At 42.9% G+C, this 132,157-nt stretch overlaps 5 protein-coding genes across 9 annotated transcripts in view; 1 reads left to right on the forward strand and 4 right to left on the reverse strand.

Annotated features, from left to right (window-relative positions):
- The window catches only part of syvn1 (synovial apoptosis inhibitor 1, synoviolin), a 20,461-nt gene extending 10,906 nt beyond the window's left edge, over positions 1 to 9,555 (reverse strand). The window contains exons 1-6 of the mRNA XM_079556223.1: positions 9,351 to 9,555; positions 7,300 to 7,493; positions 4,537 to 4,629; positions 3,614 to 3,766; positions 1,157 to 1,205; positions 972 to 1,075 (exon numbers count right to left, since the gene is read on the reverse strand). Of these exons, the coding sequence (XP_079412349.1) occupies positions 972 to 1,075; positions 1,157 to 1,205; positions 3,614 to 3,766; positions 4,537 to 4,629; positions 7,300 to 7,434 (534 nt within the window). The 5' untranslated portion in view covers positions 7,435 to 7,493; positions 9,351 to 9,555. The remainder of the gene's footprint in view (positions 1 to 971; positions 1,076 to 1,156; positions 1,206 to 3,613; positions 3,767 to 4,536; positions 4,630 to 7,299; positions 7,494 to 9,350) is intronic.
- Positions 9,556 to 17,170: 7,615 nt separating this feature from the next.
- smad5 (SMAD family member 5) lies at positions 17,171 to 49,092 on the reverse strand. Of its 2 annotated transcripts, none has more exons than XM_079556249.1 (8): positions 48,857 to 49,092; positions 38,962 to 39,716; positions 33,993 to 34,164; positions 24,056 to 24,313; positions 23,582 to 23,689; positions 22,559 to 22,780; positions 18,940 to 19,196; positions 17,171 to 17,888 (listed from the first exon to the last, which is right to left on the reverse strand). In XM_079556249.1, the coding sequence occupies exons 2-8, from the start codon at positions 39,190 to 39,192 to the stop codon at positions 17,745 to 17,747; spliced, it is 1,392 nt and encodes a 463-aa protein (XP_079412375.1). In that variant the 5' UTR covers positions 39,193 to 39,716; positions 48,857 to 49,092; the 3' UTR covers positions 17,171 to 17,744. The 2 variants fall into 2 exon arrangements, with proteins under 2 accessions (XP_079412375.1, XP_079412374.1); XM_079556248.1 differs by lacking the exon at positions 48,857 to 49,092 and adding an exon at positions 48,327 to 48,455.
- Positions 49,093 to 55,811: 6,719 nt separating this feature from the next.
- ap1ar (adaptor related protein complex 1 associated regulatory protein) lies at positions 55,812 to 68,800 on the reverse strand. 4 transcript variants are annotated; one of them, XM_079556595.1, is made up of 10 exons: positions 68,609 to 68,800; positions 64,182 to 64,230; positions 64,077 to 64,103; positions 62,243 to 62,271; positions 61,698 to 61,794; positions 61,458 to 61,556; positions 59,980 to 60,047; positions 58,869 to 58,942; positions 58,661 to 58,780; positions 55,812 to 56,173 (listed from the first exon to the last, which is right to left on the reverse strand). In XM_079556595.1, exons 1-10 carry the CDS (start codon positions 68,677 to 68,679, stop codon positions 55,941 to 55,943), a joined length of 867 nt encoding a protein of 288 aa, XP_079412721.1. In that variant the 5' UTR covers positions 68,680 to 68,800; the 3' UTR covers positions 55,812 to 55,940. The 4 variants fall into 4 exon arrangements, with proteins under 4 accessions (XP_079412721.1, XP_079412720.1, XP_079412723.1 ...); XM_079556594.1 differs by having other exon boundaries at positions 59,980 to 60,050; positions 68,609 to 68,799; XM_079556597.1 differs by lacking the exon at positions 61,458 to 61,556.
- A 3,548-nt stretch (positions 68,801 to 72,348) lies between these two features.
- cfap100 (cilia and flagella associated protein 100) lies at positions 72,349 to 84,189 on the reverse strand. The gene is made up of 14 exons (XM_079556236.1): positions 84,152 to 84,189; positions 83,673 to 83,776; positions 81,073 to 81,262; positions 79,822 to 79,886; positions 79,176 to 79,339; positions 78,359 to 78,439; positions 77,732 to 77,850; positions 76,585 to 76,648; positions 76,267 to 76,309; positions 74,987 to 75,141; positions 74,606 to 74,735; positions 73,472 to 73,674; positions 73,320 to 73,413; positions 72,349 to 72,532 (listed from the first exon to the last, which is right to left on the reverse strand). The coding sequence occupies exons 1-14, from the start codon at positions 84,168 to 84,170 to the stop codon at positions 72,407 to 72,409; spliced, it is 1,557 nt and encodes a 518-aa protein (XP_079412362.1). The 5' UTR covers positions 84,171 to 84,189; the 3' UTR covers positions 72,349 to 72,406.
- A 2,748-nt stretch (positions 84,190 to 86,937) lies between these two features.
- On the forward strand, positions 86,938 to 90,464 carry LOC306963523 (uncharacterized protein; the record flags this gene model as incomplete). Its single annotated transcript, XM_079557096.1, has 3 exons — positions 86,938 to 86,944; positions 87,746 to 87,798; positions 88,640 to 90,464. The coding sequence occupies 3 exons, from the start codon at positions 86,938 to 86,940 to the stop codon at positions 90,116 to 90,118; spliced, it is 1,539 nt and encodes a 512-aa protein (XP_079413222.1). The 3' UTR covers positions 90,119 to 90,464.
- Between the last annotated feature and the right edge of the window lie 41,693 nt (positions 90,465 to 132,157).

The raw sequence follows: 132,157 nt of genomic DNA on the forward strand, positions 1-132,157 counted from the left end.
CTCAGCCTCAGCCGTGCTCCCGGCCTCAACAGAGTTTTATGCACTTGGGTCCTAAGAAGCTCTTGAGGTTCGGTTCTGGAGTGGACACATTTAGGTCCAGAACAATAACAGATTGTGAGAAACTTTTTTTTTCCCTCCAAAATGTCTTTGCATACCCCTAGGGGTACCCCTGGACAAATGTAACCCCGAGACGCCCATATACACCGCGTTCCAAATTATGATGCAAATTGTATTTCAGTGTCAAAAAGGTAATAAGAAAAAAAATTCTATTTAATTCATGGACGGTATTGTGCCTCAGGGCTCTTTGAATCACTGACATGAATCTCAGAGACCTGTGACGATTAGATGTCAGGTTAAGCCCAGTTAAGGGAAAAACTACTGAAAAAGGCATGAAATAGTGCCTTGGTCTAGGTCTGAAAACCTTCGATATTTCATGAAAGATGAAGCGCAATCATCATACTGATAAGAGATTTGTGGCTGATTCGGAGCACACACGGGTTTGTGCAGATAAAGGCACAATAAGGACGGTTTCAGCCAAAATACATCAGATGAATAGAACAGCTGCTACAAAGCAGCAAACAGGTATTTGAAGCTGCTTTTGGAGTCTCCCTAACATCAAGGTGTAGGACCCTCCAGAGGCTGCAGTTGTGCATAAACCTTCTGTCCGGCCTCCCCTAAACTGTTCATTGAAGCCGATGAACAGAAACGGCTGCAGTGCCTCAGAAATACATGAAGACTCATTTTCAAACTGATGAGGCCATGTAACCCTGGATGGTCAGATGGAAGGAGTAGTGGATAGTTGGTGAATGGCCACCATGTCCCATCATTTGCATAATAATTTGGAACGCGGTGTATACCCACCCCTGATTATTCCCACCCCTGATTATTCCCATAAATTACCGATTATTCCCGATTATTGTCCGACCTTAGGCCTAAGTAGGAGCAGTAATAGCTGTAGCAGTGAGTCAGACCTCAAAGCCGAAGACGAGCTGCACAGATGCTCCTCGGGTGATGATGCTGTGGCAGGCGTGATTCACAAACAGGAAGTCGAGGACGGCCAGCAGAGCCATCAGCGCTGAGGAGCAAACACACAACATTTACACACAACTGGCACCACAATAATACATTACACTGAGCCAATGAAAGGGAAACCTACACAGCACTCTCATGTGGAACAGCCACGAGATGTTCGGACTGCGCTCCATCTGGAAAACAGCAGCACAACTTCATTATTACGTTTCATTTATGTTTGAGTAATTAGCATATTCAATCTTTTTCTTTACACATTATCATTAGTTTTGCAACAAATATAGATTTAATGCCTGTTGGAATCCTTTACTTTCATGCCCCACGGAAAAACTGAAAACAACCACATTTTAATCGAGACGCTGCAGATAAACACATACATTTTTTAGCGGTCAATATTTGATTTTTAGCTAGTTTTCCCCCTAAACTTTGAACATCTCTCACAGTACAATTAACTACACCATCCAGAAATGGAAAGAGTATGGCATCTAGGGCAGTCCCCAACCAAAGATGTTCTTAGTCGACCAAAAACATGCCGAATACTACTGCAGAGATTTGTTTTTCAGCGTGAAACCAGTCAACTTTTCCAGACTAATGCTGCGTCCACACCAAACTCGTTTTGGGCGTCAAAAACGCGCCTCAAGCGCGTCGTTGGACGCTTGTGCTTACTAAAGTCAGACGCTCGTCACAAATGTCACCGAGCGTCAAAACGCGTCAGCTCAGAGTCTGTTCGTAGCATCTTGGAAGTAGGCCTAGCTGTTGCCTGAAATACACCTGCGCAGATTCAGCCACTGAAATAACCTTTCTTGTCGCCGCTTTTAGTCCTGGGTGTTTAGATAAAGAAGCACTGATGTGTCTTTCTAAAAGTCCCAGAGCTGCTGTAGCTCCGGTTCACAAAGAAGCTAAACGTCCGTGACTTGTGACTTGTTTACATCTGTGGGGCTGGCGTAGAATCTGCCCGGTGGCTCAGCTACAACGTACGTCACTATGGGGAGAAAGCTCCTAATTGGTCGACGCTCGGGAATTTCGCCAAAAAGTTCAACATTTCCCAACTCGAGCGTCGGCCGCGCTCGACGCCCTGGAGGCGCGTCAAACGCTCACCAAGCGCGAAAAACCTCAAAACGCGCCGCAGAGGAGGCGCGTGACGCGCTGCGGGACATCTTGACGCCCCCCGGAGGCGCGTCCTCCATGTATTTTAAATGTAAACCTGACGCTTTGGAGGCCCCAAAACGCCTTTTGGTGTGGACGCAGCATAACTTTTCCAGTGCGACTGCTGATGCCCTGGCTGTAAGCATGCACAGCGCCCCCTGCTGACCATTACATTTTCCAAGCCAGCTCCTTGCCTTCAGCGCGTGTTTTAAGACAGAACGATGTAGCGCGGATTTTCTCTACGAGTGTCACCTGTATATTTCACATATTTCCAATTCAATTATCGTCCTATACAATTTTCACATGTAATGAACCAATGCAAGTATCCGGTCTAAATTTTTGTTTGTGCACTTTTCCCCATTAGCTATGACATAGTTCATAGTGTGCTGCCAGTAGTGCAGCCAATTTATGGTTTTGATTTTATAAAAAGCCGGTGTGTTTGTGTCGAGTGAAATTGTGTCTCTGCTGTGTCTCACAGGAGTAAAAATGACTAACTCCACGCTGTGGTCCTGTCCTTTGTTACGACCTGCTAACTGCCTTGCAGCCGTTACATATGCAAGCATGAAACGTGCACAACATGTATATTGGAGGGGGAACCTGTACTTCTGAAGTAAATTGTTACGCGGCTGCCTGGAGGCGTAGAAGGACCAGACAGGGGTAGTTTGAAAGCTTGAAATTTCTAGTTTCCAACACAAAATACCATAACTGATATCCATCATCTTCTGTTCCAAGTTATGTCTGAAAATCGTCAATGTTGTAGATGGCGGGAGCATGCACCTCATTGGGTTCATAATTAAAGCGCAATTCTGCGAGCCCTCCAGCAGATGGCACCTGTGCCCAGGGCGCAGTTAACAGTGTCCAAACATTACTAAACTTTTGGGAAGTTTTCTCTCCAAATCTCCACTTTCTCTCCGACAGACTCCACACTTTACAGGCTCCCACTCAACTACATTTGGAAGCTTATTCCACAGAAGGATTTTTACAGATCTAATTCCTGACAGATTTATTGAGCTTTGAATCAAAAAAGAAACTACCTTATTCAAAAACAACACTAATCATTCAACATCAATCCATTATTAAGATTTTGTCGTTGAAAATATCAGCCTTTTTTTATGCATAAAAGGCCTTATTTTCTGAGAACAGAACAACTTGTGAGACATTACTTTCTCATATGGAAGTCAGTAATGCACAGCAAAAGTTCCCAATTGCCATCTTTAAATATTTTTATTTACGTATTCACCTGCAGTGCCTTAACAGTGATAGTGACTTTCAGAATTTGAGTCTGTCTTCAAATTGTAAATCCAAACAGTAAGGACATGATGGTGACTGCTGTAAACTCCAGGGTCAACAGCTTATTTATTCCATGTGTAACATGTAAGTAAAGCTCCGCTTCCTCCCGGTGCAGTCGGACGTGTGTGAAAGCAAAGGTGAGACTCACGAAGTCCACGCGGTCCTCTGCCAGCCAGTGGAAGCACTTGAGGAACAGCAGCAGCGTGAAGAGCGCCACGAAGCGCGGGGAGAAGTCGTCTCTGAAAACAGTGAAGGCCAGACACGTCTCGGTCACGGCGTACCACGAGCGCTCGATCAGGTGCTGCAACAAACACAAGATCACGGCGTCTGCAGTAGAGTTTCACAACCTGTAGAGCAGTTTTTCAGGACCACGGTCACAGAGAGGCAAGAAAACTAGGGGGCTGCTCGATTACTGAAAAAATAACAATCACGATTATTCTGGTCATAAATGAAATCATGATTATTCAAACGATTATTTGTTGCCTTTCAGGTATGCCTATGGACAATTGTAAACCTCTCCTGCAAGAAAATGAATTGGTGGTCGACAGACTAAATATGACTTGTGATATTTTGTCTTCCGATAGCCAGGCTAGCCCCTTTGCAGTCTGTAGGCACATTGAGTTGCCTCATGTACGAAATGCGTGGTATAAATAAACATGCCTTGCCAGTAATAATCTTTTAAAGTTAGAAATTATTATGTTTTAAGATGTGTGCAGTACATTTTTACATATTATTGCAATAATATTGATTTAGAATCATTGTAGAAAGTCCACAAAATTATTGAGATATTCATTTTTGTCAGTATTGCCCAGGACCTTCTAGCTGTATATGTATATTCAATGATACTAAGGAGGACAAAAAATGTTAGTCAAAAAAATAGTGTCTTTAATCCTTATTCCTGTCTCAAATGCCCCTTGGTCTCGGTTTAACAGACATCCCGTCTGTTAAAGAAGCTCATATGCAGCAGCAGCAGCCACTCGTTGTCACTTGCAGACATTTTTAGAGTTGATTTTACGCGGCTCTCGACAAACTGCAGTGACTGAGTGAGAAAACAGAAGACCGACATATTACCTCCATCTCGGCCGCTCGGAGCTGCCCGAAGAACACCTTCCTCATGAACTTCCCCAGAAGAAACACCAGCACGAACGCCTGGATGTACAGCACCTGGACAACAGTGACAATCAAATAAATATCACGAAGGGGAAGGCAGCTGCTAAAATCCTACAGCCGTAGGAATCATTAGGAATTGAAAGTCAAATTCAGACCGTTTATTTTACTGAGTCAACAAACATCAGTGACTCAACACGGACAGGCTTTTACATTGGGATTTTATTGTTGTTACGTCCTGAAAATTACAGTCACTCCTAAATTACTTTGACATTTAATACTTGGGGTGTAACGACAAAGAACACCAGCAGCCCAACATATTTTAATGTAGTTTTAGTCTAGTTTTGATTAAATCTGATATTAATGTATTAAAGTATATGACTGTATTCAAACATAAAAGAGGGCTGTTATGCAAATGTCTCTTTAGAGCTTTTCACCATGTACCAACGTCAAAAACAGACCTGGAGCTGTGTTTGGAGCTACTAATCGTTGACTCTTCTCCAGAGGCTGTTCTTGCAGTGGCTCAGAGAAAGCTCTTCCTGAGCTCCTACATACCCAGGAAATGTTACTCTTTATTGAAACAACTGCTCAGCGCAGGGGAGCAAGAGGAGAGGAGTCGATGAGATGGGCTTTGGCAGGAAGTGAAACTACTGGATATCACAGTACCGGGCTGCTCAATTATAGAAAAAAACAATAATCACGAGTATTTTACTAATAATTGAAATCACAATTAATAAAAAAAAACATTATTTTATTGATTTATTAATCTAAATATTTTATAATTTTTTCATTGACCTTTATTTAACCAGGATAGTCCCATTGAGATTAAGAATCTCTTTTCCAGGGGAGTCCTGGCCCCAGAGGGGAATCTATTGTACATGTTTTTAGTGGTAGACACGGGGAGAACATGCAAACTCCACACAGAAAGGCCCCATCCAGGTGGGAATCGAACCTGGGACCTTCTAGCTGTGAGGCGTGAACGCTAATAAATGAAAAAAAAAATATATATATATATATATGTACAAAATATGCCCTTGTTACTAAACTAATCCTCTATACGTTTGTTGAGTCTGACATCACACACAATAATTAACTACTTCCAGGTCTAAACTGTTGAAAGCTCCATTTAAAAACACAGCAAAAAACACAACTATATCTGAATTTCTTGTTGAAATAGCAACAGATAAAAGGCCAAAAACTCTTTTAAACCTCATTCAAACAATACAACTCGCCATTTCTCGAGGTCAAATCAATATATTTTTATATTTAAAATAAGCCTATTATTGTGTGTGGAAAAAATATTTGATAATTAATGTAAGAAAAGACTTACTCAAGAAAATCCGGAGTAAAAGTGATTTTTTTGTGTGATCAGGTGTTTTAGAAAGAGCCTTGTAGACGGCTCTACAGCAGGTTCAAATCAGCTAAATCCAATAATTAAGCAAACGCACAGTGCTGTTTTTTATTTCAGACCAAAGCGTTTGCCAGCAGCACATGAAATGCCAAGGGAACAAAAACAATCAGCCCAGTGGCATGAAATAATGCGAGTTTACTCCTGAAATAATAATAATGCATTTCATTTATGACGCACAGTGTTTGAAAATGAGTCTTCAGGTATTTCTGAGCCACTGCAGCCGTTTCTGTTCATCAGCTTCAATGAACTAGAGGAGGCCGGACAGAAGGTTTATGCACAACTGCAGCCCCTGGAGGGTCCTACACTTGTTGTTTGCGAGACTCCAGAGGCACCAGCAGCTTCAAATACCTGTATGCTGCTTTGTAGCATCTGTTCTCTTAATCTAATGTATTTGTCTGGCAGAAACCGTCCATATTGTGCCTTTACTTGCACAAACCCTGTGCTCTGAATCATCCACAAATCTCTTATCAGTACAATAATTATGCTAAATCTTTCATGAAATATCGAAGGTTTTCATACCGAGACCAAGGCATTCAACTATTTCACGCTTTTCATCAGCAGAGAGATCCTTTTTCTTTACCATATTGCTTGAAAATGATGATCTGCTTAATAGATCATCAAAAAGGGTGTTCCAGCCCTACTGAAAAAGGGCTGGAACACCCTTTTTCAGTAGTTTATCCCTTAACTGGACTTAACCTGAAAACTAATCATCACAGGTCTCTGAGATTAATGTCAGTGATTCAAAGAGCCCCGAGACACAACACCATCCATGAGTTTCATAAAAAATAAAAAGTTTTACCTTTTTGACACAAAAATACAATTTGCATAATCATTTGGAATCATCAATCATCAATCATTCATTTACATGCAATAATAAGTATAAAGAGTCACAGTCACTGTTTTACACGGTGAGTTTACGGTTGACATGGGGACAGCGCTCCACGCACTTAGGTTCAGTCCACTTCGCGAACTGTGTTGCGATTACAATAGGCCCTTGCAACGGCAGGCCGCTCGGGCCTAAATATTCCCACACGAAAACAGGGTTCCCGCTTACGAGGGTACCATAAACTATATATTTTCAGAAAGAAAATTAATGAATTTAAACAATACGAGGCTCTTTCACCTGAAGTTCACATTTCCAGTCTATTCTTTTACTTTTGATTTAGTTCTACAAGACGACCAACATATCTGCAGATTTTAGTCACAGTTTTAGTCTCATTAACTACTTTTTATTTACTTTTAGTCACAGAAATATCTCAGTCAATGACATGAGCACTGAACACCAGGACTAAACCTCGACCAGACACACGACTTACCGCCATGCTGGGGCTGCTCTTGGTGAGGTAAACCACAGTGGGGTAGAACTGCTGTTTGAGGAGATAGGCGTGAGCCACCACGGCCCCCGTCAGAGCCAGGCTGGTGGCCGTGACCAGCGCCGCCCGCACCATCATGAGACCAGCGAGGTCAAGGCAGAGTCACCGAATGTTGAGCCAAATCGGTGACGCTTCACCTAAACACAAGAGCGGAACAGAGAGTCAGGTGCGAGCGATCGGGCAGAACATGCAAAACCAACAGTGGTAATGTTCGATATCCTTGTATCTAAACCAACTAAAGACTAAACCAGACGTCTAAACCAGGACTAATTAACCCCTCACAGCCCCCACCTTAACAGAGTGCATTTTCTTGGGCCTTCCCCAAATCTAAAAGCTTACAACCTAAAGGTCAGAGTTAACGCCTCATTGAAAGCTACAAAATAGCTCTTAGATTGTTGTCGTGTTGCCGTTTTTATATCAGCACTTCTGGTGATAGCACTTCTATCACCACTTTCTTCTTTGTCATGTTAACGTCGCTATTTTGTCACATTTTTATTATTTTATTATTGTGTTTTTGTCAGTATTTTGTTGGTCTTTTGTTGCTTTTTTCACACTTTTTTTTCACCTTTTCATCGTCTTTTCTGTCATGTTTTGTGGCTTTTTTGTCACTTTTTTGATGTATTTTCATCACATTTTTGACAAACTGGAGAAAATGTGGTTGGTTCAAGTGGTGGTTAAGAGGTTAAGGAACCCATCAGGACCTTTCATAAGTAAAAAAAAAACGGTGATTCTCTACTCTATACATTTATCTACTGAAATAGTAAGGAAACGAGTCTTAACCTGTCAAAGGACAAAAGAGAAGAAGATGGTGAAAGATTGTTGTAGAGTGGAGGGAGCTTCGCAGGAGGAAGAGGGAGGAGGAGGTGGAGCTGACCAGTGCAGGACACCACGCTCTGAAACAGGGACAAACCCAGAAGGCGCTGCAGATAGTTTCCTCCACCTCCAAAAAAATGCTGGGCAGGTCGGCCCAGCTCAGGACCAACACCTGAACACTATTTCAGTGTACGGTTTGTACAATGACAAATAAAGCACTTCCTTACTAACAGAGTGCCTTTTCTTCAGTTCGGCATTACCCAAGTCTAAAAGCTTCTTGGCTGGAGAGATGACAGCCTATAGACCAGTGTAACACCTCGTTTGAAAGCTAAGACCTACAAAACTGGTCAAAACTTTTTTGTGTCACTTTTTGTAATCTCTTTTTTGTCATGTTTTTGTTGCTGTTTTATGGTATTAATGTTGCTTTTTTTCCCTGTAGTTTCATTGCTTTTTCCCCCCACATTTTTGTTGCGCTTTTGTTTACAGCCTACAAGCCAGTGCATTGCCTCATTTGAAAGCTAAGACCTTGTAGTTTCTGAAAAGATGTGTAAGATGTGTGCGAGTAAAACACAACTTGCACGTGTTGGGAAGGCTGGTAACTAATGGCAATCATCATTTCAGCTTTTCTAGGCTTTTTAATGTTTATTCAACAATAATTTAATAATAAAATAAAAAACAGCTGTAACATTTCCGAACCACATTTTTTGTATATCCCAAATAAATGTCGAAACAAGTCAAGACTACAGTGGTATATATTTACTCTGAAAACGAAAGTTAAAGTGGCAAAATTCCTATCGACATAGTTCAACAAAGGCAGGGCTCAAAGATTCTAATAGAAAAAAAAAAAAATGTTCCAACATAAAGACTAAGCGAAAACGCATTTAAACTCACAGCTGTCAAACATTTTCAACAAAATACAGACAAGCTTTGGTACTATTCTACTAGAGATTGCTCGCTTTTAAACACTAGTTTGACTCAGAATTTCTCAGTAATCTATAAATCAGGTTCAACCCCAATCTTTCCCACATTCATTCTTCACATTTAATTACATTTTCTCGAGTAATTCTTCCTTTTAATCTCTGTGAACACGGAAAGTCCCCAAACATACCAACTGTCAGAGAGGCTAGCCATAATTAGCCGATGCTAGCAAAGGTAAGCTAACAGCTGCTTTTCAGACTTACCGGGACAGTGTTCTGCAAAATCCCTCTGCTTCCGTGGACTTAAACCGTGGACAGGGAAGCGAAACACCGCTTTTATCCTTCACGTTAGCTTCATTCTGCAGTTTACTCCCGTTTCTCAGTAAAATTAAAGCTTTTTGGCCCCGGTTTGGAGTGGCTACGTGTTTATCTTTGGCTCGCTGCGGCTGGGCCACCTCACTTCCGGCCAGTGCGGTAAAAACGCGCACTCAAAATGTATATTATATTATATATATTACATATATTTATCCTAAGTAAACACTGTGGTATTATGTTTATACATACATACAGAGTATGTTCGGCTCAGAGGCACTGAATGGTATGACAGAGAAAGGCTGAAAAATGAATATTAAAGCGAACATTTGTCGTTAGTATTACGGTAAAACCCAACGTGGACCAATCAGGAGTGCGCAGGTTGTTCTCAAGAAACAGACGTTACAATTTAGTGTAATTATTTTTTATATTTATTATTTTAAAAAAGAAATAAACTTCAATTGTAGATTATCTAATTCATCATCATTCATCTGATTTATTAAAGACTTTAAAAACAAAAACAAAGAGTACACTTTTTTTTTATTACGCTTTTCATGACGCGCATGTTTTAGAGAGTTTTCTTCATTCTGTGGTCATGATTTGTGTAGCTAAGGAGGATAAGCACATGTCAGATGATGACATTCAGAGGCAGTACCGTGTTGTATGCCAATACCCGGATCGGAAGTGTGGTTGTTTACAAAGACACTGTAAAGCTGACTTTATTTAAAGAACAACTAACCCCAAAATCAACTTTTTTGTCTAGCTAAGTTGTATAAATGGGTATCTTATAGTGTTGTCTACATGTATCTGTCACTATTTTAACAATTTAGTGCATATTTGTTGAAATCCTGTCTTTGTGTCCAAAACCGTCTGTGTGGCGCCATCTGCACCTTATCGAGTGCATTACATGCTTTACTGTTGGTTTCCTTCGTGATTAGCTCTGAGCGGGGCGCTTACGTCAGCAGGAGGGCGCCGACGTCAGCGGCCTCTCTTCTGTGGAGTATAAAAGCAGCCCACTCCGCACACGCCCCCGTAGCGAGTTGGAGTTTGGAATAGCGAGTGTCTTTATATCGATTTTCAGGTTTGCGATTTATTAGCGTAGCTTTTAGTTAGATTTATTACATAGCTTTTAGTTAGATTTATCAGCATAGCTTCTAGTTAGATTTATTAGCTTGTCGTAGTTTAGATAGTTATTAGATTTAGTTGTAGTTTAGTCTTAGTGAGAGATTAGTAGCATTTAGCATAAGAATTAGCTAGGTTAGCTGTATTTAGTGTTTTGTATTGTGTAATATTAGGTGTAGTGTTGTAGTCTTGTTTGTCAGGATGGGGAGAAAGTGTAGTGTTGTAGGTTGTCATAGTTCTGTAGGTTTACATTACTTTCCTCAGGACTTAGAAATTAGGCGCCAGTGGCTGCGCGCAATTGGCCTGGGGGAAAACTGCGAACTCCCGCCTCGTGCTGGAGTTTGCAACCAACATTTTACTTGCGATTCCTTCGCCAACTCCTTGGAGTTTGAGCTGGGCTACAGTAAGGTTCTTCGTTTGAAGAATGAGGCAGTCCCCACCCTTGCTCTTCCACGACTGAGCCCACCGACACTGCTGCCCCGCCAGCAGGACGCTTTCAGGCGCCAATCTGAGGTGAGTGAGAATAACAACAACCTAAAACTGCTACTAATGTCATGTAAGTAGAATTTCGATAGTGCACGTTGAAATAGATTGTAGTAGTGTCTCAAACAATGCGGGATCTGGCGTGTAAATAAACTATGCACTGGGTGAGGCTTGTGGCTGCGTGTGCTCCAAGCGGTGCGCCCCGCACTCGTTCACTTGACTTGGGCAGAGAAACAGCAGTCTGCATCCATCAGCTGCCTGGCAACTCTCTAACCCCGCTCAAACAGAGAGCTATGAACCGCATGAGACGGTGAGCTGACAGTTACACCGCTGTATATTATGACATGTGAACTTTTATAGCCTTTTGTAGCTAGCGGGAGTGGCTAATGCATCAGTCTGCACAACAAAGTTACGCTGAGACCACGCGTAATTGTGCTTGAGACTGAGCACCAAACTAGTCTACATTTTCGCGATGACAGTAGCTTTCATATTTGACAACAGCTGCGCAAAACGTGAGTGCATCTACAAGCTAACCTATAAAGCTAACGGATAGCTATCATTTAATGTGTGGCTAAACTGACCGGGCAGGTGCCCGTGGCTCCGCGCGCGCTCGTGTGATATGTGATCGTGGTCAGTGAGGGGCGAGAGGGCTGACCACTCCAGGTGGACCGTATGGTTATTGGGTGCTCAGGTGCTGGGCTTATGTTGGCTTACGTTCACTAATCTGCATTAGACAACAATTAAATGCACTAAGGAAATGTAACACATTACCCTTCTTCTGTAGTGTACATTTTAAAAATAATATGTATTTTTACGTTTTCAGCCAGTGACCAGAGAATTTGGCTGCCAGACTGATCCAGTCATTGTAAGGCATGCAAGTGTCCAGGCCAATGTGAAGCCGAGCAGGCGAAGCAAAGGTGATATCTCTTTTTATTGTTTATACAGTCATTTTATTTCTAAAAACACTCTGTTTTGTGTAAATGATAATTACGGCCATTTTTAACATGTTTGTTTATTTTGTTTGTGTTTTGTACAGCTACTCAAGCCCGGACCGCTTACACAAGCGTCGGTTGTGGTACTGAGGACCTGATGGAAATCCCTCTTCCTGACAGTCCCAGAGCAGCCTCTACACCTTTAAAAAGGAGAAGGTGTGAGGTGTCAGCGTCTGACCCCAGCTTCCACATCGATGACAGTGCCAGCACTGTGAACTGTTCAAGGTAAAAAGGAAATCTAGCTTTTTAATAGAAAAAATATATACAGCGTCCTGGTTTTTTGAGGGATGAAATATCCTTTATTTTATATAGCATTCCCACTGAAGTCCCTCCACACAAGGACAAAAAATATATTGTTCACGAGGACCAACTGCTGGAGCTGTTCAGGCGATGTCCTGTCTGCACTGGTCGCTGTGCTGTGGACACCATCACAGTCGGCACACTGCTTCGGGTCACTCAACAGTGTCCTCGCTGTGAGTTCTCCAGTCAGTGGTCCAGTCAGCCCATGGTGAACAACGTCCCAGCTGGAAACCTACAGCTCTGTGCTGCTGTGCTGTTCACCGGCTCATCCTTTAGCCAGATTTCAAAGGTACAGCACAAATTATTTTGTTTGGATTTTGTTTCCATCTATTATCAGTTGATAACCTATTTTTTCCTTTTATAGTTCTTGAGGGCCTTCAATATTCAGGGACTGTCAGAGCAGTGCTTCTACAGGCATCAGGCAAAGCTCCTCATCCCTACGGTCAACTGGCAGTGGAAGCTGGAGCAGGATAACCTCATCAGGGAGGCTCTTGAAAGCGGCTCTGTGTCACTGGGTGGGGACATGCGGGCAGATTCACCTGGTAAATACATTTCATTAACATTTATCAGAAGTAAAAGTCAGCTAACGTACAACTTGCATTCGTGTAGGACATTCGGCCAAATATGGCAGTTACACGATGATGAATCTCAGTAATAACAAAGTCATTGACATCCAGCTAGTCCAGGTAATGGAATTCAAGGAATGTTTCAATATGTAATTTGGGATCACTCTGTGCATTTCAGCACCTAATTTATTTTTTGTCTTATTAGAGCAATGAGGTTTACAATTATGTCATGGTAATTTACTCTGTAGGCACAGCAGCATGTGAGAGGCTCAGTGACATTGTGTTGGCTCCACGCTTTGTGAAGGATGTGGAGAAAATCAGCCCGGTGTACCACACGTCAACCCTTGAGGCCTTCCACAGCCTGATAATTAGGTTCTCCCCCAAAAGTGCAGGCTTCTCCTTCAGAGGAATGTTAGCAAGGTAATACATACATACATTTAAAAAAAAAATGTTGTGTGAATCTGTACCTAAAAATGTTGTAGGTTGCAAATTGCTGCCCTGCACTACAATGAAAATGCTACAAGGTCACATGCTACAACACTTGAAGGTGTACTGCGGTATGCGATAGTGTACCCAAAGTACAAACGTGGCGACTACACCGTGCGAGCCTTGAAGACCAGAGCTACCTCAGGTATGTCACATTAAAAACAACACAACCAATGCTTTTACAAAGACAAATGTTTTGTGCTTTGTTTACAGTCTACATTGACCAACTAATGGCCCTGCTGTTTGAAAGTGTGGTTGAGGATCCTCTCCCATACCAGGAGCACACAGACAAAGTACCTGTGCCTGAACCACTCTGTGCCCAGTATGAGAGGCCAGACAAGCAGGAGGCTGTGAGCAGGCACAGGTCCAGATTTTTCAAGAGGACATAAGGTGAGCATGTTAAGTTTTGGCTTGATAATTTTGTGTGGCAAATATATTACGTAGATTACATAGCAAGTTTATAATGGTAGACTATAGTGCTAGTTTAGCAAATGTAGAATAAGTAAGGATTAAACAACAAGAAGCTGTGTATTACACAGGTTTAATGATATTATTACACAGATGATTTATCTAAAGCGACTTCCACAACAATAGTAGCTTAATTTTTAATCATTACTGTGGAAATTGCTGCAGTGGAGTGATATAGAAGATGATTTTCAGACGAACTGTGCGATTACAGGGAAATAATGCACCAGTTACCATTAGAATTCTCAGATGATTATGGATTGACTGTGGAATATGCATTATTATATTTTCAGACTGGCCTGGCAGTATGGAACAAAATCTTTTCAGAATGCAGACTGTGTTGCCTGACAGCAGTGGCTAACCATGAACCAAAGTCCAGTGGATGAAAAAAGCCCGTGTATGAGTGGTTTTCTGGATTTTCCAGCTTGAGGTGTGTGCAAGACAGGACTGGCCACTCATTTGAACTGTCATAAGTACCTGTAGGTGAGCACATCACAATATTGCTCAACTCGCATTAAAATTCTAACAAATGTAGCATAGGAGTATTGTATTTTACACCACTAAGTGGGAGAATCGTTTTTAGTGTTGACCAATAAATGCATTTGTTGACACCTATCATTTTGTTTATATTACTATTTCCCCAAGTGGTTTATATTTCTTCTCATTGAAAACAGTTTTTTGCCTTATTGAGGACTATATTTTAAATGTAAATTAGAATGATGCTAACACATCTTGCACGCAAAAATGTATGCTGAGTTGTAACAGACTTTTCTTGTCCATGCAGAGTCAGAGGTGGAGAAAGAGGTGGAGAAAATGCATGCAAACCATTCTTCATGTCCACTGTATGTATCGGATCATACGGTGATGCATTTGATCAGTATATTGATGACAGACTTCCCTTTTAAAGTAATTCATGTCTTAGTGTGTGTTTTTTTTTTTTTATAACATTTCAATTCACATTTTCAGACGACCTCTCTATCGGGCAAAGAAAGAATGTTTCTGGAAATGGAGGCACATTGGACAAGGACAGTAGCCAACCACATATAGAACGATGGGAGTAAACATTGCAATATGAAGAATTCTATAAGCTGACATGCCACTGGACAACATAGTAGATGAAATCAATGTTCCATGCAAGATTTAATTGTAGACACTGATCAGCAATCCAAGAACAAAATGAAGCCTTTAGCTGTTTCTGTCAGATATTTCACAGGATGGTTTGGTGAGGTAGAACCAGCACTACTTTGTCTCTAGAAGCTGAAAATTTAATGGTGCATGTGTAATTATTTTAGTTGGTATTGCTGGGTTGCAGGTTCTATAATGTGATGTCACACTCCCCAGTGGGGAGGCAGGAGCCAGTTTTTCATATTAACTGCATTACACTTTCACAAGTTGCAGCCAAAAAAATAAATGTATGAATTACAAAAATGATCACTAATTTCAGTCACTGGGTCCATTATCTTTCTTATACAAGACCAAACATTTCCTCAAAAATGAAATAATTGTACCTCTATATAACATTATAGGCCTTTAGAACACTAACCTGCAACCCAACAACTGTATAGCCATAAGAAGTCCACTTTGTCTCCCGTGCATTGAGAAGACCTGCATGTATGCATGCATGCAGCATACTGTACATGAGCTACTGCTACTTGGTTAATTTAGGCCATCCTGTAGCTCAACTGTGGATGCAAGAATTCAGCTTTACTGCTATGTTTTTAATTCCTTTTCCCCTCAAAACTGTAATTATATCAATCTAAAAGGCGTATCAAAGTTTGATGGATGATCGAGCCACATTTAAAAATTCAGTTCAGTGTGTTCTAGTTCTGATTCCATAAATTAAGTATTAAACAGTCAAGTTCGATATTGTATGGCAAGTATTAATTTAAATTTTATTTGTTCAATTTGTTTATTGCACACATCTAGGTAGACTAAGTGAATAGAGTACCACATGCAGCTTGATCCTCAAATGAAATATAAACTGTCATTATTGATTGATTGATATTGTCGTGGTAGTTCAGTGCGTGTGTTACATTGGTTAAACCTGTAATTCACTAAATGTAGTAATAATAGAAATGACTCTGTGGACCCAAGAGCCTAATGTTACAGACCCTTAGTTAAGCCTTTAGATAAACATGGATGATTTATCTGCTTTATCTTCAATGACCAACCGAAAACTATTTCTAGGACAGTGTTCTTGCACAATATTTTTTTTTTTATGTGACATGTTTTGTGCACTTTGCTGTGAGAGAAATAAAATAAAGCTTTGTAATACATATAATCAAGTCTCTATACCTCACACATTCTCTGCTTGGGACACTGAGATACATCTGCAATGCTTATGTAGACCACAGTGAAAAGTCTACATCTAAAATAGATTGGTATATTCTGAAAGCAGCCAGGACAGTTACGTTTGGTCCCTTAGCTGCGATGCTAACATCGATCTAGCTCAATGCTAAGCCGTTAGCTTTGCAAATGACAGCGGAATCACTAATAAAATAACCCCGCGCCTCAGAGCAGTCTCGGGTACAAGGCCGCTGTCTGCCACGATGCCTGTCCTGTGTAAAGAGAGCTGTAGAGCTGTCTCACCATGTTGCTAAATAAGTTAGCTCGCTGTGCTCGAACTTTGTTTACGAGGAGCGTTGCGAGTGTATCGTTAGTCAAATGACTCAGGCCTGTCAATCAGACCCCGAAACCCCTCCCACCCCTCACCCCTCCCGCGTGCCCCTTAGTCCTCCAGGCAACGCCCCTTTTCTGTTGAGATTTTCAAATCTGACACTCTCAGACTGAGCCTCTGGAAGGGGGGGTTAGATACCCTTTAAGCGTACTGTACTCCCTTGAGCACGGATCAACTCTGGCTGCAGGTGCCTATAATAATGATGCTCTTCGTGTTCTTTTGAAGAAGCCAAGATGGTCAAGAACCACAGAAATCTTTTTCAATGCCAGAGTGAACACTTTACAGGCCCTACTACGAGCTTTGTGTGTCGTCTGAAAAAGAAATAGTGTCCTTCACGGTGAGTTGTGGAGACTGGCATGATTGTCTTTTTAAAATTAACAATTAATTGTCAAGTGCTTTTATTTCATTTTTAATGCACTACGAGTCCGGTATAAAGCTGATTTTAATTGAACTTCATAAAAGCAATATGTTCCCAAGAAATGGTGTTGCTAAATAGAGATAAAGTGTGCTTTGAAGGAAAAAACGTGCAAATCTTAAGTCGGCCGCTAGAGGACAGTAAAGGTACAGCTTTGATCAAGGAAAGGGCTCGTCAATACAAGATCTTTGTGGAAAATCAATGCAACACAAGATCTTTGGTGCATATTTATGTGAAAACATATACGCACGTCAAATTCTTACCAAATATCCTGTTTATTTCAATGTCATCATGACGTCAATTCTCTCTGGACAGAATGCCTCCACAAACGTCACAGAAGCGGCAAATCTCCAAACCGAGTCCGTAAGAGGAGATTTTACACAATTATTATGCAAAAGATTACTCCTTCCACTGCGACAGGATCTCCCACAAACAGCATCGGAAAGACGGGAAGACACTTTATACCTCGACAGTAAAACATCCATGTACAGTTTGACATCGTGAGACAAAAAGGAACTATTTCTCTTTGACATAACAAAGTGGAAAGTTTTTTTTTGAGGCTAGAGGGAGATAAAGTCAAAGCAGAGGAGATGGTCAGACAGAGCAGTGGATTTACTGTGGATACAAAACATTGAGTCGATAAAAACTACACATAAAATCATTCGAGGACAGAAAAAAATGTAAAAAGTAATTTCTAAACGTGACTGTAGTGCTCGTAGCGTCTTCGTCGAGCCGTAGTGTCCATTAAAGTCTGTTTCTCCGCAGAGTTCCGCAAAGTTTTCCCTCTCCTCGTCCCCAAAAGTCTCTGTAAACAGTTCGTCTTTAAATTAACGGCGTGCATTAGGAGACCGAGGAGATGGGGTTCAGGGGAGAGCCCATCTGCGTCAGCACTTTGTCCAGCCACTGCAGTGGGCCGTGCAGGTGCACCTCAATCCAGCATGGGGTGCTGGTCACGTCCTGTCGGTGATACTCCGCGCCCCAGCCCTGAGCAGAAGAGACGACGGGCACGTTTCAAACAAAAGAGTTTTCTTCTAATTATATGGACATTTACAACAATCTCAGTGTAACGGCCTTCAAGATAAGATAAGATAAGATAAGATAAAACTTTATTGATCTCACAAAGGAGAAATTCACTTGTTACAGTCGGCGTTACTTCACAGTCTTATCAATGATGATCAAGCTTTTGTCCTTTCTCTTCTAAGACGCGAGGAGATCGAGCGTTTAGTGTGGCTGCTCCCAAACTGTGGAACAGTCCCCCTGAATGTCAGAGCTGCTCCAACCATAGAAACCTTTAAGACTGCCCTTAAAACACATCTGTTTGCGTTGGCGTTCAATTCAAGCTGAGCTGTATTATAACTCTATTGTGTGTGCTTCTCTTGTCGTTTTGTATTGTAATTTTATATTGTGTACCTGTATGTGAAGCACTTTTGGGCACCTAGTGTTGTTATAAACGTGCTACACAAATAAAGCTGACATTGACATTTCTCTCTTTTTATTGCTGCCAATGTCTCCTGTTTACACGGCATGTGCCTCTGTGTGCGAGTTTACATTACCTCTACTCAGAGAGCGAGCGCGAGGGGATCAAACACACCACTCCCGACTCCTGTTCATTTCTGAATGAATGAAACTACTCTTTATTACCCCTCATGACTGCCTTTGCAGATTTGCAAAAGACTTGTTTCAGGCAAAAACCGTCGGTCAATTCACACCTGTCATACTTATAATGCATCATTTTTAATAGTTGCAGGGCAGTGTGGGCTCTAAAAATAGAAACAACGTTGCAGGGCAGGCTGGGATGGGTTAAAACCGCTCCTAATGCGGGCCCCACGGGCTGACAAACAACCCCTACTACACGTGGATACCAAACATGTCAGTATTTCTGAATGAATAAGCATGGGAAAGATGAGGGAGAGGCGCACTGTTGTATATATTCCATGAAAAACTTGATGGTGACATGAGGTTTAACTGAATGTCTATGAATGACACTGCTCCCACATTAAACCGGGACCTAAGTGAAACCTTAATGAGCCCTCACCTTGACAAAGCTCATGCGGATGGTGCACATCTTGGTGAGCTCGTACACCGCCTCGAAGCCGTGGTTCACCGACTGAGCAAGCAGCTGCGCAAACTCCTGGTTGTTGAAGATTTTGAGGCTGCAGCCACTTGGGATCTTGCAGACGGTGGTCGGGTGGAAGCCGTGGTGGTAGTTACAGTTCCGGCTCTGGACGAAGATACTGGTGTCACTCAGGCACTCGGCATAGACCTCCCCGCCCACATAGTACAGGTGCACTCCTGCAGAGAAGAGACGTGTTATAAAGGCAGAGCAGTTAGACCCTAACCCTTATGCTCCGTCCACACCAAACTCGATTTGGGGCCTCCAAAGCGTCAGGTTTACATTTAAAATACATGGAGGACACGCCTCCGGGGGGCGTCAAGATGTCCCGCAGCGAGTCACGCGCCTCCTCTGAGGTTTTTCGCGCTTGGTGAGCGTTTGACGCGCCTCCAGGGCGTCGAGCGCGGCCGACGCTCGAGTTGGGAAATGTTGAACTTTTTGGCGAAATTCGCGAGCGTCGACCAATCAGGAGCTTTCTCCCCATAGTGACGTACGTTGTAGCTGAGCCACCGGGGCAGATTCTACGCCAGCCCCACAGATGTCAACAAGTCACAAGTCACGGACGTAGCTTCTTTGTGAACCGGAGCAACAGCCGCTCTGGGACTTTTTTTTTTTAGAAAGACACATCAGTGCTTCTTTATCTAAACACCAGGATTAAAAGCGGCGGAAGTACCGTTGAAAGCGACTCTCGTCCGAGCGCAGCTCCTGGAGCAAATGGTGAAACTCGCCAAACTGAGAACGCCTTCGGATGATCTCATGAATCCAGACACGGCGCCGACGAGCCCATAGACGACGTTGTCTGGCTTTATGAAGCAATAAAAGCCAAGCCACTCTCTCTATGTCATCCATGTTGATAACTGATAACTGACAACGGCAACAGAGATGCTCCTCCCAACGCGCTCCACGACGACGCTCTTCTCTTGACGCGCGTCGAGAGCGTCTTGACGCTTGGTGACGAGCGTCTGACTTCAATAAGCACAGGCGTCCAACAACGGGCGTGACGCGCGTTTTTGACGCCCAAATCGAGTTTGGTGTGGACGGAGCATTAGTATTCATTATGAAAAAAGTAAACTATAAATATTCTAGCATAATTTCAAACAAACACTATTTTACCGGACATGTTGATGTGGCGGCGCGTGCTAGTTATGCACCTTTTCCGATGTGGCGGCGCGTGCTAGTTATGCACCTTTTCCGATGTGGCGGCGCGTGTTAGTTAGCGTTAGTTATGCACCTTTTCCGATGTGGCGGCGCGTGTTAGTTAGCGTTAGTTATGCACCTTTCCCGATGTGGCGGCGCGTGTTAGTTATGCACCTTTCCCGATGTGGCGGCGCGTGTTAGTTATGCACCTTTCCCAATGTGGCGGCGCATGTTAGTTATGCACCTTTCCCGATGTGGCGGCGCGTGTTAGTTATGCACCTTTCCCAATGTGGCGGCGCGTGTTAGTTATGCACCTTTCCCGATGTGGCGGCGCGTGTTAGTTATGCACCTTTCCCAATGTGGCGGCGCGTGTTAGTTATGCACCTTTCCCGATGTGGCGGCGCGTGTTAGTTATGCACCTTTCCCGATGTGGCGGCGCGTGTTAGTTAGCGTTAGCTATGCACCTTTCCCGATGTGGCGGCGCGTGTTAGTTATGCACCTTTCCCGATGTGGCGGCGCGTGTTAGTTAGCGTTAGTTATGCACCTTTCCCGATGTGGTGGCGCGTGTTAGTTATGCGCCTTTCCCGATGTGGAGGCGCGTGTTAGTTATGCACCTTTCCCGATGTGGCGGCGCGTGTTAGTTATGCACCTTCCCCGATGTGGCGGCGCGTGTTAGTTATGCACCTTTCCCGATGTGGCGGCGCGTGTTAGTTAGTGTTAGTTATGCACCTTCCCCGATGTGGCAGCGCGTGTTAGTTATGCACCTTCCCCGATGTGGTGGCGCGTGTTAGTTATGCACCTTCCCCGATGTGGTGGCGCGTGTTAGTTAGCGTTAGTTATGCACCTTTCCCGATGTGGCGGCGCGTGCTAGCTAGTGTTAGTTATGCACCTTTCCCGATGTGGCGGCGCGTGCTAGTTAGCGTTAGTTATGCACCTTTCCCGATGTGGCGGCGCGTGTTAGTTATGCACCTTTCCCGATGTGGCGGCGCGTGCTAGTTATGCACCTTTCCCGATGTGGCGGCGCGTGTTAGTTATGCACCTTTCCCGATGTGGCGGCGCGTGTTAGTTAGCGTTAGTTATGCACCTTTCCCGATGTGGCGGCGCGTGTTAGTTATGCACCTTTCCCGATGTGGCAGCGCGTGTTAGTTATGCACCTTTCCCGATGTGGCAGCGCGTGTTAGTTATGCACCTTTCCCGATGTGGCGGCGCGTGTTAGTTAGCGTTAGTTATGCACCTTTCCCGATGTGGCGGCGCGTGTTAGTTATGCACCTTTCCCGATGTGGCAGCGCGTGTTAGTTATGCACTTTTCCCGATGTGGCAGCGCGTGTTAGTTATGCACCTTTCCCGATGTGGCAGCGCGTGTTAGTTATGCACCTTTCCCGATGTGGCGGCGCGTGTTAGTTATGCACCTTTCCCGATGTGGCAGCGCGTGTTAGTTATGCACTTTTCCCGATGTGGCAGCGCGTGTTAGTTATGCACCTTTCCCGATGTGGCAGCGCGTGTTAGTTATGCACCTTTCCCGATGTGGTGGCGCGTGTTAGTTATGCACCTTTCCCGATGTGGCGGCGCGTGTTAGTTATGCACCTTTCCCGATGTGGCAGCGCGTGTTAGTTATGCACCTTTCCCGATGTGGCGGCGCGTGTTAGTTATGCACCTTTCCCGATGTGGCGGCGCGTGTTAGTTATGCACCTTTCCCGATGTGGCGGCGCGTGCTAGCTAGTGTTAGTTATGCACCTTTCCCGATGTGGCGGCGCGTGTTAGTTATGCACCTTTCCCGATGTGGCGGCGCGTGCTAGTTATGCACCTTTCCCGATGTGGCAGCGCGTGTTAGTTATGCACCTTTCCCGATGTGGCGGCGCGTGCTAGCTAGCGTTAGTTATGCACCTTTCCCGATGTGGCGGCGCGTGTTAGTTATGCACCTTTCCCGATGTGGCGGCGCGTGCTAGTTATGCACCTTTCCCGATGTGGCAGCGCGTGTTAGTTATGCACCTTTCCCGATGTGGCGGCGCATGTTAGTTAGCGTTAGTTATGCACCTTTCCCGATGTGGCGGCGCGTGTTAGTTATGCACCTTTCCCGATGTGGCAGCGCGTGTTAGTTATGCACCTTTCCCGATGTGGCAGCGCGTGTTAGTTATGCACCTTTCCCGATGTGGCAGCGCGTGTTAGTTATGCACCTTTCCCGATGTGGCAGCGCGTGTTAGTTATGCACCTTTCCCGATGTGGCAGCGCGTGTTAGTTATGCACCTTTCCCGATGTGGCAGCGCGTGTTAGTTATGCACCTTTCCCGATGTGGCAGCGCGTTTTAGTTATGCACCTTTCCCGATGTGGCCGCGCGTGTTTCTTAGTGTTAGTTATGCACCTTTACTGATGTGGCGGCGCGTGCTAGCTAGCTTTAGTTATGCACCTTTTCCGATGTGGCGCCGCGTATTCTCGATGGTGGAGTTGCGGTTGACGTTGGACAGCAGGCCCAGGCAGAAGCGGTTCTTGTTGTTGGACGGGTCGGTGAAGCCGTCGACCAGCACCGAGGTGGAGGAAGCGTGGTAGGCCTCGCCCACACGGTTATTCAGCTCGTAGTACATGATACTGCACCAGTGGCTGGGCTCCTCATACTCCACCGGCTGCACGTCTGACACAGGACAGAGATCAACAGTTAGGGCTGCAGAGGATGCTCAATAGGTGACTAGGGCTGGGCAATATACAGCATCGTCTACACAATCATACTTTCAAAATGACTGTTTGGAAGATCTGCATCTTTACAATATCGAGCTTATCACCAATGGTGGTAAGCTCGATTGTTCCACAAAAGTGGAACAATCGGTTGTTCCACAAAAGTGGAACAATCGGTAAAAATAAATAAAATAAAATAATTTAAAAAGGAAGGGGGGTGTATTAAGACCTGTGCTCAGTCTCAAAGACCAAACTGATGATGACAGTTGGATGACTGAATCTTAATTGATTCAACATTAAAACAAAAAGTTCAAGTCCAGTTAAAGTATTTAATTTTTCTGAAGCAAGAATCCCCAGACAACAATGTCTGGGGATGAGGAAAAGGGGGAAACAAATAGGGAAAGAATTGTGAAAGAATAGGGAACTAAAAAGGAAAAAATAGGGGGGAAATTGGGGGAAATGGAAAAAATAGGGAAGCAAATTGAGGAAAATGTGGAAAGTGTTTTTTTCAGCCCTTTTGTAGTTTGTTCAGGACAATTACCTTTTTGAGCGACAAAGCGAAAAGATGTTTGCACCACATTTTTGCATACTTCTGAAGGTTTGCAAAAATATTGCTTATTGAGATTAACTTTTGTCAATATCGGCCAGCCCTATAGGTCAGGTGTGCGACATTCTAGACTGATCATTTCAGTTGTGGGAGATGACTATCTGGCCATAAACCTAAGATTTCCGGGGCGCGTCAGGAGTTAGTGTGCGTTACCTCCTCGAGGGACAGCGGGCTGCACCAGGCTGCTGCTGGTGTCCATGGACTGACTCTCCTGCCCACACTGCTCATCAGGAGGCATGTAGGCCGGAGGAGGGGTGTCCGCTGTGGGAGGAAGAGGCCAGATGAGAGGTGAGTGGATATTTGCCGACAGGAAGCGGTGTCAATTTTCAGCTCATTCCCGTCAGTGACTGTGTGAACATTCGTCAGACACAGATCTGCAGCTGGACCTGACTCACTCTGACATCAGAGGGAGTTTATCACACAACACAGAATAAACCACACATTACTGATGAAACGAGGAGCAGAGAACCACATCTCCCACAAGGCTTCTGTGTGTTTCAGTGAGAGTTAAGGAAATAATCATCTATTTATCCCTAAGTTTATGCTACACTGTGATGTTAATTCTTATTACATTTATTTCTTTATGCTTCATCTGAAAGACTAGAGTGTATTGTGGGCGTGGCTTACCTGGCAGCTGGAAGGGGCTGGCAGGGCCGGAGCTGGCGGGGGAGTTGGGGTAGGTACCGCTGCTGGCGGGTGAGGGTGGGTAAGGCGAATTGGGCGACACGTTGGTGCTGCCCGCGCTCAGCGGCGGCTGGAACGACTCGGGGAAGGTGGCGTTGAGCGGCATGTGTGGCTCGTTGTGGCTGAGGTTCCGGAACTGCACTAGGAGGCTGTGCTGAGGGTTGAACTCACTGTGACGGGGCACCAACACCGGGGGCAGCACTGGGAAGGGAGGAGAGAAGGGAGTTCACGTTATGCTACTGATCTAACTGCTGTCAGTTAAAAGTAGAGGTCGACCTTATTCTTATAATTGCCAATGCCAATTATTTATTTATTTTTGGGAGGGGGGGGTGCTCGCACATGCCAATATATTGTACGGTGTTATTACCCCTTCTGCTTAGAAAATCGACATGCTTAATTTTGTGTAACTATACTTGGATCGTGTAACTATTTAAATAGGGAAAACATGGAAGAGCTTGGTAGCTTCTAACTTCACCCCAGTTTGGAGCTATGAATATGCTGGGATAGGCTAAATGCTAACAACATTTGTGTGACTGAGCGTACACACAAAGGCCAGACAATTACGCATCAACTCGTCTAAGCTAAAGCATGAACATATTAGCATGTAAAAACGGAGGCCTGTTCCTTTAATGACTCCCAGATGGTTCTGTTTCTGACCCATCTGCAGTTTAGTGACAAGAGCGAGGAAAGGGCTTCTTAAGTTTTATCGATGTCAGAGGCATGTGGAGCAGCTGCTCGTCTCAAAGCTGTTCCTCGACAGAGAAACGTGATCTGAATCGCTCAATAACAGCAGCTCAGGGTCAAACAGAAACAGGAAGATCATTCACAAACAGATGCAATTATTCAAGTTATAACGAGCTCTTGTAACCACAGAGAAAGGCAGTGGGTGGTCAATGTCGAGATTTTCAGCTATAGTTTGCTCCTTTACATCTTAGCTTTAATGTCAGAGGGAAAAATGGACCAAACTCTAACTTTACAATGTCTATATTACGACGTTTTGTTAAGCATTGCTTTGAAGTCTTCAAGGATCTGGCTCTGTCCTTATTTTAGATTTTGTTTATTTAAAATACCTTACACTTATATGAAAATATAAAATGACAGAAATCTTGCAATTACACGTTTCTCTCATATTTAAAGGAATAGGCCACCGTTTTTATATACTAAGATATGTTCTTACCTCACTTTAGTCGAGTTAATATATCCCCGTCTGGTCATTGTCCGCGCGCTCTGTCACGCAAACGGAGCACATACGCAGCCTCTCCCATATGTGACATAGCTCCGAAAAAGCTCACGATAGAAGCTACCAAGCTCTTCCACGTGTTCCCTATTTAAATAAAGTTACGTGAAGTGTTTTCATGCGAAGTATATTTACACAGAAATGTAACGTGTCGATTTTATAAGCAAATAAAAAGGGGGACTATATTGTGAGGCGTAATGATACGAGGAGTAAAACGTCCGCGTAGTAACTCCTAAAGACTTCCCCCGCTCACTTCCGTCAATAACCTTTAGGAGTTACTGCGCGGACGTTTTACTCCTCGTATCATTACGCCTCACAATATAGTCCCCCTTTTTATTTGCTTATAAAATCGACACGTTACATTTCTGTGTAAATATACTTCGCATGAAAACACTTCACGTAACTTTATTTAAATAGGGAACACGTGGAAGAGCTTGGTAGCTTCTATCGTGAGCTTTTTCGGAGCTATGTCACATATGGGAGAGGCTGCGTATGTGCTCCGTTTGCGTGACAGAGCGCGCGGACAATGACCAGACGGGGATATATTAACTCGACTAAAGTGAGGTAAGAACATATCTTAGTATATAAAAACGGTGGCCTATTCCTTTAAAATAGTAATCTAGAGTAGGGCTGAAACGACTAATCGATTAATCGTGAAAATAATCATTAGTTGCAGCCCTAATCTAGCGCACAAGTTTGAAATTGATATCTTGACATTTTCATTTTTCCCCTTTCTCCTTAAAATCATAAATAAAATCCCAGTTGCAGAACTTGGAAAGTGCCGATGAGATTCTGAAAGCGCTCGGCTCAGAGAGAGAGGAGCAGCTCTTGGACAAACGCAGATGGATTGTTGGAGTGAGAGCTTTTAGAGGCCGCTCCTCTGCAGCAGCCAGCGTTTAATTGAATAAAAGCCAAAGCGCGGAGGAAATATTGATTTGGTCAAGTGGAGGGGGAGGGCCAGGCCGTTTCTCCCACAGAGAGACAGATCCTGCTCGTATTCAGCTCAAAATGACTGAGATTAGAGAAAAAGAAATTTGAGACCTTTTAACAGACCATTTAAAGACCTAAAATGACAAAATTTAAGACCACAAGCTCCTAAAGATGCGTTTAATGTAAATTAATAATAATAATAATAATAATAATTAATAATATTTGAAATTAAAACAAAAAATAATATTAACAGATTATATTGGTATAAATTTCATAATTTTGCAAGCAACCTGCATAATATCAATTAACAAATGGTTATGGAAATAAGTATTAGGGATTGAGGCAATTTGTAATTTCAGGATATATGCAAGAATCCCAAAATCAAATTTGATACCTTTTGAAGTCTTCTTTTAAGACCTCCTTTAAAAACTCCTTTAAAAAGAGCTCACGGCAATGCACCTTCACCTGATAAAAAGGTGTCATTTTGAGAACATAATTATAATAGGGGTGTAACTATACGTTTTTTGACCGATACGTATCGATTTGAGGCCAAACGATTCGATATAAAACGATATATCATTTTTTTGGACCGATACGATTCAAGCGATACAGTAGATTTTCGATACGATATTCGATACTTTTAACATTGGATTTTCAGCAAATTAAGGAATAATTATTACAAGTAACTGAACATAAATACAACAGAAGGCATTTGCTCTGGATTTTATTTAAAAATTCACTTCAGATTTGCTGATTATTGAATCAAACAACAGTGGAGAAAATACACTCACAAAAGTGCAATAAACAGATAAGATAAAGAGCTGTATATATATTTTAGCTACAGCATAATCTTCAGTTTATTTTCAGTTAGAGCCATTGCTGGTGGGATACCTTTAACCTTAAGACCTCTCTTCTTTTGGCTTTACATCTTCTTGAGTGAAGCCCCCAAATACAGCTCATACAGCTTTTCAGTGAGTGGGACAGGAAAAACAAAGGGCCGCTGTCACATGACAAGTTACCTAACAAAGTTACCTGGGTGTCACTGCATGATTTTGACCGTTACGTCTCACACACAGACACTGTAGTGTATATATTTTGGACTCGCAGAGCGCCTCATCCTCTTGCTACAACCTCTGTTAACAACAATGCCAACAAAATACAACACTAGCAGCGAATCGCCAGAGCCAAAAGCAACAACACCCAGCTATTACCAGACTGCATTTGACTTTTGACGAGTTTCTCTCATAAACAACATAGTTAGCAAGCGCCTCCAGTTCATCCATAGCCTGAAATGCTACGACAGACTTCAAACTTTGAACCACACGGCCCAGGCCCGTGCAGGCTCGTTCATTTTACAATCACCACGTCTTGCAATGAAACATCTAAAAATCCTATAAGACTAAAGGATATCTTGCTCTGTTCACTCAGCTTTAGACCCGAAACAGAACTTTTTCTCTCACCTGGCTGCCTGCTGCGAGTAGCTTTTCGCTGCTGCCGATGTGGAGGCTCTTGTAAACGCGTGATTGTCAGGCTGCCGCTAGATTTCCCTTGGCATTTATACAGCGACCCGTTGTCTGATGATCATCATCTTTCTTGCAAAAATAAACGCTTCCTCGATGAACGCGCACAACGTGCTTCTGTTATTATTGCTCTTGACGTAACTCCCCTGCAGCCACTGGCCGCTGCAGGCGCTCCATGATGACGCAACGTCACCAAAAATGGGTTAAAAGTTGAATAAAGTAACATTTAGCCCAATATTTTAAGCGGAAATAATGTAATTGTATTTTGATTTTATGCCTCTTTCCAATATATCGATGCAAATCGATTATTAATTAAAAGCGATGTACATCGATGTGTAGCCAGGATCGATGCAAACTAGCCGAGCGCCGATCGATGTAGCGGATCGAAGACATAACATATCGATACATCGATTAAATAGATATATCGTTACACCCCTAAATTATAACAAGCGAAAATTCAGTAGAGATTAAAATAGGGCTGTGCAATTAATCGAAATTCGATTATTACGCTAGACGATCACAAAAATAGCATCATCGAGAACAAACTATTATTAAGGGTGCCCTCCCGCTCGTCCATCCAAAGCGCAAAAAGTCCGTCCTGCGCAGTTTGTGTGACGCGTCTGATCAGCTGAAACACCAGCTCAGCATGACAGAACGGTAAATAATATCGTACTAATATTTTTTATACCTAACTCTTGAGATAACGCCACTGTTAAGAGCTCACCTTGTGCTGAAAGGAGAACAGCTGTTTAGAAGCCGCGACATCCTTGGCTCAGGCACTGGTTTTGTTTAGTAGAAAAGTCTAAAACTCTTCTTCAGGAGCAGAACAACGGAGCTCAAAGCAAACTCTTATTATTTCATGCCACTGAGATGATTGTTTCTGTTCCCTTCGCATTTCACGTGCTAGAGGCTCATGCTTTGGTTTGACATAAAAATATTAGCGCTGTGTGATGATGTCATCAGGCCGCGCGGCCCTGTTGGACAGGTGTGAGGGCTGGCCAGCAGGGGGCAGGTATAGTTATAGTTATAGGTAGTTTAGAAACGTGAGCATATTTTAAAAAAATAAATAATAATTTGTCCAAAGAAAATGTAGTCCCTAGTTGTTTTTTAAAATAATAATAAAAATGAATAAATAAAATAAAGTTTTTTTTTTTAAGGCAACAAATAATCGTTTGAATAATCGCGATTTCAATTATTACTAAAATAATCGTGATTATTATTTTTTCTATAATCGAGCAGCCCTAGATTAAAATAGACTATATAAGATTATTTGCAAAGTTCATTAAATGGATAGACCACTTAATGAACATAACTTTGGCGTACATTAAGCATTTTGAGGTACTTTCCGACCGTGCAAGAGGCTAAAATGAAAATTTAATCTACTTGTCCACTAAAACATTGAGTATTAATCAATCTAAATTATGCAAAAATGTTTCAAATTTACTTTTAATAGGAATAAAAATGTAATGCACATAAGCAATGTTCTCAATTTTAATATTTTAGTACATTTTTTCTTGATAACCTCTTTCTTTGCAGATATGCAATATTACTGTCACCTGCAGTATATTCTCTTGGAAAACTATATTGTGTCCCCCGGAACCAGGAACAAACGTCGCAATTTCTGACTCGACACCGGTCGACTCCTCGCTCCCCCGGTCCTCTCTGACCTGCGCTCATGTGTGTGGCTGCTGTGCTCCAGACATGGAGCTGTAGCGCCTCAAAAAGCAGTGAAAAAAGTGACGTCTGCATCTTCGTGTCGCCAACATTTATCTCACTATAGCCAAGTTGAAGCTCGTAGTAGCGGTAGCCTGCAGCAGCATTGAACTGCGTTGTTGTGACAGTGATCACAAGACACTGTTGACCAATTGGGACACGTACACGTTTCCCACGGTCACACAGAGGCCTATCTTTGCTGATTTGGGGTCAGTTTATGAAGCCGCAGGAGAAATGAAGCTGGAGAGAGGACAGATGCGCTGTGTTCTAAAACAACTGCCGTTTGACAGAATCGTGTAGTGAATTCGCTCTCACGATTCTCAGTCGTTATGTGTGAACCCTAGGGCTGCCAACTTTGGTCTTTTAGTCGACTTATTGGTCGACATTGTTGTGGTCGGCCAAGATTTTCATTGTTCGACTAAATGCATGCACTTTTGCAACAATTAAGATGCTCCCAATTTACACAACACCAGAGGCCTGTGGCAGTTCTATATTCTACCCTGGGCTAATATTTCATTATAAAAACAGATATATCAAAGTTTTACAGACAGAGTGACGTTTGAATTGTTTGTGCGAAATGATTTTGCAAAAAAATTGAGAGAAATGAGGACGGGAGAGTGCGCATAAGCAGCTGAGATCAGGGGCTCTGTGTCTTGGCGGGATGTTGCCTTATAGGCCAGACTTCTAAAGTTGTTAAAACCTCAAATACCTCAAATACATGAGTCCCTGTCCTCAGTCAGCGGCTCTACTAAAGCACAGAACAACAAAACAAAAGTGAAAGTGTAACATCAGTATAGTACCGCGGTGTCTTTCTTCGCTTCATTCTGGCCTTTTCCGAGATAAATAAGACAAGGAGCTCCGCGTAACGTGAACAGATTCATCACTACACCGTGCAGCGCAAAAGTCGAAGAACACGGACACTGAACCATGCGGGCGCATTTCACAATAAAGCACATGGCTCGTGTTTACATTACGCCGAAACAGACAAGTCAGAGACAATGTCCGGAGGACATTTGAGGACAGGGACGATGACGGATCTACCGCTTTATTTGGATTATATGGATGTATGGACAGCACACGTATAGCAGAAGATGCAGGAGTGAGGCCGGGAGCTGGAGTCTGGGATGAAAGGCCAAGGTGAGACTAATGTGACTTTTTACACATAAATGCACTGTTTATGGTGCTTCTATGTATAGTATAGTGCGGGTCGAATTTTTTTCTGACCCGTACCAACCCGACCTGCTGTAATTTAAACCTGACCCGGAGAAAAGCCTCTCAGTTTGCCGACCCGACCCGACCCAACCCGCGCACACTAAAAAACTGCTGCCCGAGTCACGCTGCAGCTGGATATCACTCAAACGGGAGCGCGTCACGTGACGGCGAGTTTACAGTGGAGAATTAGCACTTGATGCTTTGTTTTGCTACTTACTGCACCGTTGAGGAACCGTTGAAATCCAAAGTTTGCCGTAATTTTGAGGTACCCGACCCGACCGAAGCCGCGGGCACTGTGGGTTGACCGCGGATTTCGGGTCGACCCACGCATCCCTAGTAGTTACAGCATGAGCTCACAAAGTTTTATGTCTAATGAGTGCATTTTGGGATGTCATTCTAGGAGTTTGGGTTGGAAAAGTTGTTGTTTTGTCAGCGCCATGCAACGCCCCCTTTTAGTCGATTAATCATTGGTCAGAGCATGTTTTTGGTCGACCAAGAAAATTGACAGCCCTAGTGAACCCCCAGTCATTCACAAAACTTCAAAGACTTTAACTGACATTCTGTGGCAAAAGAGTGACAAAAACGTGCTGGAAAAGCAACAATAACATAAAAAGTGGCAAAAAATGAAAAAGTGATCAAAACATCACAAAAAAACACACATAAATGCTTAAAAATACAACATAAAAGCGACAATCACACTGGATTTGGGTGAAGCCGAACTGGAGAAAAAGTGCTACTTAAACAGAAAAAAAAAAGAATGAGCCGTGTCATATTTTCCAATAAATTTTGATTTAATGCCAGTTGCAATACAATTTAATGTTTTTTTTTTTTAATTAAATTTAAGGCCATGATTTAGGCACAATTCATTTCATGAATGTCAATGCTTTTCAATGCCCCGCGGAAACCTTGAGAAAAGTGCATTAATTCAAACCCCAAAATATCAAACAATGATTAAAATTTGCTTTTAAAATTCCTCCAAATATATTCAAGAGTCCTGTTAAACTAAAACATGTAACTGTACAGTTGGCATTCATTTTGTTGAAAATTTCAAGAGAAAAAAAAAAGCTTCAAATACAATGCAAACTGATACATGTAAATGGAGGCAGCTAAGCTAAGCCATAGGAATGAATAGGCTGCTAAGCTAACGTTAGCCAACGTTTCTTTCAAAACACTGTTCCTTTAGACTTGCTCCAGCAGCAATACCAGACCCTATATTTCAACAACAGTTGCATTTAGTTTTATAACATTACAGGTATTCAGGGTTTTATCTCTAGTAAGCGCTTGGGACTGACCTGGGCTCTCCACTCGTTTGTAGTGGGACGGGTTAAAGTGTTAGGGACTGACCTGGGCTCTCCACTCGTTTGTAGTGGGACGGGTTAAAGTGTTAGGGACTGACCTGGACTCTCCACTCGTTTGTAGTGGGACGGGTTAAAGTGTTAGGGACTGACCTGGACTCTCCACTCGTTTGTAGTGATACGGGTTAAAGTGTTAGGGACTGACCTGGACTCTCCACTCGTTTGTAGTGGAACGGGTTAAAGTGTTAGGGACTGACCTGGGCTCTCCACTCGTTTGTAGTGGGACGGGTTAAAGTGTTAGGGACTGACCTGGACTCTCCACTCGTTTGTAGTGGGACGGGTTAAAGTGTTAGGGACTGACCTGGACTCTCCACTCGTTTGTAGTGATACGGGTTAAAGTGTTAGGGACTGACCTGGACTCTCCACTCGTTTGTAGTGGAACGGGTTAAAGTGTTAGGGACTGACCTGGGCTCTCCACTAGTTTGTAGTGATACGGGTTAAAGTGTTAGGGACTGACCGGGGCTCTCCACTCGTTTGTAGTGGAACGGGTTAAAGTGTTAGGGACTGACCTGGACTCTCCACTCGTTTGTAGTGGAACGGGTTAAAGTGTTAGGGACTGACCTGGGCTCTCCACTCGTTTGTAGTGGAACGGGTTAAAGTGTTAGGGACTGACCTGGACTCTCCACTCGTTTGTAGTGGGACGGGTTAAAGTGTTAGGGACTGACCTGGACTCTCCACTCGTTTGTAGTGGAACGGGTTAAAGTGTTAGGGACTGACCTGGGTTCTCCACTCGTTTGTAGTGATACGGGTTAAAGTGTTAGGGACTGACCTGGGTTCTCCACTCGTTTATAGTGATACAGGTTAAAGTGTTAGGGACTGACCTGGGTTCTCCACTCGTTTGTAGTGATACGGGTTAAAGCGTTAGGGACTGGCCTGGGCTCTCGACTCGTTTGTAGTGGAACGGGTTAAAGCTCTAGGGACTGACCTGGGCTCTCCACTCGTTTGTAGTGGGACAGGTTAAAGCGTTAGGGACTGACCTGGACTCTCCACTCGTTTGTAGTGATACGGGTTAAAGTGTTAGGGACTGACCTGGACTCTCCACTCGTTTGTAGTGATACGGGTTAAAGTGTTAGGGACTGACCTGGGCTCTCCACTTGTTTGTAGTGGGACGGGTTAAAGTGTTAGGGACTGACCTGGGCTCTCCACTCGTTTGTAGTGGGACGGGTTAAAGTGTTAGGGACTGACCTGGGCTCTCCACTCGTTTGTAGTGGGACGGGTTAAAGTGTTAGGGACTGACCTGGACTCTCCACTCGTTTGTAGTGGAACGGGTTAAAGCGCTAGGGACTGGCCTGGGCTCTCCACTCGTTTGTAGTGGAACGGGTTAAAGCGCTAGGGACTGGCCTGGGCTCTCCACTCGTTTGTAGTGGGACGGGTTAAAGTGTTAGGGACTGACCTGGACTCTCCACTCGTTTGTAGTGGGATGGGTTAAAGTGTTAGGGACTGGCCTGGGCTCTCCACTCATTTGTAGTGGGACGGGTTAAAGTGTTAGGGACTGACCTGGGCTCTCCACTCGTTTGTAGTGGAAAAGGTTAAAGCGTTAGGGACTGACCTGGACTCTCCACTCGTTTGTAGTGATACGGGTTAAAGTGTTAGGGACTGACCTGGACTCTCCACTCGTTTGTAGTGGGACAGGTTAAAGCGTTAGGGACTGACCTGGACTCTCCACTCGTTTGTAGTGATACGGGTTAAAGTGTTAGGGACTGACCTGGGCTCTCCACTTGTTTGTAGTGGGACGGGTTAAAGTGTTAGGGACTGACCTGGACTCTCCACTCGTTTGTAGTGATACGGGTTAAAGTGTTAGGGACTGACCTGGGCTCTCCACTCATTTGTAGTGGGACGGGTTAAAGTGTTAGGGACTGACCTGGGCTCTCCACTCGTCTGTAGTGGAACAGGTTAAAGCGTTAGGGACTGACCTGGGCTCTCCACTCGTTTGTAGTGGTACGGGTTGATGCAGACCTCCTTCTGTTTGGAACCGAATGGAAACTCGCACAGCTCCAGGGGCTTCAGCTCGTGGTGCGACTGAAGGTCCGGCCAACGCCACACTCTGCAATAGATCACGTGAGGGAGGCCTTTCCTGTGGGAAACCTGCAAACACACAGCAGACGGTTGGTTCCTGGCGTCAGATGCCCTCCCTTACTCCTGTACTTTGTGCACATTTTGAACTCATTTTGAAGCCTCTGCGAAATATGTAAGGGAAATATGAGGTGTCCATTATCAGAAATAAATGGACGATGCAAGGGCGCAAGTTATTTCCATAGACTGTATACATGAATGGACAGCTTCTCCTCACTCCTCCCCGTTTACCATAATGACCACGCTCATGGGGGAAATCATGGCTGATTTACAGTTCCTAAAAAGGGCATAAGGGCGGGATCTTCACTGTTGACTCGGCCCTTGCGTGACGTGTAGCTCGCGCTGCTCCAATGCTAACAGTACGACCATCATTAAGTACGGGATTTCTAAAATTCTTCTTACGAAAACTAGCCTGGTCCCCTTAATTGTAACTAACCCAGCGTTATCACAGGAGGAATATCTAGCTCTAGATAGTTCCCAAAAAATTGGACCAGGCTCTAAAGTTGTTTTTAACGAGTCGAAAGTCCAATGCTTCTCAATAGGTCAACAGCGGTGATATGGAGGTACTACAGCAATGGCAGCCTCTAGTGTTGTGGCCAAAAAGCAGAGCAGCCAGCGGCCGTTGGTTATTTCTTATAATGGCCATCTCGGAGGGCATTATCCCGGACATACCATGGTCCAACGAACTGAAACTGTTCATTGGAGCCTGTTTACTTTTTGTGGACAGGAGTTATTTCCCTTTTTAATCTGCTTTATTTGAAGCTAGTTCTAGCTCAATTGTTTATCGTTACTAATGGAAACAGCTACAGAGGAGTGATACAGAATGTGCTTTAACCGCTCCCCGGACTATAGGTGTAACCAACCTACTACACCCTCCAGCCAATCAGAATCGAGTATTCACTCAGACCATGGCATAAAAACTACTAAACTAAATAAGTATGACAGGTGACATTATGGCGATTGTATCGTCCCAACGGCATAAGGACGCACCAATCCGATGCTGGGTGACCACAGAGAACCTCTGCTGGACAATGCACACTACATCACTGGTCATGAAAATCAACCAGCATCTCTACTTTCTCCGCAAGTTCACTTGCAAGTTGAGAAGAGCCAGAGTCCCAGCCTCCATTATGTCCAACTTCGACAGAGGGACTATAGACAGCATCCTGACCAGCTCCATCACTGTGTGGTTCTTCTACAGAGGGACTATAGAGAGCATCCTGACCAGGTCTATCACTGTATGGATCTTCTACAGAGGGACTATAGACAGCATCCTGACCAGCTCCATCACTGTGTGGTTCTTCTACAGAGGGACTATAGAGAGCATCCTGACCAGCTCTATCACTGTATGGATCTTCTACAGAGGGACTATAGACAGCATCCTGACCAGCTCCATCACTGTGTGGTTCTTCTACAGAGGGACTATAGAGAGCATCCTGACCAGCTCCATCACTGTGTGGGTCTTCTACAGAGGGACTATAGAGAGCATCCTGACCAGCTCCATCACTGTGTGGTTCTTCTACAGAGGGACTATAGAGAGCATCCTGACCAGCTCTATCACTGTATGGATCTTCTACAGACGGACTATAGAGAGCATCCTGACCAGCTCTATCACTGTGTGGTTCTTCTACAGAGGGTCTATGGAGAGCATCCTGACCAGCTCCATCACTGTGTGGCACCTCATCTACTCCATAACGGGTGTCACTCGTAGATCAGGGACATAATGACAACACGGCATCACTGTGACTAAATCTTTTAGTGTTAGCAGTGCTACACAAACAAAGCTGAGGGGAAACTAAACACAGCAGCTCATGTTAAACTTGTGTTGTAGTAGTGCAGTGACGAGACACAAGTTTAACATGAGCTGCTGTATTTAGTAATAAAAAGCTACAAAGCTAAATCCATGCTACGAAGATAAATCCTCTCCGAACGCAGCGGTGACACGCTCCGCAACATCTGCACACAGCTGGTGGATCTCGTAATAATCCAGCTCTCTTTCTTGGCTATAAAAGTCCAAGTGGGACCAAATGTGAAGTTTAAAAAGAGCCCCAGAGCGACTCAGAGCTCTTTCTTTTCCATGGTAGAAGTCTTCCTGAGTTTCTCTAACTCTCACTAGATTCTTGTGATACTCAAGCGGACGCGCGGTGCGCTGTCATCTAGCGGGCGGGCGTAAAAGTGCAGGACCAAAGCGAGACGCTGCAATGAATATTCCCCCAAAAATAAATGTTTAAATATCGATACGGCGCTTTTTGGATCGATACGACAATCGTGCAACATAATATTAAGGCTGCAACGACGCGTCGACGTCGTCGACGTCGTCGATTACGTAAATACGTCGACGCCGTTTTTGTGCGTCGACGCGTCGCTTGTTTACATTTCACTTCCAGCGTGGCTGCGCGTAATGCAAAAGCTGCGACCGAGGGGGGAAAAGCACGGCAAAAGTCGTCAAAAGTGTGGGAGTATTTCCAGAAACGGCCTAATAATGTTATTGTATGCACACACACTGTGTCGAGCGGAAATGTCATATCACAGCAGCACAACTAGCCTGGCTAACGCCAGACTGCTGTGTGCGCTCCAATCATTTCGAACTGCAGCATCACTTGTGATTTTAGTCTGGCGTTAGCCAGGCTACAGCACAACGGCTATGAACGAACATGTGAAACGAAAACACCCGCGGCTGCAAGGGCCCCGTATCTCTGTCAAACTACGGTGTTGTTTCACTGATTAATCAACGCGTACATTACGGGGACAGGCTCTGACAGCGCGCACTCACTCTCCGCCTACTTTGCCGCATATGAAACCAAAACGGAGCAGTCTGCTGAAGTGAATGAGCAGGAGAGACCGACCGCCTTTCCCGTCTCTCCCAACAGGCGAGTAGGCCACTTCTCCGCTCGTGCCCCGCTCGGCCGTCTGTCCGTCCCCGTGTCCCGGGCGCTGCTCTCATGTTTTCTCTGCGCGGACTCGGGGCATCGGCCACACACTCATTTAAACTCTTTTCTTGTTGTGTCTAGCGGAGATCAGGACAGTAGTTTGATGGATAGACGAGAGTAAAGCCGTGTCCGTGGCCTTTTTGTCTCAAAGAGGAGTTGAATCCACATGGTTCTCACGAGCACAGTAACTTACAGTAACTGTGGTTCTCTGAATGTGCACAGTCTATAACGAGTTGGGCGACTCACAGGCTAATTCTCAGCGGTCAGACTGAAATAACCGTCAGGTGCAGGTTTCAGTTAGTTTTAAATCAGCGGTTCCCAAACTGTGGGTCAGGGCCAGAAGTGAGAGAATGGGCCCAATTGGCATTTACTATTTTAAAAAGTGGGGAAAATAGACTAGTAGTAAATAAATATATAAAAGCCATGCCATTTGGACACATCAATGTTTTTTTCTTCATTTTAAATGAAAAAATAATCGGTAACATGAAAAATAATCGATAGATTAATCGAAAAAATAATCGATAGATTAATCGATTAATCGAAAAAATAATCGATAGATTAATCGATAGAAAAATAATCGTTAGTTGCAGCCTTACATAATATCGCAATATATCGGTGGATCGATATTTTTCAACACCCCCATTAGATACCCTATTGCAAGATAAATGGATCTAAACTAATCTGAACAGTCTTGGAACCAGAGGTTCCACTAGAATTTTATTTTCCCAGACCCTTTGGCTGGCGAGGTTGTAAAATACTGACCATTAACATAATAATGAATATTGTGTCATATTAAAGGGACTATACAGTGTTTAAAAATGTTAAAATTAAGTATTTTCCTCCCCCTACATGTTCCAGTAATGTCCTCATGTGTAGAATGAGCTCAGACCTGTTCACCACAACTGCCTCTAAAATCCTGCACTGTCACTGAAAAAGGTGTTCATTCGGTTCTGAAGTGCCGTCATTCACGAGCTTAATATAGAAGCTGCAGTTACGCATAAGACCTGAGGTGGCAGTAGTGAGTATAAACATGACCAACCTGCATCTAGTCCCTTTAACAATGTCGCCTACTACAAGTATATATTAAAGTACTCGTGCAGTACTGTAATACGAGTGAATGGGTCTAAAAACGCTTGGCTATTTCTAATGAAAGTTCTTCAACATGAGACACAAACACAGCCAAACATTTCAAATCCAAACAAAGTTGTGAGGAGCTGGTGTCACATGGACGTACCTCACTCATCTGCACAATAACTCAGACAGGAAGTAAAGCCTATCGCTGTCCTTATCCAGCTCTGACAGCAGCACAGCGGTTGGGCTGTAGGATGCCCTTCTGTAATGTGGCTTCAGGTGTAAAATAAGCGATTCATTCTCGCACTGCTGAAATGTTACAGAGGGACAGAGGGAAGCGTGGGCTCAATTCATCAAAAGTCAGCCCAGAGCAATAAACAACTGCTCTGCCGCACGCTGAGCGGCTCCACTCACTGAGAAACTCCACGGACAGTATTTGCAGAGGCCGAGGGAAGAGACCCTAAACCCGGCCACTCTCCCAGGAGGAGCCGCTGTGAGGCAGCGCGTCAGTCACACTGAACACGGGCCAGTTTGAAGAATAATCTAATCAGGCCACCGGCTAATGGGGACCCTGCTTGGAACATGAATTTTCCAACAGAAATGTGTGTAACACCTTTTTTAAATCTATGCCATGTGAATATGGACATTTATTGAAAGGCTTTGTCCTTTAGACGTCTCACAAAATACCGCCTTGAGCAGCAGCGTTGCTAAAGCTAGCATCAATCACTCAGGGCTGGGACAGAAGCTTTGATCGAGACATCTTAAAGCCACACTGCAAAACATTTAGGATTCTCCTGCTGAGTTTTACCTGCAGCCGCCCATCCAGGGAGCGCGGGATGGTCACACACTTGCTGGGCTGTCCCGGGCAGCTCAGGGCCTTCTCCAGGTCCTCCATGGCACCCTTCTTCTTCTTCAACTTCTTCACCAGCGCATCCACCGCCTTCTCCGCCCACTTCTCCTCCTCGTCGCCCTGCTTCCAGCCGAGCAGGCGCTTCACGGCGGGGCTCGTGAAGGAGAACAGGCTGGACATCGACGTCATGGCGTCCCACCAGAGCGGTGTCTGGGGTTTCAGAGGGTTAGTCCGGGTTTGAGTGCTCCCTTAGGGTCGCTTTTGGAAAAGTCCTGGCTTGATCCCTGTACTCGTCCTTGTGCTACTTAAACCTTCATGCATCTATATTTATGAAGAGAAATTTTTATTAAGTATTGCAAAGGCCAAAAGGACAGTTCTAAATGTCCTAAAATAGTTGGCAAAAGCTTAAAGAGGTCCAATGTGATGAAAAAGTCCAGGAAAGTTGAGGTTAACATGTACAAAAAGGAATAGTAAATGTCCTCTGTCCAGTCGTGTGTAGAAAGTCCAGCGCTGTCGGCGGAGGAGAGGCGTGGCAGTGGCGGGTCCAAGGACAGGAAGCCGCGCTGGAGCAGGAGCAGCAGGAGGGGGGCAGCAGGACGCAGCTGCCCAGGAAGAGCCTCCCGTGTCTGGGGCAGCCCCGGAGGGACACTAGGCTGAAGGAGGCTCCAGGAAAACACTGTCCCGCAACGAACCGATATCAGGCCAACATGGTTCTGTGGCAGACGGAGGAAGAATCATGGGTTAGCTACTGGTAATACAGAATTGTAAAGGGCATTACAAGTGTATGGCATTAACATTATTATTGTTATTACAACTGCAGGATTAACCTTTATCACATCAGCTGCTGCAGCTACCAAACCACAAAAGGCAGGGGTCTTTTTTTTTCCTGCCTTGTGCCTCCGTTGTTTGAGTGAGAGACATGTTATGCAAACAGAATGATCAAGTGTCACTTTCTATGGCTGCTGTCAATCAGAAGTCACTGCAAAATAATCATATTTGTCGCTAAAAGCAAGTAAGTGATATTTATAAAGCGCTTTTCACAGATAAAATCACAAAGTGCTATATAAGAGAAAGGTTAAACAACATAAAAATGTACATACGTTAAATCAAAGTGACACTTGTAAAAACCCATCGACCAAAAGCCTTCTTAAATAAACACGTATTCAGATATTTTTTAAAAGAGTCACCGAGTCTGCTAGACGCAGAGGCAGGACTTTCCACAGTCTGGGGGCAACAGACTGAAAAGACAGGTCCCCTCGGGTCTTAGGGACCACAAGCAGGTTCTGGCCAGAGGACCGCAGAGTGCGGCCAGAAGAGTACGGGCTCAACAGGTCCAGGATCTACTGTGGGGCCTGACCGTTTGAGGCTCTGAAAGTCAGCACTAAAATCTTCAAATCAATCCTGAATTTGACTGGGAGCCAATGGAGAGCTGACAAGACTGGAGTGATATGAGCCTTCGAAGGACACCTGTAAAAGTCCGGCAGCAGAACTCTGAACAATTTGCAACAAACTCCAGGTGTGTCTCATGTAGTCCGAACTGCAAACTATTCTCAGCGATAGCAAAAAACATGTGTCTCGCGCCGATGGCTCAACCAATATGGATTTTTGGTGTCTGATACCGATACGAAGGTAGCCGATATCCGAAATATAGGCTTATATTTGAAGTAATTTTATTTGATGTTTGTTTTGTAATCATTCAAAGAGCCTATAGTTAAACATTTATTATTATGCTAAAAGGTTTCAGTCATTGAAATATATAAAAACATCTAAAAGAGGTCAACCAATGTGGGGTTTTCTAAGGCAGAAGCCGGTATGCACCGTCAGTGTTGAACTGTATGCACCGTCAGTGTTGAACTGTGAAGCAGGGGGCGCTGTATATTCATATTTGGTATGATGTTACAGATCCATTATACCTATTAATTAAAGGATCACTGGATTTTTGTCACTATTATTGGGACAGGTTTTTTACATTAACAGCTCACATGTGCATGTTTATTTATACCGTGCATTTTGTACACCAGGCAAGTCAATGCGCCATGAAATCTGATCATTACAACTCGTGTATTACAAATATCTTATATCAGCTATTCTTTAACAGCTTTTCATAAACTAAAATACAAACACTTGGCTCCAGCAGTGGACGATTTTATTTTATTAGGCCACAAGGTATTTCTATCATAGTCCCAGTCTTCATTAGCTGCCGTTAGCACAAGCCTATTGCTGCTAGCTCTAGCATGCTGTTGCTAGCATTTTGCATGACGATCACAAATACATTTGTTGAGGTTAAGACTAATTCAGCAATTGGATTCTCTAGGTTCTTCCTTTCAAAATGACACAGCATGTCCATAGTCACTTAGATTTATTTGGATAAAGCTGTGTTTATAAAGCGGGTAGAGCCAAAACTGGCTTCGGTTCAGTATCGGATATTTGTAGCCAGTACCCGATAACGTATTTTTTCCAGTATCAGCTCCAATATCCGATACTAGTATCAAATCGGTGCCAGGGTTTCCATTAAACGGCTGTAGTCGGCTTTTGGCCGGTTTGAAAAGCAAATGGCCGCTAAAAATTATTTCCATTGCCCAAAAGCAGAAAATATGGCGAGAATATAGAAAAATATATTAAATACAACATGTGACCTACGTCTGTGACTAACAAAGTGTTTTTGAGACAGCCGCAAATATATAAAAAAGGTCAATATCTGTATCAAAAGGCCCATTTTACAAAGCGCAGTTGAAGCGCCATCATCACGCTGGAAATGAAAGGCTTTTCTCTTCGTGCTTCGACACATTGTCCAAGAAAACGGCGAACTACAGGTACATTTACTTTTATAAAAGTGTGTTAAGAACTCAGCAGCTAATACTTTTGATTAGGATATTCTTTAAACGTGTGCGTGTTCAGTCAGACTGATGCGCTGTCTCACAGCAGCTGTTCCTGGAAAAGTCGCAGGGTTTAGAGGCACTTCCCTCGGTCAGTCTGCGCATATGAGCCGCTCAGAGAGTGGCCGGGTTTAGAGGCACTTCCCTCGGTCAGTCTGCGCAGATGAGCCGCTCAGAGAGTGGCCGGGTTTAGAGGCACTTCCCTCGGTCAGTCTGCGCAGATGAGCCGCTCAGAGAGTGGCCGGGTTTAGAGGCACTTCCCTCGGTCAGTCTGCGCAGATGAGCCGCTCAGAGAGTGGCCGGGTTTAGAGGCACTTCCCTCGGTCAGTCTGCGCAGATGAGCCGCTCAGAGAGTGGCCGGGTTTAGAGGCACTTCCCTCGGTCAGTCTGCGTAGATGAGCCGCTCAGAGAGTGGCCGGGTTTAGAGGCGTTTCCCTCGGTCAGTCTGCGCAGATGAGCCGCTCAGACAGTGGCCGGGTTTAGAGGCGGTTCCCTCGGTCAGTCTGCGCAGATGAGCCGCTCAGAGAGTGGCCGGGTTTAGAGGCACTTCCCTCGGTCAGTCTGCGCAGATGAGCCGCTCAGACAGTGGCCGGGTTTAGAGGCGGTTCCCTCGGTCAGTCTGCGCAGATGAGCCGCTCAGAGAGTGGCCGGGTTTAGAGGCGATTCCCTCGGTCAGTCTGCGCAGATGAGCCGCTCAGAGAGTGGCCGGGTTTAGAGGCACTTCCCTCGGTCAGTCTGCGCAGATGAGCCGCTCAGAGAGTGGCTGGGTTTTGAGGCGATTCCCTCGGTCAGTCTGCGCAGATGAGCCGCTCAGAGAGTGGCTGGGTTTTGAGGCGATTCCCTCGGTCAGTCTGCGCAGATGAGCCGCTCAGAGAGTGGCTGGGTTTAGAGACACTTCCCTCGGTCAGTCTGCGTAGATGAGCCGCTCAGAGAGTGGCCGGGTTTAGAGGCGCTTCCCTCGGTCAGTCTGCGTAGATGAGCCGCTCAGAGAGTGGCCGGGTTTAGAGGCGATTCCCTTGGTCAGTCTGCGCGGACACCTCGGCTTAGTTACCGGTGTTGGAGCCGCTCTGAGCGTGGCAGAGCTGGGTCCGTGTTGAATCGCTCGAGACTGACCTTTGATGACTTTGGTGCTGTTGATTTGTTCTTCCGTAACATTTCAGCGGCGAGAGACTTAGCCTTATAACTATTTTACAGCTGAAGCCACGTTAAAGTGCGGCAGGGCCTCCTACAGCCCAACCCTCGCTGCAGCTGATGCGGTCAGATCTGAACAGCCAACCTTCTGTCTGAGTTACAGTACAGATGAGTATGTCTGTGTGACCTTTGCCGCTCTCCATCGTCTCCACGTGCACAACTTTATGTTTGGATTTGAGCTGCTGTTGCATTTTCCTCACGTCATTCTTTCATTAGGAATAGCCATATTTCTGAACCCACTCGTGTAACGCTCGGTCTAAATGTTAGGGATGCACCGATACCAGTATCGGGTATCGGGACGAGACCACATGCTTGTACTCATACTCGTACTCATTAATGAGGTCCCGATACCAGAAACCGACACCAATTTGAGGTGTGGCCGGCGCTCCTACAGGACCAAGCTCCACTGAGGACAGAAAAAAATAACAAACTGGAGAATTGTTTAGTGTAAATTAGGGATGCACCGATACCACTTTTTCTAAAACCGATACGAGTACGAGTACTTGGATTTAAGTACTCGCCGATACCGAATACCGATACGAGTACAAGGCATTTTTTTCAACATTCTTACTTTTTTCACAGCAGATTGGTTTGTAATTAGTAAATTTACTCATTTACATTACAAGTAGGCTACACATTTAAGAGCTGTTATATTAGAATTGTGCTGATGCCATTTATTTTTATTTTCATTCAATAAAATTTTTAATTTTTATTGCACTGTCCATCATAGACAGAAAAGCCCATGTCCAAAAGCTCCCAATGCCTGTGCTTTATTCATTTATGTGTTTTTATGTAACAATAGTATTTTAAATGGTCTCTTTTCGTCTTTACTTCAGCTCCGTGTGGATTTTCTCGTGTGTTTTGTAGCAACTTAGCGAGAAGCTACAGCGTTTTCATTGTTCTGCTGCAGCTCATTTTCGCTCTATATGGACATGCTGGATGTCTTTACGTTGGATTTTCTGAGGACTTTTTAGTCGCTGGGTTAGTTTTTCAGATGAATAAACCCCTGGTCATAAAACGGCGTCAGAATGGCCAAAACTGCGCTAGCCGTGAGTTAGCAACGTTAGCCTGTATCGTGTAAACACTGCAGACGCTGCAGCACTAACAACATTAAGCTCTGGCTAAATCCAGCACAGACTCTGGTTTAGAGAGCGCAGTCTGTAATAAAGTCAGCTCTATGTGGAATATTGTATTTCCACTAAAGAATTCTCCAGTTTGTTGCTATTTTCTCTCCTCAGCTGAGAGGTGCGCCTAGTAGGTGCGCTGCCTGACCGCACGTCAAATGGTATCGGTTCCTGGTATCGGGACCTCATGAATGAGTACGAGTACAAGCATGTGGTATCGGCCCGATACCCGATACTGGTATCGGTATCGGTGCATCCCTAGTGTAAATCCAATATTCCACATAGAGCTGACTGTATTACAGACGACACACCCTAAATCAGAGTCTGTGCTGGATTTAACCAGAGCTAAATGTTGTTAGTGCTGCAGCGTGGAGTCGTGGAGCCGTGTTTACAAGATACAGGCTAATGTTGCTAGCTAGCCGCTAACTTGTGGCTAACAGTTCTGGCGATTCATACGCTTTATGCCCAGGGGCTTATTCATCTGTAATACTAACCCAGTGACTAAAAAGTACTGAGAAAATCCAAATTAAAGAGATACAGAATGTTTATATTGAGCCAAAATGAGCTGCAGCAAAACAATGAAAATGCTGAAGCTACTGGATAAGTTACTATAAACACACGAGAAAATCCACACGGAGCTGAAGTAAAGGAGAAAAGAGACCATTTATCTGCAGAAATAAGTAACATCTCAATACTATTGTTAAATAAAAATACATAAACGAATAAAGCACAAGCATTGAGGAGCTTTAGGACATGAGCTGTTCTGTCTATGTTGGACAGAGACATAAAAATGTTAAAATATATTGAATGAACAAAAAAATGGCATCTGTTGAATTCTGATATAACTTCTCTTTAAGTGTAGACTACTTACTCAAGGAAATATAAATGAGTAAATTCACTAATTACTAACCAATCTGCTGTGAAAAAGTCAGTTTATAAACCGTCTATTCACTACAAAAAAAATGCCTTGTACTCATATCGGTATTGGCAAGTACTTAAATCAAAGTACTCGTATCATGTCGGTTTTTAGAAAAAGTGGTATTGGTTCGTCCCTACTAAATGTAGATTGTTATTGATAATAAGCTACGCTCATTATGTATATATTTTAAATGACCTGTAATTCTTGTGAATGGCCGACATTTTACGATCTAGCCGTCCAAAGTGGCCTCTGATCGGTGCCTCCTTACAAAAAACATCAAGACCCTATCTCTTATGGCTCTGAAATTATATATATGCAAAAGGCTACAAGATCAAATATATAAAATATGTGAACAAACTTCACCACCATACTTCTCTGCTCCCGTGAGGGCTCATTTCAGAGCTCTAACAGCCCTTTCTGGAGATATCGGCCAATATTGAAAAGACCCAAATATTGGTCCCAGGCCCACTCCGAGTGACAGAATTGTCCTTTGATCACAGAGCGGGTTGAGGTCCAAACAAGGTCGAATGTAACAGCCAGCTTTAGACATGGATTTTCATAAAACAAGTGGAAAGAAAGAGAGAAAGACAGGCCTGTTCCTTTAGGAGACTGAAACCAAGGATGTTTTTGGGACAACCCCATACAATGCCCCTTTTGTAGGGCGATAAATTAATTCAATTAATTCATGCTTTTAAAAACAGACAATTTAGAAAATGGCTAAATCGCAAAATCGAGTCCGCCTCCATGTCCTCCCAACGCTCCGCAGTGAAATGACACCAGCGGAGAAGCAGAGACTTTCTGACGATCTGCTGCTTCATCGTCTGTTGTGTTTTAAGAGGACACGCTGGACTTTTCTTTCCCACTTTCCTCCAGTCTGCTCCTGTGCCTTTCTCTCACTCTGCTCTGAGCGGACTATTTAACTCCGCCCCTTTCCCTTGAGTCTCCATGGAGACGGTTGTCAATCACAGCAGAGGCATGAAGACGAGAAAACTAAAACACTTTTGAAAACTCCGTGGTTTATTAAGAAGTTTTACTTTTGAGAGCAGACGAGGAATATTTAAAGCAGAAATAACCATTTCTAAATAAAGGGTTATGTTAATGGTACTAAATTGTACCTACATTATGAAATATTAATGGGTAGGACTCTGAGCAGTTTTCTCCATATGAAAGATCAGGAGACTTTTTAAAGTTCATTTCTAATAAAATCGATTCAAATCTTAATCATCCAAACTGAGTAAAAATAACAAACCTCTTCCTGTCTTGTTAACAGCAGCTTTAGAAGTTTATATGCAGCTCAATGCTTACATCTGCTGTGTAAAAATATTAAAATCAAATCACTATTTCTCACTGTCAGAAAAATCGTGCAGCTCAAGTTGGCAGCACTTATCGCAGCCTGTTTGGGCGGCACTTTACCCACTTTGTCCAAGTGTGATTATGGGGAGAGGTTGGTTCGTGCTGTAGCCACAGCTGTCCTGGGACAGTCACTGAGGCGAGTCGCTGCCAATCTGCAGATAATGCTCACCTATCAGTCGCACATCAGGGGGTTTAGGGCTTTGACAGGTTTGTGTGCAGACGCTTCTAAAGAATTCACTCCTCTAAACCACGGCAACAGAAAAGAGAACCTCAGCGAACAGTTTTGAGAAGGAAAAAAAAGTCTGAACAAAAGGAGCCGCTCACAGATGTGTCCTGCAGCTGTCTGACCCCCGGAGGAACAGGAAGTGAGCAAACACACACTTCCTGCTCACTCCATCCCTGCCTGATCCGCGTCAGAGCTTGCAGCTGTCCACGGCCACTTCAAACAGTCTGAGAGTCGGCCCAGTCTTCCTTTCACACTCTCTCACCTTTCCAAGACACAATGCAAGTAGACACAAGGCAAAGTAAAGTTACAAAAAGATGCCTGACGACTTTACATTATGACGCAATGTCATTTTAAAATCTTCCGTGCGTTCATATTAGTCAGAGTCTCGGTTTGACGTGACGCTGTTTCGAAATCATCACCTGCTTTATGAATCACGGAGACAGTCAGAGTCAGATCAAGTCACTCATTTAAACCATGAAGATGGAAGAGAATAAAACTAATGCGGCTAATCAAAATCAGAAAAAAAAAAAACACCAGCAATCTAATGTAATGCTTTTCAATTTAATGCCTAAAATGTCATCTGTGTGCATCTTGCATTTCTTTCTCATTTGTAAACATTCAACTAACCAGAGGAATTCAGGGAAATTTCAATATTCAAAATCAAAATAGCTGTAAGTAACTGCAATTGAATTCTGCATTTAAATGAGCTTCTAGAGTAAAAGTGTTGAGAAAAGTCATTTTCCATGACATTTAGATTTAATGCCCGCTTCAATTCAAATTAATGCTATTTAATGACATTTAGCAGTTAATATCTGTTCATTTAATTACTTCAATGCTTCTTAATGAGTAAAACCCGGTTGTTGTATAATTTATTAGATATTTTGCCCCCAGCTCAAAAAATATAAATACATTCAATTTTTTTTATTCAAGAGTCAAATGCTTTAATTATCTTTAATATTTTAAGCAATTCTAAAGGCAAATATTGTGTCACAGATACTTTTTTTTGTTATCCATTTATTTGCCTTTACTAAACACTAAACAGCAGCACAGGAACAGTATGTTGTTTGTTGTTTGTCATGCTCTTAGAAGTCTTTTTGTTTCTATTTTCTATACATTATTTGAGTTAGAGGGTTTTTATATGAAGCATGTAAAGACACAAACAGCGGAGGACACGCGACTCCAGTCACCAAACGTTTCTATAACAGTCAATAAAAGTAATAAACATGCATGAGAAAAAGTGATGAGAGCCCGTCTGTGTTTAGAGAATGTTCCGTAACAGTGTCATCAGCATCTCAGCAAAACTTTGCTGGAGAAGCTGCTAATGCTAACTAGCTTTAGCCAAGTCCCTAACATTTACAAATCTCGACACTTTCACCTTCAGATTAAAATATAACTCATCGTTTACACTTGCAACATTTACACTTTTTGGAATAGAGCTCATTCACTGTCATTTCCTTCTCCAGCAGCTTCATCTGAAGATCAGACGAGTCATTTCCCGTAAACTTTTAAAACTTCTCCCAACTTGCGCTAACTTATGCTAACTAGCATTAGCCCAGCCCTGTGTCCCCCCAGCGCAGATGTTTGGCCACGCAACATTGGTCTTTTTAGCTTTCTAAAACATTACAAGCACATACCTTTTCAGTGACAAAGAGTCACGGGGAAAATGGGTCATCTACGGGTTTATTCCACCTCGTTATGTCTCAGTTTTGTGTGGATTTTCCTCTCTTTTCCCTGCGTCGCTCAAATGCCATGTTATCCCTGCTCCTGAGACAAGCAGACTGGGGAAAGCGAGGTTCGTATCACTCCGCAGCGACGGCGCACACAAACTAGTCCCTCCCTGTTTTCTACAATTGTTTAGTCATTTAACGTTCACTGGCGAAGTGACCAATATAGCACGTTTCCACAATCTAATCAGGTTAAACATGGCATCAATTAGATATTTATAACCATCTATTTTAGTGTAATGTTTGGGACGCTACTAGTACGTAACGCGACCGAGACGCAACTTAACCTCGGGGTTTTACCTTTAAACGCTACTAACAAGTTAATAATATGCATAAAGCGTTAAAGAGTATTCACGAATAATTGACATATTGATCTAAAATCTTAAATATTCTCAAATTAGCTATATTTTTCTGTAGTTGAGGTGAGTCGGACTACTTACGGAGGCGGCACAGCGTCTCAGGAGCGTCTCACAAGTGGCTCCTGGCTCCAGTAAGTCTGGGCCCCAGCGGTTCGCTCTGTATTGTTCTCTTTTGTTGTCGGCGGTGGCTATTGAAAAGCTTCAAAGCTTCTCGAATGGGTAATTTATTCAGAGTTTTAATCAAACCAATTAGGAGAGCGCCATAAAGAGGTTTCCTGCGGGACAGCAGCAGCAGCGGTCCGTGTTAGATCCGCCTCAAGCGCGCACTGAGCGGGCAGCAGCGACCAGTCCAGCCGCTAGTGGGAGGCAAACAGCCCATACCTGACTTTTCTCCATGTACAGGAATAAAATGTGTAAAGGCAGACGTTTGCGAATGAAGACATTTTCTAAAACCTTTTAATCGATGGTGAACTCACTGCTAGTTTTTGTTTGCATTAGTTGGACAGTGATACTTCCTGAAAGCTGTGAAATAATCTTATCCCTGCAGAACTGGGATGTTACAAATGGGTTTAGAAAGTTAACAATAGGTTTGGACATAACTACAGGGTTTCTACAGCTGTCAGAAAGTCAAATTTAATGTGTTTTTAATGCCATTTTAATCTGAATCAGATTTTATTGCCATTGTCAGTGAATAGGTTCAATAAAAAAGGAATTTTCTTTGGTACAATTGTGCAACATGAAACTTGGTTGAAATACATAATAAACTACAAAAACTTTAAATCTGTAAGACTATAAGGGCATGCGTAAAATACTGTAAATTAAAATATGATTTAAAACAATTTAACACAGAACAATAGCGCGAGTGTATAATATACACTCGCACCTGCACATATTATGTGCAGGTGCATTAGCAGCTGATATGAGTGCGTACATACGTGTGTACATACGTGTGTACATACTGCACTAGAGCAGTGCAAATGTCTGGAACATGTAATTACAGTCATGAGTCTGATGCAGTCATTTTGTGTTTGTTAGTGTTCATGAGACTGAAAAAAGCAGTTCTTGTGATGGGAGCTTCAGGTCTGACTCCTGCCTGAGGGGTGAGGGTGAACAGTCCATGTCCAGGGTGAGAAGCGTCAGCTGTGGTCCGACCTACACGCCTCTAGGTCCTGGACACTGTTTTTAATGCCACAAATAAAAAAAAATAAAAAAAACTGCATATATTATCTCGGAAGATTTGTAAACATTCACTAAAACATGGGAATGTGGGGAAATGTTGATATTCAAAACCAAATTGAACACAACGGGAAACAAACATTTCAGCCAGAATTGCAGCCATTTTGACAAATGTATGCAGTCTAAATAGTTTATGGCCTTGATTTTAATGCCCCGCAGAAACACTGAACTATTTCAAATGTACTCCTCTTTTATAGTTTGTATAACAACAGCTACACTGACTTTAACATTTGCTTCTAAAGTTAAGGTTTCTCTTTCTCTTTCACTGGTAATTCATGATGAAACTTTAAAACCTAATATGCAGGGGATATATTTGTAGTTTTGAGCTCGGGGACACCGACATGCACAAAGTAAACAGGTTTGTAGAGCAAAAAAAGATTGGCCCATCATCACGTTCAAATCATAAACTGTAATCCAAACAGGGACTGACTGTGCATAATGTAAAACATCTCTTTGCAAACTCATGTCATGTTTGGAAGTTTTTCAGTCGATACATCTTCAAAGAAATGTTTCCTGTGAAAAGAATCCACTTTTAACTGAAGAACGTTTTTTCTTTCGCCTGGTCCTGCTGCGGTGGTGGACAATGGGCTTCCAGATTCTGTTCAAAGCTCCAATATCAGCCTATAGACACGGCTATTTTTACCACCGGACCAGTGTCGCACTGCAGCAGCACAGGCTAACCACTCTGCCACAAAGGGAAAACCACTTGGGCATACTAATAAAATTAGAAATACAAACATAAAAAAAGTGTTGTAACATAATTTTATTTTTGTGACTGAAAAGTTACATTCTTTGTATTTACATAAAATTACATTGAAAAGCAGATGTGAGAAAATCAAAAGAGTGCAATCAGTGATTTAAAAAAAAAAGGCATAAACGTTATGAAAAAAATATGATTGTTTAAGCTTAACTAATTGGCATTCAGTTTGTGGAGTGGTGATAATATGTATATATATATATTTTTAAGTCTGTGAGGCTTTACGAACGTTAAAATGTACAAATACCAAAGACCAAAAGGAAATAATGACATCAAACTCAATCAATACAGTTTCGGACGGAAAATCGTGCTGGTTCAAATTAATCTTCAAGTTTATGGTTTTCATTTTCTACATCAGCCTCAAATAAAAAACAAACGTCTGAATCTTCAGGCAAATAAATAATGAATACAGTTTCATGGCCCCAGTACCTTTACAGTCCACCAGGGGGCCGCAGACTTCTGTGCATCAGCCGTAACTTTACATTTTACCATATTATTGCCACAGCTGCTGCATTTTATTCCATTTTTTGATGAACTGGAGACATGATTTTGAAGATCTAAAGTGGACGTACCCTGCAGAACTGTAAGACCGTTACTTTCACTTTTGCAGTACTGATATTCTGCATTCTTAACTTTAGAAATGCCAATATAAAGAGGAGATAGTGAGGAGTGAGAGACTGGTCTCGATAGGAAATAGTCTGACATTACTTTTACAGAGAGAGTTAAGAATATGGAGGATTTATCATGTATTTATATTGGGCCACTGCTAAGTAGGGCTGGGAGGATACGCTTCTATCGCGATGAACAATATGTATCACGATACATATGGGCCGATACGATATGTACTGTATGTATAATCTAAAGCTATTTATATTAGTAAACAGCAATACTTTACCCTGAATAAAGTCATTTAAATAAGCATAAACTTCCAAAAGTCACAAAAAAGAAGTTAATTTATCAATCCCATTAAAGTGATAGTCTAAGTCTGCAAAGTGAGGAGAGATGGAGTGACATTTGAAAGTTCTACAATCAAATTCCTCCCCTCTTTAACCAGAAAGCCCTTCTTAGTTTGCAGAATGAGGATAGCAGAAACAGAAGCTCAAGCTCCTCCCCCGATTGGATCTGAAGGGCTGGTTCAAAGGAGAAGCTCGTCTTTGGACAACGCAGGAGGATACGAGACTCTGATTAGCTGCTGAGATCTGTAAGGGAGCGACTTTACAAAATAATATATATATATTATAACTTACTCTGCATCTAAATGCAAAACCATGTGGTCGACTTTGCACATTTTATACAATTTGTAAACCATTTAGACTTTCAAACTATAACTTTAAAAGTGTGGCTCAGCATCAAAATGAACATTGACAAACCAACTTTTAATGGTTAGTGTGCAGTACACTGTGCCACTTTAGTTTGTGTGTTTGTGTGGGATTGTAAAATGGTGAGCTGCCATCGTCTCCACAGTGCGATGGTTCAAAGAGAGAATGGTAGCAGGTTCAGGCTCCAGAAGGCGTGTGTTTAGCTGAGGCGAGCGCCACATGCTAGTGGGTTTATTTCAGTGGAAACATACTGAGAACGGCCTCTGTATCATTATGTCTGTCGGTCGCTGCTCGTCTTTGGTTGTACGACGGTTCTATTTTAAATCTTTGTCCCTGTGTCATTGTACGACCTACGACCTGTGATAAATAATTTTATAAAACGGTAAATACTTGCAAGTGTATATACTGTAAATATTGCATTTGAATGAATGTTTGTTGAGGTGATCCTTTTGCCGGTGCTTTATCTGTATTTTATATTGTGAATGGATTGCCCATTGGTCACTGCATAAACCTGCTGTCACTTTGTCTCTGCTCAGGGACGACAGATGAAAATGAGCTTGTAGCTACAGTATCTCTGGTCTGTGCAACACATTTGTTTTGCAATGTCCCTCAAATAAATCGCACAGTGTACACCCGGCTTCAATGAAAACATGCTAGAACACTTTAGTTTCAAGCCGAGTTTGGGTCTCACCAAAGACCTTATAATGCCACAGAAACTATAAACAAACATGAAATCCAATGAGATTCAACTTACTTTGGGTATAAAATAAAGTATTACCTTTGAGAAAGGCAAATAAATGTGTCGTGACAATAGTCTTAAATGTATGAGCCAGTCACTTCCTCTGTTGTTTGTGAACACGCTACACGGTTAATTTTGCAGGATATTTCCACTTTAAATGAACCTATGCCCAGATTTGTAAACCCAAACTTTACATAATCTCCAAGTAAATTGATATTTTGCTGATTATTAGTAATACACTAATATGAGGTCACTTCTGCTCCGAAAAGCTCGAGCCGCCTGTAAATTTGTACAATACTGATTAAATATGTGGAATGACAATCAAGAGCTGTAAGACTTTTTTTTGTACCAAACCATCACTTCAGTCGAGCTATGATCTGTTTATTGCGTTTTTTGAATTAAATATGACCTAGCTTAGGTTTAAAGCTGCACAAAGTATCGTTATCGTGATATTAGAAGCCACGGTATATCACAAAAGGTACACTTCTTCTGCAATTTTTCTCCACTTTAGCATTATTTTCTAAAAGGTGGCATTCACGTGACGTCACAACACTGTAAACGGCCAATAGTTTAAAAGTCTGTGCAGCTGAGGATCCTATTGTGGTAACTACGGTAACCGGACTTGGTTTATGCTTAGTATCTCTGCAACGGCTGGACTTATCCACACGAAACAAAAACTCTTCTCTCTCAGCACATATGAACTAAGGTCACATGACTGTCCCATAAAGACAGACGACATTCAGAATGATGTGCTTGGTGTTGGTCTGATGAAATCACTTGAGCCATAGATGAATGCGGTCGGTTTGTAGGGATAGGTATCGTTAAGGGTTTATCGACATTACTCCTCTTATCGATAATCCTCATCGGGCTCGCGCCGATACTTTAAAAGTTCAAACATATTATTTGACTGCTCAACATTTGGACCTGATTTTTTCTCTTTTATGTTTAGCATGTGATTATTATAGGGCATTTAAAAAACAAATATAAAACAGAATGCCTAATAAATATTCAAATTAACATGTTTTCTTTTGGTATTCCCAGGCTGTTGGTTGATTTTGGCTGTTGTTGGTGCCATGTCTTCGTGCATTGGTGAATGGATGAGTGGTTCTTTGATGTACAGCGCTTTAGTTGGTGGAAAAACACCGCAAAAATAGACGCTAACCTAATTTTGATCATCTTTTGGCTTGGGTAATGTGAAAGACGACGACAGTCTTTGCGGAACAAGGAGCATGATTTCACTCTCTAAAGCCGGCGGCGGCAGCTTGAGCTTCTAGAAGTCGGTAAAAGCCCAGTTTTGAAGTGCGCTTCAGCAGAGGCCAGGTTCATAGGGCAGCTAGTGACGCGTGGGCTGCTGGTCAAAGGGGCTAGATGCAAGTTAGCCATTTTATACTCACTACTGCCACCTCAGGTCATATGTGTAACTGCAGCTTCTATATTAAAGGGATATTTCAGGATTTTTGACATAGGGCCAGTTATCCAGAGTGTTGCTAATTTCTGGAGATATTTTTTTTGTAATTCATGCAGTTCTTATGTTTGAAGAGTTACGTAGCGCTAGGCTAGCGCATTTCTACGATATCAGCTAGCCTGCATTAAAAACAGTCTGACCCGCTCCACAGTGCATAACTAGGAAACGAGGCCCTATGTCAAAAATCCTGAAATATCCCTTTAAGCTCATGCATGATGCCACTTTGGACCCGAATGAGCACCTTTCTGAGTGACAGTGCAGGATTTTAGAGGCAGTCGTGGTGAACAGGTCTGGGCGCATTCTACACATTAGGACATTACTGGAACATGTAGGGGGAGGAAAATACTTAATTTCAACTTTTTTAAACTCTGTATAGTCCCTTTAAGCTGTGGATTTTAACACAAATAAGAGGCAGATTTGAATGAAACAAGCAGCGTTTTGCAGCGTGCGATCAAGATAGAGCTGGGTACCGTTCATTACATTCTTTAACAATACCGATACCTGAACAATAGAGCCAGAAAACAGAACAATACTCTGCACATTTACAATATCGGGTTAATTTGCAATGTCAAGACATGTGTGAACAATTGGGAGAAATTGTGGCAATAATAAGGAAACATTTTGTAAAAAGGTTTAGGATAGGGGAATAAATAGGGGGAAAAATAATCCAAATTGAGGGGAAAAAATGGGGAAAACAAGAATTAATTGGGGCAAAAAACAAAACAAAACAGAAAGACAAGGGGGGCAAAAATCTATTATCAGCTGAAACAAGCAAGTCACTTCCTTTAATCCAACAGCATCAAAACTTGGATCTTAAGATGCAAGTTTTTCCAGTACCTGCTCTCGATTCTTTAATTTTTTTGATATCCGTAGTACCTAGACTTTTTTTTTCTTATACCAGACTAGTATGGTTTAACGGTACCCAGCCCTAGATCCAGAGGATGCTTTTATGGAGCCCACTGTCTCCTGTTTTCACGGTATGTGTCTCTGTGTTTGTGCTACCTCTGCTCTCTGCCCCGCCTGCCCCTCTCCTGCTCCAGCAGCAGTGAGCAGGCGAGACACACCAGTCCTGGTCATTTCTGAAGGAATAAAACCACTCCTTATTACGCCTCATTCCTGTCTCTTGCAGATTTGCATCTTGTTGCTCGTTTTAGCCAACTTTCAAGCACATTTTCAGGCGGAATTAAAGCTGTGGTCCATTCAGACTTATCATACTTATAATGCGTAATTTTTCAATGGCTGCGCAGCGGGTTAGAAACTGCTCCAAATGCGGGCACCGCGGCTGAACAGAACTCTGACCCGCGCATCACCGACGGCAGCAGAGGGAGAAGCACAGCGCAGAGAGAAGGTCTGACGTGGTGCGCTCTCAGATACAAGGGATCTAAAGTGGGACTCCTCGGCACCGATAAGAGACCGCTAAGGCTGGAGTTTATCGGCAGATGTGGCCCCGGGTTTCGGTACCCATCCCTACAGGTCTCCCCCGTTTAGTTCATCGGCTCCAACTCAAATGATCACATGACAATCTGGAATGGCGTCAACGCAACTTACTTTGTGCTGCTCGTTTAATTTAAACTAAACTGGGGTGGGGGTGAGGGGGTCAAACGAAGGCACTGAAGCGTCGACAGTGTTTCAGGCTGAGGCAGGAGTCACTATCTGTGCGCGTCCAGCTCCTCGCAGTCCGAGGGCATGTCCAGCACCGGGTTGACGAAGCCCTCGAGCTCAGAGTCCAGGTCCACACAGTCCGCGGAGCTGATGAAGTCCACCTCCCACTCCAGCCCGGCAGACTCGTCCGACACCGGCTTGGAGCCCGGTCTGAGCGCCGCCCTCAGGATGTCCTCCTCTGTCCGGGAGCGTTCCCACGGCGGCAGCGAGCGGTTTATCCCTGAGTGGACAAGAGCGTTAACACCACAGAGTTTCTGAGGATCTGTACTTTACCCCTTTATTTTTACCAGATAAATATGACTTTCTGCTCCATCACATTTCTATAAAAGCACAAAGTCAATTTCTCCATGTGTTTAGTTCATGTGAAGTCTAATAATACACACTCTATCGACAGTAGGTGGCGCTGTGCACCTACTGTCAATGTCATGTGATCGGATTTCTGCAGTTCTCAGATTATTGAAGTGGTGTGTAAACCGCTTCATCTGATTTCTTTCACACATGCTAACCAAGAACCAAGAAAGTAAAGCAAAAAGGTTGAACTAATAAAAAGTATTAAAAAGACTGAAAGTTTTTTTTTAATAAAAAATGAAATAATAACACAAGAGTGATCCATTCAGTTTGTGAAGCGGCAAAGTTAAGGGCCTCTCACCGGAAGACACGTCCCCGCGGTGACGTCTCAGAGACTCGGGTGGCTTGTGCGTTCACCAAATGAGATCACCGCGATGTCTCGGAGAAGTCTCCAGACAGGGTGACAGCTAAAGGCTCATTTATGCTCTCCGATGGAAATGCATACACAGGTTTCTGTCCGTCTCCTGCATGATTCTGTCCATGTGCTCCGTCAGTCACTTTGTTTATCCAGAGTCATAGCAACAGTGCAGTACGTGAGCTAACCTCTGGGGACACTACTGCTCGCAGCTCAACAAGTGAGTCGTGGGCCGAAATTCAGCTCCCACGGCGGGTCGCGGGCCACATATCATGTAAACAGGAAAATACTATATGCTATACTATATAACATTTTGCCAATAAATCAATAATAACAAGGAGCTTGGATTTTGTCAAAACCCCAACTTGACTGTAGCCTAATCAATAACAACAGCTTACACTTGTGTGTCACAAGTTTCTTGTGCTTCACAGTAGTCATTAATTATTGACTCCACACTCGGTGGTGGTAAGCTGTTGTTGAAGCCAGAGCCGCCCTGGGGCAGCCTGTCCATTTACCACGTGGCTATATAATGTGTTGTTCATATCCTGATCTCTTATCATGTCACTGCCCTCTGCTGGACACATGTGAAAATCTTTCCGTTTTATAATTTAAGCTTCCCCCTAGTGGCTAGAATAAGCATTCTGGTTATTCTTTAAAAAATGATAACTCCACACAAGAATGGGCTATAGACATCCTTTTTTATTTTACATACTCTGGAATTCATGCTCTACATGGCAGGGGCCGGATTATATCATCTCGTGGACTGGAATTGGCCCGCGGGCCGCATGTTTGTCACCCCTGAATAATAGAGAGCGGCGGGTCCCATTCAACCCCATTCATAGTAATGGTCTTATCTGTGAAATTAACATGGATGCACAATCTCCTCCTATGAAGCCTGTTCCTTAAAAGGGCAAAAAGGATGAACGCCCCGCCCTCACAGGGCTCCACCTGTCAATCATAGATTAAGGCTTCAGCTTCTTAGTGCTGATGTACAAAAACCAGGACATGACAACCATGACACCTAGCCCAGCATTGTCACATAGGTCATTGCGATTTTTAGAAAAAGAAAAACTCTTTGGAGCCAGGCTTTTAAGCAGTTTAAACACGGCCCTAAGCTACATATGACCACTGTTTACAAAGTGTCTTTTTGAGTCGCCCCTGGCCACCAGGTGGTGGTATTACAGCAATGTCAACTCCATGAGGACCAAAGAGAAGCGCTTTCCTCAACCATCGTTTCTGCCGCACTTTCATCGCCCTCTGATGGTAACTTTTGATAACACAGGCTGGACATCAGGAATGTGTGAACGCATAAATGTAAGTATGCTCGGAACGCATGGACCTTATGCGCGAAATGGGAGCATAAATGAGCCTTAAGTTGCAGTGACCTCTCTGCGACGTCACGGTTACGTCTCTTTAAGATCTCCACAGAAACGTCTCACGGGATGCGGACAACAAATAGTGTCTGTGACATTGCCACAACTGCTTGAGACCACACAGCTTGAAAAAGGCTCTCCGCTGAAATGACCGTTTTCACAGAGACTCGCCTCATCTCCAGAGGACGTCTCGGAGATGTGACCTTCACACAACGCAAGCAACCAACTAGTCTCCAGGCCAGTGAGATAGGCCCTTCATTTTTCCTGACAACTAACCACATTTGTACTTTCTACTTTGAATACTTAAGTACTTCCAGTAAAAAATACAAATATGAAACTTTTATTGGAGCTATATTTCACTGGTGGTAGCTCTTTTTTTTAAGTATCATGAATAGCACTGCTAGCGCCTTCTTAAATTGTTAACTTAATAAATGTTCTAAGAGTAACTGCACCGTCTGAGCTTGTTTAAGGTTTGGAAAAGGCTCTGGTCTCGTTATACATGAACAATAGAGTGATCACTGCTTTGGAGCTTATGAAGGATTCACAATTATTCACAAAGCTTTGGAAATGTGTAAGAATTATAAAATAAGCATCATAACGGCTTTAATAGTGAGCCATCATCCTCCTTTACCTTCCTCGTCCTCCCACTCCAGGTCCAGGGAGCCGTCCTCGTTGGTGGAGCGCGTCTTGGTGGTGATGTCCCAGCTCAGCTCAGTGTTGGGCGTGACAGCAGTGGGGTCAGAGGGCAGCCCTGAGGAGAGTCTCCGTCAGAAATGCAAAAATATGTACGACACACGGGAGCGGATAGAGATATGTTCTGTGGAGTGGAGAAGACTCACTGTTGCTCCTGAACGCCTCGGACTGCGCCTTCACGCTCTGCAGGTAAACCTCAAAGTCCCCGCCTGAATTTTGTCTGGGAGGAAAGCAGAATATGGGCACCAATTATCTCCATAAAAGGCTTCAGAAACAAGCAGAAACATTAAATGGAACAGGCCACCGTTGAGGCTAAACGCTAACATCATCTTTGGTCATTTTGCGTGACTGAGGGCACAACAATGACCAGACAGGTACACATCAACTCGTCTAAGCTCAGGTAAGAGCATATCTCAGTATGGAAAAACGGTGGCCTGTTCCTTTAAAGACGAGGGGAGGTTCTAACAAGGGCTGAGCACCGTTACATTTTTTCCGATACCAGTACTTTAGCGATACTTGGTTTTCCGATACCTGAACGATTTTTTTTCTGATACTTGTACTGAAATATTTGTCATCTAAAGGCAGAAAACAAAACAATAACGTGTGGAAGATCTGCACATTTACAATATCGACTTCATCTCTAATGTCAAGTAATGTGTGGGACAATGGGGAATAATTTGGGGGAATATTGGGAGAAATTGTGGCAAAAATAAGAAAAAATTGGGAAGAAATTGGAAGAATGGAAAAATATTAGTAATAAAAATTAGCAAAAAACTACGGAAAAAAAATAAGAAAGAAAAAGTGTAAACAATTGGGAAAAATGGGGAAAACATTGGGGAAAATAAAGAAAATATTAACATAAAAAAGCAAAAAAAAAAATAGAGGAACCTTAAGATAAAAAAATGTTTTAAAAAAAAATGGGGCAAAAATTGGGGGAATAGGGAAAACATTAGGAATAAAAAAAGAGGGCAAAAAATTTTGGGAAAACAAGAAAAAATTGTAAAAATAAATTAATTGGGAAACATTGAGGGAAACAAAACATTTATTTGAGCTGAAACAACCAAGTCACTTCCTTTCATGCTGTCCTTGGAACCAGACCATCAAAACTTGCATCGAAAGAGAAAAGATATTCTTTTCCATACCTGCTTTTGATTTATTTTTTCGATATCAGTAGTGCCTACACCCTTTTTCCCCCCGATACCAGACTGGTATCACTTAACGGCACCCAGCCCTAGTTCTGAGTAAGAGACGACGCACTTTCTTTGGTCTTTGTTTTCGGCTCCGGGCACGCCGGCTCGGCCTCGGCTCTTCTGCGCCGCCAGCTGCTGCTAAAAGACACAAAAACATTCAAAGCAGAGCCAAGAAATAACAGACAGAATTTGTTTGAGTAAAAAATGAAATAAAAAGCGACAAAGTGAATGTGTTGAAATGAAGAAGCGTCAGAGGAGGAAAAGAGTTTGCAGAGGCACAGAGGTGACATTAGCCAAGAGTTCTCTGTCTTTCATCCAATATTTGTAGCTTTGACGGATCATTTTGAATGACGTCCGTCATTTAAGCGTGAGAACAGCACCGTTGGTCTGTGGAGGTGAAGCCAGCTTTGGACCGATTGCATTTGTCAAAACATTTGATGGGCCGAGTGACAGAGCTTTTCTACAATTTTTTGTTTGTTTATTGAACCAATACATTTGATTTGATCCCTTATTTTGTCATTTTATCAACTTTCCAGACAAATATATGAAATTAACACAGAAATAAAAAGGCAACGGGACACTCTGAGAAAACAATTGTCACTCAGAGATGACCACCACACGGCGCTGGAACAGGGACAGAGGCATTTTGATTCCATAAGATCTGGAGTTTAGGTCACTTCAGTAGATGTTGCTCTGAGCAGGTGAGACCAGGGGAGAAAAAAAGGTAAATAGGCTAAATACAATATTTGACCTAAGTCAGTGACTGACATAACAGTGTTTTTGAGGCTGACATAAATACATTTTTACATACATTGTTTTTTCCCCGTGTTCCAAGTCGCTCTGAGAGTGGCAGCTGGTTGTGTGGTGATTTGTTTGATGCCGTCTTTTGATTAATTTAGCTCATGCTTCGTTCGTTCCATAATATTTCAGCGGTGAGAAAATTACTCGCTTTTACTTTACACGCGAGGTCAAAGCGCGGGAGGGCAGCTACAGTCCAACCTGAGGCCACAGACAGAGCTGGATAAGCACAGCCATAGGGTTTACAGATGAGGGCTACGTCTGTATGACGTCTGTATATGCGCTCCTATGATAATGGGTGAGAAGGAGCAGACGAGAGGAAACCTGAGCAGACAAATAATTGCTCTGCTCCAGACAGAACTGGCTCTTGACTGAGCGAGCAACAGTAACTTTTGCTAAAGTCTAAATGGCTGCACCATCAAAGTTAGGGGTACTTTGGGTAGAAAGGAAGGACTCAAGGGCTATACAAGACAAAAGAGGTAGGAAAACACGGACACGGTGCGTCGTCATGTTGTATTTCCAATCATCAGCTCACTTGTGACTAAATGTTAGAAAGCAAACATCATGAGGACTTTAAAACCAACATGTTAAGTGAAGAAACTAGCTCAACCACTGTGTGACAAATACGAGTTCTCCCCTGCAGCGTCTCGCCTCTACAAACAGAATCTGAACATGGCGACCACGTGAGCATAAACGAGAGCAGTGCGGTGCTGGTGGCGGCCGTTGGGGGGCGCTCTAGTGCCTCACCTCCTTGGCTTTGCGCTCGCGTGCTGCCCGTGCCGCCTGGCGCTGCGCCTCATGCCTAGCCTCCTCTTCCTGCCTCAACTGCTCCTCCTGTGCCTCTAACTAAAACAACCATAAAAAACAAGGAACAAAACACAAAACAAACAGAAAATTACTCAAATTAAATCAAAATCAGCAAATGATAAACAAGCAGAACAAAAACTCAAAAACTGAGGGGAACGGGTCGGAGCAGCTTCTCTTTACCTCGTGTTGTAGCTTCTGGTCGATGTGGAGCTGTTGTTCGGAGATGGCGGCATAGTGATGGTCTTGCAGGTGCTTGATCTCATCGTCACTGATCGGCCTGAGGACAAAAGTCACAACTGTGAAACTCACACAGTAATCAGTCAGATCCATCCTCCCGCCATAACAAACCAAACAAAACAGCACAGGCAACAACATTACACTTCGATCACAGTTGAGCAATATGCATGTGACACCAGGTTGATCCTGAAACTGAAAATATTGACTGTAACTCCAGCGTCAAGAATAATAAATAATAAACAAAAAATTCTGTATTATAGTCAGTTATCAGTCGGTTATCTTCTTGAGCGACAGAAATCCAAATTCAAATTATTGACATTTTTGCAGATTTCTGATCATAAATGAAGTCCCAAAAATATGGATTCATTTTTGTCACAATCTCTAATTTTGACAGAGGTCAGGGAAAGCAAATGCCGTCATGGTTTACAAAATGTCACAGAACAAAACTTGTAAAAGTAACGGGAGAAAAGAATTGAAAGACTTTGTACCTGGGACAGGGCTGTGGACTCTCTCCTCCCTGAAAAACAAACACTCACTGAATAGTCTTAAGCTTTATTTACACGGGATAAGAATGACCTCAGGACGTCAGTAATGTTCACGGAACATTCCCAGCAATGGCAGTTTTTACATTTTATGCACTTTATCCAGAAATGACACATAAGAACACTGAATGATGATAGTAATCCTTTTATTCCTTCACACTGCTCACACTGCTCACACTGCTCACACTGCTCACGCCACTGTTACACTGGGCTTTATTTTCCCCTACTTTTTAAAAAGGTCAATGGTCACATGTATATATTTCTTGGTTTATTTGGTGGGGACAGTGCATGTTAAATTGTAGCCTTGCGCTAATTTCCATCCATCGTCTCTCAAACACACGCTCATTCATCCTGGGCGCAGACACGGGGAGAACATGCAAACTCCACACAGAAAGGAATTGAACCCCGGACCTTCTAGTGGTGAGGCACAAGCATCAACCACTGCGCCACCGTGCTGCCATTCTCTCACCTCTGGTCCCTGACCCACAGTTTAGGAACCGCTGATTTAAAACTAACTGAAACCTGCCCCTGACGGTTATTTCTATCTTACCACTGAGGATTAGCCTGACAGGAAATAGTTTAGAGCGTGCACATTCAGAGAACTGTAGTTACTGAAGGTAACAGCATCCATGAGAGCCATGTGGATTCAGCTCCTGTAAAGGTCTATCCTGCCCATCCACTTCAGCAGACTACTGGTGCTGTATGAGGCAAAGCAGACGGTGAGTGAGCCTGTCGCCGTAACGCCGCATTGATGAACAAGCAAAACAACACCGTAATTTGACTGGGATGCAGGGCCCTCGAGGCTGCGGGGGCCCTACGCATCTTGGGGAGTCCGCATAAGAACTGGCTCTGTCGGCGACATCGCCGAAAGCTCAGTTAGAGCTTTAAAATTAGCATCTCACAATTTCCTCAGCCTCAGGGGGGCAAAGAAACATCACAATGAAAATCAGTCACAAGTTTGTACAACTATTTTATATATTTTATTTTGTAGACTCTTTTGGAATGTACCGATTTCTGTCTTTCAAACTAGCTCCATCTGAAGGGCCTACTGAACATGAATGTCCCCCATGCCCCTCATACAGCGCCCCCTGCTGTCACAGTTTAAAACTGACTCGTTTACAGTTTTACACAGAATTAGAGACATTTTTTTTAATTTAGCCTAAAATATCATTAGTGCACATCTGCCTCAGATAAACCCACATCGGTCGACCTCTAATAGATATATTTCCATAATTGAAATCTTTACTATAATAATAAATGTTGGGCTACTATAGGCTATTTGAGAGACAAATAAAAATGACATCAAATAAAATACATCAAATATCGGCCTAAAAATCGGCTATCTGCCAACCCCCTTCATATCGGTATCAGACCCCTAGTCGGGCCCTATTTCTAAGGTAAATCTCAATTAAAATAAGAAAGTAAAACTACCAATGGGATGAGAGCAATTTTCTTACCCCACTAGCAAAGAAATTAACCCGAAATAAAGACGACATGTATTGAAACAAGTCAGAAACATCTCAGAACAAGTGAAATAATCCAGGTCAGAAGCCCAACTTCATCTTAAATAGTCAAAACCACTCATTTAAACTCATCTAGTTCATTATTTTTTTCGCTCATACGTTTCACACAGAGGTTGACCGAAGGAGGAAGATCAGACCCTGCCAAACTGTCATTTCTTCATATTCTTCATGGACACCATCTATCTAACCACATGACCTCTCTTTCCTGCAGCTCTAACCTCACAGATTTACACTTAAAGTTGTCAGAAAACTCTTACCTCATCACTCTCCACCAAATTCTCAAACTGGAAAACAATCAAGAAAGAGTTAGTCCCAGAAAGCACAGAACATGTCTCTGATGACCAGTACAGACGCACTCTTACCTCTATAGTGTAGTGCTCTCCAACCGTGCTGCTCCTGAAGTATTTCGACCTGGAGGAACAGACAGAGAAAGTCAAGCCAAACTGCAGTAAATGTCTCTATGGGTCACTACCATATGATGATACAGTTGGATGAATGGTTATCTGGTACCTCTTAACCCCCACATGAACCGAACACTTTACCCAAATCTAAAAGCAAAAAAGTGGCGAAAGAGCAACAAAAACGTGCTGGAAAAGCAACAGCAACATGTCAAAAACACGACTTAAGAGTGATGAAAAAGTGACCAAAGCATGACAAAAAAAAACTACGAAAACACGACAAAAAAGTTACGATCAGTTTTGTAGGGCTTAACTTTCCAAGAGCTGTTTTAGTTCAGGAACAATGAGAGGATGATACAGGTTATATTGGCCACAATAACCTTTATTTAATAATCCATATAATCAATATAAAATCCATAGCCAAGTGCCAGATTCTATTCCTTTTGGATCCTTGTTTTAGCCCAGGCTTGGCTTAAATTGTACTATTTGGACTATTAATAAATTCCCTATGCCAGACATGAATAAATCATATTCAGATTCAAATCCACATAAGAATGATCTGTATCTGGCAGAATATGCAGAGAAATGTGAAGCAGAAAGACCGATGTCATGCTCTCCTCTGCTTGTCTGTGCTCCTGTCCCGTCTGCCTCACTGCTCCTCCTCTCTCATGAGAGGAGCAGGGCTGGTTCTCAGACTGAAGACTTTAACAGGATGTTCCTCAGCCCTCCATGGGCCCATTTTAGCCAAATAAAAACTCATAGCAAAGATTAAGGGCCAGATCTTGTGGTGGCGCATGGGAGGGGCCAGGGGTGGATCTAGAAAAAAATCACTGGGTGGCAAGCAGGGTCAGGGATCATTTCTGGGGGGCAACACATTTTACAATGTTGAATGTTTATAGCGGGGAGTACGCAAGTTTTGCTTGATCGCAAGGTAATTTTTCCGTTTATTTGCAGGCTGAGCCCCCCCAAAATTGAACAAATAGTAGCATTGTTCATAATATAAGTAGGGGGTTTCTAACTCAGGCAAAATTGAAACTTTTGTCATAAAAAAGAAGAAAAGAAGAAAAAAAAAAAAAATCTGCATCTTTGGAGCCACAGAAGTTGCATCTGGCTCCTTATTTAGCTCTAAAGTTGTTATAATTCTTTGTCCTGTCAAAAAAGTAAGAACTGAGAGTGAGCCTCTGTAAGCCCCCAAGTAGCTTCTAGAGCAGATGTGAGACATCACATGACAATGGGGTGGCAGGACCTTTACTACACCCCGTGCCACCCCTCTAGATCCGCCCCTGGGAGGGGCCCAGGGCAGGCTCTTGGTGAATTATTTTTCGAGTGATGGAGCTGTGCACCATTCGCCTCCGCCACTTGTGAGGGGGCGTCACAAGAGGAGGTGACTGCACTGATGGCACGCTGACATTCACTTCCTCGTTTACACAGTGCTGCCTTGTGTTCTTTCTTAAGCCTCAGGCTCTCACGGGTCAAACTAAAAACTTTATTAACGCCATCGTGAGCTAAACAATGTTCACGTCTGGAGAGAAAAAGAGCTAGCGTCCACCGTGGCGCGGATCGGCTCGCGTTTGGCGTGAACGCGGAACCAAACAAACGCACATGTTCACCCCCCACTCCCCCACAACCCCTCTCCTGGCCACGGGGTCGATCTGGTGGGAGGAAAATGTGTCTCCACCCCACTCTCCTACTGAGCACAAAATGACACGCTATCGTCTGCGTTTTGAGACACAAGATCGGCCCAAAATCTCAACTGTTTCGATCAGTCTTATTGAGCTACAGGTGAATTCCAACAATTAAATAGAATACTTTGTTGAGTATTCTATTTAGAGCGTCCCAAACCAATATGATCTGTCTGTGTCTCATGACGGGCTGGGTACCGTTTCATTTCTTCCGATTTTCCGGTATTTTCACGATTCATGGTTTACAATACCAATACTGAACAACACATCACCAATGTTCAAATATTTGTCATCCAGAACCGGAAAACAGATCAATAATGTTCAATTGAGTTCACTCAATTTATTTGGTAAATGGTCTCAACTTATATAGCGCTTTTCCACCTACATTCGGCACTCAAAGCGCTTTACAACAAGGATCCACTCACCCATTCATACACCAAAGCACGCAGACACTGGGGGAAATGTGGGTGAAGTGTCCAAGCCCAAGGACAGGAGGTGGGATTCGAACCCCTGACCTTCCGATCATGAGACGAGTTTATACTTTTAATGTTTTCTATACCTTCAATGATAATGATCCAATCAGAAAGCAGGATGAGCTCCACTCCTATTGTTGCCCGATCCTAGACTTTAAATCAGTTTGAAAATTAACTCCCTCAATCCCAACGCCTGTCCCCGATAAAGTGGCAGTGCAGTGTCGGGTCATTACGGCTCCGTGGCTGAACTCTAGAAGTCCCTAGCTTTCAAATGTTCACACAAACTTGTGCTTGTTGTGTTCATGTGCAGCTTGGAACAAACCAAGTTCAGCTGCAGAAACTTTATTTATTTATAACAAACAAAAGATCCTGAACTGAAGCCCAGTGTCGTATTGTTTAAAAACTCGACATATATGAGTTGGGCATAAATAATATATAGGCCAGTCACAGTAACATTTCGCAGTTTGACACATTGAAGCACAAAAATACTGTGACATACGTTTTTAAAGACCTTTCTATGCCACAGAAACTGTAAATCTAAAATGTCCAAACTTGAATTCTAAATTGTACCGTATCTTAAAGCTACACCGCGTAGAATGTTACCCAATAAATAAAATTGAAATACAAGCATTTATTTGATGACAGATATTTTCATCATTAAAAAATAACTCAGAAATGTACTAACAAACATGTGATTTTGCTGTGAGCGGCTCAGCTCTCCTCAGACAGGAGTGGGTAGGTCTCCAGCCCGTCTCCAAGGAGATCAGTAGAATTTGACATTTAAATAGTTTAGGTTCTCATCAAAATCTATTCTTTGATTACCCACTGCAGAAACAGCACTTTCTGTTCTGAGCTGGTCACTAGGAGCATGTTTTGTACTGATGGCAACAGTGTAGTCCAAAATGTTACGCAGTGTCCCTTTAAATAACACACAAGCTGCGAGAAACGAATGAAATGCAGTGAAACGCAATTTACTTACTATGAGAAATGTAAGGAACAATACACACCAGTGTTAATTTTGTCGACTAAAATATTTAGTGATATTTTTGACGACTAAAATTGGACTAAAACTAAATTAAAAGTTTTTCATGAGACTAAAACTATGACTAAAATGTCCAGATATTTTAGTCGACTAAAATAAGACTAAATAAAAATGAAAAGGAGAGACTAAAATCATCCAAACTTCTATTGACCGTCTGAAAGAGCCTCATATCATTTAAATTCACTGCCAAATGAACAGGTTTGTGCTTTATTCATGTGGGAGCAGCTCCATGAAGTCGAGGACCTTGATTAAATATGATTATAATGAATATTATAAATATAAGTCGACTAAATTAATTTTAATCGACTAAAACTAGACTAAAATTGAAAAGTTTTTTTTGACTAAATCTTTAAAAAAAATTAAAATACATTTTAGTCAAATGACTAAGACTAAAACTAAATTAAAATATGTTTTCAAAATTAACACTGATACACACTGAGGCCTGAGATATAGTACAGTCAATATAGTCATTATGGTGAATTTGTGACGGGCTTAATTAATTATCTGGAACACATTTGATCGTATTGTGTTTTGAGTGTTTGAAAGACAAAATAATAAAACGAGATTCTTCTTACTTTTTATTCAAGTGATATTGGCTTTGTAGTGTGGTTGTGCTTTTTTTTTTTAAATGTCACTTATGAATTAAATAAATCAAAGGGACAAAATGAAAGTAGTGTCTAACAGCTCAGTGTTTCCTCTGTGGAGCTGCTCCCATCTCTTACAGTAACTGACCAGCCGCTGAGGTCACTGCATTGACTAGACATAACACCACCCATGATCCAACTATCATTTACACCTCACTTTATATCCAGATAATAAATCGGTTTGATTAAACTCTTTGTCGACAGTAGATCGACCTGCCTTTAGCCTTGACCTTTCAGAAGCTGACCCTGTGGACAGTGATATGGGGTGGGGTCTGGCCATGGAATAATTGATCACTTTTATCACTGTACATGTCATGCTTCCCGTGCATTTAATAACTCTGTGTCACGTAGAAACATAGCACACATTCAGCACATCTAAACGTATTGTCAGCACAGTTTAAAATGGTACGTGCACTTTTAGTTTGGAGTATTGTTCGGCCAGAACATCTGTCCGGCGGAGCGCTAGCAGCTGTTAGCCGTTAGCTGCGTTAGCTCGTAGCCCGGATGCTAACATTAGCCTCTCGTGTTTTGCTGGTGTTTTTGCGCTCACCCCGCTCCTCTCTGCATGCGGTCGGCCTCTCTGCGGAACAGCCCCGCGCAGTAAACCCAGCAGTTGCCCATCGCATTGTCGGATAGTCCCGGAGTGGCCCGTCAGTGGTGATGAAAGTGTAGATCGGCTACATGTCTGTCTGTGCCTGCTGCGGCCACTTCCTGGTTCCGTGTCCGTCATCGGCGGCAGAGGCAAAAGTCACGGGGAAATGCCGCCCCCTGCTGGTCTAGTGTGCTGGTGGGGCAGATCGGGGCCCCACACAGCACTTTGATGCAAGGTCAGAGAGATTTCGTTCAAAATCTTACATAAAATCTACCCCACTAAGCATTTCATGACAAAGTTAAAAAAAAAAAGACATTGATACGTCTTGCTCCTTTTGCTCTGCGCTGCCTGAAACAGTCCCCCATCTCTTTTGGTATTGTCACTACACCAAAACCTTTTGGAAAGATGTATCAAAATTCATATACAACAAACTACATCTTAACCTAAATCTATTGTATGAACATATCATCTCTGGATGCTTCAATAGAATACAAGATAAAGACAAAGAATTTCTAGTAAATCTTTTATTATTGCCTGCAAAATTTCATATACACAAATCCAAATTTTCTGGCAGTAAACCTGTATTCACCGTGTATCAAAAGAATCTGACCACATACTTACATTCTCTGGCCCCAATAGAACATTTGAAGGCGATCAAAACTAAAAATGTGTGCGAAAAGTTTGACATTAAATAAATAGTACTGCTGCTGATCTAGATGTGTATTCAAAAGTTCAAAAAAACATGTAACAAAACAAAGTGTTATGTGTTATGCTGTTCCTGTTTCTTGTTGCGGTACCATATTTTGTTTTGTCTTGTATACCCCTGGCTATGTTCTTCTTTTTTCTTTTTTTTTCCTTGTAAAAAAAAAACAAAAAAACTTTGATTCTTCTTCTTTCAGGGTAATGGCGGGCTGCTAGCCAGACAAAGGCGCCGCCACCTACAGTATCGGTTGTGTTACTCTATGCCTTTGAGAATGTTAACAGTCTATACTCTAGATATCAATCCAGATTCTCCTAAAAAAAAAAGATAACAAAGCCCCCCGAACAGTTTTGGGATTCCCTCCCTCCCCCAGTAGGCCTTTAAGACTCCAGTCTCACCCTGCTTTGATCACGACCTCTTCAGTCTGTCTCTCTCCACACTCTCACTCACACCACAGACACTACATTTGTCCGAAACTGCTTTATTGATCCTGAACATGGTGGAATTCAGTCCAGTGTGGCCAAGTCTCAGTCGTGTTAGTACAGAATCTTCTCTTCTGCACCGGCCTGTAGGAGCCTTATGTACTAAAGTAACAGAATGTTGAATCGCATACAAGTGTCTGCCCTTGACATCTTTATCCCAAATGTCTTGCCACAAAGCCGTTATACGTTGGTGAATGATTAATTTTGCTTCTGATTTCCCTAAATTGACATTTAAAGAAATATCCCTTGCGTGGGCACTTTTTGCCAGCTTGTCAGCTTCCTCATTCCCTTCCACCCCCACATGTGAGGGGACCCAGCAGAACTGAACATGTAGACTTAACAGCAACATATATGTATCAATAAGTAGATCTTTTTGATTCATTCATTCATTCTTTCATTCATTTATTCATTACAGACACTTAACCTCTAAAGGCCTGCCTTCCTGAGTCCATTTTCTCCAGTTCAGCTTTACCCATGACATTTGAAAGCTAAGGCCGACAGAAATGAACTAAACAAATCTTTTTTCTTGGGTTGTTGCCGTGTTGTCGTCACTTTCTTGGAACTTTTAATTTCTCTTTTGTGGCTTTTTTGTTGCATATTTGTTGCTTTCTGTCAGTTTTTTGTTGCAATTTTTCTTTTCACGTTTCTGTTGCTCTTTTGTTGCGTTTTCATCCTCATTTTCGTCTAATTTTTGTTGCTATTTTGACACTTTCTTCAAGAAGCTTTTGTGATTTGGGTAATCCTGGAGAAAATGTGCCCGGTTCAGGTGGGGGTTAAAGGTTAAAGGTCCACATAGAATTAAAAGAAATAGAAAATGGCAAAATGAGACAACTAGTCCATAGATTATCCAAACAGTCTCTCCATCCAATGTGCGCTCAGGTATAACGACTACAACTCAGCTGAGGTTTAGTCAGAGTCTGTTTGACCAAGCAGTTACAGAATATCGTAAAATGTATGAAACAGTCAGATATTGCAATACAGTACGCTTTTGTCGCAACAATAATCAATACTTTATCAAAGTATGGATACTTTTAGGGAACGTTGCACAGCACTTTATGTTAAACCTACACTTTACTACATTTTAAATGTACTTTGTCACTGTTGTTCCTGTGTCCAAGGGTCAAAAACAAACATCCCAAAAATGTCAAATCAGAGAAAACTGGGACAAAAAAGGAGCAAAATAAAAAATGCGAGTGGACTTTAAGCTTTCATTTTTGAGCAGATGAGACACACGTAAATCAAAGTGACATTTGTAGTTGAGGCAGTTTGAGTGCTGAAGTGAGCAGCTAAAACAGACCAGATCAGAAGATGTGATTTGTGGCTTTAAAGCCGGGGTAGGCAGACCAGGGGGCCAAAACCGGCCCTCCATCATCAAACTCTGGCCCTCGAGATGATTTTGAGAAACATTATGATCCAAATCAGAGATCAAATTCCTTTTAAAGTACTCTAGAAATGTTAAAAATGTAAACTCTATCAGAGCACCCTTTTAGGATATAATCCTAAACGAATGCTCTAAGAATACTAACAAATTACTTAAATCTACTTGATTTTTTCTTAATTCAGATTATTTTGTATAATTTCAAGAGAAAAACAAATATTTTTTTACAGTAAAAGTGAATTTGTTTGATTTCCAGTTGGATTTCTATTTGTTCAACTGGCATTGGTGTTTTTATCTGATCATAGATTAGTTCAAAGCGACTCAAATTTAACATAAAAAAAAACTTTATTCAAGCGATTTTAAGTAATTTATCTCATTAACAATGGACATTTTTCCAGTGTATATGATGTACAACACTGGCATATGTAGAAAGTGATGCTTTGCTTCAATTGGAGGGTTCGGCCCTTGGTCTTTTGACGATGAAGAAAACTGGCCCTCCACCAAGCAAACTTGCCTCCCCCTGCTTTAAAGGGATATTTCAGGATTTTTGACATAGGGCCTCATTTCCTAGTTATCCAGTGTTGCTGATTTCTGGAGATATATTTTTTTTGTAATTCCTGCAGTTCTTGTATTTGAAGAGTTACGTGGCGCTAGGCTAATGCAAGGCTAGCACATTTCTATGGTATCAGCTAGCCTGCATTCAAAACAGTCTTACGCACTCCATAGAGCACCTGAGGCAAATCACTTATAACTGACCTTGCATCACATGATTCATGAATGATCGCATTTTGAGGGACTTAAAGCTTATACAACCATGAAGCTGATGCTGCTCAAATATACGGTAAAATACCTTACATGCAAAATGTTTAAAATTGCTCTATGGACACAGACATTTATATGGTTAGTCTGGTGTTATAAGTGATTTGCCTCAGGTGCACTGTGGAGCGGGTCACACTGGTTTTAATGCAGGCTAGCTGACATCGTAGAAATGCACTAGCCTTGCATTAGCCTAGCGCCACGAAACTCTTCAAATACAAGAACTGCATGAATTACAAAAAAAATATCTCCAGAAATCAGCAACACTCTGGATAACTAGGAAACGAGGCCCTATGTCAAAAATCCTGAAATATCCCTTTAATTCACGCAGTAATTATTGGTTCCATTGATACTTTTGAAAGTGTGTCCGTTTCTCTGACTCAGTCGGAGTCGTCTGAAGGGAACAGATATTTCTGGATGTCGTCGTCGGCTGAAGCTTCCTCCACTTTAGACTCCTGAGGCTTCTGCACCAGCGGCACGAACCTCGCCATCGGCTTCTTCTTCAACTGAAACAACATTTGTGTCACAATCAAAGGAGAAGAACAGAAGGAGCACCAGTGTAAAAACGCTTCTGAAAGACAGCGATGCCAATGAGGAGTAATCGAACGCGTTACGATTTACAAACCAGTGTCAGATTAAAGTTACTCATGAAAGTTGCTGTCAGGTACTATTTTCGTCAAAAAATGACATTATTAATGTGATCTATGGTTCTATATGACAAATCTTTCAATATAGGTATTGGAAAAGTGTTTCTGTGGGCGGCCTGAAAACGGCTTTGTGTCTGTGTAGAAACCTCTGCTGTCCTATGTAAACTAATAGGAGTGAAGAGGCGGGCACAATTCATGGTGGCACCCACGGGAACTTAAGGAATTTTGAAAAATTATGAACAATGAAAGAGTAAACTACGAAATTAAAATGTTAGTTGTGGTCCAAAGTCTAAAGATATTTGTAGCATCCCAATTCTTCGCAGGGACGAGTTTATTGGCTCGTTTTGCAAGTTGCTGGGTCACTTTTCACCGTCACACAAATGCTAGAAAAATAAGGGAAGACAAAACATATTTTGCTTCATTGCTAGGAAAAGAAACAGGAATAGTGCCTTTAAATACAAGACTGGAAACTTTAGAGTCTGTAGGAGCTACTAGAGAAAACTGCAAATCATCAGAGAATTGTTGAACTACTGAAAAATCAAACGTTTCATAGTGAGATTAGGTCATGATTCTGTTTCTAGGCAAAACTGGACTAAAACCGGAGAACATGAGGTCTTGCTGTGTCTGTGCTGAAGTTTGGACTCACGACTTTCTTGGGTTCGGCCATGGAGCGCTCCATGTAGCGCCTCATCCGCTCCTTCTGCTTTTCCTGCTGCTCCCGGAGCTTCTCCTCACGCTGCCTGAAGCACAGGGGTGAGTGTGATCCATGTGTGTTTTTACTCGTGAGTTTGTTTGTACCTGGCTCGTTTCTCGCTCTCCTTGATCCTCCTCATCTGCTGAAGGCTCTCCTCAGGGATCAGCTCCAGGCTCTGCAGCAGCTCTGACAGGCTGCTCTCGATGTGGGTGAGCTTCTCCAGCGTGCTGAAGGTGGAGGGGCGCTGGTCCACGCAGCTCTGATGGACCTGGGACACCTTCTCCCCAAGAGCGTCCAGTAGCACGTCCTGGAGCAGAGACAGCCGCTCAGACAAAACACTTTTTCCGAAACGTCGTGTATACAGAGCAATGCGTTTGTTTCAAGTATGTTCTGGCTCCCAGGATTGTTTTTTTTTCTGCAGCACAATTGATCTTTTTCACAGCTCATGTTTTGGGCCAGTTTGCTATTAACTTATAAGCTTTCACCAAGAAATACATAATTGTCCTAATCTTCACAATAAGGTGTTAATAAAAGAAGCCACGTCCCGTTAAATGCATACCTATACGAACCACAGTCACATTGCCCCACATGTTGCTGGTCCAAATGATAGATTTGGGTAAGACAAAGGTTCTATAAAACGCATGGACATATCCGTAAAAATTGATATACAATGTTAATTTTTACAGATATTGCTGACCTGTTATATAATATATGTTCAAGTGGTAGTATTTTTATAGGCTCAGAGTGTGCTTTGGTTCCACCGATCAATTGCAGCTGTGGACCTTTATTTTCATCAAAGAATTTAGGCGAGAAAATGATATTTTATTCAGTACTGTAGTTGATAACTTGCATAGTGGATCTGATAGTCAAACCGATTGTTGTGGCAACAACTAGAGACTCACATGCAGAAGAATTATGTAAATTCCATAAGGGACATTAACAGCAATGGTCTTAATTTTACAGATTTTTTCACAAATAACTAGTTTATTCTGGGCAAATATGTGCAATATTTTTGACTCATTTTAAATTTTTATGAAAAGAATAAAAACATTTCTAATTTATTTCAGTAATATACAGCAAATTGAAATTGATAACTCGCCTTAACTTTGCTTGGAGATATTGCGGCTCTGCTCTGCATATTGTGGATAAGTGTAAAAGGTCCTTTTCCCGTGACACCGCACTACATATCCTGGACTGTTCCACAGTGTGGGCACAAAGCTGAGGTCCTGAGGTGGTACCTGGTCCTGGGTGTTGAGGGACACGTGCAGCTGGACCTTCTGCCGCAGTTTGTTTCCTCTGGACTTCTCTGCCTCGATCCGCTGCGTCATGTCGTTGATCTGGAGAGAGAGGAGCGCCTCGTCCTCCTCACTGCAGGGCCCAGAGGAGGAAAACTGATTCTGTACTCATTTCATATATCAAAATATTTCATCATTTCAGTCAAGGTCAGATTTTTGTGTCGAAAAACAAGAAACTAAGTTAAACCAAACTGAAAAAGTCGTCTAGATTGTTCTTCAGGTGATTTGTCCTTGATTTCAAGAAGTCTGTCTTTTACACTTAAAGCATCTACAGCAGTCTTATTTGGAGTAAATGAAGTGCTTGGTTTAAGTGTGAGGATGTACATGTGTTGCCGGGTGGAGCAGATCTTGGTGCGCAGCTCCTCCAGCGTCTCCTCGACTCGCGCCGAGTTCTGGATGAGGGACAGGTTCTGCTCGGTGAGTTCGGTCAGAAGGTCCTGCAGCTGCTGAGGGTCAGTGAAGAACAGCTCCGGGTTCTCCTGGAAAGTAAAATCAATTTATATCAGATCTGCAGTGTCACTGATGCGAACCTGGCAATGTTAAAGTCGTGGGAGCAAATGGAGCCAGTACATTAATAACCTAATAATTTTACAGAAGGAAGAGACAGTTTTTTAGACTATGGACCCTTGTGGAGCAGAGGCGGCACATAGACATAGAAACAACAGATATATTCAGATCCTCACTCCTCCACGTATAAGTTAAAGTGCATATGACAGGATGTAATGCTTCTGAAAATATGACTTATTTAGATGGATCTGTTGTAAGTTATAATTATCATTTTATTACAGTAAAACAGCAATCTTTAGCTCCATTGGTAGAGCACCGGGCTCAAGTTTGTGAGAGTTTGTGTCACAGCAATTGACAAAGTTTCTTTAGGAGTCGCCCCTGGCCACCAGGGGGTGGTATTGTAGCAATGTCAGCTCCCCGCCATGAGGACCAAAGAGAAGGGCTTTCCCATTGAGTCAGTGATGGCAAGAGAGGAGCGGCTTCACTCACACCAACTTCATTCATAAGAGCCTGTGTTGGATCTTCCATCTACTTCAAGCGTCTCCAAACATTTTTAATCGGCAAGCTACTTTTACGCAACAAAAACATCAGAGAGCTACTACCCAGGAGGGTTGGCAAAAAATATATTTTAATAAAATTACTTGAGATTTGTCATTTTACTATGCTATATGCATCCAAATGTTAGGTGACTGTGTTCAGTATGTTCAGAACAAAAGGAAAATCTAAAATGTGTGTCATTAAGCTTGTGTAGAAATGTCAAAAGTCTTTGGCGAGAAAGGGCTAGAGAGCTTCTGGTTGGTGATCCCTGGTTTACTTTAATGCAGAATGAATGACATTTGTAGCGCAGATAAATGCAGCCTGGCTGAAGTCAGATACGTATCGGATTTATCCAAGTAGCCTGGGTCGCGTTGGAAAACATTTGATCTGTGTCGTTCCGACTGAACAGATCAGACAAAGGAGCATCGGGCTCACTTCAGCCAGTCTGAACGCAGCCTAATTGACCCCACTGGGTTTCACAGCTCTCTGCAGGTGGAAGAGTATAGGGTATGCAGATGATGTCACGGCATACAACAGGAGAACTAAGAATGAAAACAAACCTCAAACTGAGACGGGTCACACTGGGGTCTCAGGTCGTTTGGCCTGAAATTTAGAAAAGGATAGTCAACATTTAGGCAACATATTGGCTACTATAGTAATGGCCAAAATGCAGATGTTTTGACTTGGTTTACGGCTAATATCTGTCATTTAGGGGCTGATCCACATAAAACAAAAACTGGCACAAAGTTCAGCATCTTCTCGGTCAGACATGAATAAAGGTCAAATAATTTTCTCAGAAAGGCGTCCAAAGTGGGTTTCCAGATTTAAGGCTGTAATTTTGGCACAATGTCTGACCCAGAGACACTGGAGAGACTTACTCTGTGTCACTTTGAGCTGAGGATTCTTCTGTCCGTTTGTCTTCAGAATCGTTCTTGGTCAAATCTGTAAAAACAGTCCTGTGTAATTACATTTGTGAATAACTGATTTGGGGAGAGCGAAATGGTGCAATCCTTATTGTTGAAATGGGCAACTGTGTCTCAGACAAAATTGCCCTGACCTGTCCCCCAGGGGTCAACCTTGGGGCCCCTCTTATTCAACTTGTACATGCTTCCATTGACTCAGCAATATTGTGTCCTACCACAACTATGCAGATGTCACTAAGATCTGTGTATCACTGACGGCAGGTGAACATAGGCCTGGAGATACTCTCTGTCACTGCATCCAACAGATCAGTTTGTTAATGCAAAACAACTTTGATGCAAAACAACTTCTCCAACTTTCTCCTGAAAAATAAAGTGAGAAATCTAGGAGTCATCATGGACTCAGACCTAAACTTAACAGCCGCATCAAAACAATAACATCAGCAGCTTTTTACCATCTGAAAAACATCACTAAGATCCGAGGAATAGTGTCAAAACCAGACTTAAAGAGACTTATCCATGCGTTTGTGACTACTGTAACTACTGTAACGGCTGCTCACTGTTAGACAGCTGCAGTACATCTAGAACCAGGAAATACGACCATATTAGTCCAGTGCTCTGGTCTCTTTGCTCAGATAGCAGAATTTAAAACAGCTCTGCTTGTTACAAGTCTTATACTTTGGTTTAGCACCAAAGTTCATCTCTGACATGTTACAGCCATATGGACCATCTCGAGCTCTGAGAACTTCAGCGAGGGGTCTGCTGGTGGTTCCCTGAGTCAGGACTAAACACGCTAAGGCGAAAGCTAAAATCTGGAACAGTCTCCATGGGGAGGTTAGAAAGGCCTCAACTCTGACAATGTTCAAATCCAGGCTGAAAATGTTCCTTTTTACCCATGCATATAACTGAAAGTATTTAATCTGCACTCTTGTTTTTTACTGTAATTGATTAATTTGTATGTTGATATTTTATGGATTGATTTGATCTGCTTTCTTGTCGATGTGTAGTTTACAAAGGGAGTAGGACTGACAAGAACTGTAAAAGAAAAGAACCTCAAAGCAGTTTAAAATAAAGTCAAGTAAATTGTGGAGAAGCAGCCACTGACCTAATTGCGCCTGGGCTTTGGTGCGCTGAGCCTCCTGCCACTCTGGAGGAGACAGTCTGAACAGCAGGTCTCTGTAACGCTTATAATCCAACAGCGTCTCCTCGATCTTCTCCAGATCACTGACGAAAGGACATGTAAGAAAAGCATTTAATCGAAATGTAGAGGGAGGGAGATTCTCCCAGCACGGAGCAAGTGGTGCACGGGACGCCGAGGAAGAGTCCAGGTGCAAAGACTGTGCACGGAAACTGCTTGCTGGGTGTCAAACAAAGGCTTCCCTGCTACAGTGTGCACCTGGCGGTGGTTAAAAATAAATTTATGTGGTCTTGTACAGCCAAAGCCTTCCATTTTTTCAACTGTCGAAGAGTTTATAACGGAAAGTGTCCGTGTCCTTTGCACTGGGTCCTGCGTGAGCAGTGTAAAAGGTCCTTGTGCAAGAACGTCACTTTCAATCAAATTTTCATTAAACTTGTTAAACGTTTGAATCCTGTATTTTGTTGTCTACACTGAAAGGTTTCCGCTCTAACAGACACACGTATATGTAGGCAGCAGTAGTAGTAGAAGTAGTAATAGTAGTAGTAGTAGTAGTAGTAGTCGTAGTAGTAGTAGTAGTAGTAGTAGTAGTTATACCTCTCTGTTGTAGCTATTTCAGCCAGTAACTTCTTGATCTCGATCGCCTTCTGCTGCTTGGACCGAGCCTCACGTTCAAAACTAACCAGAGGGGAAAAACAAAAAACAAACGACATTGAAGAGCTGAAGTGTCTGTTGGTGACGAGGGTGGGCAGGTGTGACTGAGAAAGTTTAGATCTGCAGAGGAAGGACAGGACAGTCAATGTGTGGTGCAGACGTGGAAAAAACTTGGCGCCATGCACGTGAGAGAACATGACGCTGTGACTGCGCACACATAACTCACTGCCTGCCTGGAATCGAAGATATTTCTTTATTTGGTCAGGACACCGCCACAAACCCATAGTGAGATATTTTAAAAGAGTCACCTGGCCAAGAGGCACGGATAAACATTTTTACGTTGGAACCCATGGTCGCAATATTGTAAACTGAATCTAAAATCTGTAACAGCTGGACCTATCCACATGAAACAAAAACTGCGACAAAGCTCAGGGTCTTCTCTCTCAGCACATATGAACTAAGGTCATGTGACTGTCTCATGAAGGCGTACAAAAGGGGAGATCATATTCAAAACGATGAAAGGACTTTGAGCTTCAGGTGAATGTGGCAGGTTTGTGAAAACATTTTCCGTTTGGGCATTTCTTTCTAAAACTTTCCTGTTGAGTGGTATGACGTTTTCAAAGGTCGTTGCCCTTTTCTCATCTCAGTCCTCAGAATGAGCTTGGTTCCATTCAGCTAAAACAATAATCATGTTAAAACCAGATTTCAAAGAGCACTAAATCAGTACCAAAACAAGGCTAAAATGGAAGGAGTTCCTCACTGAGAACGAGCCGCCACAGACTTCTTCTCATGTTCCTTCAGACACTCCTCGAAGAGCCTGTTCTCACGCTCGATCTCCGCCTCCAGACGATCCAGGAGCTGCTGCTCTTTGGCGATGGTTTTGTCCATCCCGGCGATCTCCGTGCGCCGTGACACGATGGACAGCTGCAGGAGACGGGAGTTCATCTGGGTTTAAGTTCTGTTTTCAGACCTTTGACAAAAATGCTATCAAATGTCTCTCAGGAGGTCAAATAAATACATGTAAATACTGATGTGAGCAGCTAAATAGTGATTACCTTTATTGTTCAGTCAGTGAATAAGCTTACACTCGATTATAAACATGCCCAAACCGTTTTCCAATATTTTCCTGACTGGTCCCTGATTATTGTTCTTTTTCTGGTTCTAGACAACAAATATTTCGGTATTAGTAAAACCATTGCTCAGGCATCGGTATCGAAAACCAAGTGTTGCCGAAAACCAAGTACTGCAAACAGAACTCTACTCACTACACATATAATTCAGTATTAGTCTATTTTTAGTCTGGACATTATTACTTTGACTAAAATTATGACAGAATATTAGTGGACGACATGAACGCTGGTACAGTCTGAGTTTGTAGGAATAAATGAATTTACAGTGTTCCGTACCTCGAGCACGGCCTTCTGCCGCTCCATGGACATGAACTGGTGTTTACTGTCTTTGGTGATGTTTTCTGAAGACGACACAGGAGTAAAATATGAACACAATGTAGTAAAAGGACTTATGTCTGAACCAGAACCAAGGCGGGTCTGGATATACAGCATTTTTAGACATTTTTACACACAAACACGCGCAGCGCTCCTTCGTCCTTTTTCTTTAGCTACCTGGCCCAGAGCAGGTTATGGCTCAGGGCATGTTGCCCTGATAGAAAGTGATCCAGCTTTGTAGTATAACCAGGGTTACTTAGCCACCTAACCCTCTAATCCTGCTTCGTCGTATTACCCCTCTGGCTGGCTGCCTTCAGTGCTGCTTCTGAAATGGTGCTGTGCCTCCTGGGTTTGTCCCTGTTTCAGAGCGTGGTGTCCCACACTGGTCAGCTCCTCCTCCTGCGCAGCTCTCTCTTGCTCCTTCTCATCTTCATCTTTGTCTTTGTCCTCCTTCTCCCCTGGCTCTGTGGGTCGCCTGTGAAACTCCGCCTTACAGTCTTTCAACATCTTCTGGGACGAGTGTAGCAGAAGAATATAAGCCATCTTATTCTCCAGCGAACTAAGGTTAACCAGAACAAAAACAGTTTGAGCATAGATCTTCCGTTATGGTTGTGGAGGACACTTCCAACTTCTATCTATGATGTAACAATCCATCCATCCATTTTCTTCAGCTTTATCTGGGGTCGGGTCGCGGGGGCAGCAGTCTCAGCAGAGATGCCCAGACTTCCCATCCACGCCCACCTCCTCCAGATGGTCTGGGAGGACCACGAGGCCACACCAGGCCAGCTCAGAGACATAGTCCCACCAGCGTGTCCTGGGCCTTCCACGAGGCCTTGTCCCACTGGGACATGCCTGGAAGGAGGTGACCAGGAGGCATCTGGAACAGATGCCCTAGCCACCTCAGCTGTCTCCTTTCGACGTGAAGGAGCAGAGACTCTACTCCGAGCTCCTCACGGGTAACTGAGATCCTCACCCGATCTCGAAGGGTGCACACAGTTAGATGATGCAACAAAAAACAGGAAATACAGATGGGAGCTTCAACAAAAGACCAAAGAGAACTGGATGAAACAAAGCTGCCTGGCTGAAGCAAAACAACTCCTCCAGGTTTGTATCTGACGAGGGAACAAGGTAAGAACATGGTTAAAAAGTTGAGTTCACGCCTATGAGAACCTGTGATCACGCCAAAGGGTTTGAAAGTGTGGTGAGTCTGACCTCTCTTCCTCATGACCCTCCTGAGCTCCCGTCGGGCGCCGGTGTCTGTGGCCTGAGCTGCTTCCTGTTCCCCTCGCAGTCCGTCACGCTGCTCCGCACCCGCTAACAGACGCTCCTTTTTCTGACCGGCCAACAGTCCAGCGCGGGCCGATTTTTCACTGATCGGCAAAGACAGGTAATCACGCATCTCCTGGGCACAAGACAGATACCTTACATATCGGTGTCCTAAAGAAGAACTAAGTAACTTGTAAATCCGTTGTGTAGTCTCTCTGGGGGTAATACAAGTGTTTATGGGATGACTGGGGGGTCTTTCATCTCCCCCGGTGTCTCTGGCCAGAAAACCACGTTTGCAACTTCGCTGCTTCAGGGTCGGAGAAACCAATACACACTAATAGAATCACGAAGAAGAAGCTAACAAGCTAACGGGCAAAGCTAACGGTGGACTAGCGCCACTTTAGCAGTATTTACACCCAAGTTTTAGTGAAAAAAAATATCTCCATTGTGTCATTGAGTTGTGGCACAATGTACAACATCCCTCTGTCCCTTTGTCTTTTCTGTCGGTGAGTGTAACTGTAATTTACTCTCACCGATAATTAATGAGTAAAAAAAAACATGCTACGACACCAGCAGTGGCGCTTATGGCCTTTAGGGGCATGAGTTACTTAGTTCTGCTTTAAGGCGAGACGTTGAAACTTGTAAACATTTAAAATGACTCTCCTCTCTTATTACGTGTGTTCAATGAGGCACTGGCAAAAGGCTCTCTGACTCCATCATTTTATGAAGCCAATATCTCACGGGTAAAGAAAGGCTTTTAGAATCTGGCTCTATGTGGATTACAAAATCTAAGCGACGGTTTTAGCTATACATTTGGAAAACACACTCTCCACCATCATATCTCCAGACCAGATGGGGTTTATAAAAGACAGACAGTTATTCTTTAATGTAAGGAGACTAATGAATTTTATTTACACCCAAACGGAAACGGAAACGGATAAAGAAAATCAGGAGTTGCTGCTCTCCAGTTTTGTGTCTTTAATCAAATCATTATATGTTCAACCACAGGTGTCTGTTCAAACGAATGGTTTGAACTAATCTTACTTCCCTCGAGAGGGCGCTCAACTAGACAGGGCTGTCCGTTATCACCGTTGTTATTTGCCTTGGCAATCGAACCATTGACCATTACATTAAGAACTATTAAATGATACTTTGGCATATTTAGGGGAACAATAGAACAAAAGGTTTCACTGTACGCTGATGATTTATCAGTACATGTCAAAGCCTAAAGCCTCTCTCACAGTTATTATGTATGTTTTAAAAGATTTTGGACTTATATCAGGATATTGAACCAATTTTTCTTAAAGTGTTCTTTTTTTGATTAGTTGTTCAGTCCAGCAATCTAATACTTTACACCTCGATATTCTACTGTGTATATAATCTGTTCTCATTTTTATCCTATTTTTATTTATTCTTATTTCTTTATTCCTTATATAAGATACCTCTTTTTTCAACTATTTAACTGTTTGCACATTTCCTGTCTGTTTTGCACATCCTGAGTGATCTTATTGAATGCCAAATGAAACAAGTGTTTTTCTCCGTTGTGAGATCAATAAAGGATTATCTTATCTTATCTTATCTTATCTTATCTTATCTTATCTTATCTTATCTTATCTTAATGCCTTTATTGACTCTTATCCATTTACTATATCAACTACATTTATCTTTACACAAGTGTTCGGGTCTTTTTAAACATAATTTCATGACAATGTACGACCAAACATAACAGAATTTGGATAAGTGGGAAGAAATAACATAGTGAGAATGAGATTTATTTTTAATTTTTAATTTTTTTAACAAAATAGAATTAATTTCCCAATTCATTTGGAACGAAGACCAAAGGATTTTGGTGGAATGGGATTGCCACTCTTCAGATTCTATTACTGGTCGTGCAATATCCAGTCTGTGTGCTTCTGGTGTAACACAAAGGGAGCTAACCGGGTTGAGATGGAGAATCAGAGATTGATATATTTATAACATTATTTATTTCAGTGCTATCGAGAAGACTGATATTACTAAATTAGAATAAGAAAAGCCCTCCAGCCTACATTCATTTGTTACATGATGTTATGAAGCACGTTCAGTTGGAAAAAAGTCTCATTTTAAATAAAAGGGAAGGTGGATGAATTTTATTCGACATGGGGTCCGTTTCTGGGGTACTTTTTTCTTTTTTCTTACTATTTTTGTTTGTTTGTTGTTCTGTTAAAACAAAAATGGTAAAAATAAAAAGATTTTTTTTAAAAGAGAACAAGAAATGACCCACAAGGAAGTCGAAAATTCTTAGTACAAATGAAGCACACCAATAATAAACCTATTGTACCTAACTATAAGAAAACCACCATAACCAACTTAAACGCTCACAAAAGGACATTTTGCATCTTTAAAATAATATTACATCTGATTCTCATTTGCACAAGTAAGAAATTAAAAATGAGGGTTGTGTCATTTCCGCCGGGTTGTGAGCCTTCAGCTCCTCTGGAACCCCCGACCCCAACACATACGACCACACAGACCATAAACCTGTTCAGACAGACCATGAAACATACCTCTTTCCTTTGACCCTGGTCACTGAGGGTTTGCAGAAAAAGGCGGTTGGTTTGTGGCACTCGGAAAGGACTGGCTGCTGTGGATTTCTTCGAGGATTTCAAGGCTGTACAGAGAGATTATTTTATAAATAAATTATATTTGTCACTTTGGTTGGTATGTTGAGAACATGTTGGTGTGTTTCTAATTTGCACAAGACTCTACTAAACACTGTACTGCCAGAAAAAACACACAAACTAAATATCTATACAAGGGCTTTGTTCTTAATCACAAAAATCTGTTTACTGATTTGTTTTTTTTGCTGTACTTGACTATGGAACTTGGTCCAGTGGGATGTCACAACTCAATGCTGCAGCCACCGCTGCCCTGGGGTAGACTTGGAGGATGGCTGCCAATCTTTGCCATCGCCCCTCCCACCACCTACCACTCACTCATCACAGCCAGTAGCATTAGTTACTGTAGAAGTGGGTTGTGTACTCACCAGACTTCGACAAAGACATGATGGAGTTTGTCAGCCTCAGGTAGAGTTCTAAAATATGGAGAAATTATGAATTCAGCTGTGCATTAAAATGGCCAAACAAACAAACAAACAAACACACACACAAACAAACAAACAAACAAACAAACAAACAAACAAACAAACAAACAAACAAACAAACAAACAAACAAACAAACAAACAAACAAACAAACAGAAAAAGCATAAATAAACATTACTAGCTTCAAATAGTGTCAACTTTTTAGTTCAAACCAGTCATTTCTCCTTCATATGTAAGTTTAAAAAAAGTGTCACGTGTTCGTTTTTGACCAAACTCACCAAAAAAACGCACGCGATTGTGGTTTATATGTCCCCTGCACTTTGACGTCCCGATATTGCGGCGAAGAGCGGGGCTCGGAGCTTGTTCCTGTGTGTACGGTTTCTATGGCAACTGCTCTTCACGAGGATGCCGTGAGACTGTCCGTCCACTAGAGGGCGGCGGTCTGTTGTAAATATATTTTTTGTTCTCCAAATATTTGGTATTTTATTTTCTTCTTAAATGTGAGCGGCTAATGAGCCGCGCCTCCGAATATTCGTCCAATCGATATTTTAGTTATTTGGATGAGATCTTTATTCCTGCAACAGAAGTGACATTTAATGCTTTTTTTAAGGCCAATTTAATGCCTAAATACTATAATGCCAGAAATGCAAAACAAATCGATGCATATTTGATTTCACCAAACAGTGGAATGAGGGAAAATGTAGCTATTCAAACCCAAAGTGGACACAGCGGGGAACTTCTGAGGATTGTGTGAAATTTCAACCGCAGCTGAAAGACCATAGTGGTTGTGTGTTTTAAGTTTTGGTTTGTATACTAAAGCATTTGTATCAATTTATTGCACTTGCAGTCTAGTTTTCTAGTAGGCTATTTCTTTTAAAGTGACCGAGAGAAGTGACCCTGAAAAGTTGAGATATGTGCCTATGAACCCGCCCCTGTGTAGAAATGGGATGCTAAAAGTATGTTAGGAATGAGCTTGAGCCTCAAGTAGCATTTTGTTGGTGTCTTCCTTGAGCATTGTTTGTCATAATATATCAGGGCCTTTCATTTAGACATAATTAATTGAATGACTCTTAAAGCAGTACAAAGTAACTCTTCCCCCATAAGCGCAACTGCAGGTGTAGTAGCAAGTTACGATTTTTTAACTTATTAATTGTCTTGGAGAGTAAATACTACGCCGACAGGAAAGGTGAAGGGAGAGAGGGTTACTGTGCATCCAATTATACAATGGAAATATTTTTTTTCACTCAAACTTTGCAGTAAATACTGTTTAAAGTGACGTTAGCCCGCAGTTAGCTTTGCCCGTTAGCATGTTAGCTTCTTCTTCGTGATTTTATTAGTGTGTATTGCTTTCTCTGGACCAGTGGCAGTCAAGTTGCAAACATGGTTTTCTGGTCAGAGACACCAAGGGGAGATGAAAGACCCTTCAATCATCCCATAAACACTTGTATCACCCCCACAGGGACTACGAAACAGATTTATTAAGGTAAACACGTAAATTAGTACTGCTTTAATGGAACAGTTCACCGTTTTTCCAGACTGAGATCTGTCCTTACCTGAGCTTAGACAAGTTCCGAGTTGATGTTGTGCCCGTGGAAGAGCGTGGTCGCGTCCAACTTCACCCTGTTTTGAGCTATAGGAATATACTGGGAGGGGCCAAATGCTAGCAACATCTCTGGTCTTTGTGCGTGACTGAGGGCACGCACAAAGACCAGACAGGTACGTATCAACTCGTCTAAGCTCAGGTAAGAACATCTCTCAGTGTGGAAAATCGGTGAACTATTCCTTTAATGCCTCATTGACATGAATACTAATGCGGCGTTGAAACCCTGAATTAAAAACAAAACGACAGTAGTTTCGACTCTGGGACAAATCCCTCGCGCATGCGCATCTCAAATCCAGTTTTGTGTGGGCGCAGTTCCTCAGACTGAGCCCCTGCTCTTCACTCCTTTCATTGTAGAGTCTGCCCCGTTCGTCTGTGTCCGGGCCCGGGACACGGGGCAGAGGGGACACTCCATCCTCTGCGGCGTCAGTAAGTTCCATCATTTACGTCTCACATTAGCCCTAATGTGTGCTCAGTAAATCTGTGTCAAATGCCCTCGTGTCCACCTGGTCCACAGTTAAAGAGGGCTGCGTTGCAACTTGTTCACCGATGTGGTTAGACAGAGACATTTTCACTGAGTGGATCTTTAACGAAGCTAGCGTTAGCTGCTCTGCGCTGTTTACATCGGGGCCCGTTAGCATGTGGCTAGCGCTAACTGCTAACAGCTGATTCCACTGCTCACGATCAAGCGTTTGTCTTCTTTTACTGATACACACGTGGATTATTGTGATCAGTGAGAGCGGCGCCGAGGACACATGGGCCCCAGACACATGGGCCCCAGACACACGGACAGGAGCGTAAACATGACGCTCGTAGCATCATTAAAACCTAATAATAATGTCACTTTTTATCCGGTCCTTCTTTTATATTGTATTTCATACCATGCGGTTTAAAATGTGAATAGTACTTTGTAAATGCATTTATTATTGATGGTTAGGCCTGTCATAATAACAAAATGTGAATTAACCTATTAAAGGCAGGGAAATACCGCAATAATAAACCACTGAAGCCAATACAAAACATGTAAATCTCAGTAATCCTTGTTCTCAAACTATGTAGTAACATTTCCTTTATAAAAAACCTTTGCTTTATTTGTCATTGTACAATTGTGCATCAGATGTGTGTATCAGATGACAGGTAAACTCAATGAAACACTATTTACTCTAAAATATAGCTAAATGTACTGACGATAAATATTGAGCCAAAAAATCTGTTGTTTTTCTGTCATTTATCATCGAAGTCGATATAGAGGTCAGGATTGTAATGTATCGCTAAGAATCATGGGATTAGCAGCAATGATAATACTAATACTAATACTAATAAATGTATGCTAACAGCCGCAAACATGGTAACAGTGGATTTTCCCAAACTCTACAGTAAATAGTTTTTTTTTGTGATGGTTTTCTATTGTTGTTAAATTAACATGTAAGAAGATTACTATTAAAAAACCTCCTGTGACACGGATCAGTTTCGTGGCGTGAACATCTTACTTCAGTATGGCAACAGCGCTCCTATGTTATTACCCATTGTAGCCATAAAGATTGTCAAATGGAAAAGTGAATTCATGCATCCTCATTTCAAACCTTGCTTAAAGTTACTGTTTGTAGGAATTTAGAAAGACTTGTACTGCCTTCATTTCACTAAAAACTGCAAAAATGTCCAAATCAATATTGTTCATGATTAATAAACAACCTGGTATTGTTGTACATGGTGTCTGTCTGAATATCTTTACATATTATCTCCCGCCGCAGTATTGATTATGCACTGTGCTGTCAGGTGGAAGGGTTTGAATGAGAAAGATTGATTCAGTATTCTGACATGATTACAAAGAGCTCAGTTTGCCGTACCCTACCATCGCTATGGCAGCAAGACGCCTTTTTTTTGTGAAAGATGCTGAAATGCATGTGATTGTTCATACTCTGTTCCTCTTTTCCACAGTGGACACATCACCGAGCAGCACAAGCCCCACAAGTTTGATCATTATTAAAGTGGTAAGAAAATACTTTTTAAGCACTGCTATGGGTGAGTGGTGTCCAAACAGATTTTTATAATATCACTGTTATAACATCCCAGCTCTTTGCGGGGATGAGATTCAGATTCAGTTTTGGTTTATCAGCCATTTGCAGTACGTAAAACCACATTGGAAAATAAGTGTGCAAGGAGCTCAAAGTGCACTATCAACATATAAAAGGACGTTCCACCACATAAAACAAACAAATGCCACTAAAAAAAAGTTACTACTGTACAGTAAAATACTGTCCAATAAAAAGTCTACACAAAAAAGACAGTGCCTTGTTTAAAGTGCATTTGGTAGAGCAGTACCTTTTCTCTGAAGGAAGCGTCTCAAAAATAGGTCCTAGCAGCGCTCCCTGAAGCATCATTAACAATTTGTACAGCCTGATTTATGAGTCTAACTTTATATATGGCCTCCAGAAGCCAATGGTTCTGCTGCTGAGAGAACCACTTTGGTCATTTTTCCATAGTGAGATATGTTCTTACCTTAGCTTGAGTTAGAGTTGATGTGTACCTGTTTGGTCTTGGTCTGCGTGTGCTCAGTCACACAAATGTTCCTCTCCCAGCAAAGGTATAGCTCCAAACTGGGGTGAGTTAGAAGATTTGGTTTCCCATCTCACAATATCTGAAGTTCTACTTTTACTTTCGAAGCCCCAGAGTAGCCTCATAAACCACAACATTCAAGTTGAAGCACCTTTTCACACCTTGCGTTCTGCTGACACATCCTTTATGTGAAATGTTTGACTGCGTTTTCCTGGCGACCACTGCCACGGATGGACCCGCCATTTACTCCAACCACTCTGTTGTGTGTTTCCACAGGAAGAACCAGACGACTTTGTCCCAGAAGCTAAAACGACTTGTGCAGAGAAAGAGCACCGCTGTGACCAGTGTGGGAAGTTATTCAGCCACAAAAACACACTAAAGCAGCACCAGAGACTCCACACGGGGGAAAATCTGCACTGCTGCGACCAGTGCGAGAAGAAGTTCACCACGAAGCAGCAGCTCACTTTCCATATGACGGTGCACAGCGAGGAGAGGCTGTTCTCGTGTGACCAGTGTGAGAAGACGTTCAAACTAAAGCGGACACTGCAGCAGCACCAGAAACTGCACTCGGACCAAAGCCTGCACTGCTGCGACCTGTGCGAGAAGACGTTCAACACGAAGCATCAGCTCCTTCAGCACGTGCGGCTTCACACCGGCGAGAGGTTTCCCTGCGATCTCTGCGGGAAATTGTTTCAACGGAAAGATTCACTGACGCAGCACCAGAGGTTGCACACCGGAGAAGACCTGCACAGCTGCGACCAGTGCGACAAGAAGTTCACCACGAAGCAACAGCTCGCCTACCACCGCACCACGCACAATGAAGAGCGGCCGTTTGCGTGCGACGTGTGCGGGATGTCCTTTCGGATCAAGCAGTCGCTGAAACGGCACGAGGTCACGCACACGGGGGAAAAGAACCACCGCTGCGACGAGTGCGGGAAGACGTTTGGACACTACTCGAGCTTGCAAAACCACAAAGCCATCCACAGGGGCGAGGAGTGCCACCGCTGCGACCAGTGCGGGAAGTCGTTCAGCCACGTGCGAACGCTGAGGCAGCACCGGAAACTGCACACCGGCGAAAACCTGTTCTGCTGCGACCAGTGCGACAAGAAGTTCGCCACAAGGGGACATTTCACGCAGCACATGGCCACGCACAGCGAAGTGAGGCTGTTTGCATGCGAGCAGTGTGGGAAGTCGTTCAAGCAAAAGGATTACCTGACGCTGCACCAGAAGCTCCACACGGGCGGGAACGTCTTCTCCTGCTTCTGCTGCGAAAAGAAGTTCATCAAGCGGGCTCATCTCCACAGGCACATCCAAGTCCACACGGGGGAGCAGCCGTTCTCCTGCGACCTGTGCGAGAAGTCGTTCAAAGACAAGAAAACTCTAGAGATACACCGAGCCTTGCACACGGGAGAGGGAGATCACCGCTGCGACGAGTGCGGGACTCCTCTGAAAGCCCACACAGGGGCGGAGCAGTTCTCCTGTGACCAGTGTGGGAAGGCGCATTCCAACAAGAGCGGCCTCTCCAAAGACTTGCCCTTCTCGTGCCAACTGTGCGGAGCGTCTTTCTCTCGATCGCGGACGCTGAAAAGGCATCAGCGGCTGCACACGGCAAAAGCGGCGGTTAAAGAGGAGCCGACTGACCGAAGCGCGGGACAAAATCTGACAGACGAGACTCCGCCGAGACAACCAGCCCCGGAGACGGACTCGGACCGCGAGACTGAGGAGCCGCCTGACTCTGTTAGCGGGGCAGATTAGGCCAAAAAAAATCATCCACGTGAGTCTTATTTCAGAAAAAAAAAAAACAATCAAAGTTTGGTTTACAGTTGTAACGATGCACGTGGTGGGTGTAGTGTATATTTTCGGTGTGGCACTTACCGCTTTGACAGTATTTTGTCTTCATTAGAGCTTAAGCACAGATTAAAGTGAAGTTCAGACAGTTGTTTTCACAGAGCGCGTCTGTGAGTTTCCTCCTTTTCCAGCACTTATCGTTTCGTGTATTTATCTGGGCCTGTTTATAAACCCCAAACCTCTGTCACATCAGGATAATACTCCTTGAATTGCTTTGTGTAACTCAAAGTAAAAAAAATAATGTTTATACAAGTTTCTTTACTACTTTGATGAATGGAACGATCATTAAGAAATGTGATAAAACAATACAATTACAAATATATGTTAATTAAAGACAATTCTGTACTACATAAGTATCATTGATGAATCCTTTATTGTAGATCTGTGAAGTGTTATAACATCTAAATCACAATCATGGTGTAGTTGCTGCATGTTACCCATAAGGATAATGAGGCTTTTTTTTGTTATTACAGTGTTTTTGCGCTCCATTTGCTTGAAGGAACAGGCCTCAGTTTTTCCACACTGAGATACGTTCTTACCTGAGCTTAGACGAGTCGATGCGTACCTGTCTGGTCTTTACGCATGAGCTCAGTCACGCAAAAAGACCAAAGATGTTGTTCGCATTTAGCCTCTCCTCTTCTCCCTTATAGCGCCAAGCTGGGGTGAAGTTCGAAGCAACCAAGCTTTTCCCCGTTTTCCCGATTCAAGACGATTCAAGGATAGTCACACAAAATGAAACTTTTTTTTTTTTTTTTTAACTTTATTTATACATTTTTGTTTAATAATACAAAATAACCCACACAAAACTTCAAATCAAGCCCTCCCCTTGAAACAAACTAAGCCGAACAAACAAACAAAACAAACAACAACAACAAAAAACATACGATAATACTCACACAATGCCACAAGTAAAATTCACAAAACCAAATCAAGTTTTTCTTCAGCATATTTCAAAAAGGGTTGCCAGATTTCTGAAAAAGATGCATCACTGCCTTTAAGGGTATGTCTGATCTTCTCAATTTTTAAGAAATATAGAATGTCTTTGATCCACTGCGAATGAGAAGGTAGAGGTAATGAGTTTTTCCAATTCAGTAAAATCAGTCTGCGAGCAAGAAGTGTACAGTAAGCCAAAAAGTCCTGCTGGTATTTGTTTAGGTGATATGAATCTGGGATTAAACCAAAAAGAGCCACAACTGGGCAAGGGTCCAAAAGCAGTCTGAAAATATCAGAAAATGTCTTAAAAATACAAGTCCAAAATGACAATAATTTCGGACAACTCCAAAAAGTATGAAAATATGTACCAGGTGTTATTTTACAGCGTTCACAGTTGGGATCGGTGTTGGGAAATGTCTTTGACAGTCTGTCTTTTAACCAGTGAACACGATGTAATATTTTACACAGAAAATGAAACATGTGGGTTTTCTCAATGGATTAAAAGAGGTACTATATTGTAAGGCGTAATAACACCTTAGGAGCACTTAGACATTACTGCACGGACGTCGAAGTGCAAACTTTATTTTGAGATAAAATGTAATTCAACCTGGATAGACTCAAACAGACGAAAGCAGCGATTAGGAAGATTTATTGACATGTATATTCGTTTTGGCGATCAGACCCCGGCGGTAACATCGATGTATGAAAGTCAGTATGGATGAATAGCTTGTAGTTAGGGATGCCTTCCCCCAGAGCCTGGACACTGGTGGTGGTATGGAAGCCCGTGAAGCTGCAGCAGGTAGAAGCCGTGGATGGAAGAGGCAGAGATGGGGTGGAGGCGGGTCGCAGCGCAGCTGGGAAGCGAACGAACCATGATTGCTGGGGCTTAAAAGCGGGACCGAGGGCGATGATTGGCTGCTATGGAGGTGCGGCTCTTACGCTGATGGCTGAGGTGGAGGTGTGGCCTCTCGGAAGCGATCATTGGCTGGAGGTATGTGATGCTGAAAATCGTCTCCCAGGTTGAATTAACGCCTAGGCTTCATTACATTTAACGTTACCATGGAAATCTATTTTACTGCCACATGGAACATATAGATTACTATTATCCAAATCAATATGAAAAGTGTACATTTAAAAGTATATCAGCTAGAGCAGTGGTTTTCAACTGGTGTGGCACAATCACCCTGAGATGACGAATAAGAGAAGATAAGAGTATGTTGTAAACACAGCAAAAAACAGATCTGGAACAGAACGATGGAAGATAGAAGTATAATCGAAATTCGTGCAATTTATTTTGAGGGTGGTCTTCGCCACTACTCAAAGCTGTACACGGGCGTGAAACATGCATATCATTGATTTGGCTGAATAATTTGGATGTGGGATTGCAAGAGCTAGAAATGAGTTTGGGCCAACACCAAACATTTCACATTTTCAACAGGAAAAATCAGGTTCCCCAGCTTTAAGGTATAGCTTTGGGATTCCTGCCTGGTTTACATTTAAGATGACCTCAGATGATGTAAACAATGCTACAAAATAGTGCAGCCATCAAGGTCAGAGGAAGAAACTGATATAGACCAAGTAGGACATGGGGAGTACAGTTATGAAATGGCAATAGAATGGTGGAGTTGTCTGAGTCACTGCTTGTACCTGAGAAACTTGACAATGGTTTTCAATTGCGCAGAGAAATGAGAAAATAGGTGATGACCAAAACAGCGTCACTTATTCACTTATTGACAACCGATTGACACTGCCGATGCCGACCCTGATATTCTGTTCAAATTTGTATTATATTTTTATTTTATTCTTTGTTTCCTTATATCTCTGCCCCTTAAGATGTTTGCTTTTACTCATTGTACATAAGATGCATAAGTACATAAGAGGATTATCTTATCACACAACAGATCCTGTTGTTAAGAAGTACAATATGTAGAAGAAGAAGAAGAAGAAGAAGAAGAAGAAGAAGAAGAAGAAGAAGAAGAAGAAGAAGAAGAAGAAGAAGAAGAAGAAGAAGAAGAAGAAGAAGAAGAAGAAGAAGAAGAAGAAGAAGAAGAAGAAGAAGAAGAAGAAGAAGAAGAAGAAGAAGAAGAAGAAGAAGAAGAAGAAGAAGAAGAAGAAGATGATGATGATGATGATGATGATGATGATGATGATGATGATGATGATGATGATGATGATGATGATGTTTACTACAAAAGCACTGTTCACAAGAGGGTTCACACAGGAGAGAGGCTGTTTTCATGTGACCAGTGTGGAATGTCATTTACACAAAAAGCAGCTCTGAAACGGCATACAATCATTCACACAGGAGAGAACGAGACCACCGCTATGACCAGTGTGGGCATTCATTTGCACTGTTATCAACTTGACAAAGACACCAAGTCATTCACCAGAGCGAGAAGAACTATCTCTGTGACCAGTGTGAGACGTCCTTCTTGGATACGCGCAGATTAAGAACACACAAACTCACACACAATAAAAAGCGTTTTCTCTGTGACGAGTGTGAGAAAGATTTCAGCAACAAATCCATTTTAGCGCGACATAAACATCTGCACTCGGGACACGATCTGTTCTATTGTGAAACGTGTGGAAAAAAATCTACAAGTAAAACTCAATTTGAAAACCATGAAATCTGTCATTCAACAGAACGTCTTCACATCTGCGGCGAGTGTGGCAAAGCATACAAGTGGGAGGCTGATCTCAAAAAGCACATTGAAATCCTGCATGAGAATAAGAGGTATTCTGTGAGACGTGTGGAAAAAGTTTTACATCAAAACATTATGTGAAGCTCCACACAGGACAGTAATAGTTTCACTGTGGCAAAGCAGTGTTTGATAAGAAGAGTCTGAATCACCAGGGCGTCCACTCTGGAGAGAAGCTCTTCACCTGTGAACTCTGGGCAGGGCTGCAAACATGTCACCTTTCGGGCAATTAATCGAAATTTAATCGAAATCGCAATCTCTATTTTGGTCAATCTCAATAATTCTCATGTGACTTTATAATGGACAGGTTTACAGCCACTTCTTTGGCATAAACAGTACCTATTGATAAGACAATGGACGATTATTGTGTGTTAAATGAAACTGGAGGAAAGCATTTGTGTCTGTTTGAGCTGAGATGTGAATAAAAGATGTTTTAGTTAAGTTTATTTTGAGCAATTTTACATTCATTTTGTTTTCCAAATTCATAGTGTGGATGCTCAAAATGGAGTAGGCTGAAGCAATAAGTGCCTGCTCCATATTCAATTCAATATACATTTACATAACATGATGATTACATTGAGACTCTAATGTTATGAATCAACAAGATGTATGTAATTTATTATGAAAAAATAAAATCGAGATCGATCAATATGGGGAAAGTAATCATGATTTTTTTCCCCAAAAAACTTTTGGGTCTTTTGGGTTTAATTGTCAGTGACATTGATTTTCATTCAAAATGATTGAAAACTGAACTTTATTAGTTTTTAGTCTCTCATGTGACCCACCGCTGGGCCTGTCACGATAATTACTTTATCGACTTATCGTTCAATAAATGATACATTCTTGGACTCGATATTTATCGTCTGTACATTTATTAGCATTCCCCCCATTTTTTCTTTGTAAAACTTTGATTTTCAACTGAAGCAATTTGAGTTGCATTATATTTTATGTTTATTGTGTCCTTTTAGAACAAAGGGTTACTGTGATTTTTATGCCTGAGAGTTGACAGTATCTAGTATTGTTAGCTTCAATATTATCGCGTATCGCGATACTTTCCTGCCTCAGTGTATCGAACTTCAAATTTGTTATCGTGACAGGCCTAACAACCGCATGATGAAAACACAGTTGTACCAAAAACTGGCTGCCCTGAAAGCATCTTAAACACATCACTGCCAATGCTCAAACATTTATCTCCTGTTACATTCATGTTGGTTTGAGACGATGAACATGTTCTACAAAATCGACCATCTTGAGGTTTAAACCTTGTTTTAACATTGTTCCGCGTCAAAAACAGACTTGGAGTAGTATTTCACAACAATCACACACCAACTGTTCAATTCAGCTGTTTTTTCTTCTACGGAGTCAGTGCCTTGTTCTGTACTTCGCGTCATAGTTCAAACCCAAAAACTAAAGCCCATAATCCAACTTCATCCACTCTGAGCCGCTCTGTGTTCGAAATGTGTTTAACACGCCCTATCCAACCTGAAAGTTATTTTTTACACAAAATGATTCCTACAGCTGCCAGCAGGAGGAGCCCCAGTTAAGTTTCACCAGCTCTTTCACCTGCATTTCATTGTTACCATTTAGTTCTTAGAGACATATTTTCAAATTATAAAATGCAAAATATCAACGCTGAGGCTCAAATAACAAAACTACTCCAAAGATAAGAGTGACTCTTCCCAAACTGGAAATAACGACACACAGTTGGGACCACATCTGTGACGAGTGTGGGAAACATTTTGTACAGTTGACACATTTAAAATCACACAAACTCATTCACAAGGGTGAGAAGAACCATTGCTGTGACCAGTGTGGGAAGGCCTCAAGTCAACAGTGTCACACAGTAAAATGAGGTACTCCTGTGACGAGTGTGAGAAAAGTTTCAGCTCTAAATCCTGCTTAGACCTACACAAACGTCTGCACTTGAGACACGATCGGTGCTATTGTGAAACCTGTGGAAAAAGAATTACTACTTGAACTATGTCTCATTCAGCAGAGCATCTTCATGTTGGTGGCCAGTGTGGGAAAGCATTCAAATGGGAAGGTCATCTCAAAAGGCATATTCAAGTCAAACATGAGAATAAGAGGTACGGCTGTGAGATGCGTGGAAAAGGCTTTATATCAAACCATCTGAAACGCTCCCCTGTGACCAGTGTGGCAAACTGTATTCTAATTCACCTCATTCTGGAAGTTCGCGCAGGTGCTGCCATGAATAAGCAGATTCGGCATCTTACCGAGTGTGACACAGATATTGGATATTTGGGGCATTGAAAATCGATGTTTATAATTCTGTAAGAAATGGGGACACAGTGTTACTGGGAAGGGAAAAATAACTCGTGGCCCTTATCACTAAACCAATAAATAAATAAAAAACAGTTGTTGTATTAAAGGTCCTATATCATGCAAAATCGACTTTTTGGAGCTTTTAGTCATGTTGTTGTTATTTCCTTATCAAAAACACCCCCAGAGTGGTTTTGGCTTCATTCATGCAGTTCTAACAATTCTCTCTCCTGAATCCTGCTCTCTGAGCAGCTGCTCCGCCATCTGCTGGTGAACCACTGACTTGCTCAGTTGTGTCGTCACAGTTGAACGGAAGTGCTCGGCGTCTGTAATGTAATGCCTTACGGCCTGTTTTTAATTTGTAAAACAGCTTTTTCATTATTTCTGTCGTAAGTGAGAAACAAAGAGAAAAAAAAAGGATGTGCCCGAGGTGCTTCCAGGTCAGCTGGGGCCAACCTAAACACATCCCCTGAGCGTCTGAACAGACGTCATGTTTGCGCTGCAGCTGTGAAGATGGAGCTCTTTGTCATCTATTCTGGACACGCCTGTTCTTTCTTACCTAACGATAATGTCGAGAAAAAGAGAGAAAAAGAAGCGCGTTTGGCTATGAGGACTTTATTCAACCTCCTAAAGAAGAGGCCACTCGTCAGAAGTTGTTTTTTCTTTCTGGGATTCGGCAACTTTCACCAAAATAGTGTTTTTCTAAACGCGAGTCCTATCACTTAAACAGCGATGGACCAGAGCGGTGAGTTTATCAAAACGCGTGTTAGCGTGTGTGTTAGCTTGTGTGTGTTAGCTTGTGTGTGTTAGCTTGTGTGTGTTAGCTTGTGTGTTAGCTTGTGTGTGTTAGCCATTTATGAAGCTGTGTTGCAGATGTCAACTCCTTATAACTGCATCGTGAAGTAATTTCACTTATTGCTGTTTATTTATATTACGGTAAAGTTGTATGTGCGGAGAGAGGGGGCGGAGTTAACTGAATCGAGGCGTTGTGTCTTCCGGGTTTGAAAAATACCTCCAGAAAACACTTATATTTATCACAAAAATGAGTGCTCCATAGTGGTGGTAGAGGTACAATATATCATATACATGCCTGTACTTAACTTTGGGATGGCTAAAATAGCATGATACAGATCCTTTAAACTATGGCTTTTCTTCACCTTTTACATTATTGTGTCTAATGTGACTCTATGGACGATTCTTGTCACAAACATGGATTTTTACTGTTCAGACATTTTATCAATGTGTTCACTCCTTCATTAACACAGAGGCCACTAGAAGCAGCAGACTCCACTGAATCAGAAACTTCTTTTTTTAGCATATAGCCTGTAGCTAGCGGCTTCTATGGAGGGGTCGGTCCATTAGTCTGAAAATGTCCCATTGAGTAGGTGTTGAAAAACAAAATGATGTTCAGGCCAGAGTCCACTGACCTGAAGGTTAGGGCCAGTGGTTGTGTATGGCTCTTTAATCCACAACACCACTGGGTTAGAGATGCATGATGGCAGCTCTATGGAAACAACAGGGCGCAGCTAACGTTAGCTTTGTTTGGATTCACTGGATGGAAAAATACGGGGATTTATGGAGCTAAAATCAACGCTAATCTCAGATGGAAATGATCAAACTTACTTGTGTGTTTATTGGAGCCAGAGGATGATAAAAGTTTACAGTGAAGTGGTTGAACCCTGACCTCCCTTTGCTGCAAAGCATTGTGGGTCTGGGAGGAGGAGGGGGAGCACATTTCTGTTTAATCCCTTAACTCCCACCTGAGCCGAGCACATTTTCTGGGCTTTATCCAGATGATCAAAAAGCTCCTTGAAAAAAGCATCAAAATAGCAACAAAAAAATGTGACGAAAACATGGCGACGTGAAAAAAAGTCACGATCAGTTTTGTGAGTCTTAGCTTTCAAATGACTCCGGTTACTCTGGTATATAGACAGTAAGCTCCAGTCACGGAGCTTTTAGATTTGGGTAAAGCCAAACTGCAGAGAATCTGCTCAGTTACGTGAATTTTAGTGGTTTTAAAGCTTGTTTTGTTTGTTACTTTTTGTCCCCGTAGGGAAATGTGTCTCTGCATTTAACCCATCCTTCCATACCCGCTGGGGCGACCCGTGAGGAGCAGTGGTCGACGCTGAGCCAGGCTGGTGGTCAGAATCACCTGGCCTATTGTACATGTTTTTAGTGGTAGGGAAAACCGGAGGAAACCTACACAGACACGGGGGAACATGCAAACTCCACACAGAAAGCCCCGTCCTGGTGGGAATCCAACTCGGAACCTTCGAGGCGCTTTAAACTTCATATTTTGCCCTTTACATGGAAAACGAAGACTTTACATGGAAAATGAAAACTTTACATGGAAAACGAAAACTTTACGTGGAAAACGAAAACTTTACATGGAAAACGAAAACTTTACCTGGAAAACAAAAACTTTACATGGAAAACGAAAACTTTACATGGAAAACGAAAACTTTACGTGGAAAACGAAAACTTTACATGGAAAACAAAAACTTTACCTGGAAAACGAAAACTTTACATGGAAAACGAAAACTTTACATGGAAAACGAAAACTTTACCTGGAAAACGAAAACTTTACATGGAAAACGAAAACTTTACATGGAAAATGAAAACTTTACCTGGAAAACGAAAACTTTACATGGAAAACGAAAACTTTACATGGAAAATGAAAACTTTACATGGAAAACGAAAACTTTACATGGAAAATTAAAACTTTACATGGAAAATTAAAACTTTACATGGAAAATTAAAACTTTACGTGGAAAATGTCTAAATGTATGAATAAACCAAGTACACATTTCATGTTGCAGCAGACCTTGGATCATCCTCCAAAGAATAGCAAGACCTGCCATTCTGCTCTTGCTCTCTTGTGCTTTAAGTGTGCCATCTGAGGTCGTTCGGAGTGAGCAGGCCTCTGCTCAGGACTTTTTATGACTCTGTGGTGGCCTCTGCTCTCCACTACGCTGCCGTGTGCTGGGCCCCGGGCAGCACAGAGCGGGACAAGAACAGACTGAACAAGCTGGTCAGGAGGGCCAGCTCCGTCCTGGGCTGCCCCCTGGACTCTGTGGAGGAGGTGAGGGACAGGAGGGTGTTAGCCAAGCTCACCTCCATCATGGACAACACCTCCCACCCACTGCACGGGACTGTAGAAGAGCTGAGCAGCTCTCTCAGTGGCAGACTGAGACACCCTCAGTGCAGGACGGAGCGCTACCGCAAAGCCTTCATCCCCACTGCTGTCAGACTGTACAATAAGACTGTGAAGTAACATGTGCAATAATCTCTGTATCAGCTGCACTTTATTAACTCTTCTTCTTGAACGCCGACTGTAGCAAGTGAATTTCTCCTTTGTGAGATCAATACAGGTTTATCTTATCTCATCTGCAGTGACCTCACACGCAAAACCTCTACTACAAACACATTTTGATTTAGGTTTTGATGTCTTTAGTGGAGGAGCCAATAACCATTAACCTTTTGACCAGTCCAAACATCTTTATTGGAATCTTCAACATCCTTCACCTAAAGTCACAGTATCTTTGATCAACAAACAAAAGGAAAACTTACATTTATATCAGACTAAAATGTGGAGTGAACCCCAACGGTAAAAGAGCCGCCTGTTTGTGGAGCACAGCTCAGTGAACGGTGCTGAGAGGGAGAAAGGAGGGAGAGTTTCTAATACATCCATGGGCTTAGACCATGATATATTTGGATAATCTTTGCATAAAATGTCACTTTCAGGCTTGGATAATTATGTGCTGTCCCTCTGTGTTTAAACAGATGAAACACCAGTCTTTAACAACTGTGGCATCACAAGCGCAACGTTTATTACACAATAATAAACAATGTAGATCTTAAAATGTAAAATCATGGAGTGACCATTCACAGAAAAGCATTTGGACTCATTTGTACTTGGATTTACTGATCCAGTGGTGACCTGCAGCTAATGGAGATGTTCCTTACTTTTATATGTGCATTTATATAAGGCAACAGTAACAGTGTTGAAAAGTGCAGATTTCGATGGTAATGTTGAACTGATTATCTCCATGTGCCACCACTTTGCTTTAGTGGTTCCACTTTTACAACTTTTAAGGCGAGGCTTTAAAGTAATAGAGAAACGTTCCCAAATAAATCTTTGGAGTAAAGTTGAAATAAACCGATTATTGTGTTGATCAGATATGTCTTCGTGTCTCGCCCTGAGGCAGGCTGGCAGAGACCTGGCTGGCGTTCTTAGTTTAGTGTAGTTTATTTGAGCAGCAAAATAAACAAAGATAACAGACAATAGATGTTCTGCCGTCGCACTGTGGCCATGTTGTGACATCATCCTCATTCCCTCTCGGAAAGAAAACAATACATGTCTCAAACATTTGTTAAAAAGAACATCAAATATTTTTAGACATTATATTCAGTCGTGTCCAGGGAAAAGGTGCTCGTTCCTGTTGTGACAAGTTTAGTCAGCTAAGCTGGTGACCACCCGGGTCGCCTGCTGGGCCTCTGACTAAACCAGGTAGAAAGACCGGTTTCTTCCTGGACTCCAGACGAGGCCCTGGCACCTTTAGACAATAGGCCCCGAATGGCCCATCTCCTCAACATCACAAAGATCTCCTTCTGCCTCCAAACGCCGCCCTGATGCATTACCATGCAAATCACCTTTTGGTTGCCTGCATTGACATCTCGTATTACCATTTCTATGTGTTTCTGGGCTTCCCTTTGTTGTGTGACCTATGACCCCTGTCATGCTACTCTGTCTTTGGTGCTCACCTTTATAAGGTGATGCCAAAGCTGACTTGGGCAGAGCTTACCATGAACTGGCGTTAGGGTAACCCTCTCTGCAATGCATTGTGTAATAAACTTCACATCTTGACTAGACAAACATCTCTTAAACTTTATTAAGTAAGAAAATCCACAACATTCCAAAGATTCAAATCGACAGTTTCTGATACAAAAATGTAAACATTTTATTCTGGAGATATTTGTGATTTTGAACAGATGCTCAAAGCTTTGGAAATCTTTATACTTTACCAACTTTATCCTGGACCTGTCTGGTGTGTTCTTGGACTTCATGAAGCTTCTGCTCCACAATAGTCTCTAACAGACTCTGAGACCATCACAGAGCAGCTGTATTTGAACTGACACTAGATTACACACAGGTAGACTCTGTTTAGTCATTGGGTCAACATGTGATTCATCAGGCAACTTGTGTGTGTCTTTCACATAACATTTCAATTAAATATATTTATGTTTATGGTTCATAGTATGGCAAAATGTTTTTAAATGTTTAAAAAATATTTATAATATTAATGTTAATATTTTTATTATTAATGAGACCCCGCGCAAGTGTCCAGCCACTGTTGAGCTCCACATAGTGCTCACCAAAAGAGTGTCATTCAGCTCCAGTCCGTGGACCAGAATTTGGCTCTTCTGCACTGACCACATCCATGAGGCTTCTCCACACAAGTTTGTTCATGCAATTTAAACTTTAAACTTCCCAACTGACCAAATGGTCAGCATCATCCCAAACGTTTTTTCTTCTCTCCTGTGTGCACCAGATAAGAAATAAGATAGGACTCTTGCTCCATCACCTTCAGCATCGGCTTCTCTCCAGAGTGGACGTGCTGGTGATACTTCACACACCACACTGCTCACAGGGGAACTGTTGACATCCTGTGTGGTGGTGTCACAGCTGTACCTCTTATTCTAATGTTTGACTTGAATGTGACATTTGAGATCCTTTTCCCTCTTAAATGTTTTCCCACACTCGCTGCAGACATGAGGACATTCTGTCGAATGGGAGATTTCATGTTTTTCTAACTGACTCCAAGTTGTAAATCCTTTCCCACATGTATCACAATAGCACAGATTGTGTCCTGAATGCAGACGTTTGTGTCGGTCTAAGCTGGATTTATTGCTGAAACTTTTCTCACACTCATCACAGGGGAGACTGTTTTTATTGTGCACGAGTTTGTGTTGATGTAAACAACCCTGAGTCAAGAAGGCTTTCCCACACTGGTCACAGCGATGGTTCTTCTCGCCCTTGTGAATGAGTTTGTGTTTTTTTAAACTCAATAACAGTCCAAAGCTTTTCCCACACTCGTCACAGCTGTGGTCTCGTTCACCTGTGTGAATGATTGTGTGGACTTTTAGTGCACCTTTTTCTTTAAATGACACCCCACATTGGTCACATGAAAATGGCCTCTCTCCTGTGTGAACCCTCATGTGGACAGTGAGCTCACGTTTCACAGTAAACTTCTTCCCACACTGGTCACAGCAATAAAGGTTTTCCCCGGTGTGGAGTCTCTGGTGCTGAGCGAGTCTTTTTTTTAAGCTGAAAGACTTACCACACTGGTCACAGCAATGGCGATCTGTGGAGTGGGACTGTTCATGAATTTCGAAATCACGGCGAGTTGTAAATCTTTTCCCACATGTTTCACAATGGAACAGATCGTGTCCTGAGTGCAGATGTTTATGCAAGTCTAAGCTGTATTTACGGGTGAAACTTTTCTCACACTTGTCACAGGGGAAGCTCTTTTCCCTGTGTGTGAGTTGGTGTTTATCTAAACTGCTCTTAATAACAAAGGCCATCCCACACTGCTCACAGCGATGGTTCTTCTCGCCCTTGTGAAAGAGTTTGTGTCTTTTTAAATGTGACGATCTTCCAAATGTTTTCCCACACTCATCACAGCTGTGGTCTCGTTTTCCTGTGTGAACGACAGCATGTTCTTTTAGTCCTGCCTTTAGTTTAAATGTTAGCCCACACTGGTCGCATGAAAATGGCCTCTCTCCTGTGTGAACCCTCAAGTGAACAGTCAGCTTTTGTTTTGTAGTAAACTCCTTCCCACACTGGTCACAGTGGTGGCGTTTCTCTGCAGAGGCTCCTTTAGCTTTGGGGACAGCGTCTTCCTGTTAAAACAAACAGAATGATTAGAGCCAATGACAGCAGTCCAAGCAAAGACGCTCTCCCTCTCCCCAGACGCTTCTCCTGCTCCAGGGGAATCTTAAGGACCTGGATCTCACCAAATAGATCTGTTTTTTAGACTTCACAAATGAAGCATAAAACATTCACAACAACTTTAACTTTAGAGTTAATCAAATTGGGGAAAGACCTAAGGAAGTTCAAACCGATGTTACAGACTTTCTTCTAACTGTTTCCGGAGGTTTTAGTGCAGGGTCCTGCAACATGGGGCTGCGACCCCCCAGGGGGCCTCAGGGGTTTGACCTCTTTAAAGGGACCAGATGGAATTTAAAATGTATGTATTTTCCTCCCCCTACATGCTCCAGCAAGGTCTCCTGTAAACGTGCTGGTATGTACCATTGTTTTGCACTGAGGTCTGCAGCTTGATAGACCGAGCTGCATAGCAACGGTTGCTAGGATGTATGATTGCGAAAACCCCGCCCCAAAGGTCAATTCTCGCAGTCTCTCCGGTCAAAGCGCCAGCTCACACTGCCCTTGGTGGGCGGAGCAAGTGTAAAAAGCATCACCTGTGGCTGGGCAGCCTGTTTAACCTCTTAACCCCCACCTGAACCGAGGGCATTTTTTCCCAGTTCAGCCTTTCACAAATCTAAGCACTTCCGGACTGGAGAGCAACAGTGTAATGCCTTATTTGAAAGCTAAGACCTGTAAAAGTAATTGTCACATTTTTGTTGCACTTTCCTCTCTATTTTGATGCTTTTTTTAAGCTTTTAGATTTGAATAAAGCCAAACTGGAGCAAATGTGCTCGGTTCAGGTGTTGTTGTTTTTTTAAAGGTTGACATATACTGAGAAGTACTTTCAGTTTAACCAGTGGATTACTATGATATTGATCATACCTCGGCCTTATTGAAGGTCATACTGTAACAGGTGAACACGGTTTCAGACGAAAGACGACGCTTTTCCTTTGAAGAACACAAGACTTTTAGGGCTTGTTTCCTGATCGCAAGTGATGAATATCACATCCAACCTGATATTGTTCTAGCCAAACACCTTTAACTCCTAACCTTAATCCCTAACCATTAATAAAACTAAAATACAATACAATCCTGTTGGCCTTACAAAATAAAAGCAAAAGCCTTTGTTGTGAAAGGCATGACATAAACCAGGATATAAAAACATAGATGCAAATGCTCCCCTGTCTCCTTTATGATTTTCTTTCAAACATCATTTTGGATATTTGTTACTCGTCCACAGATGACACGTGTGAAAGAGAATTTATTCAAGAACAAGTGCATATTTTTTATGCTACTGAAACAGGTCTGGTTATGAAAAACTCTGCTATAATCAATGCTGGGGAGTAACTGAATACATGCATTTAGAATATTTGGAACACTAATTTTAGGTAGCTGTACTATATATATATATATATATATATATATATATATAGATAGATATGGCATATGACCAAGATGATATTGAGGCTATACTTGTTATATGTGCACGTGCGTGACTGGTGGTAATTATAACTTCTGTTGATCTGTGTGGCACAGCGCCGTTTGCTGGACAAACATGTGTACTACAGCTTTTTACATTAGATCAGTTTTTCCTTCAGCTGTGAAGATGTGTGCTGGATCCTCAGCAGAAGTATTGAAGACAAGTCTTACCATTTGAAACAGTTTGTCACTTGTGGCTCGTCCGGCTCAAAGCTGTGTCCGCTGTGGAAAAGAGAAAGGAGACGTGAGAGAGGAGCAGAGTGAAGAGCTGAACCAATGCAAGAATCACAGGCATTTCAGAACATGTTTGTAGAGCTCTGAACTACAGGGTTAGCAGCTTTTACACAGAACACGACTCCGTTCCAAAAGTGTTGAATGGTTTAGTGACAGACAAATGTAGTTTAGTCTCATGTTTGTTTGTAGCTTTCACATTAAGGTCCTATATCATGGACTTTTTGGAGCTTTTAGCCATGTTGTTATGTATTTAGGTAGAGGCTAAATGCTAACAACACTTGCGTGACTGAGCGCACGCACAAACACCAGACAGGCACACATCAACTCGTCTGAGCTCAGGTAAGAACATATGTCCGTATGTAAACACCGTGGCCTGTTTTGTATAATAACCTGTTCCAGACATTTGCACTGCTCTACAGCACTATGTGGTCTGTCCACACTGAGATCTGCTGCACATCTGTGAACACAATCCCCTCGTTAGTATATGTCAAATTGTTGTCGTCTTATCATACTTTACCTTTATTTTTGTATTATTTATTTATCTGAATCTTCTTTATGCATGCTCTTAAAGCCTTATAGTCTTCAAGTTTTTATAGCTTTTTACATGTTTTAATTTTGTGTTATATGTTTTATGTTGCACGATTGCACCGATAAACATTCCTAGTTTGTGAACCTGTTCTCAAACAAGGGCAATAAAAAAGCTTTTAACCGCTCCAACACGTCACAGATGTGTTCAGTCCATCATTAACACATTAGAAGAGGCCACAGATGCAGCAGACGTCCTTTCACAGCATTGGCCTGTAGCTTGTGGCTCCTACACTGCAAAGAGCAATTAACTACATTATCTAAGGTCGCATTCACAGCCCCCCCTTGATCCGAAACCGGGCCCGTTTGCGCAGATAGCACGGTTTGTTTGAGGTGTGATCGTGCGGTCCAACGGGCTCTGTTCCGGGCCAAAGAAACGAACCCTGGCCCGGCTGAAAACGTGGGACTCGGCCCGGTTCAAACGAACTCTGGCGCGGATCATTTGGGTTCTGAACGTAACTGAGCCAGAGAGCGGAACAAAACCAGGAAGAGAAAGTTGTAGGACATTGTCGTGCGTCTGTTACAACCAAAACAAACGAGTGACGCAAAGACAGAAAGGCGCGGAGACAATTACGACGTTCACTACGGAATGTAAATGAGAGCGCACGTGCAGACACGTGAGAGCTAAAGCCATGACTCGTAAATATGTGGCAGAAACCATTGATATGAGCAACGCCAGCCCTGGTCAGATCATGTTTAGTACCTTTCTCTGCATCTCTTTCTCTCAGACAGTCGTCATTAGTAGTTTTCGAGCCTTCGCAGTTGTCATGTGAAGAAAAAATATCTCCGGGGGTCGCCAGGCCTGGATTAGTCCCGCTTTAGTCCCGCTTAAGTCCCGCTTTAGTCCTGGTTTAGTCGCGGTTTTGCCTCGTCTGGCCTGATCTCATCTCATCTCGTGATCATTGTCGACTCATTCATCTCCCATTTCGTCCGTAAACAGATCTGTGCGTCTCAGCGTAGTCAGAGTCACGGTCATATTAAAAAGTGCGGAAAGAAAAACCAACACAGCCACCGTCTGATCCCGCTCCAAATTGTAAACAAAAGACGGAACAGGAAGTGGAGTTTAATCGACACGATCATTGAAGCATGTTTCTTGTTTCCCGTTGAAGGTTTTGATACAGCGCCCCCCACAGGCGTGTAGGGGAGCTCTGCATTTAGAATGTTGGTTCGATTGATACAAAACAGTTGTGAACGCAAACCGCGCCAGTTTGAGAGCTGAAACAATGTTGCAACTTTGGTCCCCAATCGAACCGAGTCCCAGGTGTGAACGCGACCTTAAATGTCTCCATTTGAGGACAACCATACACATTTGAGTTGTTTTTACTAGTTAAGATGTAGTCGGGCGTTTGACCAAGATCACTTCCCTTGTTCTGAGGTGCTTCTGACTTGTTTCAGTACATTTTGTTTTTATTTCAGTTTTTATTTTTTTATTTTCCAATGGGGTAAGACAATTGTTCTTATCCCAGTGGCAGTTTTACTTTCTTTTTTCAAGTGAGATTTAGGCCTACCTCATAACTAGTCAGAAATTTACTCCAAAAGGCAAAGTAATCTTGGAAAAAAAAAGTCTAAAGCAGTGAAAACCGCTCAAAACGAGATACATTTCCTCAGTTCAAGTCATTTAGGTCAATGCTTGATATTTACTTTTTATAGTGTATGGAAACAACAGCTAACGTTAGCTTCGTTTGGATTCACTGGATGAAAAAATAACTTGGAACGACTTCAATAAACTGGAGATAAAGGCATTTTGTAGATTTACGTGGATGAAATGATCAAAACTTACTTGTTTCTTTGTTGGAGCTGCTGTTCCAGAGTTGCCAGTGGAGTGAGTGAGGCCGAACACTGACCTCCCTCTGTTGCAAAGCATTGTGGGTCTGGGTGGGGCCACAGTGAAGACAGAGCCCTCACTGTTTTGTAGTGTCCCCCTGGCGAGCTGTGGAGACTGTCCAGCGCTGGGGCTGACCCCTGAGGCACATGAGCCACTCAAACTAACCACTGTGTCAGGCCTGACCTTTAGACATGGGTTATTACAGTCGGAGTTTCAACATCAGAGTCACAAAGTCTCATTTATGGACGGACTCTGCAGCAAAACTAGTTCAACCCTTAGCATATTCTCCAGTTTGACCCAAATCTAAAAGCTTCTCGACTGGACTCATTTATAATCACATGTAGCTGTAAAAATGTAATAAGTGTGTATATAGTTGGATGTTAGAAATGGAACCAAAGCTTAAGTGCCTCTGCTGAACAAGTCCAAAGACGGGATCTGCCCCAACATCTGCCCACTAACAAAGGCCCATGTGGTTCTTCCTTAACATGAGAGGAACCATCATAATCATAAGCATATTTGGGAGTCACATTAGATCCCACGCTCTCTCTTTCAAAAAACATGTCAAACTAATGTGTCAGAGCTTGAAATTTAACATAGCAACTTTTAAATGCATCAGGAATTCTTTGACCTTGGAGGCGGCAAAAACATCAGCGTTTTCCTACAAAGCAATCAAAGAAATAATCTCCCAAATGAATTGAATAATCAAGCAAGTTATAGTACTTTTACCGGGCAATAGAAAAAGTGGCTTCTGAGAGGCCGAACCTGCAGCACTGACAGGGGCCGCTTTTAGGTCCTTCATTATTCTATGACAAAATGTAGCTTTTGTTTATTCATTGTGAACCACAGGGGGCAGCACTGAATTATTTGAATGTATTTTTAACATGTCAAAGTAAAAAAAGATTGGCGATTGGACTTGTGCAGAATGAAATTTAGTGTGATTTGGTAAAGTGTCTGTGTTTGACTATGTGATTGACCGTTAGAAGAATGAGTCATGCTGTGTAGTCTTATTTATTTTGCTGTAACCAGGGACTACGGATGGAAACTAGCTATTTAGCTATAACCTGGTACAGTTCATCTCTGTCTCTATAGCTTAATGTCTCATTTATTCACCCTTTGGGCCCAAGGAACATGGAGGAATTTTAATTTGTCACTATTTTCAACGACTAAATGAAAGATCCAAAATGTATTTAGATATCACAAAACACACCCATAGGTTTTAACCTGCCTCTATCCATGTGTTTACTCATGAAATGCCCTCATTCCAAGTGTCATTTTTCCCCAATTCACCTGCCCACTTTTAGACTACGGCTCATTCATTTATGTAACTCCCCCTGTTACAGTATTGTCTTCAAATGTACATATTACAGTTCTGTGTTTTTAATTTACAAAAACGAAAGAAAGAAAAAACAACTCCAAAAGAAGACAATGGTGCGTTCAAATGGGAAAAATGCAGCTCATAAATACAACTTGTAAACTCGGAGACTCCAGACTGCTCCGAGTTCGAATGCGAGATGAAGACAGCAATGGCGCCCCCAGTGGAGGAGGTCACAAAACCATTGAATCAGTGAAGTCAAGGTGTAAAGGTGTATTGTTGTCCTGGGCCCCAGGACCATAGGGGACCATGAATTTTAAATGATTCATCAGGATTAACTTCTTTTTCCATCTAGTGAATCCAAACAAACATTAGCTTTTGTGGAGTCTGCTGCATCTGGTGCCTCTTTTAATGTGTTAATGATGGAGTAAACACATTGATAAAATGTTTGAACAGTAAAAATCCATGTTTGTGACCAGAGTCGTGCATAGAGTCACATTAGACACAATAATGTAAAAGGTGAAGAAATGCCATAGTTTAATACTAAGGCCAGTGCTCTGGGAGAATCATGTGCCTTTAAACTGTTACACTGCAGATGTTTGGAGCTGGTGTGTAGTTATTATCTCTGTCATTACTGAGACCATCCACAATGAAATAAAAAAGAAATGGTCACTTTCAACAAGTGCGACTTCACTAGTTTCATTCTGCTTTATTTAAACTTCTTCCCAATACCTAAACATTGTTTTTTTTTGTAATAGCTTATGTTAATGTGAAAGCTACAAACAAACATACACTGTAGCCTAAGGGTGACAGTTACATTGATCGAGTCTCTGTGAAGTAAAAGCCTGTGCTTGTTCTGTCCACCCTGGGCCTCATGAAAGAGCAGCCACATGAGTTCACATGAGCAAAGAAGCCCATGTTATTGAACATTTCTTCTTCTCGCACCAAAATGGCCTGTGGCAGCCCTGAGTTCATGTATGGACCATCATCCTGGAGGACTGCAGGTATTTTTAAAATACTGTTAGTGGGGGAAAAAATGAACAGTACCCAGTTCTACTTGGATATTGTTTCTTGAGTACGCTGTTGGTGCACTCGGGCTTTGTGTAGGATGAGGCAGCGGTTGGCTTTGGGTGGGGTGAATGAGGAGCAGCGTGACTGCGAGAGGAAGGGGATAGCTGAATTTATGCCAGAGACCAACCCTGCAGGAGCTGGTCAGACTATGGTCATGGTTCTGCTGGCTCCTTGTTTTCACTCAGAACGCAGGAGCGTACAGACAACAGCAAAAGTTTGTAAAAGTATAGAAGCGAAAGATTAAAACACTTCACACAAAGTCTGTGGTTGATTTCTTATCTTTTATGTTTTCCATTATATTAATAACTTCCAAAAGAAATAACGAACGAATATGGCTTTTAAAATGTGCAACAAATTTGATTTCCCTATAATGACTTTTCCTCGCATTAATGCAGCCGTTCTGAAGAGTGCAGACCTAATGTAATGTAATGTTTCACATTCAGAAAAGTTTGTAGGCTGCGTTTCTTTATTAGTACCTGTAGGTAGATTTGTTTGCAGAAGGCAATACAGCAGTCCACAACATATAAAATACACAGTGAGAACTTGTGATGGGCTTAATGAGCCGAGGTATCGACACACGTATCAAGCACAGAAAGCAACACCTCAGCTGAGCATTTAAGACAGTGTTTTTCAACCACTGTGCCGTGGCACACTAGTGTGCCATGAGATAATGTCTGGTGTGCCTTGGGAAATTATCCAATTTTAATCAAGTTGATTTTTTTAAAAACAAATTCATTATTATCCGCAAATAATGTAGCATTTTCGAGTGTCTGTGCTGTCTAGTGATCGGCAGAGTAACCATGTAATACTCAGGTAGCTAATTTCTTTGAGACAAGAGAATTAGTGATGCATGGATGCAGCAGGGCTGTGACAGTGGCTGTGGCTCGCGAGGCTATACGGTTCCTATTCAAGACACTTTGATGAGATTGACTGAATACAGGCTACAGAGTTAGATTTTTATTTGCATTTTCTGTTGGTGGTGTGCCTCGTGAATTTTTCAATGAAAAAAATGTGCCTTGGCTCAAAAAAGGTTGAAAAACACTGATTTAAGACACTTCCACAGGGTCATTTTGTACAAATATAGTCCGCCTGTTGTCGTCTCTACAGCGTGCTGCCAGGTCATATATAACAGTTCATCGCTGTGCTTTACTTTGTGGTGTAATTCCATCACTCGGTCACTCCCTGCTCCAAAGTGCTCGTTAAATACAACGGACAGCAGCGAGGTCCGATTGCAAACTGTTGTCTTTCCAAATTACCGGTAAACCAGGGCAGCGCCTATTCCAATGAGCAGGTTCCCTGTTATCAGGAGGCCAAGTAAGTAAATATCTTTGATATCTCCGCCCGACAGGAGCCCTAGACAAACTCAATCCACATCTCAAACCGAGCTGTGACAATTCAGTCAGGCGACCTCCTCCATGGCCTCACTCAAAACTCATTAGTTGCACTGAGAGACCTGTTAATCAGTTCCATAGTTTAGTGATTCGGGAGGACAGCAAGCAGGGGATCCAAGAGGAAAAATATTCAACACACTCGCAGAGGCAGGAAAAGGATGAAAGCCAGGAGCAGTCAGAAAACACATCTGCACTCGACAACGTGTTGGGTACTACATAGCTTGGGTACTACATAGCTTGGGTACTACATAGTTTGGGTACTACATAGCTTGGGTAGTAGCTTGGGTACTAGCTAGTACCCTACTAGATAGTACTACTAGCTTGGGTACTACATAGCTTGGGTACCACATAGCTTGGGTACTACATAGCGTAGTGATCAAGGACCTCTCCATGCAGAGGGTGAGTGATGTCCTGGAGAACAGAACGGATCTTCCGCTGGAGTGGGGATGGGACAATATTGAAATTTTGGGTCACAATCATCTTTGCCAAAATAACTGCGATTAATGATATAATCACAATATTTTCCTGTGGTTTAAAAAAGTCCCAGAAGCTTAAAGAAATTATGTGAATTGGGTAAAAATCCTTTTCATTCATTCTTCTATAAATATGTGAAACCTAAAAAAGAATATTCAAACAAATTCAACTAAAAAATAATCAAACATTTTATTTTTGCAGTAAATAGTATAGTATAGAACAAAAACTAACTGATCTTTTCATGGCTACAATGGAGAGAGAGTCATTGTTGCTGGTTTTATAAAACAGCCCTTTATGAGCGCAGAAGAACCACATAACATTAAAACATCAAGGCTTAGATCGCGTCTGCAGCAAGTTGGTTTATTATTTCAGAAAGAAAAAAAACAGTACAGTAGAGCCATAGGGTGAAATTAGCTTGCATTTGCTAATGAACTTTGCTGCCTATTAAAGATGACACATTTTGATAAATCTTCTGACTTCTGAAGCACTTTTAATTCAGCCTGTTATGTTAGTTTGCCTGTCTGTATAGCTTTGCAAATGATGCAGGTGTTTGTCTCTCAGACGGGTGTACCTGCATTTTCATAGTATCAGCTCTCGGCACAGACTCTTTTCTTCAACATGTGGGAGTTTCATCTTAGCTGTAAATTCCCCAAAAATCCCAAACCTCATCCCTGATGGAGGAGCAGGAGAACGTCTGGGGAGAGGGAGAGCATCTGTGCTTGGACTGCTACCATGGGTGGACCTGTCATTTACTCTAATCATTCTGTTTTAACAGGTCCCCGAAACCAATGGGGCTTCTGCAGAGAAACACCACCTCTGTGACCAGTGTGGGAAGAGGTTTAATACAAAATTATCTTGTGATAATCACAAAATAATCACAAACAGGATCTTGTGACCAGTGTGGGGTATCATTTGAACTAAAAGCAGCACTAACACAACACACAATTGTTCACACAGGAAAACAAGACCACATCTGTGATGAGTGTGGGAAAGCAATTGGACAACTTTAAATAAACACAAACTTATTCACAAGGACGAGAAGAACCATTGTTGTGACCAGTGTGGGATTTAAAGACACAAACACAAACTTACACTTGGTGAGAGCAGCTCCCCCTGTGACGAGTGCAAGAAAAGTTTCAGTCTTCAAACGAGCTTAGACTGACATAAACATCGGCACAGGTACATGATCTGTTCTGTTGTGAAACATGGGAAACAATTAACACGATATCAGCTAGAACAACATGAAACCTCCCACTCAACAGATCGACCTCATTGCTGTGACCAGTGTGCCATGTCATTTTTACGCAAAAACGCACTAATCCTGCCCGAGAGACCACATCGGAGGAAACCTCTTCTGCTGTGACCAGTGTGAAAAGAAATTTACTACAAAACGTTATCTCAATGTCCACATGAGCATTCACACAGGAGAGAGACCATTTTCATGTTTTCAACATTGTTTTACAATATGTACAAAAACATCTTGTAAACCAATGTGGATCATAAAAACTGCAAATGCATTTTGCAGAAAAGGGTAAAAAGGTCACCTTGTTAAGAGCGAGAGAAGCCGAGGCTTGTTTATCCGCCGCCATGGTTATAAAATCTTACCACCCACCTCAAATACACACGCTTTGTTGTTTTTCAGTCCTCGCTCACTCGATAGTTAGCTCCCTGCTCTACCGTTGTACTGCCATTAACATGTATAAATCATGGCGGTGGGGATGGTAACGGCGACTTCAGGCAGTGTTTGGATACCGATGGTAAGGGCAGCCGCACTGCCTTATTACCAGCCCCTGCTGTCACCGCCTTTATGATTCTGTTATACTGCTGTATAGAACACTATGTTGTGCTTTACTCATATTTGTTGTGCAGTGCCACGGTGGAGTAGCCATTTTATCCATCCATAAATCAGCTTTTCAAACACACACTCAAGGATCAAGAAAGGCTTATTTGTTTGTGTATACCTATTCCAATCTGCTGTATTTGTAATGTCTTTCCTCAGCAATTGTTGTTGTTGCTGTTGTTGTATGTCTGACTGTATGTTTCATGCATAAATAAAAAATAAAATAAAGGATGTTACTTGTGCATTTCTGAGGATGGCCTGTAGATGGCGGCTTAAACACGTCTTTAATCCTTGTGTCTGACTGAACCTTGAAAGTTATAGTAGCAACACAAGTAATAAACATACGCTCAAAGCTACAAAGGTTAGATTTACACAATGACATTTCCTCAAACTCTTTGTTTAAAATAGATCTTATATTTTTGTTTTTTTGTTTGAATATTTTGTGACCTGTTACAATCGTGTTTCATTTACTGAAGTTTTAGTTTAGAGTTAAGGTCTTATTACAATATGTTCCTCCAAACTACAACTACATATTATTCCATTGTGTATGTCACACAAGTTAGAACACATAGCACAGTACATTGTAGTGTATGGTAAAATAGTGTTATACACTGAAGCGTAAATAAATACAGTTGTACTAAAATACAGTGCGTGCCACATGCACATTATGGCTGAAAGTCCTTTATCATTTGGAATATTGTCTCCACTTTTGGACGCCTTCATGAGACAGAGAGTCATGTGACCTTAGTTCATGTGTGCTGAGAGAGCAGACGCTGGACTTTGGGACAGTTTTTGTTACATGTGGATAAGTCCTAGCCATTAAAGAGATGTTAACCATAAACCAAGTCCAAGTTTTTTCACCGTTACCACAATAGAATTCTCACGTGAGCGCCACATGGCGTGCGGACCGCTGAAGGCTCATGTGATCTAATAAAGTCTCCTCTCGCTTACTCAGTACCTGCTTCACCGAGGCCGGTCTGACGTTGGCGCTAACTTTAGCCCTGTCCTGGTTCAAACAGAGACGTTTCCTCCAGAGACGGGACGATGGCGGCAAATGTACGGAGAGGCGAATAAGACGAATGCTCAGGAGAGAGAGGAGACGAATAATGAGTTACTATGATGAAGCTAGAGAAAGATGCAATGATGTTTTAATGTGACCACTTCAGTCCATGCTCTTCTTGTTTTTTGTAATTTTAGGCTTTAATTTTTTTTGAATACATGTATGGTGATTTTTGGAATAAGTAATTATAAAAGAGTAAAAGATCTGCACAACTTCGTAGCTCCCAAGCTTTTTTAATGCTCACCGAGTAGTGACGTTTCGGGCCTTAGCCCTTCTTCAGACAATTAAAACAGCTCAAACACATATATATGTACAAAGCGTCACATGACGCAAGACATGTTACATGATATGAATCCACAAAGAGACATAAATGTTGCCACGTACAGGAACCAAACCTATACAGGTTCCTGACACAGATGAGTGTAGGCTTATTTTTACAAGGCAAGTGACAACCACAAGATAAGAAAATTTGTAAAAGCGTATATATACACACACACAAGCAAATGTACAAAATGTACACATATTGTTACATATTTACATAGAATCAGAGTTACCCCGGGGTAGATAGAAGCTGAACATGAACACCGTTGTGATACCTTGTTAGAATAAAAAAAACAGATAGACACTGGAGTCAAGAAGGTCTTAGATCAAATTCTTCATTTATGCCTTTGGGACTCATGGTGTCCAATGTGTAAATCCAATAGGCCTCCCTTTTTAACAGTTGCTTGTTTATGTCGCCGCCTCTGTTTGGTAGTTTGACATGTTCTATGTTCACATACCTAAGTGTGCTGATATTGTGTTGTTCTTCGGCAAAGTGTGTTGCGACAGGGCTCCAAGAAGCATTGTTACGAATGCTTCTAGGAGCCCTGTAGCAACACACTAACAACAAACAACTAACAACTAACCCTAACTCTATCACAACTCTATCATAACTCTATCATAACTCTATCATAACTCTATCATAGCTCTATCATAACTCTATCATAACTCTATCATAACTCTATCATAACTCTATCATAGCTCTATCATAGCTCTATCACAACTCTATCATAACTCTGTCATAACTCTATCATAGCTCTATCATAACTCTATCATAGCTCTATCATAACTCTATCATAGCTCTATCATAACTCTATCATAACTCTATCATAGCTCTATCATAACTCTATCATAACTCTATCATAGCTCTATCATAACTCTATCATAGCTCTATCATAGCTCTATCACAACTCTATCATAACTCTGTCATAACTCTATCATAGCTCTATCATAACTCTATCATAGCTCTATCATAACTCTATCATAACTCTATCATAGCTCTATCATAGCTCTATCATAGCTCTATCATAGCTCTATCACAACTCTATCATAACTCTGTCATAACTCTATCATAACTCTGTCATAACTCTATCATAACTCTATCATAACTCTATCATAACTCTGTCATAACTCTATCATAGCTCTATCATAACTCTATCATAGCTCTATCACAACTCTATCATAACTCTGTCATAACTCTATCATAACTCTATCATAACTCTGTCATAACTCTATCATAGCTCTATCACAACTCTATCATAACTCTGTCATAACTCTATCATAGCTCTATCATAACTCTATCATAGCTCTATCATAACTCTATCATAGCTCTATCATAGCTCTATCATAGCTCTATCATAGCTCTATCATAGCTCTATCATAACTCTATCACAACTCTATCATAACTCTATCATAGCTCTATCATAGCTCTATCATAGCTCTATCATAACTCTATCATAACTCTATCATAGCTCTATCATAGCTCTATCATAGCTCTATCATAACTCTATCATAGCTCTATCATAACTCTATCATAGCTCTATCATAGCTCTATCATAACTCTATCATAGCTCTATCATAACTCTATCATAGCTCTATCATAGCTCTATCATAACTCTATCATAGCTCTATCATAGCTCTATCATAACTCTATCATAGCTCTATCATAACTCTATCACAACTCTATCATAACTCTATCATAGCTCTATCATAACTCTATCATAGCTCTATCATAGCTCTGTCACATCTCTATCATAACTCTATCACAATTCTATCATAACTCTATCATAGCTCTATCATAGCTCTGTCACATCTCTATCATAACTCTATCACAATTATATCATAACTCAATCATAGCTCTATCAAAACTCTATCATAGCTCTATCATATGATATCATGTTTGGGAGCCGAGCCAGAACGGATGGAAGAGCTTCCTTTGATAAGATAAGATAAGATAAGATAAGATAAGATAAGATAAGATAAACCTTTATTGATCTCACAAAGGAGAAATTCACTTACAGTCGGCGTTCAAGAAGATCACTCAGAGTTAATAAACTGCAGCTGATACAGAGATTATTGCACATGTTACTTCACAGTCTTATTGTACAGTCTGACAGCAGTGGGGATGAAGGCTTTGCGGTAGCGCTCCGTCCTGCACTGAGGGTGTCTCAGTCTGCCACTGAGAGAGCTGCTCAGCTCTTCTACAGTCCCGTGCAGTGGGTGGGAGGTGTTGTCCATGATGGAGGTGAGCTTGGCTAACACCCTCCTGTCACTCACCTCCTCCACAGAGTCCAGGGGGCAGCCCAGGACGGAGCTGGCCCTCCTGACCAGCTTGTTCAGTCTGTTCTTGTCCCGCTCTGTGCTGCCCGGGGCCCAGCACACGGCAGCGTAGTGGAGAGCAGAGGCCACCACAGAGTCATAAAAAGTCCTGAGCAGAGGCCTGCTCACTCCGAACGACCTCAGTCTCCTCAGAAGGTGGAGGCAACTTTGGCCCTTCTTGTACAGGGAGTTGGTGTTGTGGGACCAGTCCAGTTTATTGTTGAGGTGAACACCCAGGTACTTGAAACTGTCCACCTCCTCAGTGTCCTCCCCCTGGATGTTCAGCGGTGTGTACGGCAGTGGCTTCCTCGTGAAGTCGATCACCATCTCCTTCGTCTTACTGATGTTCAAGCACAGGTGGTTGCGCTCACACCAGTCCACAAAGTCTATGACGACTGACCGGTACTCCAGGTCGTTCCCCTTAGACACACAGCCCACGATGGCGGAGTCGTCGGAGAACTTCTGGAGATGACAGCTGTCCGTGTTGTATGTGAAGTCTGATGTGTAGATGGTGAAGAGAAACGGTGAGAGGACGGTGCCCTGAGGGGCCCCGGTGCTGCAGACGACCACCTCAGACTCACAGCTGCGCAGCCGCACATACTGTGGTCGGTCCGTGAGGTAGTCGATGGTCCATGCGGTGAGATGTTCATCCACTCCCGCGTCCTCCAGCTTCCCCCGCAGCAGCGCCGGCCTGATGGTGTTGAAGGCACTGGAGAAGTCAAAGAACATGACCCTCACAGCGTTCCCGGCATGCTCCAGATGCGTGAGCGCCCGCAGGTAGATGACAGCGTCCTCCACTCCGATATTGGGTCTGTAAGCAAACTGCAGCGGGTCAAGGGTGGGGCTCACCACAGAGCGGAGGTGGGTGAGGATGAGCCGCTCCATCGTCTTCATCAGGTGGGAGGTCAGGGCGACTGGTCTGTAGTGGGCCGGTTCCCTGGCGTGCGCTGTTTTAGGAACCGGGATCAGACAGGAGGTCTTCCACAGGACGGGGACCTTCTCCAGGCTGAGGCTCAGGTTGTAGATGCGGCAGAGGACCTCGGAGAGCTGGTCTGCGCAGGTCCTCAGCAGCCTGGGACTGATGCCATCTGGTCCTGCAGCTTTCCCCCGCTTCAGTCGCCTCTTTTCCCTCCTCACCTGGTCCGGTGTGATGGAGAGGGGGGAGTGAGGGGGGGACCGGTGTGGGGGTGGACTGCCGGGGGTGGGGCAGGTGCTAGAGGAAGTCCGTATGGTGGGGGCTGGAGACGTGGGTGCAGGGGGGCTGTCCAAAACCGGAGATGTTCTTCAGTCCCCTCCACACGTCCCGTGCGTTGCCCTGCGCCAGCTTCTGCTCCAGCTTCTCGCCATAGTCCTTCTTGGCCTTCCTGATCCTCCACTGGAGTTCATGCTGGACTCTCCTCTGCTCCTCTCTGAAAGCCCTCTCTTTTGGTTCAGGAGGGCTTTAAGTTCAGGGGTCACCCAGGGGTGGTTGTTGGAGAAACACCGTACCTTCCGGGTTGGTACAGTGTTTTCCACACAGAAGTTGATGTAGTCTGTGATGCAGTGGGTCAGGCCGTCGATGTCATCTATTGATGTCGTATCCGCCGACCCTCTGATTATAATCCGGACTTATAAAAATGACTACAAATAAACTATATACTAGCCCGGGGGTTCTCAGTGTGCTGCAGCACAAGCCCAGAAATATTATGATATGACAAATTCAAGAAGGAATAAATTATGAAAAAAACATTTCAATTATTTGTTGGTATTCATCTGTAACACAGTAAGATTCTCCTTTAAGTTGGTGTCGCCATGAAATCAAATATAAATGAATGAAGATGAATTTTATAATAAAGCATTTCGTCCGAGGCTAAGCAGTGAACTGCTTTAGAGCCGACACTTCTCTCTCACTTTGTGGAGCGCGTTTTGCAGAGCAGAGCAAGTTCTCATGAAAAGATTGAAACAGCTTTTAACAGTTTTTATTGTCTAAAATCGGCCCATGGAGGACTGAGACACATCTGTCTTCACTCCCAAATAGACTCTTTAAATTCTGGGCTAAAATAAGGAGAATCCAATCTGGCCTTTGACAAGGATTGAGCCTTACATAGATCATGAACAGCTTATTAACCAAAGGTAATTGTGGCCAACATAACCTGTATCAACTTCCCTGAATTCGTATAAAACAGCTGTGAGACACATAGTCACATCAGACACGATGTAGTGCAGATATCACAGAACAGTATGTGGGGGTGCTGTGGACTTGGGGGAGCACGTATAGGTGTGCTCCAGAGCTGGAAAGGTTGAGAACCACTGTACTAACCTATATCACTTCAACATGGACGTGCAAGAGAGGGAAGGATCACAACCTCGTCCTGCTTTACCCTGGTTTGTCTGGGCTTTATCTGTGGCGGAGTTTTCTGCAGGATCCTGAGCAGATTGCGAGCTGCAGGGGAAGGATTGATGGAGCTGCTCAGGGCAAAGCATGAAACTAATGAGTCAGAACCAGAAGACGCAGAAAAGAGAGAGAGGATGGAGAACGATCTGCAGAGAGAGTGTGAGAGGAGCTTACTGTAGCGTCTGACATTAAGACATTTATGTAACGTCACAAAAACACCCGGCCTCAGCGCTTTCTCCGAACACACACGTCTCCTTTGGAAACTTCTATTTGGAAGTCACGAGGGACCGCTCTGAGCAGCTCGCATGTTCTCTCCGTGTCTGCGCAGTTTAAAAGCATCCTCCTCTACCGGTGATGGTTCCCAAAAATAACTTCAACACGGTCAGAGTTAAAAACAGGGTTGATTTGATATCACCAAGTAATAAAGAGTCCAGGGCCAATGTAAAGTTGGACTTAATGTTACAGCCAGCCAATCAGACGAACCCTATGGACTCTTAATTACTTGGTGACATCAGATCCACCAAAAAACAGCCCAAACTCTCTCTTTATGATGTTTATTCGCTAACATTTTGTGGCTTTGAGTCCAACATGGCTGTGTCGCTCCCTCCTTCATTCATGGTCAAGGTCAAGGTCAAGGTTTATTTATATAGCACATTTAAAAACAGGGTACTGCCCCAAAGTGCTTTCCATATTCAGTGCAAAATTACAGACACAAAAATTCATAACACTGTCATCCAAATATGGTCATTTCCTTTGTGGGAGACGGGCACAGTTTAACCCAAATCTAAAGGGTCACAGCCTATAGGCCAGTGTAATGCCTCATTTGAAAGCTAAGCAATAACCAATAACACTACAAAAACTAAAAATCAAGCCTGGGTTTTAATGACCTGAATCTTGTTTCAATGGTTCTCACTGGTTCTGAGGTAAATCTAGCTTGAAATAAGAAAGGAAAACTGCTCCTGGAACAAGTGCAATTTTCTTTCCCCGCATTGGCCGATAAATCAACCTGAAATAAGGACATAATGTGCTGAATCAAGTGAAATGATCTTAACAAGTCAAAACAACTATAGTTTTAAATAATGTTCAATGTGAGGCCCTGTAAACTCATGTAAATACTAGATATTCCGTTTTGGGAGTGAACTGGTTCCCTTGAGTTTGGCCGTGGGGGACGGAGCGCAGGGACACGCTGACTTCCCCAAAGCGCGCTCACGTTTGTTGTTCTTGTGAAAATGTCTCTGGGTCTTTTCTTCTGAAAACACATGCGTCGGCGCCCGCTGTGTGGGCAGCAGCGCGAGCTCAAGAGCCTTTTTACAAACAACCAACGCATCGTGGAGGAGCCAGAGGAGGGGGAGACGGAAAGAGCTGCTGCATCCAACCCGGGTTTGTGGGAACAGAAAGACACGGCTCCACTGCTACTGCATATGTGTGTACGTATGTATGTATGGGTTTGGAGAGTCCAGCCTATTGTCATGATAAAATCCACTTTAAAACATGTTTATTGGATGACAGGTCCATATTATCAGAAGCCTTAGTTGTTGTTGGATGTTTCCGATTCACAGCTGGACCTTTGATCCTGGAGGACCTGCTGGTCCTTTCTCTGCATGGTCCACAACTGTGTTAAATATGGCATGTCTTTTATTGGAGTGCCTCGTATTTTTCCCTTTTTTGCCTATTCTATGGACAAATGTTGCAAATGAGCAGTTTTGCTGCATAACACTAAAAACAATCTGTTTTTTTCCAATGGTATTGTTACGCCCATATCAAATAAATAAATACAAATCATTTTACGTGATTTCAGGGCCTATTGCCAATCCTAACCCTGAAGGAGCCTACACCCCTGGTGCGATTGATTCCTGTGTATTGTCAATGTAAATGTGCAGACATGTGATGCAGGTGCAGAGGCAATGTGCGTCAGCTTTTCAGAGCGGCGTGAACGCGGCGTGAGGAGGCACACACATTCAGGAGTAGTGTATCGATCATCTGAATTTAAAACAACATAACCACCTCTACTACATCATAAAGAGTCAAAGACACACGTCTGAAAAGAGGCTTCATGACCATCAGGCCAGGCTCAGAGGAATTAAACACTTCACCAAACTTCTGAAAACACAGACGCAATAAAGAATGTACTGGACAGGGGTGGCAGGGGCGGCAGGGGCAACAGGTGCACACTGTTGTTGTGTCCTTGGGCAAGACACTTTACCCACCTTGCCTCTGTGTACACTGGTGTGTGAATGTGTGACTGGTTTGGGTGCCTAATGCAGGTAGAAAGGCGCGATGTAAATGTGAGCATTTATCTACATTTACAAACATGTTTTAAAGGGGGTTTTAATATGACAGGAGGCTGGACAGACAGGTACTGCACACTCAAACACACACATATTAAAATAATATCCGAGAGAGGCAGGAAGGACGAAAGTGGCGAGATTTGCCTCAAGTGTCAGAGAAAAGTTTGTAAAACTATTCCACTGTCACCAAAGCACAAGGAAACAGTCAGGACAGTCTTCATTCATAATAGTAACAGCAAAGAGGTGTATTTTTACAGAATCACGCAGCAGTGGCTCCGCCCGAAGTGAACACGAGCGACTGGTTACAGCCTTTCAAGCGACAGCGCGGTTGGTTGTGTTAGGTGAGTAGGCACCTGAAGGTGTTTGGTTATGTATGTTTTTAACTGGAACAGCGCTCAGCCATTTGGCCACACACTTTCCACCCTAGTTTTGATTGATAAGGGACATTATGCCTTGGGGCGTGTGCTGTGCCCCCCGCCCCAGGTGTGGACAGTATAAGTGATGTGTTGTTCCCATGTTCTCACATATTAAACAGAGGGCCACACGTCTTGTCCATGGAAGATGGAACGCCACAATTATTATTAACATTTAGTCATCCATGTTTTTTTAATCTGAACATGAATGTGTGCACAACGTGGAGGGAGGAGCCTGCACTTGTATCCACGATGTTCCACAGCTCGCCGGAGGACGACCAGGGCTCGTCTGAAAGCTTGAAATCTGTCCTTTCAACATAAAACACTGCAAGTCTAGTCAAACTTTGCAAGTTCCCAGAGAGGATTACTGCTTTATTTATATATTTTTGGGACATTTGGTTTGACTCACTGTGCCGGGTTGGACTGTTTGTAAAAGTGCATTTTGATTTGAAAATTGTAAATTTACTCACACAAAGATACTTTTCTGCTCGGTCAGAACAAACAAAGGAGGTGTTGTGAAGCTCGCACTTAAAAAGTCACACTTCCAGATCCAGGAATAAACCGGGACGGACTCCAAACTTCCATCTGAGACCGGTTTGTTCACTTTACTGTCTGTTAATATAGAACCAGGGACTGCAGGAGAGAATAAATCAATATGAAACGCTGTAGATGTGCTGTAGATTACTGACATAAATACAGTCTGCACAGATTTAGTTGTGCTGTGGCTCCATAAACTGGGTGTGTGTAAATGAAGCTGAGCTAATAACAACATTTAAAGGTCCAATATCATGCAAAATCCACTTTTTGGAGCTTTTAACCATGTTGTTATGCTATTTCCTTATCAAAAATACCCAGAGAGTTATTTGGCTTCATTCATGAACTTCTAACAATTCTCCTGAATCCTGCTCTCTGAGCAGCTGCTCCGCCCTCTCCTGGAAAACCACTGACCTGTTCCATTCTAACGGCAGAAATGAACAAGGAAGTGCTTGACCTCTGTAATGTAATGCCTTACGGCCTGATTTTAATTTGTAAAACAGCGTTTTCATTATTTCAGTTACTCTGTCAATGGTTGTAAGAAATAAATAAAAAAGAATTAAAGCCGCAAGCGGCATCGAATGGCCCTTGCGGCCGTGCCTCCTTTATAGCTCCTTTGTAACCGTAACGATGGCGCTAACGTGCCATCTACATTTTAGTGCCCTGATGAGCCATTCATCTTTGTCAGTTAACATCAAAACTACATTTTTAGCCCCTCCATGTGAATAATGGCTCAAACCTGCAGAGGGCGCTTACGCGTCCCAAATTGTTTTTATTTCACAAGCAGCATCACACAGCCCTAATGGGCCAATGACTGCTACTGACAAGCTCCTTACAGATGGTGCTGGAATTTCTCTGTGGGATTCAGCGACTATCACCAAAACAGTGTTTTTCTGTGACTGTCTCTTGATGGATGTTTGATGAACCTTCACCAGAACCAAAGTGGATTAACTTTTAAAACCAACGCGAGTTCCATAACGTAAACACTGATGGAGCGGCCAGGACAGAGTGGTGAGTGACTCAAAACGCGTGTTAGTGTGTGTGTGTCAGACATTTATACTACATGAGCGGCATCACCTTGGAGAGAGGTTGTGGAGTTAACTGAATCAAGGTGTCGTGTCTTCCAGGTTTGAAAAATACCTCCAGAAAACACTTATATTTAGAGGTACAATATCCATCCATCCATCCATCCATCCATCCATCCATCCATCCATCCATCCATCCATCCATCCATCCATCCATCTTCTTCCACTTGTCCGTTGCCGGGTCGTGGGGGCAGCCGTCCGAGCTGCCCAAATCACATTGCACTAGCCCCTGTTGTAGGTGGTGGGTCCACGAAAGGACGGCCTCACGATTAACCGGGCCTGCACGAAGCCCCCGACAACAGAGCTCCAGGATCATTCGGGCGCTCAAACCCCTCCGCCACATTAAGGTTCCAGGAGGGGATAGAGGTACAATATATCACATAAATGCCTATAGTTTACTTTGGAATGGCTAAAATAGCATGATATTCAAAAGGGGGAAAAAGTGCAGATGTTGTTGAAGAGTCGAATGAAAACGTGCCTAAAGTTTAGTCCCTTTGTCTGCACATGCGCCCTTTGTATATTTGGATTACAGCGTCATCTCGGTCACAGCCTTTCGTGCTACACGTGGACACCAAACATGTCAGCATACAGCCAAGTTGGATGGATTTACTGAGAATAAAGTGGCAAATCAAACATCGCAAAGTGAGAGTTTGTGATGTGACTTTTAGATGTTAAGGATACAAGTAGTACATAAATCTGTAGGAAGAATCTGTGTTTCCACCTGCAGTCTCTCTCTCTCCCTCTCACACTGACTCGCGCTGCTCGCTCACACCGACACGGGCCACTGACCAAGGACAGAGAGGAGACTCTTGAAAGCTGTTACGCTGAAGATGACTTTGCGATAGACTTTTTACCCGGGTCTTTGAAGGCGGAGTCTCTTTTTCATGTTTTAATGATGGGAAACAAGTAAAAGTGCAAACGCCACAGGGACAAACCCACACTGGTCACATGGAGGGTGACCCGGACATGTTTATAAGGACCTACAAAACTTTTTAACTGGACTGCTTTCTAATGAGAACAAGATTTTCTTCAAGCTTTTCTTCTTTATTTTACCAGGTAAGAGAACCCTCTTACCTGGTAAAATAAAGAAGAAAAGCCGCACTCCAAACACTGGTCTGTGCTTTGTCCATGTGGAACAAGAACCATGTCTGAAGTGGGTCGACACAAGGGCTAAACTGGGACTAAAGAGGGGATAAACAGGGACTAAAGTGGATCTAAACCAGGACTAAATGGGTCAAAACAAGGTGTAGAGTCCAGTATTTGCCCTGTGTGATCGTCCGCTCTGGCTACAGTGCTTAGACGTCTCGGATGCGGGTCCTCCTCCACAAATATTCGGAAAATACTGTGCTCCAAAAGGTTTATTGACATACCTCAAAGCCATCCATAAATACACAAAAAGACACGGTGAGGGCTGGGTACCATTCGTTTTTTTCCCCCAATACCACTACTTTAGCAATACCTGCTTTTCAGTACCGGTGCCTTAACAGTACTTTTTTCGATACCTATGTTATTTTAATGGAGTTTCAATAATGTGTATAAAAAGCATCGTTCAGGAGGAAGTCCAAAAACGGCACATCAGAAAACAGGCCGCCGCAGCGTCACCTGTAACTTCATGTTTTGAGCAGAATTCCCACTAAAGCAGTGATAAAAAGAGAGAAAGGACATTTTTTACCTTCTGAGCTGAAAGAACAGACCAGATCCACATCAGGCACCGTTTTCTTTCAGATAAACTTTTCTAAACTCACTGTGCTGTTCGACGAAGTGAAAGCGCCTCACACGTCAAAGATCTGTTACATAGTGAGAGCGCTCACTCTGTCACTAATAATGCACCATAACTGTTCCAAAAATGGCTAATGCAGAGTGAGCGCTCACCTTTTCCAGAGACAATCTTTGATTCCAAATGCTCCGGTGCCATTTGGTGCAGCTGGAGTTGTAAACAACAGCAGTAACTTCAGGCTCTGCGGGGCTAAAGCGAAAGCCCATGTGTTTCTTGTTGTCACTGCTTTTCTCTTTGTCTAAGAGATCTAGGTTCTTATTCAGTCCTGGTTTAGTCCTGGTTTTTAACCAGTTTACTGTAAGTCCTGGTTTAGTCCTGGTTTAGTCCTGGCTCAGACCGCGGCTCTGCCATCTCTGATAATGACTGAAGTCTTTGAAGCTTTGCTTCGCTTCTGCATTTGCTCTGAAGCTGCTCATGAGTTCAGGCTTTTTTAGACTCACAGCGGATCATTTATTGACGTTTGGAGAGAAAAAGTACAGAAAATTAGCACAGTTTTTCAATACCGCCTCCTACTGGAGCTTTTCGGTTGGTACCAAGTAGGTACTGTTTAACAGTACCCATCCCTAGACACGGTCAACAGATGAATGCCTCCACACGGCAACACCTGAGTGCCCCCTCCACCCCCCTTATAAAGGGCAGGTAACATCAGTAAACACACACAGAGCGCCACACAGTGGCAGGAGGATCAGACATGAACAAAGTGCTAAAATGGCTCCAACACAAGGGCTAAACAGGGGCTAAAGTGGGGCAAAACTGAAGCTAATCAAGGGGACGAAAGAGGGACTAAACCGGGGCCATACAAGGGCTGAACCAGGACTAAAGTGGGGGCAAAGAGGAGCTACTGTAAATCAGAGCTACACCGGAGCAAAAAGGAAGTGCATATTTTAGTTGTAATGTGTGTTTTGACTTGTTCCGCTTTCCCCTCCCAGGTTCTTTGTACAAGAACACTGCTCTACATTAGAAACTTTCCTTGGACCTTGCCTCGCTTGCACTACCCTCCACACACACACATGCACCTGCTGCCCGTGCATGCTCGCCGCCTCTCGTGCGCGCTCCCACACACACACGCACACGCACACGCACACGCACACGCACACGCACACGCACACGCACACACACACACACACACACACACACACACACACACACACAGGCTCCTATAGGGACGCAGGTAAAGCATGTGAGAAGTGGGACAGGCCTCACGCTGCGCCGCAGATTTCACTGCACCTGGGACAAAGACTCCTCCAGTGTTCAGAGCGCGGGCGTGCACGTGAGGCCTGTGTATGCGGGTGGGCGTGCAGGTGAGGCCAGGCTGTGAGTGTGTGTTGGAGCGAGACCGGAGTGCACGTGCGCAAGGGCGAAAAGGGAGAGAGAGTTGGCGTATTGCGACAGGAGTGACCCATTTCGAGCCTGCGCCGGTTCGACATGTAGGCCGCGGGACAGGAAGTGACATCGGCCTGCGGGGGAAGGGGCGGCGCCGGGACGGGCGGTTCTGCTGACGCGAGCAATTTCAGAGGACGCTTTGAAAAGGCCTCCGAACGACACTCGCTGCAGATGTCGAAGCACAAACAGTTCCTATCGTCACAGTCAGAGGGACATTTACAGACATATTAGTTCCAAAGATGCTCAGAGGGATTTTGGATCTGGTTCAGTTTGTGAATAAACTAGTTATTAGTAAAAAAAAAAGTCTGTGAAAATGAAAATTGTCCCTTTGTTTTTTGGGTTCAAAGTTCAATCATCTGTCCAGAATTAGGAAAAACCTTCCAAATGTAGCTAATGTTTGGAGTTTGTGGGAGCGAATAAGCACAGTGCATGTGAGGCCTGTGCGTGTTCACTTTTTATGTTATTAAAGAAAATTGACAAAATAAAACAAAAAGGCAAGGCAAGGCAAGTTTATTTGTAGAGCACAATTCATACACAAGGCAATTCAAAGTGCTTCACAGTTGAAAACAAATAGAATCAATAAAAACATCAACATAAAATTAATCAATTACAGTAAAAGGCGAGAGTGCAGATAAGTACTTTCAGTCATATGCATTGGTAAAAAGAACTGTTTTCAGCCTGGATTTGAACATTGTCAGAGTTGAGGCCTGTCTCACATCCTCATGAAGACTGTTCCAGATTTTAGCTGCATGAAACTGAAACGCAGCCTCACCGTGTTTATTATTGACTCTGGGAACCACCAGGAGGCCCCTCCCTGAAGTTCTCAGGGCCCGAGATGGTTCATACGGCTCTAACATGTCAGAGATGTACTTTGGAGCTAAACCATGAAAAGACTTGTAGACAAGCAGAGCTGTTTTAAAGTCTATTCTCTGAGTGACAGGAAGCCAGTGCAGAGACCGGAGCACTGGACTAATATGGTCATATTTCCTGGTTCTTGTCAGGACTCGAGCAGCAGCGTTCTGGATGTACTGTAGCTGTCTGATAGCTCGTTTAGAGAGGCCAGTGAGTAGGCCGTTACAGTAGTCTAACCTGCTGGAGACAAACGCATGGATAAGTCTCTCTAAGTCTGGTTTTGACACTATTCCGCTGATCTTAGCAATGTTTTTCAGATGGTAAAAAGCTGCTGATGTTATTGCTTTGATGTGGCTGTTTAAGTTCAGGTCTGAGTCCATGATCACTCCTAGATTTCTAACCTGATTTTTTGGTTTTAGAGAGAGAGACTCAAGGTGACTGACAACACTTTGTCTTTTTTGTGCCTGTGGGCCAAAAACAATGATCTCAGTTTTGTCTGAGTTTAGTTGGAGAAAGTTGTTTTGCATCCACAAACTGATCTGTTGGATGCAGTGACACGTCAGTGACACGTAGATTTGAGTGTCATCTGCATAGTTGTGGTACGACACATTGTTGCTGTTTATTAGCTGACCCAATGGAAGCATGTACAAGTTGAATAAGAGGGGTCCCAAGATTGACCCCTGGGGGACTCCACAGGTCATGGCAATTTTGTCTGAGACACAGTTGCCAATTTCAACAAAATACGTCCTGTCCTCGAGATAGGACTTAAACCAGTTTAGAGCAGTACCAGAGATTCCCACCCAGTTTTCTAGCCTGTGAAGTAAGATCCCGTGGTCCACTGTGTCAAAGGCAGCGCTCAGGTCCAGCAGAACTAAAACTGAGACCTTACCTGCGTTGGTGTTCATGCGGATATCATTTGTCACCTTGATCAGAGCTGTCTCAGTGCTGTGGTGGGGCCTAAAGCCTGACTGGAAAGTATCAAACACATTGTTAGACAGGAGAAAGTAAGTGAGCTGCTGATATACTACTTTCTCCAGGACTTTTCCTAAGAATGGCAGGTTTGATATGGGCCGGTAGTTGTTCATTACCTTGGCATCAAGGCTGCTCTTTTTTAGAAGAGGCTTAATGACTGCTGTTTTCAAGGCCTTTGGAAATGCTCCAGTCTGGAGTGAGATGTTAACTAACTGAGCAAGTTGTGGTAACAAGCTGGTCAGCACAGACTTCAGAAATCTAGTGGGTAATTCATCAAGGCAGCATGTACATGAACTCAGACCAGAGATAACCTCTTCGATTGTTTTGTCAGTAACAGGTGTGAAATGTGTCAGCTCAAGGTGTTTATCTGGTGGCAGAGTTTCTTTTTGTGTTGTGGAATTTATGGCATTTTTAATGCTTTGGACTTTGTCATAGAAAAATATTGCAAACTCATTACACTTAGATGTCGAGATTAGTTCTAGGGGCAGTGAAACTGGAGGGTTAGTTAATCTGTTTACTGTGGAAAACAGAACACGAGAATTGTTTCTGCAGTTTGAGATGATTGTAGAGAAGTACTTCTCCCTTGCTCCACGCAAAATCTGGTTGAACACACAAAGTACTTCTTTGTAAACCTCAAAATGAACCTGGAGCTTTGACTTGCGCCATTTCCGTTCGGCTTTTCGGCACTCCCTTTTCTGTGCCCTGACCGAAACTTCACTTCTCCAAGGTGCCTTTTGCCTATTGTTAACCATTTTAACCTTGACAGGAGCAATAGTATCCAAAACATTTAAGACCCTTGATGTGTAAGAGTCCAACAGATTATCAACATTAGAACATGGGGCATTTTCAAATCTGATCATCTCCATAAACTGTGTCTTCGTTTTATCATTTATGTGTCTTCTTTGAATAACTCCAGGCCCAACCACTGGTTTAGGTGTCACACACAGGTCAAAGAAGACACAAAAATGATCAGATAATGCAACATTAACAACATTCACATTTGATATATTAACACCTTTTGTAATAACTAGATCTAGAGTGTGGCCTTTGTTGTGAGTCGCCTCACTCACGTGCTGAGTTAAACCAAACATTTCAAGGACAGCACTGAGTTCTTTTGCATGCCTGTCGTTGGTCACATCCACATGCACATTAAAATCACCTGAAATTACTAAACAATCGAAATCAATGCATATAAATGACAGTAATTGAGTAATTGAGTAAAAATCATTGCATGGTGAATGTAGAGGAGTAACGCAGTAGTTTGAACGATTCTGTTTTGTGTTAAGAGGATGGCCTCACAGTGGACGGGGCTGACCCCTTTAGCAGCCTCTAAATTCACATGTTAGCTGTGGTCTAAGTTTATTCCTAACTTTCCTAATATATTTGTAGCATCTGAATTTTCACAACTTGCACTGTCACAGAAATGCGAGGAAGCTCACCTGAGAGTTCACAAAATGGATCCAAAGTTGTTGAAATGTGATGTGTTTTCCCCACAAATATTTGAGTTTACGTCAAATCCACACTGAAGCGCTGAACGCACCTCGGAGCCAATCAGCGAGCTCGACAGCTGCACAGATGTGCGTCTGCTCCGAAAAGGTGCTGAAGAATCTCTATTTGCAAACGTTTGGATTGATTTCAGCTCTGTGCAAATGCCACAGAGTTTTGTCACTATTCTTCGTATTTCCGGGAGCGGCTTTCTGGTCGCGTTTCTGATGCCTCAGTGGAGGCGTTTACAAGACGAGCTACAGGGAACAAAAAAGGGCCAAAAAGGGGGTATCCGGGCAAGACTCACAGCTAAGCCTTCTATTGTCCTGGCTAATGGACGTTCACTGGAGAATAAAACATTAACTGCTAAGATGGTGAAAGACTGTTGTGGAGCGGAGGGAGCTGCAGGAGGAAGAGGAAGGAGGAGGAGCTGACCAGTGCAGGACACCACGCTCTGAAACAGAGACAAACCCAGAAGGCGCTGCACCGTTTCAGAGGATCAGAGGAGACTGAAGGCTGACAGGTTTTCTCCGGGTGATACAGTTTCCTCTACCTCTAAAACCATACTGGTCAGGTCGGCCCTCAGTGGTGGCGCGGCTCAGTCGCAGCGGCTCAGGACTAACACCTGAAACACAATTATGTTGCATGCAGTTGTACAATGACAAATAAAGCACTTACTTACTTACTTACTTACAGCTCTTGTGCTCCATAGTAGGTTGACGTTGTGACTTTTAGTGGGACGGGCACATTTTCGCCGCTGCAGCAGATTTAAAGCTCACTGATTGGCCGCGGCGTGCGTTTAGCGCCTCAACGAGGCGTTGGCGTTGGAGTAAAGCAGCCTTTACTCTCGTCTCCTCCTTGTCTTACTCTGATTAGGCAAAGCAATGCATGTTTATTCATACACAAGGCAACTCAATGTGCCTAGTTACGGGCAGCGTGGTGTCCCGGGCTGTGATTGGTCACAGGTCACATGGCCGGGTGGTCATGCAAACAAGTAGGAGGAAGTGCTCAGATCATGGGATTAAAAACGCCTCGGGCCATCCTGGGTCGTTTTGAAGCAGCGCACGTCGCCGCCCTGACCCCACAGCTGCCTCAGAGGACACCGAAGCTGGGGACGGGACGCTGCCATGGTAACGCATCAGAACGAACGCCCAGCGCTGGCGGCCATGTTGTGATGGTCCGTCCTGCTGGAGAAACCACATACCTTCTCTGCACCAAACCATCTCCGGACATTTGTCACCTATTTTACATTATATTTGAGTAAAAATATAATGTACTTGAGTAGTGTTTGTTTTGGGTACTTGTTACTTTTAGTAAGTAGGTGGTGCCGTGCAGACGTACTGATGTACTAAGTCTTTTCTATAGCAGAACTTTTATTGAAGTAATGACCCAAGTACTTTGACCAGTACTCTTTATAGCCTTTGCTAGAGAGAAAAGGGAGAGAGAGAGAGAGAGAAAAGAAATCGAGAGAGGAAAGGGAGACAGGAAAGGGAGAGAGGAAAGGGAAGAGAGAGTAGGGAGATAGGGAGATAGGGAGAGCGAGGAAAGCAAGGGGGGAGACAAGGGAGACAGAGGAAAGGGAGAGAGGGAGGGAAAGGGTGGGAAATGGGAGGGAGAAAACTGATTTTTGAAGAGAGAGAGAGCGCGAGAGAGTGAGTGAGAGAGAGAGAGTGAGTGAGAGATTGAGAGAGAGAGAGAGAGAGCGAGAGAGAGTGAGTGAGTGGTCATACCGCCTTTGCTATGCCCAATCCCGTCAGACCTTGGAAGCTAAGCAGGGAAGGGCCTGGTCGGTACTTGGATGGGAGACCGTTTGGGAACACCAGGAAGCCTAGCGAATGTAGTGAGTGAGTGGTGGTGGTCGGAAGGGCCGATGGCGCAGACTGGTTGCCTCGCTTCCGTCAGTCTACCCCAGGGCAGCTGTGGCTACAATAGTAGCTTACCACCACCGAGTATGGAGTGAACGAATAGTGCAATGTAAAGCGTCTTTTAGTGTCCAGAAAAGTGCTATATAAAACCAATGCATTATTATTATTAT

This window comes from Gobius niger (genome assembly GCF_951799975.1).
Source record: "Gobius niger genome assembly, chromosome: 5".
In the NCBI taxonomy this organism is placed as follows: Eukaryota; Metazoa; Chordata; class Actinopteri; order Gobiiformes; family Gobiidae; genus Gobius; species Gobius niger.

Bases quoted from the DNA above. Each gene is read 5' to 3' on its own strand.
- ap1ar (XM_079556594.1), bottom strand. From the start codon at position 68,679: ATGGGCAACTGCTGGGTTTACTGCGCGGGGCTGTTCCGCAGAGAGGCC. The intron at 61,557-61,697 runs GTAAAGAGAAGC...TGGTTGTTTTAG, and splicing joins ACCAGAAGCTACAACACGAG to TTAGAGGCACAGGAGGAGCA. The intron at 56,174-58,660 runs GTAAAGGAGGAT...TTGTCCACTCAG, and splicing joins GGAGTGGGAGGACGAGGAAG to GGATAAACCGCTCGCTGCCG.
- smad5 (XM_079556249.1), bottom strand. From the start codon at position 39,192: ATGACGTCGATGTCCAGCCTGTTCTCCTTCACGAGCCCCGCCGTGAAG. The intron at 22,781-23,581 runs GTAACGCACACT...GTCCTGTGTCAG, and splicing joins GCCCGCTGTCCCTCGAGGAG to ACGTGCAGCCGGTGGAGTAT. The intron at 17,889-18,939 runs GTGAGGGCTCAT...TCTTCTGCTCAG, and splicing joins TCCGCATGAGCTTTGTCAAG to GGCTGGGGCGCGGAGTATCA.
- cfap100 (XM_079556236.1), bottom strand. The intron at 74,736-74,986 runs GTACATCCTCAC...TGGGCCCTGCAG, and splicing joins TGCTCCACCCGGCAACACAT to TGAGGAGGACGAGGCGCTCC. The intron at 72,533-73,319 runs GTGAGTCCAAAC...ATGTTGTTTCAG, and splicing joins TGGCCGAACCCAAGAAAGTC to TTGAAGAAGAAGCCGATGGC.